The sequence below is a fragment of the Centruroides vittatus genome, unplaced genomic scaffold (genome assembly GCF_030686945.1).
Source record: "Centruroides vittatus isolate TY-2023 unplaced genomic scaffold, ASM3068694v2 contig_460, whole genome shotgun sequence".
NCBI lineage: Eukaryota > Metazoa > Arthropoda > Arachnida > Scorpiones > Buthidae > Centruroides > Centruroides vittatus.
In genome coordinates, this window is record NW_027122256.1 from 3007159 (window position 1) to 3137559 (window position 130401).

At 27.6% G+C, this 130401-nt stretch overlaps 1 protein-coding gene and 1 pseudogene across 1 annotated transcript; both read left to right on the forward strand.

Annotated features, from left to right (window-relative positions):
• The first annotated feature begins 17911 nt into the window (after window positions 1-17911).
• On the forward strand, window positions 17912-19627 carry LOC136977559 (SCAN domain-containing protein 3-like; annotated as a pseudogene).
• Window positions 19628-48331: 28704 nt separating this feature from the next.
• LOC136977560 (diuretic hormone receptor-like) lies at window positions 48332-120768 on the forward strand. Its single transcript, XM_067273055.1, has 13 exons — window positions 48332-48388; window positions 83060-83230; window positions 86577-86693; window positions 95774-95862; window positions 96560-96660; window positions 96934-97054; window positions 97138-97288; window positions 104774-104867; window positions 104951-105017; window positions 114152-114237; window positions 114314-114446; window positions 115464-115505; window positions 119971-120768. Exons 2-13 carry the CDS (start codon window positions 83086-83088, stop codon window positions 120220-120222), a joined length of 1398 nt encoding a protein of 465 aa, XP_067129156.1. The 5' UTR covers window positions 48332-48388; window positions 83060-83085; the 3' UTR covers window positions 120223-120768.
• Window positions 120769-130401: the final 9633 nt, after the last annotated feature.

A 130401-nucleotide genomic window follows, 5' to 3' on the forward strand; every position in this document is an offset into this window, starting at 1 on the left:
CTGTTGATTTAAACCATTCGTTTTAATGTAAATATGTATTAATATCTGTTTAAAAAACAATATTAACAGTAGAAAATTACTAGGAAACGTCAAATTATGTTGAAACTATTATATCATGTAATATAAAGAATCATTTATATTACATGAAATCATTAAATATGGAATCATGTAAAAGAATCATTAAACATTACATTGTATAGTTTTGATATTATCAGACCATTATGACCTGTTAAATTATACCAATATACTTCTTCTATCACATTATTATCTCCTCTTAACAATGAATTGCTTCTTTAATTAAATATAAATCTTTCGCTTAATTTAATAAATGTATGTAATCTTTTCAAACAAAATTAAAATTAACTTATAATTGGCTATCTTTAATAAATTTTTATTTGTAATGTACTGATTTATCTTATTTCGTAAAAACAGACAAAACTGTGTGTGCGTGTGTTGTGCTGTGCGAAAACTTTGATATATAGCAATTTAAATATTTTACATATAAAATTTACGCAAGAATATTTTATTAGATTTAAACAATCAATTTAATATTTATAAAACATTTATCAACGTTAAAATAATTTTAAAAATTCTTTGACATACAAATCAATTTATTTTTAATTTTGAATTTTAATGAATAAAAAAGTGCAATGTATATTTCTGTTTTTATTAAGAATTTACAAATGTTAGTTAAACATTATATCTCTGAACTGAAATAATACTTGAAATATTTTTATTTAAATATTTCTCGACCCTTTTGTTTCGAATACATTATTATATAATCAATAAATCGATGAATTAATCTTTTCTTGTCTTCTGGAAGACATTGGTCGATCGATTTCGTGTTAACAGAATCACCAAATGAGTTGGAAACTTCAAATACTGTCTGTCTAAAACTTACACCTATCGATTTTATAACAAAATCATCAAGTTTACGTTAGGTTGACTCGATTTCTTACAGCAATGTATTATTATTTTTCTATATGTAATTTCAACAAATCACAATGCTAAAGACCCTTTAATATAAATTACACATATATTTTTAGACAGTAGAAACAGTTCAAATACTCATTTGTCATGCAGTTAACATTAAACAGTTAAAATAGTTTTAAAATAAACTTTCAAGCTTGTCAAGAATTTTATTTTCGTGTATCTACATTATTACGTTTGATTAACTTTTTCAGTACCAATTTAAGTATCAATACTCTAATATAGGCTGTAACGTAAAAAATAAGATTATTTTCCAATAAATTTTAAGAACTTTGTAAATTACAAAAGGTAAATAAAATCTTAAATAGTTTTAATCTTATTATATACAATATATAATAAGATATAAGATCGAGCTTGGCTTCTTCAAAAACTTAAAATTAAAGTATTTCGTAGATAATTATATATTAACAGAATCAAATTATTTACAAAACAAAAATTAATAAATTACATCAACATCAACATATAAATTTAACAATTGCTATAAATTGTTAAGGAATTCTGAAATAAAAATAAAAAAATCGAAACAATACATCTTTGCAGATCATTAATATATGTGTTTTTCTTAATGGTTAATTAGCAACGATACATGAATAATTAATTAAGTGATGATATATTAATACGGAATAAGATCATACATTCTGTCAGCTATACAACATAACGATTGGATATCGTATTAAACTCAATGATTTAATTAAAATTTTCGAATACAAATCAGCATTCATTTGGATGGTTCTTTTTTACTTTCTTAAAAATCTAAAAACAGTTTCTAGATTTATTTATTCGGAGTTCTTTACAAAGAAAACATTCGTAAGAAAGCATCGATCGAAATTCAAATTTGCATGTAGGTCAGCATTATTTCAGTAAAATAAATGAAAATAGCCAAAAATTTATATGAGATGTGATTCAATATGACACTATTTAAATCAATACCTTCTATAATTTATATTTAAGTTTTTCATCTCAAAAAGTAAAATTTATTAGAGACGTCGAAGTCCATAAATGATTAGATTCAATAAAATAGTCATTTCGATGTTAAGTTTTAAAAAAATTAATCGATGTTTGTAAGTAATTCTTTAAAATCATTTAGAATTTAATGGGTTTAATTAATGTAAATATTAACTTTTTGAAGAAAATTTCTCTGCTATATTCAATTTTGTTTTTTTTAATTCATAATAATATATATTTGTAAGCCAATATAGATGTTCATAAATAAAGATACATTAAAATCATCAATACTATTAATAATTTAACAATATTCTTATTAATATTTAATGCGAATTACAACAATTCAAATAATTATGAATAATATTGTTAATAGATGTAGTTGAATAACGCACTATTTAGTTACCTTATTATTAGATACAAAAACTTTATAGAAAGATTTTTGTACATTAATATTTGTATACAAATTTGATAATATTTAAATTTAGATAAATTTTTGAAAAATTGTTAATTATGAGATAAATGATATTTGATAAGCTTAAATACTAATAGATTTTGCTAAAATAATTGCATTTTAACTCTTCAAATACACAATACAAACTTTAAAGCTTCTTCTTAAGCGTGTATTATTATTATTATTATAATATTACACAAACTTAGAGTTATTAATAGCATAATTTTAATGAATAAAATTTAATTTGTAATAAGAATTTAGAAATTAACGAATTAAGAAGATTATTGTTCCTTCCACCGAGGAATTGATCAACTGGTCGACAGCGATTTAAACGATTCTGTTGATGTCCAATAATAATCTCATGTCTCACTAATATTGTAGCTAAGATCGTTAAGGGATGCTCATAGCAACTGAGACATGACATTCCGTTGCTATGATACTGTATTCCCGCAACTAGTTGACTCTGAACGTGAATCGGCTAATAATATACTATAATAATGACAAAATTGCTGTAGAATATATATATATATATATATATTAAATTCGATAAATTAAATTACTTCACGATTTAACTTTGTAAACATTCTTCGTCTAAAATTTTCATACATTGTTTCGTATCACGGATAGAGTATTATATAATACATTTAAAACGAGTATAAGCGTTATAATGTATACAATTTTAAATTTTACAAAACAGCACACAGATGATTTTCTGTTGAGCGATATATTTAAAGCAGGAAATGTAAGATGCTTTCGAGTAAAAACGATGATAAATTTAGTTTTTTTTTTTCAAATTAACACATCTTTAATAACTTGATTGAAAATCTGGTTGAGAAATAAATAACACTAAAAAAAGTACCATATTAATGGATGGCTACATAACTGCGATCGCAGATTCTCGAGGGAAATAGATGGCAGCGTTGATGTACTCATCATGAGAATGGGTAATGTTGTTTATAGTCCATGTTCTCTTGGGAAATGAATGCTTTTTCCATTGAGAAAACCGTTACTTTATTCCCAAGGTCGTTTTCGATAGCTAGTTACAAATACATTGTTCTCCACGTTAAAATAAACATTTTAATTAGATTTTTATTAATTTTTTAGATAGTCGATAACGAGATAAATCTATTGTTATGATTTCATAGTTATAGTAAAAAGGCTGCGAGCCAGACGTCAATTAAATATTACATTTTTTAAATACTTATTACCAAAATTATTGCAAAGAATAAAAAAAAAATTGTAAATTAGAAAACAAAAAATTAAATTTTTATTACTGAATATATATAATTCAGCAATAAAAACCAATTAGCAATAGAAAAACAAATATTATTTATCAATTTTTAAATACTACTCATTTAAGAATTAAAATAAAAATAAATTAATTAGATTATAATTTAAAAAGAAGTAAAAATTGAAATAAATAAATATTAAAATAATAGGAGTTTTAAAAATATATGTACATAAGAAAACGATTAAGCAACGTAATAGAATAATCAAATAAATATTAAATTGAAAACACGTAATAAAATAAAAAAGAAATATACTTATTGAAATTTTCCTACGAAACTTCAATCAATCTCGACTGATTAAAATCTTTTAATAAATGTTTTAGAATACAAGAAACATGGAATGATATTTGTTTATTCAAATCTTTCTTATAAGGGTAAAAAAAATTGAAACGTCAGAAAGCAATGTATTTCCTAAATCAACATTTTCTATGGAAGTAATGTGAAGACGACAAAGAGAACTGAGAAATAAGTAACAATAAAACAAATTAAAAAATAAAATATGCGAATATACGAAACCTGTAAAAGAAATTGAAAAGAATTAAATAAATTAGAAAAATAAAATAATTATAGATCATTTCACTGAATTATAAAGCCAGATGGATGAGATGTTCTTTGAATACACTAAGTAATTATAAATTATATGTCAAATGAATAAGTCGAGAATGGCAAATCGATCGAAAATATAAAAATAAGCTATTGTTTTTTTTTAATGTGTTCGGTGTTAATTTACACGAATGATTTGTTATTATGAAATAGATTTTATATATTTTTATTTTAGTAACTTTATTTACGTTAATATTTATATTGGAGCTATATCTCATATTGTAATTACCAGAGTTGTTATATTTTTTTCAATTGCGAAATTATTATTAATATAATTTGAAATATTAATAAGAATTTTGGAATTCAATTCGAATCTGATAAAAATTTTAAGATTAAAATGACATTAAATATATATTTTTCAAGTGGTGTAAGTAAAAATTGAGCAAAGAGAATTTAAATTTTAATAAAAATCTTTAAGAAAATAAAATTTTATAAGTCATTCATTTCATTTAAACACTTTATCGTCCATAGAATTAGAACGATAATAATGAAATTATATATTAATTTAATTAAAACGTAATAAATAATTATAGATCACAACTCTTTATTATACTCTATAATTATTCTGAAGTTCAAAAATAGAGAATTTAATTTCCTAGAAAATTTGCGAAATATCGTAAATGGGGTGAAATGGGCCAATTTCAGAGAAATCACTTATTGTAAAAAAAAACTATAACAGAGAAAATCAGGTTAACTGTATTGTAAAAAAACTATCACAAGCAGTGATTGGAAGACCAAATTCGCAAACACCAAAGTTTATTGACAGTGATTATATTGGCATTTTAAAATTTATGACAAACGTCAATTTTACCCCAATATAAAGATGAAGTGGATAAAACTTAATTTCTAATTGGGGTGAAATGGAACTCATGCTTTTCAATATAATAATCGAACTAAGAATACATAAACACGTTAAAACCAGTTCGCTACATCATAAAGTTTTCTATTTTAAACTATTTTAAACATTTTTTACACGAAGGATATGGAAAAAATCTCTCTTGGTACGCATAAAGCAGAAAGTGCCAAAAATGAAAATAAGAGCCCTCTTCCTTACTATTTATTATGTAGCTAAGCGGTCCTAGAGATTTCGTTTTTCTGGACTGGCTTCAAAAAAATTTTACCTTGGCTTTATTATTTCGAAATTTCCTGAAGCTATTAGCCTTCTGGGGAACAAAGATCCCTGGTCGCTGTCTAGTTACTCCTACTGACTACTCGGCCGGATCCCATTGTGGATTGAGGCTCTGTCATAATGGGTATAAATTGAGACCATACGAATATAATCCAGATGAGTTAAAACCATAATAATAGAAGATTAACGCTATTGTTGACTTTAAAACAAATAACTGTTTTAATGCATTTACAGCACAAAACGACCCGTTAAGATGAAAAGTACATGTTAACAGATGGACATTATTCCTATTATCGAGTCCACACAACTTCTGTGAAAAAATTTCAGGCATTCTAATAATGATCCGTTTCATCCATCTAAACCGATATAAATCACCACATACGAAATGTACATCCTGCTGAAGGATCTGTAGTGATTTCTTTTACAGATTTCTGCTTATTTGGCCATTCGGCTGACTACAAATGAAATCTGAAAAAAGTTTCAAGTTATTCACCCTAATCTATGTTGGATTTCGAATTTCTAATAACGCTAGATAAATCGTTTAAGATGTGATTATTAGTTATGTATAATTTCCACGTGACCATTTAAAAATATTGTTAACATATCTTTAGACTCTCTTAATGTAATTTTCAGAAATATAGGCCAATTGTATTGTAAATATGCATGAATTTTCTATATTCAATTTTAGGCAAATTTCACGCTTTTTGCAAATAGTTCGACTAACTTGTTTCTCTTTACACGGACATTTTAAATTAAATTTCAACAAGCAGTTATAAATTATCATGTGAATGTTCATAATACAATCATTTATATTTTTAGCTATATTCCATCGCTTAGAAATAATTCATTATAGGCCTACTGTATCTATTGAAATGCTGATTGATAGTTCCATTAATTAGGATATCCATTTAAGTTTGATCACCTCATTTCCATATAGATATAACTGATTAATTATATAAATTAAGCTCCACTGAATTGTTCAATTCAACTACAGTAAAATTTGATTTTACAGCATTAAACTATCTTTTTGTGAAACTTCATAAAACTTTTAGATTTCTGTTTAAAAATTTAACAAATCCAAATAACTTTTTATAAATCATCATTTTTTAAGGTTATTTATTTCACATAAACAATAAACCTAATTCAAATATTTAATATCTGTTTTCTTAATTATTACAATTTTACTTTTTATTAGTTATAGTATTTATTTAGGTATACATGTAATTATAGTAAATTTAACATAGTTCAAAATGTCATTATTATCAAAATTATTGTAGGTTTTATACAAATTATCAGAAAATTTTCTTAACTATTTTAATGTAAAAATTGAAAAATCGAAAAAATATTTTTGAATAAAAAAAAATTTATCTTAGGATTATTTAAATTCGAAATTGAAATTTCAATTTAGTATTTTTAATATTGTAAGCATTTATTAAATTTTTTTTAATTCAAATAAATATGGAAACTTTGTACAAAACAGTGCGAAGTAAATTCTTTGACCAAAAAGTTTTGATGACACTGAAAAAATATATGCTTAAAAATACAATTTAATTTCGCAATTTTCATTGATCGACATGACAGAATCCACTTACTGCAAATAGAACTTTATTCTATTGTAACGAAAGAATTTCCGAGGACAATACGTTAAATCAATACTTCTATAAACTCATTGCTTACAATCAAAAAAAGAAAAACAATTTAAAATTAAATATTTCAAACAATTAAAAAACTTAAGTTAAAGAAGTAAACTATTTGCTCTTACATCATATCTAATTAAATTTTATTCCCATTATATAATAGTAAATTAGAATAAAAACGTCAAATTTTTATTTCTTAAAGGATTAAGTGATAAGTAAAAAGAAGCCTATTATCACCCAGACATTCTTGTTAGTAAAGAATGTAATCTTCTTTAATTAATTCGAAAATTTCATCAATTAAATAATTAATTATTCACATGTAAGTAATGTAAATAGAAGAAAATTAAAATAATGATATTATTGAATTTATAACAGATTAAAACTGAATCTGGACATAACGATTTTTTAAAGTAATTTATTAATTAATAATTTTAAAGATATTCCATTGAAATCAAAACACATCACTAATATTTAGTGATGTGTTTTGATTACTATTATGAAATTCTTATTGAAATTTTTTCGTTTAAAAGGTTTGAATGTAAAATTTGGTAAATGCCATTTCCATTTGTACGTTATAATAGCTAAACAGCAATGTATTTCAATTTAAGTATTATAATATGTACTTTTTAAGTATAACATGTACTATTTTCTGATTAAAGTAAACAAAACAGAAAACCCCTTAAGATATTTGATTTTTCCATTCTCTCTAAACTTTCATTACATCGCTTACAATCTTTCACACTCGAATCCTTCATTTAATTATTTAATATATTTTTATTAAAAATTAATATTACATTAACAAAACTAAGATAATATAAAATAAAATATAATTTTTATTATTTTCATAAATTTTTTATTGAAGATATTTTGTAATGAACTCTAATATCAAAAATGAAATATTTAATATGTCAATCGTTATGTAAAATATAAAATGAAAAATTCATTTTTAATAAAATTTTTAATAATAGTTTAAATTCAAAAATATCTCGTGAAAAAAAGATGTTATTAGACCTTATCTTTAATTTCAAACATGAAATTTTCATCGGCAATTCTAATAAAATACTATATTTTTTCAGTGTAAATTTTAATGTTTTAAATACTTAGTTTAAATACTTAAAAACTTATAATATATTACATTTCTATGAAACACAATAACAGGCACAATATTTTTATGTAGACTATCATAGAAAAAATTGATAGTAATTATTTGTTAGAATAATAAGAATTCCTGTATTATTTAAGTCAGAAAAGATTTAAAGAAATTCTTCTTTTCGTAATACTTCTTAATACATTTTTCAAAAATAAAAGAAAAATATTTGCACGATATTGCATTATTCATATCAAAGGCAGTCGATCGCGTGACTAGAAGAACTAAAGCATAAAGAATGCTGAAGTAGCGAGTTAACAGAGTTTCTAGTGTTGTAGAATATATGTGCACGTAAAATGGACATAAAATATTGTCTCCCTGAAAAAAAAAGAAAGTTATTCAGATTCTTGCATCAAAGAAGATTTATAAATATTACAGTTGAGAAAATGTTAGATTGCTCGATCTACGTTTTTGAAAAAGTTGAAAGAGGAAGGCAAAATAGATAATTTGAAGTGTAAATGTCGGCCAAGGCTTTCAACTCTTCTTTAGGATCGTACTCCCAGAAAACGAGAGAACAAAAATCGATTTCTTAACATGTCAAGCACTAGCGAATAAATGGAAAGCATCGACTTTTGTCAACAAGTGCTCTTCCAGCTTATTGTCTTCAATTCGAAATGTGAATTGAAGATAGAAGAGGAAATGCTGCCGTTAAAAAATTTCACACAAATATTAAACTTCATACTTATTGAATAACAAAAGAAAGTAAAAATTACGTAACGATATTAAGTTACTTTTTTCATAAATAGAAATTTATACTGAGAAAATACTAATAAAACAATAAAGATTTTTTTATAACTTCTTTACTTTTTAGAATATTTAATAATAAATTTTTACTTAGAAAAGTTTTAAATGAAAAAGTCCTACTTCCTAATTCTTGAAAAATCTTGTAAAATCATCAATAAGACGTTATGACCAATATTAAACTGGATAATTACTCAAGAATTATAATAATACGATTATTCGATTATTCACTAAAGAAAAACATGTTTTAAACCAATAAAAGAAACACACACAAGAAATAGGGAAGTAGTTATAACAGTAATTAAAATATTTATAATAGCCTCATACATAATTTCAATTCGTTCAAAACTAATTCTATATAAAGTGACAAAAGAGATACAATTATTAATTTTATAATTTAACAAAAGAGAAAAATTACAAAACATTTATACTCTAAATGCACACATTCAGGGCCGGATTATCGAATAGGCAAAGTAGACAAATGTCTAGGGCCCGTAATTCGGAGGGGCCCGGCTTCAGTGCAGAAGACTCCTCTGTTTGAAAAGGAGTTAAAAATGATTTAAGAAATAGGACAGAAAAGGCTGTATTTAACAATTCCTACAAAGCTTCGCTCGACTCGCCATTACCTAAAAAAAAAAAGGTCAACATCCACCCGTGTGTCAGAAGTAATGTACAGTACGCCACGGGATCTCTCGCGCCATCTAGAAATATTTTTAGGGCCGCGCCTCGTGGTAGTACTGATGTATGGATGGTTATGATTTATTTTCTAAATCTACACTTATACGTCGCGACATCGCATATTCGATATAGCGTTCAAGTTGCTCGAGTGCGAAGATATTGCAATTCAATAGTGTTTTATAAAAGAGTTAAAAAGGGTGACACTACGGTGTGACTTGGGGTGACACCACGATATCCGCACCGGGTGTCACCCATGCTAGCTACGCTAATGTGACATTATATAAGATTTGTTTAGAAGCAACTTACTTAAATGGGGCCCCAATTTAAATTTTGTCTAGGGCCCGCTAGAGGCTTAATCCGGCGCTGCACACATTAACACACAGGATTTAATACAATTAAATCCTGAAAATATAAGTAAATGAAATATATACCCATATTTAATTGTTCAGAAAATTTATAGATCTACTTCTGTAATTATACGGTTATGTAAGGTAATATTAAAACGATGGTAAAATATTGGCTAATAATTATAATTAAATAATTACTCTAAAACCTTTCCAAAATGGAAACTGAATAAAACTGAAAAAGATTTGATAAAAATAAACTTTAATATATAATGAAACTGTCTTTAAATAAAAAATAATTGTGTTCAGGAATAATAATAACGATAATAGGCTCTATAAAGGCAATTAATTTGTTAGATTCTTTTTCATCTTTTGCGTTTTTAAATATTGATTAATACGAATTTAATATTTATTTATGATAACCCGAAACAATCAAGAAACAGGTTATGATTTAAAGTGATTTCTTTTCAATTAACACTCAATAATTGATAATTATATGTAAATATGACAAATAAACACATTACAATGTCATTCCAATTACTCTGAATGTTGCTTAGTTAGAGTTAATAAAAGGCTGTATTATACTATTTTCAACTATAAAAGATATTTCAAATAGTTAAATCTATTGCAAAAATTATAATTGTTTGTAGTGTTCATCGTGTTTGTAGTGTATCTCCAATATATTACAGTGGGCAAATTCTAAAGAGATTAAGTGTACCATGAAGTATTACTAAAACGTTCAGTCATTACAATTAAAAATTTTATTTTGTACTGTTACATATGTCTCCAACTTTATTCAGAATAAAATTGAACATTAATTTATATTTCTAAGCAATGTGTGAGTTAAAAAATGTGCACATTGGAGACTCGAACTTGTTTATCGAAATAAATATAAATGAATTGAAGTTCGTCAACATCTTTTGGATCACTTTCTTAATTGAGATGAAGCTTCGTGGATCGAATTCTTATACCAGACGAAACTTAGACTTACTATAATCGGCCAGAAAGAAAATAAAGAACAAGACAATGACACTATTCATCAAGAGAAAAAAACCTTTAGCTTAACTTTTCTCGCAAAAAAGATTTTTTGGGATGGTAAAGAATCCATACATATAAGCTTTCTTAAATTAAATGAATCAATAAACAAAGATATTGAACGCATGACGTGAGAAATTGAATCTTGCTACAACTAAAATAAAAAAGAGTATTATCACAAAGTATTTTGTTACATAAGATTTAGAACTGTCAAATAATTAAAAATTCAATTTTCTAAATGCATTCTCTTACATCCAGTTCTTCCTTTAAGATTTTTTTTCTTTTTTACTTTTCCAACTGGATGACATTTTAAAATAACGATTATAACTTTCGAAGCGCCATGAAAGACTAGTTTTTACGAAAGATAAATATTTTTAATGATATTTGAGATTTTTTTGAAGAGAAAAAATATTTGGTTACAGCTAAACTTATTTCAGAAAATACGCTTGCTTTTAATAATACATCATTTTTATTCTAGCATTTCACTTTCTGTTGATTTTAATACAAATATTTAAACTTAATTTTAATCGTTAAATAATTTTGAGGAGAAAGTTATTTTTTAAAAGTAAAATACAAAATTTAAAGAACGTTCTCATTGAATATTTATATATATATATGACAATACAATGATACAATTTTCCACGATAGTGTTTGATTCTGGACCTGAATCTGTACATTTTCAAATAGATTATTATAATTGTTGTTAAGATTTATCATTGGAAAATTGGCACAAGACGTCAAATATTGTAACACTTTATGATCATATTTAGTTTTTAAAAGCTGGGAGAAAACATATTGTGAGGGGCTAGCGGGGGTATCGAGTTGGGAATGAATTCGTATATCACTTAATCTGCTTCCAGTCGAAAAACTGGCCTTCTGTGTCGAAGGATGGCATTTAATGTTCGTAAAATAAAAGGTGGAGACGAACGATCGTATAACCACCGTCTCCTGTCAGGCTCCTGACACCAGCCTAGTTATAGCGTTAGGCACGCTAACATTCGTTCGCGAGGAATTTCGAGTGGGAGGGTCGCGAGTAAGTGGGAAGGCTTTTGGTTCGGAAGTGAGTCAATGATAAATCCATATTAAACAATTAACAAAATTTAATAAAAACCAAAGTGAAACAAAATTAGAAATTAAGGGATTACAAATGATATACCAGTATTCTAGGGCCTATCTCGCGGAGATAGAGAGTTTACAATAATTCCGTACTTGCATTCTACCTTAATATGTTCAGATGTGACGTCTCAAGTTCTTTAAGATCGAGGATGGCGGTATTTCATTGAGAGTCTTTGGATAATCGTTGAATTTCTTATACGACGGATTGGAATCAGCAAATTTTCGGGTCTTGGGGTGGATCTGCTTACATGAAGATCGGCGACGAACTTTCAGGTACTACTTCTTTCGAAGACCAGTGACGAACTCCCCGCTCAAAGCGCAAAATTCGGTATATTTTTAGGATTTTGTCCAATAAAAATGAGGGATTTTCTATACGTCATCAAGGGGTGAATCTTTGTATGACGCTAAAATTTTGTGATAAAAGTGGTAATAAGGGTTTGGTTTTTCTACCAAACCCCTAATCAGCAATTCAGCTTCCGTTGAATCGGAAATGTGACAAAACTTCTTCCTTTCTCACAATCGAAAAATGGGAGGTTTTTGGTCCTTTTCTCGAGTTATTTACAATATTATTTAAGTTATACAATATTTCAACATAAAGAAATGTTATAATTTTTGTCCTCTTCCCTCTTAAAATAAGAGAATTTGACTTAAAAGGTGGGAAACGAAAGTTCAGTGTACTTCTGTTATCTAGGACGTTTCCTCGTGAAACTTCCTTTGAAATAAACGCACAATTTTGTGAAAATGTTAAAGCAATAAAATGGAATAAAAAGCGGCAGATTTCACAATATAATTATGAAGTTCTCCAAGAAAGAAGTAATTGCATCCCCAAGAAATCGTTTTTAAAATGTCTTACCATCAAATTCGCGTGGAAAAATTAACTTTTTGAACAGAAAGAACTTTAAATATATTGACATAAATCAAAAGTTGTATAATGAAGAAAAATATGAATAATGACAAAAAGCAAGTATTTCCTAAACTAAAATATCCAGAAACAAGTTGCTTAACATTCCCGGCAACTTTTGGTATGCCATTTTATTTAAAAACTTTATATTTTTTACTATTATAAGATGACAAAAATTTTCAGGATAGGAATGGATTTTATAAAAAATTGTAAATGCTAATAATGAGTAAAATCATCATTAAGTCCGACCCTACTGAAGATACCAACCATTTCCTTTATCTCCCCACTCCCTCGAACTTTAATCACCAAAATTTAACAGTATTAACCCTCTAGTACACTCACCTTCCTCGAATATTTCAGAGATTTTTCGACCAAAAGCACAGGAATTATTAAGCTTCAAATAGGATGAAGAAAATCCTGCCCCTACACACTAATATTTGTATATACAGGAAAAAACCAAATTCTTTTGCATTTCTCGACGTTTCAAGGTTCTTTCAGTCCAAAAATATAAAAATATTGGTGGGTCATTTTTTGACCAATTGCTATATCTTCCTTCTGTTCTATATAACAGCCGGGAAAGTAAAAAGAAAAATATCACTTTTTAGAACGTTTTTAAAAGGGTGAATAAACAAAAAATCTACGCAAAAATCAAACTTTTTTATTTTTACATTATGGTGATCGAGGAACTCAAAATTCATAAAGTTAGTTTCTTCTGTCTCTAAATTACGAAATCTGATCTACAGTGGACGGCTTTTCTGACTTTAGTCTTAATGCTGGCCATCATAGTTCAAAAGTGCTGCGAATTAAATTGGCAAAGTTTGGTTCTGATGTATCGTTTCAGTTCTGCTTCGTTTTCGTTATTCCACCCATTTTCATATCCCTTATTTCAGCTGCTACCAGAACCATTCAACTGGAGGCAGGTAAGGAAAATTTGCAACGTTGTTCTCTTTGCTGACCTAACGGACTATGCATTCCTCTAGCACACAATCTACGAGTAATGCGCAATGTGAGATCCTGTCAGTAGGCATACAAGCTATCTCAGTGGTATTTCTAGAGGAATGGGCTCAAACACTTAACCCTTCGTCACATTTTCAACACGGAGATAATGGTTACTGAAATCTCACAGGTATTTACTACGTTCCTTTACGTAGTGTATCCAGAGACGAGAGAATGCTACGAATGCTTAAGGTTGCGTTTATGCAGATGCGAGAAGAGGGAAAAGCAGGCGAAAGAGAACTTTTGAAATCAGAATTCGCATTCGCTACGCTGTTTATGCAGAAGAGGGAAACTGAGTTATCGCGCGTAACATGCGAGAAATGCACTAGTTTCTCTCGCTATCGAAAGTTTAACGGGTTGAACTTCTGTTGAACTTTCTCGCTATTTTTCTTTCCTTTCCTGAGCGGGCGGACGCGCAGTAATTCGATTTCCTCGCTTCCGAGCAACGACAAAAATAAAATGGCGGCAATGAAGAACGCCGACAATCTGTCGAATGAGAAAAAATGACCCGAGAAGATGCAAAACAAGAAAAGAAAAAGGAAACACAGAGACGCCATAAACAAAAGGTTGATAGATTTGTTTTGTTTACTTTTTTAACTTTATTTTATTATAAAATTCGTTGGACTCTTCCTTTTCGCTTTTTCATGAACACAACTGAAGAGCTTACAGTAAATGATCGGTTAACGAACAAATCGGATAACGAACACCTCACAGAATAAACACAAAAAGAAACGACGTAAAATGATGAATACCGATTGGGCTTCCCTTGTCTTCAGGCAACAATTCGAAACTTTTCGGAGCGCGGGAGACGTCGACATCGACGCTCAACTCGGTATATACTGATCGGATAATATTCCTCCGAACTTTGAATTTCTCCCTTGTAATTCCAGCTTTTTATTTTTCTGATAGCAACAATTATTTTATAGTATTCGCGAGACTGTCGCGCGGGCACTCTTTAAGTTTTGCGCTTGTTTTTATTTTTGAAAGGTGAGAGTATAATAGCAAAGGTAGAGAGTGGGCAGAAGATGTCTGATGTTGCTGAGTAGTATGGCTTGAACAAGTCTACAGTAGGCCTCAGTTCAATCTTATCTAAGAAAAATACTGTATAATCAAGAAGATTCAAACAGATTAAGGAGTAACAAAAATCACATCTGAGAAATAAAGATCATTGAAGAGCTCATAATGGAACCAGAAACTGATCTGAAAACAGAAGAACGCCAAGAACTCTTGAATGAAGAACACCAAGAAACTCGGCGAGATATGTTTTTTCTTAAAAAAAGAGGATTAATGTCGATATCTGCTCTTAAACATCTTTTGAAGAAATGGGAGGATGTCAGAACAACGGTCTTAGAATGTCATCCAAACCAAGTTGAAGTTAATAGGCTTAGGGATCAATAAAATTACAATGCTATTATTTACTTCTGGAAAATCCTGAAGAGAGAAAAGCAATCGACATTAGACAGATTCTTTAACCCCCACAGACGGAAAACCATGACTAATAAAAAATACAAGACTGTGTATATAGGAATTCTTATTATTACATATAAATAAATGCAGTAAGAAAGCATATATTTTTATTTTTTGGAGTCTCCAGAACGAATTAATCAAATTCCCATAAAAACCTATGATAAATCGATAATCGATGAACAAATAATTCGGATAGCGAACAAAGTCTTGGAACGGTTATGTTCGTTAGCCGATCACCCACTATATTTCGAAAGTGATGTATCTCCAGGAAATACAAATTTTCAAAAACCCCAAATTTTAAATAGAAAGAAAAAGTTAATGATTACATAAAATTAATAAAAAACATATTGCAATTGTTCTGTCACAGTACCTATTTAGAATCAATCACTTTCTAAACAAGAAAACACTTTTTGTAAAACGTCATCGCATCATGCCCATCACTTATTCTCAGTTGATTTAAAAGTTTCTTCACATCATCTATCTTTTCCAGCTTAACTTTATTCTCCAATGGTAACAAATAAAGTGATATGACCATTTTTTACCTCTTTTTAAGATTGTGTGTTTGCATATCCCCGATCTACCAGATTGGTACTGTTCGCAACAAACACATTAAGAGTTTATTCTGATTACTTTCATTTCATATACTTTAAAATCCATTTTTGACTTAATGTGTGAATGAATTGCAAGTTTCCAATTACCAAATTCTTCAGTCTTTACCAAGAACATGTATTTGTCCTATACACTGAAAAATTTTATTCTAATCTTATGGTAAAAAAAGCAGTTTAGTTTTTCTTAACATTTTTTCCACTCTTCCAAAAGCCCAATCTATGGGTAAATAACTGTGACCCGCACCGGATAATGCAAAAATTACATCATATATATCTTAAAGTTTACTTAACATTACTAATAATGTGTAATTTTTGTTTTGTGCACTGCATCCATCACAAAACAAAACAAAATTTTCTTTATTTTTAGATTTGTCTTACTAAAATTTCTACAAAATATGAACGCAACCTTCTTCTGGGATATTGACTAAATCCTTTATGAATTTCTTCAGAAAATGTGGCCATTATTAAAGAAAAATTAAGAAAACAATTAAACACAATAGCACTTGCACTTCAGAAAGCAGTCATTACTGTGAAATAGTCACGTGGCCAATATACATTTTGTAATTGGCTGTTATGAAAATGCGACAGTTTAGAAATAAAAACAAAACGAAAAACGTCACATTTTAAAAGAGAACCAATTTTTTGATACATTTTTCAGCAGAAAAAACACCCGTTTCGGAAAAAAATATTGTAGCACTATAGAGAAGCATATTATCAATGTGTTGGTGCTATGAACTAAAAAAAATAAAAAATAGAGATACGTCACTTTAAAAATAAAATCCTAAAAGCATCGGAAAACACATATTTCCGATGGTTATAAGAACCGAGACACCGCTCTTCTATCCGTTTCCAGGCGGGTTCGCCCACATGCAGATACACCCAGAGTGATGATATCATTGCTCCAATCCCATCACATACACCCGTACAAATACAGGTGTATTTGTACGTTGAAGCAGACAGTACAAATACAGGTGACATCGTAATGTATTTATGCGGACCATTCACACATGTGTACAGAGCAGCTAGTGTGTAGAGAGCAGTTGTTCTGTTAAAAGCTGCTACTGTGTTTTAAAGCAGCAGTATTGGAGGTAAAACGACACTTCATGAATTATAATTACTGGGTAAATGTAAAATCATGTACTGTAAAATCATCAATTACCGCAAAAAAATATCTGTACCATGGAAACTTAATCTGGATGCAGATTGGTCTTTTTATATTCAGCTGTGGTTGATGTAAATATTACCCCGTTGTGATAGTAACAGATATGTAAAAAAACAATACGGAGAATGGTAAATCATAGGAAAGTTTAATGAATTGTATTGATTGAACTATGCCATGTATCATCTTTTGTATTATTAAAACTATTGATATACAGTAGAGCGTCGATAAGTGGAACGTCGGTAAGTGGAATGGCCGGAAAGTGGAACGATTTTCAGTCGGACTGTGTCGTGTTGAATCGAATGTTTTTGATACTAAATTTACTTCTAAAGTATAATTTTCACGTTTTTTATATTCTTTAATATATTTATTTTGTTTGTACAAAATGCAGAAATAATTTTTAACGATACGATAGCCTCGATGATTATTATAAAAATTTTCGTTAGGCTTAAAATCGACGAAAATTCAACACGAAGCGACACGCAACGGAGAAAAATTCAACAGGAAGCGATACGCAACGGAGAAAAATTTGAACATTGGACAGGTTAATGTATTTTTTCGTACAAAGTCGGAAACTGGAACAAATCATTAACTGGAAGGACCCCAGTCCCCAATTGGTTCCACTTATCGACGCTCTACTGTACATTATTTTCATTAGCATACTATTCCATGACAATGGATCGTGTAGAGAAGAACGTTAAGAAAAGAAAATATAGTGACGATTTTTTACAGTATGGTTTTACTTCATTAATTACAGCAGGAATTGAGAAACCGCAATGTGTTATTTGTTCTGAAGTCCTATCAGCCGAATCTATGAAGCCGAACAAACTAAAACGCTATTTTGATAGCAAGCATTCAAGCTTTGTCTACAAGGATAACAACTATTTTAGAAGCAAAGCTGATGGACTGAAGGATGCCAGACTTGACACTGATGGCAAGTACCTCAAACGAAACGTAGCAGCCGTTGAAGCTTCATATTTGGTGGCACTCAGAATCGCCAGAGCTATGAAACCTCACACGATTGCTAAGGATTTACTGTTGCCAGCGGCCAAAGACATTGTTCGAGTTATGATCGGAGACGAATTTGTTACGAAACTGAGTGCAATTTCCTTATCTAACGACACTGTCGCAGAAGAATAAATGCTGATATTCTTGATCAGTAATCCAGGAAATTAAATCTGTACACTTCGAATATTTAGTACCCAGCTTGATGAATCTACAGACGTTGCAAACTGTTCTCAGTTACTGGTTTACCTGAGGTAAATTAATGATGGCAACTTTAGAGACGAATTTATTTTTTGCAAACTTCTTGAAACGATAACTACTGCACGTGATGTATTTCACATAGTTGATTCATTTCTGAAAGAGAATAAGGTTTCTTGGGAAATGGTTTATGGTATTTGCTCAGATAGTGCTCCAGCTAGGCCAGGATGTCAATCTGGATTTCAACGTTTGGTAATAAATGAGTCATCAAAAGTCATCGGAACTCACTGTATGATTCATCAGCAAATATTAGCAACCAAGACGCTGCCACAAGAGTTACAAGAAGTAATGAAAAGTGTCGTAAGTTCTGTCAAGTTTGTAAAGGCGAGCACTTTAAACATTCCACTGTTTTCTCAACTGTGCAACGAGTTTGATGCGCCGAACAATGCTCTACTATTTCACACTGAAGTAAGATGTCTAGACGAAAAGTTCTAAAACGTGTTTTTGAGCTTCGTGATGAACTCAAAACGTTTTTTAATCAGAAAGCAAGACCGCAATTCGAAGCATTTTTTAGAGATAAAAGTGAACTGTAGAAAATAGCTTATTTGGTTGACATTTTTGCCATCTTGAATGAGTTCAATTTAGCACTGCAAGAACCAATGCAACATACCTGGATTTGTCTGAAAAGATCCGATCATTCCAAATGAAACTTCAGCTTTGGCAAAAAAAAAAAAAAAAAAAAAAAAAAATTGAATGAAAATAAGATTTACTTGTTGCCTACTTTATCTGCTTTTCCAAATCTACCTGACACCCCATTTTCACTTGCCATAAACCCATTCACAGTCAAAGTTGAAGGTGTTCCTGAGACAGCACAAGAGGCACAATTGCTGTTAATAAGTTCAATGAACTTATTTCAAACTTAAATTCAAAGAGCTGATTTCTCTACAATGCCAGGTACAAAATTTTGGATCAAGTGTATATTGGAGTCACATCCTGTTCTATATGAGACTGTGTTGTGCGTTTCCAACAACATATCTTTGTGAAACAGGGTATTTCAGCTTGTTGGTTATCAAGTCTGAATACAGAAGTAGACTTGTTGTGGAAGATAATCTTCGTTGTGCTCTTGAAAAGACTTCCTCGAGAATCTCTGATGTGGTGAGAAAGAAGCAATCTCAACTTTCGCACTGACGTTGGCTTTTTACTCATACTATCGGAAAATGTAGCAGTGTAGTTTATTGTCGTTATATTAAGACTGCTACCCATGCTACACCATGTTTCAAGACAAAATTTCATTTATTTGTAATTAGAAATAAATATTTCACAATATATAATTACATATTGTTTTTGTGATTAATCACTATGTTTAATTATGTTCAATTTGCAACAATGAAAATACATCCTGCATATCAAATATTTACGATTCATAACAGTAGCAAATTAAAGTTATGAAGTAGCAACGAAAATAATTTTATAGTTGGGAGTCACCACAAAATGAGGAACTGTATTAAAGGATTGCAACATTAGGAAGGTTGAGAACCACTGAATTAGAGGGAAAACAACAAGAGAACTCCTGTATGCCCTCTTCTCCTGTTTTTTCTCTTCTCTTGCATTTATCACGTCTGTATAATTCGCCGTTTAGATCCTCCTTTCGGACTGATTGCTATCCAAACCAGCGCTTTCTGAGGAAATTTTGCATAGCGTTTAAATTTTATTTGTCGACCAACCTCAGTCCCATACAATAGTACAGTCAGACATCAGTCAAAATAATCTTTATTCTCTGGCGTCGCTTAGGACAGCCAGGCAGAAATACAGAAAAATACATAGTAGATACATGCTAGTTAGTCACACAAGGGATACAGTAAAATGACGGAAAAAAGGAAAAGTAATATAAAATAAATGAATTAAAATAAAAAGAATAAAATTACATAAATGATTAAAAATAAAAAATGAAGAGTAAAAATAAAAGTACACTATAACTAAAGTAACATTATTGTACTGTACATCAAAGTCTAAATGCTGTAATAGCAGAGCAACAAGACTAGAGTGAATCAGATCACATGAAAGCAGGTCAACGGATCCCACATCTAATAGAGTAGAGTGAAACAAATTCCTTTAATAAGTTAAAGTTGCTGTTGCTTTGTAAGAAAAAATCCGGCTTTACTGGCCAGTCTATATTGTTCATTTTGGCATGCTGCATGCACTGATATCTGATGTCATCCAGCATAGGACAGTTGTATAAATAGTGCATGACACCGCACCCCACAGAGCTGACAGCAGTCAGAATTAGAGGTGTGAAACCTTTTCAGGTAAACACGAAAGCGCCCGTGTGCAGTCAAAAATTGGGCTAAATCATGTGTGGGTTGAATCCATTTGCTGTGGATACGTTCCTTGACCTTTGGGATAAAACGACTTGTTATATGTTGCTCTGGGATCTTGTCCCAATCCAGTTGCCAGGTCTCCAAGGCATTGTCCCAGATAAGGTATTTAAGTCTTGACTTGGGAATGAGATTGTACAATAGTACATGTTTTTACTAGTGCAGTCACTTTCAACAACGGTAAAACACGGTTTATCGCCGTAATACCTGCAATCCATTTGAGCCTTGAAATCGCCGTCGCTCATTTTTCGCAGCAGAGTTCTTTGCAATTTGAAAATGTTCTTTGCGATTTGAGAATTTTTTCCCATATATTTTTGAGCTGATTTTCGCTTTCGTGGAACGATATTACGCTCGGATAATATGTTTTAATGTAGTAATAATAGTTTAATAAAAAGATAATATCAGCACTATTCGCCAGATACAATCTCTTATTTTTGTAACCTTCAAAAAGGGTTTATAGGCAAATAAACAAATTTGTTATGACTTTCCAATCCGACGTTTATCAGAGATCAAAAACCGCTCAGAAGACAATAAGAAATGCATATAAATAAAGATTTGTAAATTAAAATTGTCACCTGAGATCAAAAATTTTAATTTATTAAAATTTTTGATCTCAGGTGAACTCGTATTGAAAAGACATAACAAATTTGTTTATTTGCCTACAAATCTCTTTTTGGTGGTACAAAAATAGTAATGACAGATTTTGAACTTTCTTCCAAGTCTTCGTAGTGACTGTCTGATTTTTCCAATCATTCTCTTTATAAACATTCCATTTTTTAATCGGTTATTTTAATTCTCTTTTTCTCACATCTAGCAACAATCTTAACATTTTCCAGCTTTTTTATAATGCTCTAAAGAGTCTAAACCATCCCTTTTGCTATTTCCATATCTACATAACGCTTAACTGTGAAACTACTTTCCGTAAAATTCTCTAACTACGATTTTTCTGTGCTCTTCATTGAGCTGCTCCATTATGTTTATGTTTTGGAAGATTGTTTCTATGATAATCTGAATTTAAATCTACGATGGCCAAGCGGCAATCTGTCAGATTTATTTTTAAAAAGATACCAAAACTTGCCTGCCAAAACTCTGAACAGTTTCAGTTTACACAAGTAAATATACTAATCTCGTTCTAACTTATATCTTACATTTAAGCCAATATTATACGTACAATTGTTTACAGCAATTGTATGTAAACAGCATACATAGCAAGCATGGCTTAATAAGTTAAAAAATCAAATGTTTCTGTTCTGATTTGATGTTTTATGGATGTTTACGTTTACTATAGTCTCGAAAATCTTAAGATTATCAGACGACTTTTGTTTCTTGTGTATAATACTGTAGAAGTATAGATAATGAGTTTAACTTGTAATAGGTCTAAAATAAGAGTAGAATCTGGTAGAGAGCTTGTCAATATACTGTTCACCAACTAACCCACACCTACAAAGTTGAGATGCTGAGTTATCAGAAAATTATATGTTGTTTTTCTGAATCTATTATTTTGCTCGTTATTAAGTTGTTTGGTATGATAAGAAAACACCAGTTCAGTCACTTGTTAAAAATAAAATTTATTTTTACAGTCACAGCTTCCAGAACTTTTTCCCCATCTCACTCTCATTTACTCTATGACTTATGTTTATTTTGCACCTGTTCTGTTCCTCTTCAGTTTAATATATTGTTTTATTTTATATTCTTATGTCTTAAAAACTAATAAGCTACGTTATGAAAAATGATGCATTTTTATATTCCACCCTTTTAAAAATCCTGCGCAAAGACATTTCAAATTTTTATCAAGAAGAATAGTACACGAATAAAACATTTTTACGGAGTGTATTATGGAGACATTATTTATACATAGTAAGCATGGCTTTCAATTATCACAATATGTTAGTACAAGGCGCTACTTTTTAGTTTATATTATACGGTAATTACACGTGTTCACTAATTAACCTGGTTCACCATCTCACCTTCATTTCCCCCATAAAATATACTAGTTTTTTAACATTGTAACAATGTTTCTGTCTAAATTGCCAAGTAGGAAGAGTTCAACAACTAAAAATCGCCGTGTGCACGACCTTGATTGTAAAACTGAAATTAATAATTTATCATCTGATTTAAATATGGTTACGCGCATTTAATAAAGTTTTAAATATTTATAAAGTTTAGCGCAATAAATAAAATTGCCTGTTTTATGAAATTAAGTTTATATTTTAGTCTAGATTTTTTATCTATCGGATTTATTTATAGATTAATTTAGTGAAAATTTAGGGTTGCTGATAACTTAGTAGCTTCAGAGAAAGAATCTGTTGAATAATTATATATTATTCATTTTTTACTATAAATTATTCTATTCTACAAATAATAAAATTAATATCACATTTAATTTTATATATTACCGTATCTAAAACAGATTTTTGTTGTTTATGCATGACTATTAAATTAATGTTTTTATATAAAGGCAAGTTTCTTCTTTCTTCGAAAAATTGTTCTTCGATGAAGAACATCGATTTTTAAACTGAATTGGGACTTTTCTAAATTCGTAATCTATTTTTAAAATCTCTGAAAAGATTTCAATGGAATTCCCAAATATCTGAAGAACTATTCGAATTTTAGAAAGGTAAAGAGAGAAAAATAATAAACAGTAAAGAGCATTTATTTTTCAATGTAATTTCCATTTACATCAAGCATTTCTTCCATCGACATACGAATGCATCAATACTGACAGAACAGAGCAATTTGTCCTGACGTCTAGCTGGTGCAACACCCGTTTTAAGATCATTTTCCAATTGGAGTCATTTGTAGATCAATGGACCAAACAGATGAAAGTTCGATGACGCTAAATCGGGACTACAGGGAGATGTAGAGGAACTTCCCAACTGAATGTTTCCAGTTTACCGCTGGTTTTCCTGGCGATAAGTTCATGGGCATCGGCTAGTCATAATTATTAAAATCAGGCTAATCGAACTAATATCAGATACTTTACAGTACTACTTAATGAGGCAGAGAATAGAATTTTTCGACACTCTTCAGGGAATTAATTATAAGATTCAAACTACAAAACCCGATCAAGTGGGGTAAATGACCCCAGCGGACGTCGGTAGGTGTGTGGTCATGCATTAAATACCATAGGAAATTCAATAAAATTAGAACTTATATTTGTATTAAACACAATACAATTAGATACCTAATTTTCTATTGTATAACAACGATGAAGGATAGTTATATCTAATATATATATAACTATAAATGCTGAAAATTGCATTATTGATTTTTATTAAATTATAATAAAAATAATAACACAATATTTTTATTCAAAGTAAATTGCAAGTATTATATGATAAAATATGTAGAAGTGTATTAGCTTAATCTTTAAACAATAATGCCAGGCATATCTTAGTTTCATCAAAATTTCATTTTCGTGATATCACATGTAGGCTTATAATAATGTTACAGAAGCAAAAACTGAGACCGAAAAATATAATTTATTAATTTATTCTGAATCTATATATTTAATCGAGACGAGTTGATAATAATAATAATAATCAGCGCAGAGCCCAAATGGTTAGGAGTTGAAAGTTGAAATTTGGTACACAGTTAGGGTACGTCACGAGAACGCACACTAAGAAGGAATTTTTCGAAATTCCTCCCCACGGGGCAGAGGAACAGGATTAAGGCTTAACAGGTCTATCAACAATGGAAGTGTCAAGTAACAATGGAAGTGTTAAGTAACAGTGGAAATGTCAACAATGGAAGTGTTACGTAACAATGGAATCGTTAAGAGAAAACGATGTGCAAGACGCAGTTGCAGTTTTTCCGTTTTTGCGGGAAATCGAACATATTTTTAGACCCATCTAAAAATTCTGTAATTAATCTGGAAACAGGGGAACCCAATTCTTGCATTCTGTGAAAACGGGTAAGGTTGACTGTAACGTAATAATCTTAATTTTCGCTAAAACGGTTAGGAGTTGAAAGTTAAAATTTGGTACACAGATAGGGTACCAAAGTGTTAAGTAACGATGATAGTGTGAAGTAACAATGGAGAACAAGAGAAAGCGACGTGCAAAATTTACTGCCTCTGGAAAAAAAAGAAAAAAGAAAAAGAGTAATATGTTAGAACACATTCGATTTTCAAATTTAAACAGATTAGTTCAGTTTTTCTCGATCTTTCTTCTTTAGAACATTCGATGAAAATCGAACGATATAACCAGAACACGTCGTGAAAATCGAACAATATTAGAACATTCGATTTTCAAATTCGACCTTTCTTTAGAAAAACTTAGTTCGTTGATGAAATTACTCTCTTTTTTGTGACTATAATGTAATAATCTTAATCTTCGCTATCGTTACTTTTGCCTGAGCAACGCCGGGCCTACCTGCTAGTTTATATATAAAAGACGAAAATATTTTCTTGTCGAATTTTCTATTGATATTATTTATGATTGATAATGCTAAGATATATATAGGTAATAAGTTAAACTTATATGATTTTTTAGTTATTCTATGTCTTAGTTCTAAAAAGGATACATACAGTAGACACATCATTAATATGAGTAATTTTAATTCATTATTCCAACTGATCGAAATAAAATTGAAAATTTTTGTGAATAATTATTATTGCCTCATATTTAAGCCTCTAGGTATTTTTAACATAATATTTTAGAATTTTAAATAAAACTGATTAAATAAACTATATATTAATTAATATTTTAAAACAAAACTATTTAAAAATTCCTTTTTATTTAAATAATTATGATTTATATAATTTATAACGTGCAATTATTTATTGTGATAACGTTGACAATCTACAATTTTTAATCATATTTTTAATTTATTTAATTTAAAATATATGTTTTCCATCTCAATTTAGAAGTGGCTTGTCCGTCCCCTGGATATCATACTTTTCCTTAAACAACAGAGTCGTGCCGGTCATCTATTAACTGCTTTCAGGGGAGATTTTGAATTGAAATAATGTAGTTATATAGAATGTATAACCATAGATTATATGTCGAATATAGTTAATTGGGACCTTCTGTCCCTAAGGTTTTGTAATGTTTGTTTTTAGTGCAGAATAATGCAATATAATGTATTCAACAACTTTTAACATTTCTAATTACTAAACATTATTTTGAAGTTATCTTCTATAGTAGTTTTATTTGTAGTAATACAACCTTCTCTTTCACATTGTTAAATTCATGATGTAATATTATTAACTGTAAGCATTCGAAAAGTTTAGAAATTTTTGCTATATAAATGTTGATTTAATCATTTAGAAAAGAAATTTATCTTTAAACCGTAATACAACAAATATCGAATTTTGAATCTTTATTGTTCTTAATCCTAGCTACTCTAATGTTTATTACACAATAACAAACCTTTAATTTCGAATCTTCATCAATTTATCTATTCTTGTCATATTCACACAGGAATTGTATACTCTTTAGATTTGATTAATTCAATAATAATTTTGAATTCATGGAGTAATTTAAAAATTGAACCTAAATGAACAGACTTCTGCGATTACGAACTTTAAGCAGGTCTTTTCATTAAATATAGTAAATATATGAGTTTTTTAAAAATATATATTTAAAATTGGTATTACTAAAACTTGTTTTTCGCTTAATCTTATTTTCGTATTTAGGATTCTTTAACTTTAAATTTCTTAAATTAGTTTTTCGTTATAAATCCCTAAAGAATATATTAATATGTGAAATTGTCATTTCATATAAATTATATTTTTCTATATTTTTATTATAATGCAAACTATGAGACTTTTTATTTGTGTTTACAATATCTAAATAGTAAACTAGCGATAGTAATATTATGAATTTAAATATTCATCAGAATTTTCTACTTAAAGTTTGACTATTTGAAGAATTAATTAATTATAGATTCTATAATACTCATAATATAAACTCTTAAAAATAATTTGATTTTTAATACATATATTTAAATTCTTACTTTTAATGTTACGAGAATTTCTTTAATTCCACGAAAATAAAATATTTTTACCATACTTAGTGCCTCAAAAGAGATTTCAGTAGGCTGGATCCTTATGTAATAAGATAGAACTAGTTGACAATTAAAAAAAAGTCGATTAAGATGAGATTTAATGCTCGAATTGAAAGTCAATAATGAGGAAATGATTTCATGAATTTAAAAAATTGTTTATTTATTGATTATACTTTACACTATTCAAAAAATGTTTTCTTTCTTGTATTTGTTTCATACTTTTAATTTTATTCATTCTGTTAATATTGAAAAATGGATTTGCCATCATAACCTCTACTTTTCGCGTTATGCTTAGAGCTATGTATGATAGTCCGGCAACATTTTCTTTTCTCCTATTTCAATTACTGCTTTTCTTAGTGGTAGTCCTTGAGCTTTGTGTATGGTCAATGAGTATGCCATCGAGATTGGAAAGTGTCTTCTTCTTCTTCGTTTACAGTTTCATATGGAGTTTTTGGAAATTGTCTTCCTGCGAAAATTACTGTTTTTTCGATAGAGTATGGAGCTAAATAAATAATTTGAAATCATTAGCAAATAATTAAAAAGTAAAAAAGAATAGAAAATAAAAATGCCGTAAAAGAAATTCACTAAGAAAATTTTTGGAGAATGTGGACAAACAAATAGAAGTACGTGTAAAGGAAACGCAAACAAACTAATTACGCATGCTTTTTTTATCTTAAATAACATGCGCAAGCGTAAAAAGCGCCATCTATCGGTTTAAAAACTAAGCCTTTATTATATTTTATTTAACCAGGACCGATTTTTACCAAAAACTATACAACTCATCTCATATAATCTTCTTTATATGAAACCGTGTCAATCTTGTTTGATTATTTCTCACAATAAAGTGTAATATAAATGACACAGATGTAAAGAAAGTGTTGTGACATTTATATTACACTTTATTGTGAGAAATAATCAAACAATCTCATATATGCAAGGTTATCCTAAAAATTTCATGAATTTTGATTGTGTAACATTTTAGGTATCGCATCACGAAGCCGTGGGGTTTGGTTTCTGAAATTAGAGTCTTCGCTTAACGTTCAGAATAAACATTAAGGAGTCTTCACTTAGGGCGCAGATGAAATATTTTAGTATGAATATGTTTTAATATTTTAGTATTTAATATTTTAGTATTGCATACATTTAAATTTACATAAAAATTTTCCATATTACTTTTCATCTAATAATCTATGGACGCGTTGCCTGGTAAAGAGAATATAATTTAATAGGATAAGCAAGCCAATGACAGTCCGTTTAAAAACGAAACAGACTGTAACATTAGCGAGGTTGAGGCTGAAGTTTAAACGCAAAAACGTGTACGTCGGACGTCCAGTTCCGCTTTCCCGTAAGCCTAGAAGTTTGACAATGGTGTTTGGAAAGTCGGTGGAATCATTCTCGACATTTCAAACGCCATTGCCAAACTTCTAGGCTTACGGGAAAGCGGAGCTGAACGTCCGACGTACACGTTTTCGCGTTTAAAACTTCGGCCTCAACCTCGCTATTGGCTCGCTTATTCAGCCGTATTAATGTCACTTTACCGGGCAACACTCACTGTATAATTAGATTTTGTGTTTATTGCACCCATATAACTGACTAATTTCACAAAAATTGCTAACAACGTAACGCATTTATTGCAAAAAAATTTTCAATTGCAAATTCTGAAAATAATAAGTAGAATGGAATAAAACGAGAACAAAGAATGTTTTTTTCTAAATTTAATAGAATATATTGTATTCACTAATTAAGGCATTATAAAAATAAAATAATAAAAGAGAATTAAATAAGTTTATTAACATTCATCGCATCACAAAGGATTGATTCATTGGCATTAAAAGTAAATGATATCAGAATTGAAAAGAAAAATAATTATTCTGTTATCTATTTTATTTGAAATATTATTAATATTTTACATTCGTGTGATGCTCCTCTGTGAAATAGAGATATAAATATTCGCTCATTGTATTAAAGTTTTCCTTAAGAATTTTCGATTCTAATTATCTATTATGTCTAAATAAAATTAAATAATTTATAAAATTATGACGAATGCAATTACAAAAGAACGTATACTTGCTACGAATAAAATGATTCCAATTTTGATGATTTTTTACTTATTTTGTCTTGATGCAATAAGAAAAGTTGAATTTCTATTATAAATTCTGGATGCATTGCATGTATGATATGTAAGATTATTAACAAAAAGTATATAAATGTTATTTAAATTTTTTTTGCCTGTTTGGAGGACAAGAAAGTAACATTTTGTCTTCGAAATTATCTTGTTACATATTCAAAAGTAAAACTAATTATATTTATATTTATTTGTATTTTTGAATAATTGCATTTTAGTTTTTAATAATTATTTTATTCAAAATAATAAATGACAAAACAAAGATAATTGGTTATTTTTGTCTTTAAGAAAGAAATAAACATATGAATAGTTTAACTTTAAAACTGTGTTCAAAATATTAGAATTTTCTTTTTAACTTATAAACATAAATTTATTTTATACCTGATTTTATAACATAAGCCTTTAAAAATAATTTTTATCAAATATTAATTTTATTTTATAATTGGGCTGCAATATGAAAAAATTGTAGACCTATAAATTTCCACTATCGACCGTCTGTCTTTCCTTAACCTTAAGAATGAAGTTAGATAGATGCAAGCCGATACCATAAGTGGAAATAATAGGGACAGCAGACATCGATTAACTATATACGAATGTCAGATGCAAACCGGAAGTTACGTTATTTCAATTTAAAAACTTTCCTTTGAAAAGTTTTTGAATTGATAGGCACGATAGGGATGACTCTATTCTTAAAGGAAAAGTATGATGTACAGGGGCAAAACACTACTAAATTGAAGTGGAGAGCATATATTTTAAGTTAAATAAATTAAAAATATGATTTAAAAATTGCGGCCCGGCATTGTGACGATGTCACAATAAATAATTGCTCGTTTAGAAATGAATTTTTTATTACATATTTTTATATTTATTAAATTTTATATATTAAATATATAAGAAATCGTTCAATCGTTCATGTTTGTGTAATGACTCTGTATATATTTATAAATTTTTAAAAGGTTAGGTATTTTATTTTAATGTTTTATCGTATAGCCTATTCCTCCTCACATTATAGTTTTCAAACGACTCAGATTCATACTGCATATCTCTTTCTTAGCAATTAAACAAGCTATTGCTAAACTTTCAACTTCCATTTGAATGCCCAGACGGTATTCCAAGCATTATATTTAAAAATTAATCTCCTATTACGTCCACAATATTTTCCTTTCTATTTTCAGAAACATTAGAATGCAGAGTGCTTTTACAGCAGTATAATTTTAACTTAATTGGTATACTTCCAAAAAGAAGTGAATTGTTATTATGAAATCGTTTTTCACACGAGAGATTTACAGATCCACTAATGATTAAATGTTTAACGTTTAATTAAATAACTAATTGAAAAAGGGAAAAAAATTCATTCCAAAACTCAGTTTTATCACTTTCAAATCTTTCTCATGAAAAAGCTTCTGCCTTTATATTCGTCTCTTGCGTGCGTATTCCTCGTGAGTTTTTCTTCGTCCAGCTTTCTCTAATGTTATCTATATTTTTCCATATTATCGTCCAATATCATTAATTTAAGATATGCTTAAATTAACTCAAGACGAAATTTTAAAGTCTTTCGAGAATACTGTAATAGCTCGATATTACGGATACCAATATAACAAATAAATCTCAAGCTAAAGTTGGATAAAAGAAATGTCTCTGAGTAGACAATTTCTGACATTTGGAAAGCAAGAGAAAAACTACAACAGGCTTTTATTATAACAATTCTTAAAAATATTTAAGAATTGACTTTTATCCACAATATCGATATACAATAATGGACATGTTTATATTACTATATACAGCAGAGTGCCCTATATTCACGGTAACAGAGAAATGAGGTAAAAATACATTGATTTAGCATCTAGATCCGGAGGAAACATCCGCGAGCTGCAGACATTTCCTCCAGGTTCGTTATCCTCGGGTCCATTCTAACGTGATTCTACTGTACAGTAATAGACTTTTTGTTGTAACGGACGAGTTAAAATAACGAGTTATTACAATAAAACGGACTTTCATTATGACAAACCAATTTCTTCGGTCCCGTCTGATGATCCGTTAAATCGAGCTTTTACTGTAATTATATATATAATAAGCGTTTGATTCAGTCATTATTGCTATTCTGTTAAATAAAATAAAAGAATTAGTTACTATGAAATTAACCCCACTGTTCCCCAATGTTTAAATAATTTCTATTTAGAGTATTTATCGTCAATCTATGCAGTTTTACATTTTTTCTCTTTGAATCAATAAATGGTATCTCGCAAGGTTACGTTTTATGAACTCTAGTGTTGTTTGCTTACCTCAACTGTGTTATTCCACAATGTGCTTTTAAACTTATTTTTACTGCAGATAATGTTAAAATAATTAACGGTAATTTGAATATATTATAACAGAACGTAGAAAACACAGTTCATATTTATTTCAAACAAACATAAATTACGTGTAAACGTAAAAAAAACTAAACTTACAGCAATACTATTCTCTTTTTCATAGCCTGCCTCACCGTCTTTAGTATTAGATACACAAATAATTAATTATCTGGAATTCAGTCGCGGTTAAAAACAGGAGCATTATTTTTTACTCTAAATTACTATTTAATGAACATATTAGATATATTAAATAGAAATTGGATGTAAGAAGATATATGTTATGAAGAGATTCTAGTAAAAGTGTCAAATCAGGTAGTTAGATTAAAAATTAGCACAGGAAAAAAGCTCTATGAGAAGTCAAGGACCAGATAGACAGTAATAGACTACTGTCTACCTATATAGGCCAAGACTTCTAAATCAAATCTAGAGTCTGTTTAACGCTTCACAAAGTATACTTGTTAATAGATAATTAAGTAATTTACTTACTTTGATGATGTTAAAAATCTTTGTTCCCATCTTAAATTTCCGCTTTTGTCCGAACGTATAGCTTACTTTGAATCTTCGCTGTTTTATATATAAATTTGTAATAAACACAGTATTTATTTTCTGATTTTGTAATGTTTTATTCTTCCCTATTTTATTTACTCCGCAAGTTTGCTTTTGCTTTTCTCAACGTGCTTTTTAGACATAGAAAAATCACTTTAGTGGGAGAAGTTGAGTCTAAATAATTATATACAAATATCTTTTTAAAGTAGTGTACGAAAATCTTACATAGCATTAATTAAGTTGTTATATATATATATTATTCAGTTGTTTTGATTTTTCTCTCGAATAACTTTTTCATCCATTAAAATGTGAAAAAACTTAATAGTTCTTTTCAAATAAAAATGGTTAAAAAATTAAAATATTTTTTAGTCATAAATCAGTTTAAATTTTTCAAGAATATATACGATAGACCATAATAAAGTATAACTCCTATTTTATTTTAAAGCAATCGTGTTGAAATTCACAGACACTAAATTATATATTACAAAACATATTCTGGTAAGGAATTTTGAGTCTCATATTATTTCAAGATCTTGGCTGCCTGCAATGTCAATGCTCACGCGGCCTCTTGTTTCCTCAAAGACTTTCAACAACGTTTCTGACGTTACAAGACACAGTTGCCACAGTTTTTCCAAAAGCTTCTGAAGAGACCTTCGTCACACAAACGCGATTCTTCACAAAACCCAAAGGGAAGGTAAAATCGAATTATCTCGGAGGCCATTAGATATCACTATCGCGCTCAATGCAGACAAAAGGTTATTCAGAATTGCATAAACCTCTCGTGATCAGTGAGGTGTAGCTCCGTGTAACCGAAGGAAGACTTGATTATTAATCAAATCCTATTGCTTTATGTTTGAAAGGACAATTTCAGTCAAGATAGCGTTAAAAGGCTTTCTAATATGATAATGTTCCCAGGAAAAAGTAAAGTCTTTCAATTATTCCCGACAACATACAAACGTAGATTGAACTTTCCTCCTTTCGTTTCGCGTTTGAAGTCCTTCACCGGCATATTTTGTAACGTGACATAATGTAGTGTTTGTGAATTTCAATACGATTGCTTTAAAATAAAACAGAAGAAAATGTAGACCATCCTGTATATAAAAAGCAGAAATATTAATAATAAGTAAAGATTGCCAATCTTGAAGCATCCGTCTAGAACAGAAATGGGAAACCTGTTTCAATCGGAAGACCGTATCCTATTTCAATAGGCCTCATTTATTACAGATAGCGTAATTACATTAAGCATGCATGCAAGAAAAATATAGGATATATAAATTTTACTTGGACTTGTTTTGTTTCAGATCAAGACAGCTAACAGCATAATTTACAATAATAACTTAAAATTCTTCACTGTCATGAATTTTAAGTTATGAGATTATATTATTACTTATTTTAAGCCATAGGCCAAAAAGAAGTATGTAATATCATAACAAGAATAAATTTAAAAAGTTATAAATGTACCGTAAAGTTATAAATAAAGTTACCTTCAGTTATAAGTACAGTACCTTTAATAGATATATAAATATATCTATTAAATATACTATATAATTTACTATACTATATACTTAATATACGGTATATTTTTAAAATAAAATAGATAAATAAAAATATCAATTGTGAAAATATAAACGTTACTGTGTTTGAAATTAAAATGCTTTATTAAGAATTGTGCTTTGTCATACTATAATATATTAATACGGTAGGTTCTAACTGATTGCATTCCTAAAGATCGTTAGTTCCGCCTTTCACGATGGCATCTTTCATATCGAACGTGATTTTTAATAACTTTTGAATAAGCGATCATTCAAAAATTTAAGAAAGAGTAGAGAGAAAACATTAAGAAAGAGTATATAGCATAAGAAAATGAAAAGGTAGGTAATATTAAATCAGCAATTTTTTCAAAAAAGATTTGCATTTAGAATACAATTTATTACTGTATTTTCCTGTATGTTTTTAATAATTCGTCTGAAATATTTTCTCGGATTTCAATTGATGACTTTAATAGAACTTGTGTGGGAAGATTAATACAGTTTTACTGAAAGCTATGAACATTTAGAGCTATAGTGAAAAGTGTACAATAATATACTCTATGTTTTATTTGTCGAAATATCATTCACTTCGTTTAGAATGTAGGTGTATGAAATAAAAAAAATTATTATGGTTTTTCTATGCTATATTACAGTAAATAAATAAATCTAAAGAATAACTATTCTGTTATAAATAACTAAACCAACACTTTTATTTTTGTAAGTAACTGTTCGCTTTCTTCTTTCTAATAGCAATTCTTTTATTCCTTTATTTACATAATAAAGGTAATTCCATAGGGCATTGCGGCTACTGTATTGTGCAAAAATAATTATTTACACAATAATACTCTTAAGTGTTGAAGCAAAAATTGTTAACAGACGTAAATCTCTGCTAAGTTTACGACTACAGCACTGTACATCCACTGTTAAAAAGTAACAAATCAGATTTGATTTAAATATCGTTTTTGAGACCATATTTTAAATTTCATTTGCACTATAAAAAATATTTCTACCTCATGTATAAAGATACGTAATAATTACATAAATATTTATAGTAGTCATATTTGCTAATACTTTCATTATGGTTGACAACATTGTAGTGATGCTGAATTCAAGAAAAATAATTGATAAACTGTAAGATACAATACATATAATATACAGTAATAGTAAAAATAATTTATTTGAAGTGTTAAATGCATATAAATACAATGAAAATTAAGATCTGTTTTTCCGGTTATACTTTTGTCGTTTTGTCTGAGGCCCATCGCATTAATGATTGTTTTGATTTAGGACCATTGAAGTTAGATTGTTTTATGAAAAACTGAACTTTGCTCACTTATTTATATGTAAGATTTTTGCAATACATGTATACATCGCTAACAAATAACAAACATGTTGAAATCGTAAAAGAAAAACTTATTTTTTAATCCAATCTCGTAAATGCTTAAAGAAATATTTTCATGGCGTTTGTTTAGACAATAGAAAGTACCACGTAATAAGGAAAAGTGGCACGACTACATTCTACAACGTGAAAAACTTCGAGACAGAAAAACAAAATAGTTCCGTCGGCTTTGGGTTTTACTGCATGAAGTAACAGTTGGTGAAACTGTCAGAATTGGAAGTAAGTTTAATTATATAAAAATAGTATATTTCAATCCATATCACCCATGAAAAAGATTATGAAATTCCTGTTCCCGTCTTGAACTCGGATTCCCCCAGAGTGGTGTGTTTATATACTCAATCACTCGGTCTTTAGATCTAAATTTATAATTGCAAAAATAATATCTATGTAGATTTCAAGTTTAATTCTTACACTTTTAAAGAGAAGGAGAAGAATATTGCTGAAATTTATTATGACATTAAATTTATAAACATAAATTATAGAATTTCATACCGACATCGAAAGTAATTTCATATTTTTTTCATTTAAGATGGAAATAACGGGAATTAATTTTGGTTTTCCTAGGAAACTCCAGAATTTATGAGAATTTCAGAGTAATTGGTATAGGCCTAGTATAAATCAGAAATTAATAATTAATATTTCAATACTACTAATGAATACAACTGTTTATTTTACAAGCCGGTTATTTCATTTTAATCTTCAGATATTTAAACTGTAATAAATAATTATGGCATTCTACTCAATTTATAATAATTATTGTCTTGATAAAGTACTGTAGACTATTCTAGATTTAGTCAGCAGTCGAATGCATTAACAATGTATTTGATTACAATTCATAGTATAAAGTATACTTTTTTTCAGGAGATCGAGGATAAACGTTGGTGACAATATTTCATGATAAATGAATGAGAGACAATGGTTGAACCAATTGATAATCCACATCGAGACTTAATGTTAACATTTGCAAGATGAGATCAGCGAAGGATGCTTTAGAAAAGTTCTTTGACAAAAGAATAACAAGTAGGAAATGATAATGATCCACTTTTTACGTTTACAAAAAGCTACAAAAATAAATGTATAAATAAGTAAAAGTAAAATTATGTTTGGCATTTTACCTTTACATTTGTTTTAGTTTCAACAATTTAGACAATCGATAATACTTTATTTTTATGGTTGAAATAATGAATTGATTTTGAGTATGTTTGTAAATAGGATAATTCTGAAACTGAAAGTTTTTAAACAAAAAAAAAACATTAAAATGTTTTGAAATAAACTTAATTGGGCTGCAATTTTCAAAAATTGCAGACCAATTAATACAAATTTCCACTAGCATCTGCCTGTCTGTCCTTCCTTAATGTGAAGAAAGATGTCAGGTATATAAAGTTGAGACCAGAGATGGAAAGCGTTCAGAAAGCAGGACCTGATTAACTATATATAGACTTCGAGTCTAGAACAGACCTTACGTTATTTCAATTCAAATTTTTTCTCTTGAACGGAGTTATATAGATGACCGGCATGACTGTATTGTTAACAGGAAAAGTATGATATACAAAGGAAAAATACTAATAAAATTGAGAGCATTGTGACGGTGTCACAATGCTCTCAATAAGTAATTGTTCATTTAAAATACTAGTGATTGTGTTTAATGAGAAAAATACAAAGGAAACAAAAATAAAAAAATATTATGAAATTATTTTAATAATATAAAAAAATGCATGGAAACAAAGAAAAATTAAACACGAATAACGGCATTTCTTAATTATTATTTAATTGAAATATTATAATAGCTAACTAGATAACAGCGTTATATCATCACTGGCATTACTACTTTCCTAGAAAAATAGTTGAGAAACATTTATTCTTTTAATAATATTTTTAATTAAGCGAGGAAACGAGCAAATCGAACGACAAATCATGTAGGTAAAAGCAATTTTCAATTTTTCCTTTTTAAAGTCTGAAAAGGAAAGCTAGACGATTATACATGTGAGAACGATTACTTGAAGCAAAATTCGGAAATTATTGTCATTAAAATTCCAAGTGGTATTCACTTTATTCTAGTTATCATCAAATATTATAGATAGCTTTAAATAAACCAATAAACAGAAACTATGATTCAATTAATGATGGTTTTATCAGAAATATTTTGAATTAGATATTTTGAAAATCGTTGCTATTCAGTTTAATTTACTCTAATTTATTATGAAAATACCAAAATTAGAAATGAAAACAATCTTTGTTACAAATTCATATTTTTCCCCACCATTTCTATTAGTTTGTTTAAAAATTGAATATAGTTATTATGATTATTTTCACGTAAATATACGCTTTTCGTTGTATTTGTTCGTAATTTGTTCGTAAAATACATATGGTATGACTTTTTTAAACATAAAAAATTAATTCTGTTTAATTGTCATGTAGGCTATTCTAGAGTCATGTAATTTTTTCCTGTAAATATACGTGGTTCACGTGTAGTTCTTAGCTAGCAGCAGATGTTTTGTGATAACAGATTGGAAACAGTAGAACTAGTATTAGAAACTTTAAACGCATGTTGCAGTATTTTGTATTCGAAGTTCTGATTAAAATAACTGTGTGAATCTGTATATCAAGACCAAAACATGTATATGATCATCCATAATCGTAATGAAAAAATGGGTCCAAAAACAATCCAAATAAAAATAGAAATCAAGAAAAGGAAATTGAACCAGCATAGTGGTGGAGACAGAAGAACAGAAAATTAAGGACTATTCACAAGATTTTTACTGCACTTGTTTAGCATTATTGTATTACTGTCCTAGAATCCTATTAATAAGGTAGATTGTCACTATAGAATCTGTTTTTTTTTTTTTTTTTTTTTTGTGTGTGTGTCATTCACTTGAGCCAGTAAGGCCGAAATGCATTTTAGATAAGTTAATTAAATCGGCTGGGTGTGTAATAAGCCTGTTAATTAGTCATAAGAAACTAAATACTTTTAGTAAGTTATAAGTAAGTTTTAGTTTTACCTTCACTAGTTTTCAATTTCATTTATTAATATCGTAGGAACTACTTGCGGAACTATTTTCAAGATAATTTTTTTAATAAAATTGAAGACTTGTTTTTCATTATAATGAGAAAATGTATTTTTTGTAGCTACGATTATTAAAAATATAGTTCATTTTCCCTGAGGCAAATTTAATATCATAATTATTATACATGAGCAATAGGAAAAATATATCATCTTATTAATATAAATGTAAACAAAAATAAATTAAAATATTTTATGAATTTTTGACAACAATGTAATAAATATATTATACTTCTGCCACTGATAAAATCGTAGTATTAAAATCTCAACAAAACCATCGAACAATAATAAAAGAGCTTAGTAAGTTTTAAATTATTTTTATTTTATTTTTTGAATAATTATGAGTTTCTTCATTGTTCTATCTGTAAATACAACAACAACAAGAATAATAATAATAATAATAATTTATTAGTCATATTAGGCAATAGCCTGTTATTACAGGGAGTTATAACATAGAATGAACATTAATCATAGTAATAATTATAACATATTCAGTTTTTATCAGTTAGTATTATTACATACAATGTTCGGATTAATTCAAATTCTTTCACCCTTTTAAAGATTGATTACAAAAGGTTTTTGTATTGTAGGGTATGGAATCGCCTAGGCGAGCGATTCCCGCCCTGTTCGCAAGATAAGGAACTTTTGTGACGGAAGAACCGTTAGAAACGGCCGTTAGAAAAACCGTTGCGGTTCGAATCAACGATCGAGGAACGATTGGCTGGCGGCGAATGGCCGTTGGCCGGACGTTGCGGAAATAGCGAAGCGGATTGGTGGAGGATTCGAACGCCGGCCACTATTTAAGAAGTAGTTTCGGCGGCAAAGAGAGGGGATCGTTGCTATCGAGTTCTAACTATCTCTCTCTTTGGACGGGACGGAAACCTGATGAAAGTGTACTCCAGTGGTCTATTACGAACTTTTCGGGACTCAGAGGTGTTGCTGATTCTAAGTCTGTAACCTGAGATCGTAAGGAGTTTTTCCGACGAAGCCTGTACGGATAATAGTCGGTGGTCACTTGGATTAGTGTTCTGTGCATAATTAGTTGTAACATTATTTAGTATTATTTTGTATATTTGTCTTGTAAATATAAACTTTGTGTTTTGTTCAACCGACTGAGTGTTATTTTGAACATTACTTGTATAATTATATATTTTGTAAATCATAGCAGTATTTGCATCTTGGAAGAAACGATACATTTGATTTTCTTCTGTGATGAAATTTAATTGGTTTAAATCCATTTTAATTCTTAGTTCATAGCTTTTTTTACATCCACAGAAAACGTGATACTTAGTGAATAATTCTTGACATCTTGGACAGCTACTTTTGAAAAACTTCGTAGATTCTATTATTAATTATAACCATATTGCTATTTAATCTCACAAGTCAGTTGAATGAAAAACTTCTTGACTGTAAACGACATATTAGATAACATATAGTTATTATTGAAGGAGTAATTTAGCAATATTTTATACTATTTAGGCTTTCTTCTCTTATACATTTCTTCGATATCTTGAGCTAATGAGATTTTTAAATTTTCTAGTAATGGAGCTATAGACACTCCGTATTCATTGATTATATTCTTCATTTGACTAATCCAGATATTTTTCGGGGGTTTTTGACACATTTTTTTATACAGCAAATATAATGGTTTTGTTGGAAGGTTGTCATTGTCTCTGATCTTATATAGAAAATTAACAAATCTTTTGACAAAGAAAGGAGCTAATCTAAATCTGTTGAGTTCAATTCTAAGAGCGTAACCAGCAATATTGTATTCCAATGTAAAAATTTTTCGAATGAATTTATTTTGAATGGATTCAAGTTTCTTATAATTTGTTAGACTCCAAATTGGTGAGGCGTAGGATATCGCATTAAAAATTATAGAGGGTAAACAGTCTAAAATGACTAAATATATTTTTAAGCTTAAATTAATATGTGTACAAAGTTTCACCATGTTATTAATCAGACAATTTGATTTGTGAACGACTTTTTTATATTGCTTTTCAAAAGTTATTGTGGGGGTCAGTATAATTCCCAAAAATTTTATCTCTTGTACTATCTCTAATTGTACTTTGTTCATCAAGAATGATGTGCTTTTTTTTGCAAGTTTGGATCCATTACGAAATATCATGACTGAGGATTTTCTTGGATTGATGCTTAATTTTAATGTATCGAAATATTTTTGTATATTTCTAATTTTTCTTCGAAGACCTGCTGCTGTGGGTGCGACTAGTACAATATCATCCGCATATGCTATAGAGTGGATTACTTGGCCGTCTATATAAAATCCATCATCTTCTTTCTCAAAACATTCATTTATGTCTGCTAGGAAATAGTTAAAAAGATGTGGAAACCAAGGGTTACCTTGAAGAAGACCCCTATTCACTTGTAATTCTGGCCATTTCTTGTCAAATTGTTTAATGATTACTTCGTAGTGTCCGAACAATTGATCGATTATTCTAATCATACGTGTATCTGCTCCATTTTTGCTTAACTTCTCTAGTAATACTGCAATAACCACTGAGTCATATGCTTTTTCAATGTCCAAAAACAAGGCAAAGACTTTTTGTCTTTTTTTATATAATTGTAATTGAATTAGTGTCGTCAATGAAAATAACGCAATTTGGGTGCTTCCGTTTTTTGTGAAGGCGAACTGTGTATAATTGAGTAGTTTATTATTCTCTGTCCACTCGTTAAACTTTTCTGTTAGTACTTGTAAATACGATATTATTCTTAATATAACTTATTTATTTATTTTAATCAGATACTTTGATGTGTATAGTTTTGTGGCATTCATATGTACGAAGTAATAAATAAATAAAATTATTAATTTATGTTTTTATTTACTTTTTATTTTACTACAGTATGTCCAAAAATTCCTGCTATTATAAATTTATTAATTATTTTACATTTACTTATTTATGTGATAACTTATTTTGAGTTTTCTTTCATTTTTAATCCTTTTTTGCCGCTACGATACTAAGAATGTCGTTTTCCTTTGCCCATTATTTACCTTTTGACATGTCACAGCTTAGCCTATATGGCTCTTGTGTCCCAATAAAACTCCCAAAAACTAACCAACCAACCAACTAATCTTTGCCTGTTATAGTTACAATCAAGCCTACAATGGAGTGGCTGAGAATAAGTAACACCTACGACAAACCCGAAATGAGCGCCAATGGAAGCCCTGGTATTCCTGCCAGGTTTGATCTTGGGGTCCCACTTTGCACGCATCGAAACTTTGTTTTACTTGCTCAGAGTTACTGCAAAGTTTCATTGCAAATTTCTAGAAAAACAGAAAAAGGTTTTCGAACAGATCTTTCATCAAATTATTTTATTTTGGTAAATGAAAAATAGATGATTTTATTAGCTAAACATTGTTTAATGATAACGATAATAATCTTATTTATTTCTTTATTTAAAGAAGTTGTTTAAAAATTATCGTAGATAAATATTGATTGATATTTGAAATAAAATATTCAATGATAATGTAATTATGTATATAATTTGTTATTAAACTATTGTTGTACATAAATATAAACTAAAATTTGTTAGTTTTAAATATTCTAATAATAAACTGTAAATTTAAAGAATCAGTTTTGCAATTGTACTGAATATTTAACATTATTCTAGTATTGTCAGCAAATTCAATATTTATTGATAATGCATATATAATGGCCTATAAACCAAGACGGCCGGATAGACGAACGATTAAGGTGACAATCTACCGCTCTGGGAGATCCGAGATCGAATCTGGACGGGTCGAAAATACCAGGAATTCGAGTATTTCGGACCCCATTCTTTACCATGTTACCCAACTGCACCATTATGGGTCTGGCTGAACCTATAATGCGCTTGCCAAAACAGTCTCTTGTTCTCACAAGGCTGAAAGAGATTTTAAAAAAAACTATAAATCGATCTTTTTTAGTGTATAATAATTATTGCTATTAAACAAAATAAATGAATACATTTATTACTATTAACGTCAATATAATAAAAGTTAAAATACATTTACTGTAAATATAGAATAAAATCAATTTAACATAAGGATGTTAATGCAGCAATTAAATTATAGAATAAATTATATCATTTTAATATTGATGATAATTATTGTGATAAAATGGCTTAAATGATTATCTTGGCCATATCAATTAAAGATTTTATTTTCTTTGTTAAATTTGGTCTCATAGAAAACATTCTACCAGGAACACGGGGCTTAATTTCAGACCATTGAACCTATGGGAAATTAAGCGACTTGTAAAATATTTAATTATAGCATTGTTATTGTCAGAAAAACTTGTGGTGTGTATCCATCGCAATGGGATCGTACATTAAATAACAATACCATAAAGCCAAAAAATAATTATTCTGAAATTTGCTTTACTCATACTATTTCCACGTTTTTCGAGTTATTTTCTAAACTTTATTAAAAAATTTTAAATTATTAAAAGTAAAATTATTAAATAAAGAAAAAGTATATTTTCATTCAATTATTTACCGCATAGTTCTGTTTGAATTTCTTTTAAAAATTACCTTTATTGTCCAGGTTCATCTTGTATTTATAAGTTAAATACATTCAAAGTAAATGCAACCATGCATGAGGTTTTTAAGGTATAAAATTGTAAATTATTTAATACTGTTAATCAATCAATCAATACTACAATCTCCATTAAATTTAAATGAATAAATTATTTATAAAAACACAGTTTGCTTATTTAAACCATTCTAAAATGCTTTCAGCATAAACAAATGTTATCGAAAGGTATATTTATTTTGGTAACTAAATAAAGTTATTTTATATACTTTATAATATTCCTCTATAGTATTTATTGTTAAAATTTTACATTCATCTAACGAAAGTTGGTCAACCATTTAAAATACCATTTAATAACTTATTTATAACTTACTGATTGAGTTTATACAAACAATGTTTAAACTTATAGCTATCTAATTCATAAAGTTAATTACTTCTGAGAGAATAATTTGCATTATAATAAATGATAAATTTGCAAGTAAGATTATATGCAGAATCAAAATTATTCTATAAATTTAACAAATTTTCGGTGTTACAAATGAAGTTAATAAAAGTTAACATCAAAATTTTAAAATTATATTTTTACCAGGTATTTATTTAGTAAATTGTATAAAATATATCAAAGCATTTAAGTTTAAAGGCCGATGAAATTTAATTTTGCGTTTAACAAAGTATCAAACAAAATTAAATTTTATTTATAAAATTATTTATTTTTATAAAAATACCAAATTATCAATGAAAACAATTAAAAATTTATTCCTTAAAAGTTTCTTAAATTAATTATTAAATATATATTGTAGAAAATATAATAATTAACATAATGTAGAATGGTGTTTAGACTAAATTGTTATAATGTATAAATTAAAATAAAAATTAAAAATAATAAAACAGAAGATTTAAATTTATTTTCTTTATTAAAATTATGTTTGTAAAATTAAGGAAATTTTAAATATTAAATAGAATATTCTCTACAATATCAAATCACTCGTAACTTGAAACGTAATCGAATTCGAAAATATTGAAGAGAAAAACGTGTTTCCTTTTATGATTTATAGATATTCAAGAATAATATTTTAAAGAATTTAGTATAAATGATATAATATTTTAGAAAAATTATATATTTGAATTGTGAAGTTGAAAAATAACTTTTTTGTATATATGAATAACTTCTAAGATAGCGACTATTAAGGTATTAAATTATGGTAGAGAAAGGGATAAAAGTATTCTCGTTTAGAGAATAAAGAATTGATATTATTTTTTAAACAAGAAAGAATAAAAGGTTAATAGAAGTAGGCCTTAAACTAAAAATATCTGAATATGTAGTTCAGAATAACCAATATACTTTCTGAGAAAATTCATATTGTTATCTATTTTTAAAATATTCTCATTAATCATATTGATTTTAAAATATTTATACGGCAGTTTGTAAAATAAATATCAGTTCTTTTTGAAGTTAAATATTTTCAATCGGAATTCCAATATTTTAGTGTAAATGACCGAAGTATTGTTGTTACTACTAGGATATTGACAATAGAAGCTATAATAAATCAATTTACTTAACTTATTTTCTTTTCAAATTTAATAGTTAATTCGCGAATTTTATTTGATATTTATGATAAAATAACTTCCTTTTCCTTTAATTGCAATGAAAAAGAATGATTGTTAGTTTTGTAATCACTTTCTAATCAATTAAAATATCTGTTCATCTTATACATAATTAATTATATAAAACAAAATTTAATCATTTAACTTGATTAAGTTACCGTTCGATTGGAATCCTCGAGAATAAATTTCCTAATTTATCAAATATTAAAGCAAGTTTTTATAAATGTAGTTATTTAAATATTATTTCATTGAATCTATTAATTACAAAAACTTGCGATTTTATTTTATTTGCATTAAATGCCATAAATTTCACTTTTTAAAGACGAGTAATAAGTACATATTTTTTTTATTTGTTTTCTAGTTATTCAGAAATGTGATAAAATAAAATTTCATAAAAATACAAAATTAATATTTGCAACTGAATAAAATTATCCCTTCAATTACTGGAGGGACAACTGTATATAGGAATACTGCATATATAGTTGACCCTCTAACAACGGCCACTTCTAAATAACTGTCTCCTTTTATACTAACGAGTAAGTCACCTCTTTCGGAAACTTTTTTAAAAATAAAAGATCATACAAAACGACCAAAAATTATTGTGGCATCATCACAATGCCGGGCTGCAATTTTGAATCACATTTTAAAATTTATTTAATTTAAAATAAACCGGTACTTTATGCTCTTGATCTCAAATTAGTAGTGTCTTGTCCCTATACATCATACTTTTCCTGATAACAACAGAGTCATGCCGGTCATTTATGTAACTCTGTTCTGGAGAAAATATTTGAATTAAAATAACTTGATTTTCGTTCTAGATCGGAAGTTTGTATGTAGTTAATCGGGTCCTCTTGCCCATAAGCTTTGTCTCGACTATACTATAATTTTTCTAACATCGTTCTCTAGATTCAGGAAGGAGGATTTGGTAGTGGGAATTTATAGAGACCATTACAAATGAGATTATAGATTCCCAGACAGTGGGAATTTATACCTCTACAATATATTTTTTTTTCAGATTGTAGCCCAATAACATCGACCAAACGGCATCTGCCTGTGACCGTTCTTCAGAGGTTTGACTGTATATGTATATATATATATATATACATATACCAGTCAATAATAAATAATAAATAATTCATATATATATGTATATGAATTATTTATTAAATCTAATTTATATATATTTATCTAGTTTCATTTGTTTCTTCTTAAAAAATGACAAACTAAAACTAAATATTTTGAATCTATTTTTCTAAAAAAAGTAACGTACTTTTAAAAATGAAATTTAGGCTATAAGCTATAAATATAGAATAGATTGACCTGTTAAAGAAGTAGACTGTTAAAATTACATAAATTTTAAATAATTGCTTTTTAATATGTCGTACATAAAAAAATTTTATTTTAAACAAAGATAGAAAATACAGTAGGCTATGCTATTTGCTTGGCTTTTTACGCGAAACTATTACAAAAACTTTTACAGAAAAAAAAATGTTGATCTTTTCAGGACAAAGGGATTCGAATGATAAACTAAATTTTTCTGTTTAAAAGAAACCATTAAATCAAAATCGATTAAATGTAAGAAACTCTAATAATTTGATTCTGAAGAAATCAGGAATAAAATTGATTTCAGTAAACAGTTTCGTATAAGCCAATTACAAAACGTCTCTCAAGTTTTTAATTGTAATTTAAATAAACTGAGTTTGCTATATACCATTTTCATTCCATTCCTCCTTTATCTGTCTTTTGCGTATGGAAATTTATTAAATTTACATAAAGAAAATACTTACAGTAACAAAATCTGTACGCGTAGAAAAAATTACAATAATATTTGATAAAATTAAATAAATAAAGTAAAATTATTTATTTTCTATTCTATAATAAAATTTTACAGTTATTTGATATTGTCAAATATTTTATTTTATATTCAAAATTTTATAATTCGCACTTTATTTGAAATAAAACGTTTAAATAAGAAGATTGGTCTTGAATATGTATAATGCATTATTAATAGAAGGCTGTATAATTATATTTTATAGCATTTATTCACAATTTTAATTATTAGCAATTAGTATCTTTCTGTATAAAATATATTAAATTGACATCATGTTAAAGGATAATCTACATGCATATTTTAAATATTAGGTAAATGTAATTAGTGTTTTTGTCATTTACGTTAAATATATTATGATTCATGATAATTAACTCTAATATAAATTTATATGCTGTATTATTACACAAGTAAGAGTTACTATGAACTTTAGAGTTTATCTTTACAGATGTGTTATACCAATAAAATACTTTAATAAATGTAATTTGATGTCATCATTATTTCTATTTCCTAGTGAATGAAGATTAAATGTACTAAAATTAAACTTTAAAATATACTACATAATAGAGTTATGTTTTAATTTTTAATTGAATTTTACGTATTTGTTCGTAGAATATTTTTGGAACAAATTACTTAAATATTTTAACATTTTATGATATAATAATAAGCGATAAACTTTTAAAATCCATTGATTTTTATCTTTAAAAAAATTTAATTTCTCTGCATTATCATATTTCTAAGAATGTTTGTTTTATTTTTTAGTTAAATCATTTGAAACTAAAAAATATTTCTGAAAAAAGCATTAACAAAGAAAAAATATGTACATTTTTTCCTCGTTGTTTTAAGTTTTTATTGTGAGAGAGAAGTACTACAGCTGGTAAAATTACTTTTATCTAAGATCCAATAAAAATAATTTATATAAAAGTTTAAAATATAAGTGGAAATTTAACGTTCTTATAAACACTAAAATCTGCCACAGTGGAATTCACATTACTGATTCATAAATTGTTGATGCTACACAAAAATATATTATTAAAATGTTGCCACAGAATCATTATTAGGAAGTATGTTTAATTCAATTTCCTATTAAGAGAGAGCGAGAGGAAAAAAAAAAAAAAAATACAGATTTGCCCTGCAGTTAATTTTGTGATTTGGAATTAAAACAAATATTTTATTCTAATTTAGTTAAAGAATCATTTAATTATCAATGAAAGTTTTATCAAAATTCAACTTGCTGAATTCACATTTAATTATAATTTTTTAAATTAAATTTCTTTACGGTTATTATATCATTTTTATATTTGAGCATAAAAATATATTCATTAACGTTCGGATTATTAATAAATATTAGAAGGGATTTACGATCGGTAGGTAATTATTCGGGTTGGTTATTGATTAAAAAATATTGAAGAAATTATTCTCTAAGGTGGCAGTAAATTGCTTGATTACCGAAACTTTTCGAGCAAAAATTATTCAATGTAATCATGTTAGATGTTAGACTCGAAAAAGTCATTTTACATTTATGATATATAATTTATTTTATCATTTTAATCAATTTTTGATTTAGTATTCATTTAAAAAATATAATTTATTTTAATCTTACAGTTTGAACCTTCTAGAAACGTATTTATATCAGAAAATTTAATAAATTTTTAACTTCTAACAGTTAAAATATAAAAAATAATTTTATGATGTAATTAGTAATTCATAAAACATTTAAATATTAAATTTAAAACGACGTTATTTAAAAAATTAACCTTATAAAAACACTATTTAATAAAACATGAAAACGATAAATAACAAGTAATAAGTTAATTAAATCGAAAAATATTGCTATTAATTTTATTCATACGTTATAGCATTTAAAAAATAAAGGAGAACAATTTAATATCAAAGGAAAATATATATATGTCGGTTTAATTGAGCTTGTAGCGAAACACGATAATGTTAAGTAAATAGAAGGTTTCGCATTATTTTACTTGCTGCGAAGAATTCTTATATGCCACATCGCTTATCGAATAAAAGCGTGTTTATCTGAGGTATTCAGAACTCGTTGCTTGCAATTATACAAGGAACAGTATTGAAGAAGAAGAAGAAAAAAATGTATATCAAAGTTATCTACGTTGTTACACATCTAAATAAATTGGGAGAATAGTAAGTAGGTTTTCAATCTTGATAATAGACAAACAACTGCTAGAATTTTAATTATTTATTTAAAATTTTTTTTTAAAATCATTTAATACACCTTTATAAAATATCTAATAAAATTATAAAAATATTTTTTAAAATTTAAAACGTAATTTTATTATTTAATGCAACTGTATAAGTAAAATTAGTAATTTATTTATTTAAAAAGACGATAAATTTATTTATTCTCACTATTTTATTGAGTAAATAATTTCATAAATTACACGATATAATCGAAACGTCGATCGTAATAATATCGAGTAAAAGAGAATGAATGAAAGTCACGTGATTATATTTTCGTTATTCGCCACCAGAAGGCATAACGGCGCTTCGTATTTTATTTCAGTCTATCATCTACCGACTAAGAAGGAAGCGGCTCGCGGAAACATTAAGAAGTTCAGAAGTAAGTGGTTATTGACTTAATTATACTGTTTTAATGTATAAATATAGTAAATAAGTCGTATAAATATCATTTTACTATTATATTTGATACTTCGCTTTAGTTACGCTTTAATTTTATCGTTGAAGTTTGTTACGTAATTTAATTAAATGTTATAAACTATTAAAAACTTAGAATAATTTGAAAATGGATAAAATATTTTAATTTAAATGACTACATACGTTATAATAAAAGCTTCTTTATTTATAATTTCATCTTTTTTTAAATCTTTCATTTAAAAATCGCTTAGTAAATTAATAAAATAAATTATATTTTTAATAACAGCAGTAAATTATTGTACTGAATATGTTTTTAAACATTATATATATTTATATAATATTATTCATTTACTATCTAATTGATTAAAATAACTTATTAATATATATATATATATAATGTATAAAACAAATCGAATTCAATTTAAATATTTTATTTTTCGATCAAAATTACAAAACTGATGAATATTATGCTAAAGGCAATTCACTTCTAAGATATTCAAGTAAAAATAACGGTTAACAATTATCTCTAATTGCAATAATATAATCTGTATTTTTGTAATATTTAAATAAATAAATAAATATTTAAAAGCAACATTAAATTACTTTATTTTTTAAAATTAAATATAATAATATTTTTAGTATTGTTTCTTGTATTTTATCACCTTTAATAATATGCGAAAATGTTATTTATGAATCGAATTCGTGTTTACTGTTTACACTGGTGTTTTGAAATTTAAATGAAAGTTGCGAAAATGTCTTTATTTTAATGAATGTTTACTAAATCTTTAATTATATCGTCGACAAATAAAATTCGACTAATTTCTAAGTGGACATAGATATAAATAGTTATTATTATAGAAGCTAAAACGTGGGAAGTAAAGGTAAATCGGCTGAAAACATCTGAGAGGCAACTTCCCCAAGGATTTTTTCTGTTCTTGCTGCTTTTATTTCATCCTACTATTTCATAAACTGCTGTACCTATGAGATTCTTCAAATGCTAGTAATATGTATAATTCAAGGACATGATCTATGACATTTTTAAAATTTGAAGTAAAGATAAAAATGTAAATATTTTGTAGGTAATTAATTTTAATGTAAAATGTATTAATGATCGTTAAAAGTTAAACGATCGGACACGTATCATAGATGTCATTTAATTTATCATATTTTCTCTATTAACAAATTATTTGAAAGTTTAGCTTTTAAATAAACTATTTTCCCTCCGAATAATTTATAAATATGATATTATAGCTTTTAAATTAAAATTATTTGATTAGCGTCAAATAAAATACCGACAGATGCCGAAGATAAACGTGAAATTTTCATTTCTCTAAAAGTTTACTCAATTCAAATATGTAATATAGATTAAAGGAGGATGAACATAAAGATAAATAAATATTTATAAATTAAAGTTAGTTGGGACCGAAATAGTCGAAATTAAAGCAAAATTGTATAATTTTTTGATTTTGAATTTTCATATTTTCGTTTTAAACAATTTAATTCGTTTAACATAAGAACAACCTTAATATTTGAAAACAAAAGAAAAAATTTTATTGAAACATGATGAAATTTAAAATCAATTAAAAATGTACAGCTTGATTTTATCAACTGAAAAGCGAAATTCAACTTAATTAAATTGAAATGGATTTTTCTATCATTCAAATGCATCTATACGATTTCTATCGTTTTGATCTACTAATTAGCTCAAACCATATTTAACTAAATTGAATTTATTAATATTCTTTATTTCTTACAAATATTACAAATATGATAAAGATAGCATTTCTTTAACAAATATTTTATCAATATATTCTCATATAATTTCCAATAAATATATGCTATAATGCAGAATTAACCTTAAATAAAAAAGAAATTGTTGATATATTTTAATCTAGACGAATTATATTTTATTATTTAAACTCTAACCCTATAGCACGGTATAAATAATTAAATTTCTTATTAAGAATAGAAAAATTACGTTTTAAATAGAATGTTAATAACAAAATACAATACTTCTAATTCTATACTTTGAAAACTTGTTACTACTTTTCGACAAAATCATTAATTTATATAAAAGTTTTTCAAAAGTACTTTTTCAAATTATTTTGTAGTAAAGAATAAGTATAGTTTATGACTCCAATGAGTGAAGTTTCTGAAGAATCAATCCTTTAACTTTACCAAATAGTAGAATTTCGAATTGCGCTGGTCGAACTTCTTATTCCTTTGTTGGCGATTTATATACATTCATATCACGAAAGAATAAAGAAAAAGATATTTATATCAAAAGTTTTAGTACAATTACAAATACGATACTTTATTTTTCGTGTATTGTAACAATTCTAAATAGTCATATGACTAAAGGGAGAAAATACTTTGTTTTATAAAGTATTTTCTCGAAAACTAATTTAGAGATAAATTTATTTCAAGAATATTACTTGCTCCTGTTAGAATAAACAATAATTTCAAAATATTACCCACTGATTAACCATAAATAATATATATTACACTTGTATCATCGTTATATCTTCCTCATTCTCATACGATACGCTAGAGGCCATTTTCTTATAATTTCTTCTTAGTTTACTTATTTATTAAGAAACTTTTAAATGATCACCAGAAAATTAAGTTAATTCATCTTATCTAAAGAAATGATTACTTTTAATAATTTCAATTAAATATTTACAAGAAACATTTAATAAATTTACTAAAATTTTACCCGAAATATTTACTTTTGGAAAATATTTTAATATTTATAAGTTACATTTTAAAAGTCGTTAATGTTTAATTACTTGTATATTGACATATTCTGACATAGAAAGTTTCAAAATATTGACATATTCTAATAATTAACTCAAGAAATATTGAATTGTTTTGAAAGAATGTTTGATACGTTTGCATGTTTTAAATATAGCACATTGAATACGACAATTTCAATAAATGTAAGCGCTTTCTATTTTGAAGCGAGATCTTCTTTTTGTGCAACTGCTAAAAATTTTAGACTTTAGCAAAGTCACTTTACTAGCTTTTTTGCAGATATCTATAGATGTGTTTTGGCCAAGTATAGTATCCATTAAGGCTTTTCTCTCCTTCAAATACTTCGTTCTCCTTATAGATATTTATCATAATTATATACTGTATAACCTGCATTATTACTTTTATGGTATTTTATGATAAAAAACAAATCAAACTTTATTATATATATATACTTTTTCTTTTACAAAAGTTTTACGAATAAAATTATAAAACAATTTGACACTAGAGTATAATAATCGGATCGCATAGAGTAAAATTTTAAATACTATATGCTACTTATGTATAAAATCTAAACTGAAATTTGGAAATAATTTTATGCACTATTATAATAGAAAACACTTACAAAAAAAATCTATATAGAATAAAAAATCCTAAACTTCTTAAATTTACGGGAATATATTTATATAAGTTATAATTATTAATAAACTTTGATAGTTTAGCGTGTAGAACTATTAATTTACAGTGTAATACAGGTTTAAATTGATAACTTTTCTTAGTTAATTTTCTAGTTTACTTATAGAGTTAAATTATAGTTTATTCGCTTGAATCAGTGTTATGTGTAGTATTGATTTAAACTAATAGACTATAAATTTTAACAGTACAGAAAAACTAACTTACATCTAACAGCTGTTTATATTTTATTGCGGAGTGAAATGGATATTCTCGTTTCAACAAAGCAACGTTAAAGAAACAAGTAAAAAAAAATTACTAACTTAAACGATAGAATTAATAAGAAAATAGTTTTTTTGTATTCATAATTTAAATACTGTAGTTAAACGCTTTCCAAAATATAAACCAAAGATTTATTAAATGCGATTTAAAAATATTAGATATAACGGAATCTTTTATGGATTATAATTAATTTTTCTGTTTCACGAACACATTAAGAGCTTAAAGAGAGTTAGAATAATAATGTTGTAATTTATTTCAGATTCTTGATGGATTAAATTGCATTTAATTAATGTTATTAATACCGTAATAACTGTAGTATATAAAATTGATTTTTGATATTAGACTAAAATGTAAACAGAAATTTTTTTCCTAATATTTAAATAAGTTTTTGAAGTTTAAAATACAAATTTAATTATAAATTTTATATTATGTAAAAATATTTAAAATATTACTATGTTATTAAATTATATAAGATAAAATATACCATTATTAAGTCTATTTAAAACCGGAAAAAACTATTCATTCTTATTATATAAAGATTTATAAAGTTAATTATGAATCTTTATATAATTAATTCAAGATCGTGCGTGTATGAAATTACTATGATCATAAAGACATCTTTTTTACATTAAAACAATTTTCAAAATATAATTTATACATTGTCATTTATTCTATATATTGTATACTGTAGTAAATCTTTTAATTTTATATCTGTCATAAATTTAATTATTTTAATCCATATTCTGTGGTTAAAAATTTAAGCGTGATTCAACATATTTATTTATTTTAAGCTTGAATAATAATTATTTAATTCGTCGAAGGATTAACAAGCAAGCGTCACTTTCCCATACTTTAATCTGTGCACATTTATTTAAAATGTTATGTTTAAGCATATCTGGAACAGTAATGGAAAATTTAAATTTGAATTCTTCACTGATGGATCTCAATACTTTCTTAAATTTATATTATGGATGAGTGACTGAATTCATGACACAGTTTGACGTATTTCTTTCTTCAAAATTTTACATAAGATTGAATTTAAGAATGCTTAGAATAGATTTAGACAACTTGAAATTTTAAATAAAATTGAAAAATTTAAATAAAAGTATAAATCTTTTCTAAAAAAACTTTAACATTTTGTTTAATTATAAACTTTAATTAAAATTCAAATTTTCTTGTAATCAGTGAAATTTTAGCCATATTTACAGATAAAAATAAACAAATTCGGGCATTAGTATCATTAATATAAAATGAATATTAAACATGTTTACAACATGTTTAGTAAGGTATAAAAGGAGGAAAGAATATATTTCTATTTATATCGTGTTTTGAATTGTTTTTTACAATAAATTATGTTAGAACTTATAAACAATTTAATAACGTACTGTACATTTTAGTAATTGTATTGAATGCGCTATAATAAATTCTGTTTACAACCAATGTATTTGACGATTTACTGTGCTAGAGAAAACGTTATAACGTACAGTACATTCTTACAATTATTCTTTATTAAGTGTTGCAATTTATTTTTTTAAAACGCTTTTTAGTAGTAAAAAGTTTTGTTAAAGTAAACAAATACAAATGTTTTACTTTATTTAGTAATTTTTAATAAAATACTAGTTTCCATTTACTTTTATCAAATACAGCATTTATGAAAATTTTGAAAATTAAGAGCTTAATATTTTAGTTTATGTTTTAGTTAGTGTAGTGTTAAGTATATATTTTAAAAATTTAATTAAATAAACTAAGCTGTTTGTATTTATTTTCATTTTAAATTTATTGCATTTAGAGCGAATATTTTTGAATATTTTGTTTTTATTGAATATTAGATTAAATTAAATATATTAGACATATTAAAAAGATATAAATATATGTTAGAAGATGCATTTGCTAAGGACATGTCGTAATATACGGTAAATTACTCGTCATTAACCTTTGAAGATTTTACAGGATAATTGTGAGGCATTTGTTTAACTGTGCTTCATTGGAAAACACTACATTTTTATTGGCAACGTAGTAAGCAACTAAGCAGTTATGAAAGGTAGGAAATTTATCTTCCCAGACATAGAGTAAGATGCAAATGGTACGAAATAGGAATTAGTCAACAAAAAAAAAATATTTTTATAATGTTACATGTTGTATAATAAATATCACTAAATTCATAACATTATTGTATGCATATTTTACAGCGCTTCACTAAACATTCTGGCATTACATTTATTAAATTTCCGTAAATTTCAAAAATAGTAAAAACAGAACACAAATATCTTTACATGCATTTCCCACAGTAGTCTCTGAAACCATTTTTACATACGGTGCATTCAATCCAACCACATTTGCACCGAATATAACGTGGCATCTTAACCTAAACATCAGAAAAACATGCTACCGTGATCTACTCTGAAACTGGCTCTTTGGAAACACGGCCACACCCTTTGTTAGCCAAGCCACGTAGTTCCTAATATGTAAAGATAGCGGCTTATATCAAACACAGTCTTTACTATCAGCAAGAGAAATATTATGACATGTCTTCTAAACAGCAACAATGAGAATAAATTCGCAGATTCTTGAAATAAATGAATGAACGAAAAGAAATTATGTCTTACTCTGTACACGTAAACAACAATAATTACAAATGAGTTACGGAAATCTCTGTTGGCTGATGAACTTGTTACAAATATACTATCTTTCTCGAACTGGCATCTTCCCAACTACCTTATTAAAAAACAAACAATTTTAATGACAAATTAATTTCGATTAATATCATTTAAATATACCGGTATTTAATTCATTCAAACGTTAGCAAAGACAGTTTTGTAAATTCTTACATTTTCAAGCATTGCAATTTACATATTTATAATTTACAACTTATGATTAATATTTCAACAATTTTAAGATACAGTATATGCATATTTGTAAATCTTCAAATTGTTTATATAATATAAAACATATTTAAAGATATTATGATAAATATATTGACTTGATCCTATCATTTACATGAATTAAAATGCAAGAATTTATATTTAATATGTTTACCAGTAGAGTATAATTAATGTATTTTAATGACAGAAAAATTATTACTATTACATATAAATTAATGTTTATTTATTCAAATGTTTAAGAGCTGTAAAATGTAATTCACAAGTCAAAGTCAATTTTTATATATATTGTTTGTTATAATTTTAAACATTTCACGGTTGATTTTTAAAATTAATTTTATAAATTAAATTTAGAATTTTATATTAGTTACCTAATAATTATATTAAATATATTTGTGAATTTGAATTTATTTTGTAGATTGAATTATGATAAATTAAGCATATATTTATTAGTTCTAATATTAAATTTACTTAATCAGATTAAATTATTATTTTTCATTTCAACTTCAAATTTTATTGTTATATTGAAAGATTAATTTAGATAAACTTGTAAAAAATTATATTAAATAAACATAAAATTGTCCCACATGAGGTTTCTTTGGCAGTTTTAGCTTTAAGTAAAATCATGTTTAAAAGTTATAAGAAGTTTTACATTCAAAAAGTAAATTTTTTACCTAATTACTTCTCAACTAATAATTTTTTTCCTATTTTTCAAAGTTATTGAAAAATCACCTTTTTGTATATTTTATTAAAAGCAAGAAAAAGTTGTTGAAGAAATGAAACTAATTAATAAAAAGAAAATAAATAAACAATCATTCACAAATAATTATTAATATAAATAATATACTGTGTAACATGTATTGAAGATAGACAAATTTAAATTAGAACAATTTATATGCAATAGAATAATAATATATTATATATATATAATATCGCATATAAATTGTTCTAATTTCAATTCTTTTCTTTGTTTGCACTAAACAAATATTTCTGATATTTTATTTCATAATATTATAATATCTATATCATAATGATATTTATCTATCGTTATTATCTGCAAATTACTTTCCATTAAAAAAAATTAACTTCGTTAAATAGTGATTTTTATCATCTTTCTGCTTTTGGAACGTTACTCTAAATGAAAATGGGCTGTTAGGAACGAAGCAACTCATATAAATTTTTCATCATTCATTAAAATAATTAATTAGCTCTTTGTTTACGATAAATTATTTTTTTAAATCGTTATGTATACAATATGTATTAAGTTTTTCAATGCAACTTTTGTGTCTAATGTAAAGAATAATTTCCTCGAAAATTAAGGAAATGGAAAATATTTGAATTAAAATTAAAAGTGATATAAATTTGTGATATTCAGCGAAATTATAACTAACATTCTCAGAGAAAATCTTGAAATAACAAAAGAAAAAATTAATAAACGTAATCTAAATTCTTGAAATTTTTATAGATTTTCTTCTAACATTGCTGTTCAGTTATTCTAAATTTAATTATTCATTTATTTTTTCTTTAGATTATTATTTATGATTGTTCAAATCTTGATCACGATTAAATAAACAATATTTATTTATTTTAAATTTTTCTCTTTTATTCTTGCAATGCATATCAAACGGTTTATATAGATATAGGGTAAGCATAATTAAATATTTATATTCAACGTAATCTGGAGGGAAATGTAGCAGTCCAAACTCAAGCATACTTTGCATTCAGACGTTTTCTGACATGCAAATAAATGTCCGCAGGAAAAAATCTAATTCCAAAACTGACAATTACAGTAGTGCTGTGCGGTGACTTTAAAATTATCGATGGTTTGTTAAATCATCGACGATGGATCGATGGTTATGTCTGGTTGTGGTCTAGCTAATTAATTTCACAAAGATAATGCATAACTGCATTTTATAGCAATATTCTTACATTTCGTCGATTACTATGTACAGTATTAAAAATTCTGTGTTATTTTTCGAATATTTGATTATATGAAACTTTAATTTTCTATCTAACTTTTGTTTACTCTTGATCACCCAATAGCGTAATTATTGTATTTCTTCTATTAAACTCCGGGAATAAATGAGCTGTTGAATGTAAATCATGAAAATCATGTTGAAGTGATGTACTGTACAGGGTAATGTAGTTTAAAGTGACTAAAATTCTACTTTACTCACTTAATAAATAACACTTTCTATTTCAAGGTTCACGTAGATATTTTCTTTTAAAATAAAATTATAAATATTGTCGTATACTGATTGCGGGAAAGTCATAAATGAGTTTATAAGTCGAGAGTTCATCAGCTGAAAGATAATTAGAAAAACTGGTTTAAACTCAACATCTCTTTCAAAAGGAGGTGGTGAATTTGAACCAGATGGTGGTCAGATTTTTATTCCTACGACAAAATCGAAGCAAACACGAATAACAACATAATAACCGAATTGAAAGACGCTGAATCGTTAACAGTATTTGTTTCAAGTTGTAATTTTAGCTCATAAATACGGTCAGTAAATGGTTTAGATAGTTCAGAAAATATACGAGAAATTAAAGGGTTATTTTTCAATTTTTACTCACTGGTTTCCTGTTGCAAGGTGATATACCCCGACCTCGACAAAAAACCCGGGTCTTCAAATAAACTCCTACAGATATGTTCATCGAGGAATCATGATATTTTACGAAAATAATCAAACTATCTCTTCGTACTTCGGCTATATAAAATAAAATATTCTGGATACGTGCCTGCTGCCAGTGGCCGAACTAACGCACGTAGTACATACGGCGTCATCTTAGAATCGATGTTCAAGCCATTGATCAGTTCTAACATTGATGCATTGAATGGAAATTGACGCTTCGCACGGCGCTTTACTGCAGAGCTTGTGGATTTGTGGTTCTGTGAACGGTAACAAAACCTAAGTACAATTTCTTAACGTATCATAATATTGTTTTTATTAAACAGCTTCACAAAAAAAGCGCATTCAAGCACAGTAACAACCATTGCTGCTGATTTAGAGTAATAATAGTATTTCAAGTGTCGTTTTATACTCAAAAATTGACCATAGAACGTGTGCTTAGGTTAAGTATTTTTTTCTTTTTGCTGCATCACAACTACTTTTAGTGGTGAGTTTTAGAACCAAATTTTTTCCGGGAAATTATTTTTGCATGCCCAGAAACGTCAACATATAAAATTTGGTTGTGTTCGGACTGTTAAATATGCTTCAGACAGCATTGAATACAGTATTTTAATTAGGATTACCTGGAACTTCTTATCCAATTAAAATATTTTATTACTTTATAATTAAGGCATTATTATGCATTTCAACAATTTAATGAAGACTTCCTCAATTTTCACCGTTTGTATTGTGAAGACGAAATAATTAAAAATAAATTATCACAAAATGAATTAATCGATAATATAAAGTAGGCTATACTTGAATTCTATGAAACCTTCAAATTCTTGTCAGAAATAATTTCATTTTGCAAAAAGTAATTTTTAATTAAAATTCACTTAATACTTAATTGTTTAAAAAGAAATTATTTTAAATTCTTAATTTTTATGTTAATGCAAATCTTACCTGTATATAGGAAAACACACCAATGTTGGTAACAAACAATTTTCTACGCTTCATATTGAAGGTTATAAAAATTCAGTTAAAATTTAACGATAAGAAACTTGCAAAAATTTTCAAAGGTTATTAAATTTGTTTGTTATTCAAAATATAAAGTAAATATTTATATGGTAAATTGCTGAGTTAAAATATATATAGGCTATATATATTTTAACTCAACAATTATATATATATGTACAGTACGTTAAATCAATTTCATAATACTATATCGTAGAAATTTATTTTCAAAACTCAAATTCTACATGAAAAGTAACTTTTTTTATTGAAAATTCTTTATTCTTTGTGTCACTGATTCCAAATTTATGAATGATAATTTGTTTTTTATTAAAGAAAGAATATATCTGATCAAGTCCTCTTAAAGTGGAAAAGCTTTCTCTGGAAATAGATTCTAGGCAAATACTTGCGGGTTTATTCAATTGGATCAAAATGGATTTTTCGAAATTTTCATTTCAAATTTCTTAGAATTAAGACCACTTATTCCAATTCTGAAGCTAAAACCTAACTTCTTCGGGTTTTCAACGTAAAATTTGCACGTATTTTTACTTAGACAAAAAATTAAATTCAGTTTATTTATCAAAATATTGTGAAATTTTATAACTTAAATTATTTGATAAGTGTTATGATTTATTTAAAAGTTTCTAAATATAAAATATTTATAGTTTTCTTATCTTAAAATATTTACTTTAGTTCAAAGTTGTCTATAAATTTTGAATTCGATATTCACTTGAATTTATATTAAATATATCTTATAATAAATTTTTTAATGCATAGTTTACTTTTAAAATTATTTATTGATGTTATACTAAATTGCGATATAAACAATATATATATATATTTATTCATTTAATTTTAAGTTAAGTAATCTTTGAGATAAGCTGATTTTTTTTTTTTTTTTGGTCTCAAAAATCGAATTTAGAGGATTTTAATTATATTGCATTTATTTGTTTAGGTTAAAAATAATCTAAATTAATAAAAGTCTATCTAATTAAATAAAAGTTAGAGTTAGAAATTATAACATCAAGCATTTTTTTTATTTTATATTTTATATAAAATTTTATATAAAACACATCAATCAAGGATAACAACCACCCCTTCTCTTCTCGCTTTATTTGTAGCTTTCAAAGGATCATCGTTCTCGCGAGTTCTTTTTATTTAGAACACTAATTTTTAATAAAATCATTTAGGATTAGCCCTCTTTTCGTAGGACTTAGTCTTTTATTTAAATTTCCGAATTTAGCAAATAACACAAATCGTACGAGATTTTCTCGTATGATTTCGAAACATCTGCATAAAATTCTATGTTTGTAAAATTATAACTTATATGAATGAAACACAACATAGAGCTTATATGTTAACATTATTCTAACAAATGAGAATTTCAGAATTGAAAGTTTAATTGATTTTAAACTGGCATAAGCCTACACAATATATACAATAAAATATTCCATGTTTCATCTTTATACTTGTTCTCAGTTATCTGAATTCTAAAGGTCTTTTCCCTGGTGTGTCGTTGATAGTTGCTACATCATTTTAAAAATTTATATTACGATATATATATAGAAAAGGTTGCATTTTTAATATTTTAAATATTAATGAATGCAAATGCTCAAAAACAAAAAATAAAAGCTAACGTCTGTATTAAAATTGAATTTAAAATAAATAGTTAAAAAAAGCATTCGTAGAAATATTATGAAAACTGACTATAAGTAAGTATAACCATTTTGGAAATTTGATTATTATCAAATATTTTTAAGAAATATTTAAATGTGAAATAAATAGACTAAATAGAAAACGAAAAAAATGGCGTTACTAATAATACATTATTATGGGATTATAGCTACAACTTTGAAATTTTATGGGATTGCTATATTTTAAATTCAGTAAAAGAAATTTAAAAATCGATAAAAATCATCCTTTTCCAACATCAAACTCTACATTTGAAATTGAAAATTTTATATGATATCATATTATAATAATAATTAAAATAGAATGTTTCTTATATTTATCGTCAAGCATCAATTTTTTTCTATGCTAGCAAATTTTCTTAAAGAGAACAAGTTAAATTTGAAGGTTTTTAAAACATGAAATATCGGTGTTGTAAATTTGTGCATCCTTCCGAATATTTTCTATATATATCTTTTGAGCTGTACCTCAGAACTTTATCTTTCTTTAATATCAATCTTTAGGATACCTGGAAAGGTAAATAGACATAGCGATTTCTCAATATCACTCGCAATCTCATACAGTTTAAGGAGATATTCCAAAAAAAGTTCAGGAATGCCCAGCGTGTCACTTATATTTTCACATAGAATTTCTTATTTTTTACTGTCAAAATATAAAGTAGTAAATTTTATATTCATAATATTTATATCAAAAATGCAATATGTTTATTATCGTTTGAGTTTTCATAAGAATTTTGATTTGAATATAAAAAAAATTATAAAAAGTATTTTAATGTTTATTAAATACATAAAATATTCTAGATTTAAAAAGTTCAGATTTTTAGTAAGTAAAATAACTAAATTAAATCATAATAATGTAGAAATAGGATAATAAATTAATTTTACTCTATTCTAATTATTTACTTACTCAAATAGATGAAGGTTATAAACCGTTTTAGATAAATCATACTTTAGATTTTGGTATTTTAATATTTATATTTAATATTTCAGCATCAATTTAAAGTGATTAAAACTTTTATTTTAAATGTAAACTTTTAGATAATTAGAAAATTTAATATTTGAAATGATTTTTAAAATTTCTATTATAATTTAATACATAGTATAAAGTTGTTTTTGCTAACACAAAACTTAATTTCATTCAAAGTTTCCAAAGTAAGACTTCTAAGACTTAAGGGATTCTAAATAGAATTTCTGCAATTGAAAATTGCTCAGACAGCATTAAATTCGGAAGGCTTTTATTGTCTAAGTAACGATGTGGTTCTCAGATTGAAATTGATGAGCTGAGGCGTACCCTATCTATAATTCAAATGGGGCCTCCATTCGCATACTTTAAAGTTATTCCACGCTTTTCTGATTCTTCTTATTTCAAGGCTTTGTTTCGTGAAATTGGATTCGATTAGCATAAATATTCGAGAATTAGTTGGCAAGTTTATTCAAAAGAATATATTTGTACTGTACTTTGTTACATCAGTCACTTCATAAATTTAAAAACATTTAATTTTTATCTAATAAATATATAAAAATATAAATACGACTATACAACGATAAAACTTTGCTTTTTGTCCTACCTTTTCGCCGTTCACACCGGCGAAAAGGTAGGACAAAAAGCAAAGTTTTATCGTTGTATAGTCGTATTTATATTTTTATATATTTATTAAATGTAAATAACGCCGGTCATGTACTTGTATTAATTTTTTACTTTAAAATTTAATTTTTACCTCATCATTTGACTCCTACTTAGAAAATGAAAACTTATATCTGAATAAAAATTTCTTGAAATTAAATACATAATCATAATGGTAACAAAGAATATTTATCAGACCGATTTATTAAAATATTATATATTAATTTACTTTTTAATAATAATTTTTAAAACAAGAAAAAAATAATTTTCTCTTTATTTAATACAGCATTACAGAGTAATATAACAAAATATACTTTCCATATAATTCGTCATTCTTCCTTACCACAAATTTTTTTAACAATAATAAAAAATAAACACCTTTATTAACGTTAATATCTTTATTATCATAAAAATATTTTAGCAACATAGTTATAATAAACGTATAAAAATATGAAAAAGTTTTAGCAACATTGTTATATGTTGCTAAAAAAATTTTTCTATTTAATAACGATTTCATTTTATTAATTAGGAAGAAATAATTGCCTCAATTTTTGAGAAAAATTACGTCTAAATCGAATAATGTTTTAAGCATTATCTGATATATTAAATTACATATTAGAATCATTGTCTTATTCTTCGCCGCTATCTTATTCTATTAATAAATTAGCGTAAATAAGATATGCCAGATTTGAAATGTTCAATGAAACATCATACAGTACTACTGTCCCGAGGGAAAAGGCAGTAGAACTATTCATCAAATCGCATGTTTATATACCAATGAACTCCACTTTTGAAGACATGTATATTCTTTTTGCATCATGATTTGAGGAATCTAAGCCGTGATATGCCCTGATGAAAGAGGCATTATATGTCTGACTACCTGCATTCCCAACAAAAAGACATTATATGCAACCAGTCATTAATATTCATGTTCTGCGTGATATGTCTGCATTGATTTATATGTAAAGACACATCATTTATTATTTCTTGAAGTAGAGTTGCTGGTTTCGACTAATGTCCTAAGAAATGACGAGTAGTTTCTTCAGTAAGTACCCGAAGAGTCCAAAGACAATGTGCTATTTAATTAATAAATTCAAGGTAATGCTTAGTGAGCATTTAGAAATATGGCGATCCTAAACTGATAATCCCAGCACCACTTTTGCACCGAATGATTCTATTTTATAATTTTAATTCTTTAATAATTATATTTTTACAGATTTTTAAATATCGAAAGGGCAAAAGTGCTACTATTTAAAATCCGTCTTTAGTACAAATACTTTGATCATGCAAAATATATTAATTTATTAATACTACTCAACTGGTGTCTTATTTTGTTCCTATTTAAGCTTTTAATTTGTAATAATTCCTTTATGAATTTTTCTACAGAAAATTATCTTTTCGTTATTTTAATTTAATTTTAATTTAATTTTATTATTATTTTGAATTTTGTGTAATGGGCCTAATGGGAATACGCCACTGATAATGCGTATTATTTTTTTACCGTGAAGTTGTTGAATTGGAGCGTAATTCGTCTGAACTTTTGGAAGTTTCATACTCAGATGATAACAGAGGGCAGCCAATACGTGCACAACAAACCTGAAATTGTAGATGACATAATCCTAAAATAGCAGTCATCGGACGACTGATTGGCTGAATTTGCCAGAATCTAATAAGTTTGGACTTGTGAAACAATGAGTAATTTAACTTGCAATAAGCGAGTAAGTTTCAAATAACTGTCTAATTGGGAAGATCCAAGTGAGATGATAACAACTACTTGGATTAATTTTTTAAACTGTCTCACTTGTCTGTCACTTTTTTAATCTGTCCTAACAATTATTTTACGCGGAAATAGTTTCAGAAGCCAAGAAAGCTGTGAACTACATACCTTGTAAGTTTATAGCAACTAAATAAATAAAATGTAAAATCTATTTGCATATAATGTCCTTTGTGCGTTTTGTTCATTAGATCTGATGCCTCAACACTATGACAAAAGGCATTAAGTTATACACTGTACAGTGTAGCTATCGCACGAGATACCAACAAATCAATGGCACCATCCGATTCCCTACTATTGAAAACTCCAAAACCTAATACATGAGATAAATAAGTGCATTAGCGAAAGAAACTCGAGGCAGTAAGTCAAAAATGCGATTCCTGTAGAAGTTTAAAAAAGATGTATAATGCCTTTTATCTTGGGACGAGAGAGTATATATAACAATACATTTTCTTCTAAAACCAATGAATTCACACACTAACAGTAGATATGATAAAGAACATAAAAGGTTTTAACACTTTGCTGAAATGTAACACGAATAATTTTTTTTTTCTGTTGACAATTTACGAATCTATAGATATATTAGATATAAATTTATATGACATTTGAATGTGTTGTTGTAATAATTTATATTTTTCCTTTGTGTTATTAGCTGCTAAAGAAAAAAATTACTATATTTTATTAATTACTTCATAATTATTATTAACTAGGAAATACTATTTAGATTAAATTATATTTTACGAGTGTTATTAAATCATTAATAATTACGGCATTGAATTGGCTCATATGAAATACTTAGATGATCATTAACATAAATTAATGTAAAGCAGGAGTAATATATACATATAATTGTTTAAAATTACTCTTCAACGGAATTGTTGATGCATTTTAGTACGTTATGAGCATATTCGAATTCTATAAATTTAACACTTGATCGTAAGTTAATAAAACTTCAATATTATATATTATTTTGTCTTTTTTAATGCTTACTTGAAAAATTTTAACTATACACAAATTTTACTTAATTAAAATTTTTAATTGAGAAATAGAAAGTTGATTAATATATTAATAATTGACTTTGACAGTGATTATCTGACGAAAAGCGTTAAATTATTCAAACTTACTTTATTCTTGTAATATTACAAAATTTAATAATATAATAATTAAACTAAAAAGTAAGGCGATCACAAGAACAGATGACTTCAACGTCTGTTACACACATGTCCGGTCTAAAAAGTGGTGACCTTTCTCTCCTCTCTCCCCTGTCCAAGCTTTTCCTTCCCCTTCGTGACCCCTCAGTTCTCCGAATTCTTGACCATCGCAGATGTGGAGTTAAAGGGGAGGGGTGCTAATGAATAGCAGATTTTAAACTCTGCTTACACCCCCCTTCTTAGCCTTGTCATCACCCCTGTGATGATACAATTTTATATTGGTAAGGTGAGCTATCTTTTTAGTTCCATTTTCCGTTCTATACATCACATTTTTAGGAATGTTGTCGTAGTATATTATTTTATCGATACGATACGGTCCTTTAATGTTCGGATGTTTTCCCCTCATACCACTCTGAACTAAAATCCAGGATCCAACTTTAATATTTACCAATGGTCCTGCATGCTTCCTATCATAATATTTTTTGATAGATTCTCTATATTTCTTTCGTTGTTCTTCGGTTCGCTCCTTTTCATACGATTGTAAATCTATAATTCCGAATTCGCTGTCAGCCTCCAGCTTAACAACTGTTCGTTGCCATTTGAATAATGGAGAGCAACCTAAAAAAGAGTTGTAGCTTCGGTTTTCGTGGCGAACTGCAGCATCCAAGCAATTTTTCCACCCACCTTTGAAATCTGGATAACAATTAAGGAATTTCTTGAGATCCCGTATCTTTCTCTCACACACTCCGTTCCCGGCAGCATGATAAGGTGATGTGGTTTTTAATGTGATATTCCTGTCTCTGGCCCATTGCTTGAAACTGTCCGATTTAAAGGTAGATCCGCAATCGCTGATGATAGTAGTTACATTATTGAATAATGGTAAATTATCCAAATAACGGATGACACTACGCACATCCTCCTTCATAGCTTTAGCATAAGTTATCCGTGTAGCTTCGTCTATGACCACTAGAAATGATTTAGTCATTCTTACCCCTTCACTGCGTTTCTGAAGCTCCGCAAAATCAATGTGTACTGTATTGAAGGGTATTTTCGATTGTGGGGGCAAATAGAGTTGGTCTTGACGGGGTCGGTATTTAAACTTGACGGATTGACATATCGGACAGGTCTGCACGTAACGTTGGATACTTTGTCTCATGTTAGGCCACCAGAACCGTGCCCTTAACTTGTAATAAGTCCTCCAAAACCCATCATGACCCCCACTGTCCGGATCGTCATGATACCGCTTCATAATGCTGTTTTGAATATTTTTCGGGACAATCAACCGGCCATTCTTGGTTTTTTTCCACTTGTGTTTGTCGATTTGGTGGACTGGCCTCGATTTCACGCGGGGATCATTATGATCTGTGACTAGACAATGATCCGATTTTGTCTGAGGGATCGGTAAACCCTTCCTTACTCGTTTTTTGGACCATTATCAATTTCATTCACGGAGGTAAAACTTCGGTTATCATGAATATTATTCCTTTTTTCAATTTTCCTCGGTACAGAGTTTTTTGTAGGTACCAATTTGCTCAATCCAACACGTAAGTTTTCTTTGTCGTTTAAATTGTGTTGAAGAAGCATAGCTTGCATATCCGCCGGTAGTCCACGTATTACCATGGTGATAAAGCTTTGTTCCCCAATATCCGGATATGCAAGTTGAATACGCCGTTGTTTTTCAAAATAATATTCCAATAGTGAACCACCACGATATTCCCACATATCCGCTAATATGGAAAGTTGGATCCGATTCTGTCCGAACGCACTAAGAAAAGAGTTTTTCCATTCCTCCCAATTATCACCGACCTTATCTAATACTCGAGAATTGTACCATTTCACGGCAATTCCTTCCAAATAATTTCGAAGGTTACGAATCTTTTGTTCGTCTGTAATCCAATTGTGAGATGCACACGCGTGTTCGTATGAAATTATCCAAACACGCGCTTCCTCCGATTTTCCATCATATTTTTCTATGTTGATCGTATCGCGAGATGAATTTAATGACATTTTTTCGATGGTTTGCCGAAAAGAGTTCATAATCTTCAACGTCTCGGCTTGTTGGCTCATGTACAGCTTTTGCAACTGAACCATTTGCGCCAACACATCCGACTTCGGGTCAGACGAACTGTCCGAGGCGACCGATCGTATTAAAGTTTTGTTAAGATAGAGCTCACCTTCTGTCTCCGATAATGAAATAGATAGTGTTCGATAATTCGTCATCGTCCGGATAGCAGTTTGAAAAACCGACGAGGTCGAAATTGCGGGATGATTTTCGATTCCTTGAAATTCTTGGTCGATTTCTGTCCATTCGTCTTCCCCTTCTAGTTGATATCGGGAGATAATGTAGGAGTCTTCGGTCTTCTGAACCAAAAATTTAAAAAGCATGATTCTACTATATAAATACAGCTGGGTACTGAAATCCTGTCGACTGCGCCAATTTGTAATATTACAAAATTTAATAATATAATAATTAAACTAAAAAGTAAGGCGATCACAAGAACAGATGACTTCAACGTCTGTTACACACATGTCCGGTCTAAAAAGTGGTGACCTTTCTCTCCTCTCTCCCCTGTCCAAGCTTTTCCTTCCCCTTCGTGACCCCTCAGTTCTCCGAATTCTTGACCATCGCAGATGTGGAGTTAAAGGAGAGGGGTGCTAATGAATAACAGATTTTAAACTCTGCTTACAATTCTGTTAAATAAGAACTGAACATTTTAAATAATAATAAATTATTGATTTCTTAAGGCAAAGGATAATAGTTGTAGATCTAAATATAAGCAAAATTAATTGCTTCTTGTTCGTCTTGTTTATTGGCATGGCAAAGCGCTCTTTCTACTTTTAGGCAAGGAACTATAAGTGTACACCAAAATCTTGAAAATATACAACAGTTCACCTACCTTGGAAGTATTATGACGAATGATGGTAATATTGAAGCTGATATGAAGTTTAAATTGCTAAATCATTCGATGATTCCAACGCCCGAATCCAGTTTGGAAAACTAGGATTCTTATACTATACAAAAGATTAAAATTCAATCATATGGTGTTACTGTATTATTAGTAATAACTTATGACAGTGAAACGTAGAAAATGACTACACGGATATCACGAAAACTTAGCATATTGGACTAGAGATGACTAAAAAAAATATTTGATGTCCGTTATCGTAACCGCGTGAAAAATAAACGAATACTAAAAAGATGTCATTTGCCTAGCCTTCAAAACAGCATTACTGTACTATACTGTACATATAAAAAATGAGATTTGACGGACATATTTTATCTATCCAAGAGTAAAAATATATAAAAACATCGGGCGACCTTTAGTGAAGATTTAAAACTATTTGGTATTAACTAGTACAATGCGGAAAATGTGAAGACTATCAACGTCATTGGAAAGAACCTGCCGTCCAATGTGTGTAAGTGCACAGGCGGCCCTATGACTAAAACTAAGGTAAACAATCTATCTAATATAATTATAATTTTCATTTAAAAATTGACAACCTTTCATCAATTCCTCTTTTGATAAAAAAGGGAAGAAACAGAAAGGAGGAAAAGAAAAAGTTTAATCGCATTTGACGGCTTCTTTTATTGAAAGCAGCAGAAAATTGGAAAAAATATTTATGTATTTGTAAGCATAATCGTTAAAAGGCGAACTATATTTGTATTTATTAAATTTTCGTTTTATCTTTGAACATAAAAGGAGAATTATTCTTAGGAGAGAAGATGATCGAAATCGGTTGATGTTAAATTATATAACGAAACTAATGCACAATGGTAAAAAGTTTTGGATTATTAGCAAGCTGGAACAATATTCGAAGCTCTTTTTTTACATAGATTTAAAGTAACTTATAACAACTTTTTTAATATTATTATTATTAAATAAATCCTATGAAAAGTAATGTAAAAACTAGAAATCTGGCATTAATGACGAATGGTTGGAAAAAAGATACAAAAATAACTAACGAGGAATTTAATTTAAATATATGGGAGTTCAATGTAAAAATTTAACACTGTTTCATTATGCTCTATCTTGTTATACATTTCAATTCTTAATATATTTGTGAAAAATTAATGGAATTGAAATCTGGCTAAATTTTTGGTGCTTTCATTTGGCTTTAAAATATCTTAAACATTGAATAAAATATAAATATGTGCGTTTAAATACGTAAATAATTAATTTTCGTAAATAGTTTAATAAAATTTTTCTTTTTCGTTTTAGATCAGCATTTTATATGTAAAATCCTGATATATAATTTATTTCTCATTAGCATATGATTTGCATATGATTTTACATTCTATTTTTTAAAAAATTATTCCACAAAAGTCCATCATGTGTTTGATTTAACATTTTTATTTTTCTTATTATTATTAGAATTATTTCTTATTATTTGCATTACACTCATTTATGTCTTTAAAATCATTAGGTAAAAACATTTGTTGTGTGAGTTTCTAAATATATTTTTAAAACGGTTAAGTGTATTGCTTATGCTTGAAAAATGATGAAACTTGTACTTCTCTAAATATATACTTTCATCTTTACAGATGTTTAACGTGGTTTATGTTATTATAACATATTTACAAAATCGTAATGCAAATTCTGGATGCTTGAAAATGAAAAGAAATCGATGAAAAAATTAGGATCGTTTCATAAATGAATGAATGACGACGTTTTTTTATATATACAGAGTTATAATAGTCAAACTGAAGAACCAAAACTTAACACATCAGAGAAATTGCTTCGGTGTTCGTAATTGAAGAACTCCCATTCAACGCTGTCTACAGAGATATTTAGCTATTTAAATGAAATGAAATCTGATATGATAACATTTCAGAATATGAGAAGATATTTCTATACAAAAGCTAGTATCAAAGCTTTTTAATGTTGCATTTTTTCCACTGCAAGCAACAAAAATTTTATTTGTAGAAGACATCATGCTGTATAGAAACCTTAGCGATACAGGAGATAATGCTCAATGTGGTCCTATTTTAAATATGTAAAACCTGAAGGCAATGAGTAGTGTATTTAATGATTATTTTAATTCTCACATACTGTCTTCCAAGGCGGCCAAATTTGTAACATGTCTTCGATAAATCAAATTTTTTGTTTCCTCAAAACCAAAAATCACATGGATTAAGATCCGGAGTACGAGGTAGCTAAGCAGTAAAAATCGCACGACAATATAAGCATTCTGTTATTCGTGAATTGACTCTGAATACAGCAGAAATTGTTGTACTCGGCGTCCTCTATCCTGCTTACATGAAAATGATCAACTCAAATCATTTCCGCTATTGTTGTTGAGGTATGACAAAAGTGTTAAGCATCTCTCGGTATCTCTGTGCCGTCATAGAACGTGTCATAGGCGCATTGTGACTAGCTTCTTCGAAGAAAAATTATCCAACGATAAATGTGGTGATGAATTCATATCAAATTATAACTTTAGGCGAGTGAAATAGAATCTATTGGAAAACCTGAGAGTTGCAGATGTTCACTGTTTCACTGAAGTAGAAACGTGTCTCGTCGCTCCATAGAATTTTCAATGGCCACAGCCCATTCGCTTTCTTTCCGGCAAGGAAAGTCGATGCAAAGGTCATTTGGGTTTACCTGTCGGTGAACAAGAAATATTTATTGTGCATTTCGCCAAGAATTGCGATGCAGAAGATCGTACATGCAGTCAGTGTGGAGGCAATCACGCCTTCAAAGATTGCGATAAGAAAACAGAAACTCCAAAATGTATGAACTGCATTAGAGAGAATAATAAGAAAATAGATCATAATGCGCTCGATAAAGTCTGTCCTGCCTTTATTCGATCAAGAACACAGCTCCTTGCCAGAATAGACTATGGCATCTAACAGAAATACTGACACTTGCCGTAGCAACTCTCAACTACGCATTGTACAGATTAATCTGGAACGAGCGATCTCTGCCAGCTCTCAGCTCCGACAGGAGATTAACAACTATGATATCGCTTTAGTGCAGGAGCCCTATTGTCGCAAGAATAGGGTAGCTTGTTTTAGCAACAAAGACATTATCATTCAGAGCCAGGATGAACGACCGTGGGCCGCAGTCATTGTTACTAACCCTACCTTGGCCATTATCTCCCACCCAAAGTTTTGTTCATCTACCTGCATTTGTATCGAGGTCTGCCTTCCTGATTTACACATTATCATCTTCAACGTCTATTGCTCGAGTAAGTCAGATATCTATGAAACCATTCAGAACTTGGAGTCGGCTGTGACTCATTTCAGTAACCATAGATTTTTAATTTCGGGTGACTTTAATGCGCATTCGCCTACTTGGGGGGGCGAGTATAGAGACGGCAGGGGTGAGGCCATGGAGAACTTTATTGCTGCACATGGCCTTCTGGTTGTTAATGACCCAGACTCTCCACCAACCTTTTCGTCATCTAATGGTCATTCTTGGATTGACCTGACCATCTGTTCTAAAGGCCTCTGCTCTGTTATTCAGGATTGGCAGGTAGGCATTTTTGACTGCCTCTCTGACCACGAGTGTATAACCTATAATCTAGGCTGCAATAATTTGCAGGTTGCAGAAGCTTCGAACAATAAGAATGCTTTCAATACCAAGGCAGCTGATTGGTGCAAATTTCAGGACACTATTCAGCAAATCGGCAGACCTTCATCTAGGATTGTATCACATACTGAGGCCAAAGCCTATATTGAGTCAGCTATTATCCAAATCTCTTCTGCATGCGTGGAATCCATTCCTAGGAGGAAGAACAAAAAACGGATAACTCCATGGTGGAATTCGGATTTATCTCTTATGCGCCAGAACAACAACAGACTGCGCAGGGTATTTCAGAGATGTCATGATCAAAGGAGGGAGGAACTGCGAATGCAGTACCTCTCTTACCAGAGAGGGTATAAGGAGGCCATTAAGAAGGCAAAACTTGATTCTTGGAAGTCCTTCTGCGCAGGTGCAGGTAAAGACCCATGGGGGTTTATATATAAGCTATGTGTAAACAAACTCAAAACTCCTAGTTTTTTTAGTAGTAATATTGACAGCCCTGCCAGTCTTGAGACCACAGTTTCCGGCCTTTTCGATTATTTCTGTCCTTCTGACTCCCTCGTGGAGGACACTCCCGAGCACTCTGCAATTAGAAGATGCAGGAATGATGGTGAGCTCTCAGAGGATGACCCGCCTTTTACCTTTTCTGAGGTCAATGACTCTATAAACCGTCTCCCAAGGAACAAAGCCACGGGTCTAGATGGGATAAACAAAGACATTATTCTAACAATATGGAAAACCTGCCCAGATCTACTTCTCAGCATTCTCAACTTTTGCCTCAAGTTCGGTATCTTCCCTCAGCCATGGAAGAGGGCTCTTTTTGTTTTAATTCCGAAAAATCGGGGAAAACCTGTTGACATTCAAAACATGCGAAATATCTCCTTGTTGTCAATCTTGGGGAAGATCTTAGATAGGCTCCTTTTTAATCGCATTTATTGGTTTTGGGAATCCAGAGGACTGTTCCATGATTCCCAATATGGTTTCCGGTGCCAGCGTGGAGCTGTTGATGCATTGATGGACTTAGTTGGGCACATCAAACATTTGCTACGAAGCAACAAATTTGTCTTTGGCCTCAGCCTAGATCTGAAAAATGCATTCAATTCGGCCTGGTGGCCGCAAATTTTACGCAGATTGGGTGAGAGCAATTGTCCGGCTAACTTATTCCATCTTGCTGCTAATTATTTTAAGGATAGAGAAGCAATTATCTCTCTGGGGCATCTTCAATTTACACGTAAGCTACAACGTGGCTGTCCACAGGGGTCTGTTTGTGGGCCCCTGTTCTGGGATATTTTATTCGATAACTTCTTCCGTACTGATTTCGGCTACCAATGTCGTGTCTATGCATATGCAGACGATGCCTTCTTGGTTTTTCCTGCTCCATCAAGAAACTACATAGAAAGGGCAGCTACTGACATTCTTAAGAAAGTGTACAACTGGGGTATGAGTAATAAACTCAGTTTTAACATGGCAAAAACTAAGGGAATCGTTTTCTCCTCTCCGGGTGCCTCCGATCTTTACAGACGTGTACCTTGTATCAGGTTTCGTAATGAATCGATAAAGGTTGTAAGTCATCTCACTTTCCTTGGGGTTGTGATTGATCATAAACTCTCTTGGAAACAGCATATAAAACACATTACTAGTCGAAGTAACTTGACCTTTAATGGTCTTTTAAGGGTCGCTAGATGTAATTGGGGCCTCGGTCTTGAGGCAACTAATGCCATATATGATTGCCTGTTTTTACCAACCATTTCATATGCATCTGCTGTTTGGAGCGCTGCTGCCTCTCAATCTCATAACCATCGGCTTCTGAGGTCTGCACAACGGATTGCCTTATTACGACTTACCAGGTGCTATTCCACTGTTTCAAATGCAGCCCTCCCTGTTGTGGCTGGGAAGCTCCCCATCCTACAGTTTCTCCAATTTAATAGCAAACGTTTCTGTATCTCTAGGGGCAGGGATGTTGATATTAATGGAACCATCTTTAATGCCACCATGTTTGAATTAGACAGGCCTGTATCTACACTCCCACATCCTGCTTTAAGGAAGGGACTCTCTCCTCGCGTTACCTCTACAGAGATTGAAGCTTTTACAGATGGATCCAAATCGACGGATGGCACGGCAAGTGCCTTTGTGATCTTTCAGGCCGGTGAAGAGGTCTACAATAATTCCTTTGCTCTACACCCAGAATGCTCTGTCTTCCAAGCTGAGATCTTTGCTGTGCTGATGGCAATCAACTGGTGCAACACTAACTTTGTGAACAAACTGATAAACATCTTCACAGACAGTGCTGCGACTGTTGCTGTTTTGGGGAATAAAGATAACACTCACCCTGTTGCGAACGACATCTTCGCTGCAGCTTCTACGTCTTTTAACAAATATGCCATCAATTGGATCAAAGGACACAGCGGCATTCCGGGTAATGAACGGGCTGACTTTCTGGCACGAAACGTAACGCCTAATCCTGATACCCCTCCTGCCTACAATCTCATTCCTAAGTCAAGACTTAAATACCTTATCTGGGACAATGCCTTGGAGACCTGGCAACTGGATTGGGACAAGATCCCAGAACAACACATAACAAGACGTTTTATCCCAAAGGTCAAGGAACGTATTCAAAGCAAATGGATTCAACCCACACATGATTTAGTCCAATTTTTGACTGAACACGGGCGCTTTCGTGCTTACCTGAAAAGGTTTCACCATTCTAATTCTGACTGCTGTCAGCTCTGTGGGGTGCGGGACGGTGTCATGCACTATTTATACAACTGTCCTATGCTGGATGACATTAGGCATCAGTGCATGCAGCATGCCAATATAAGCAATCTAGACTGGCCAGTAAAGCCTGATTTTTTTCTACAAAACAACAGCAACTTTAACTTGTTAAAGAAATTTGTTGCACTCTACTCCATTAGATGTGGGATCCGTTGACCTGCTCTCTTGTGATCCGATTCACTCTAGCCTTGATGCCAATGTTTTTACATGCCTTGCTCTGCTATTACAGCATTTAGACTTTGATGTACAGTAATTTTATTTTAGTTATAGTGCACTTTTATTTTTTTTTAATCATTTATTTAATTTTTATTCTTTTTTATTTTAATTCATTTATGTTATTTATTTTATTTTATTTTATTTCCCTTTTCTCTGCCATTTTATTGTATCCCTTGTATGACTAACGGCATGTATCTACTATGTACTTTTTGTATTTCTGCCTGGCTGTGCTCAGCGGTGCCAGAGAATAAAGATTATTTGACTGACTGACTGACTGTGGTTTGATTGTATCGATGTTATACAGAGAACAATGCACCAACTTTTTCAGTATCTTCCACACTATGCTATAAAACACACACAACTGTTTCGACACTGAATATGCATTACTGAACCTACAACATTCTTTACTGTTCAACAATTACTACCGTAACGTCTTCAATAACCTGTGAGTTGCTAGATTTTCGACGTCGACCGATAAGATTTATCAGATGTCCAGTTTCTTCGAATCGTGTAATCATTATCCTGAAAGCTTATGGAGTCAATGATCTTCGACGTAAATTCTTTTGACGACAAAATCTCCGAAGTGCAGCAGTAACATTACCATGTTTTCATGAAACAGCTTCACAAGAAATGCTCTTTGATGGTCATCATAGCTGATGACATTCAACGGTTGTGGCCACTTTTATACCTAGAATAAAAATAAAATAAACATTCTTTGATTGCATCTTCAAAAACATATACTGGCGAGTTTTGGAACTAACTTTTTACGAAAATGTTATTTCGCATGTTTTGAAATGTCACCATACCCGATCTGGTTGCACTTAACCTGCTAAATATCTCTCTAAATAGCATTAAATAGGTATACTTTAATTATGCACATTAATACTGAGATCTCTTAGTAATTAACATTGAATGCCAAGCAATATACAAAAACAACCATTGAGTAAGAGCTAATTAATACCAACAACTTCGTTTTACGAAAAAATGTAACTAGCTTACAACAAATACAAACAGAAAATAAGTTGAATGTAGTTTAAATTCTGTTTCTGTTGGCATGTTTAAAGTTGGATATCATCATGAAATGAAAAGAAATGACTTAAGAGGAATAGATATAACGATAACAGGCAAAATATGCTTAATAGATTCATCTGTTGATAATAAATTTACTTTATTTAACTTTGAATAATTAATATAAGAAAAGAGTTAGTAAGGTTTTAAATGTATTTCTGTTTTGTATATGTTTAGTTTAAAAATTGGAAATTTAAAGTTGCTAAAAGTCATGAATTTTTCGTTAGAAAATATCGAATTTGTCTGACCATATAATATAACTATTAAATAGCGTATAAATTATACAAAATATTTAAAGTATTGAGAAATTAGGTGTTTATAAGATTGTTTGTATGTGCTTGTACAAAACAACAAAATATGATTTATATATAATACGATTGTACAAATAGAAAATTTTTTCAAATTTTCCTTCCTTCTATCTGTTTTATTTGATAGTACACTAACAACATGCCCACAGTTTCAAAGGTTCTAGATAGAAAGATTAGAGTTTTGCATTACTGTGACCGATATCCATTTAAAGTAATCTCGTATTGCAAGATTTCGGTGTAGTTCAGTTTTCATTGATATATGAATTAACTAAAGCCTTTGACATGAGGTAGTTTCAAATAAAAGTAATAAATAAAAATAAGTGAAAGTAAAAAATAAAAAGATTGAATCAGTGACTGGTTTCAGCCAATAAAGAAAAGTATTGATTGTGAGGGGAAAAAATGTGTTCTTAAAAAATTCCAAATAATAAAACCACACGATAAAATTTTTACAAAGCATTTTGTATTTGTTCTCTTTTAAAGTATTCAGAGCATCATAAACGAACTATACATATCGAGATTTTTATGGATCGTATCTCTTTTACGGTATTCCAATAACTAAGTACAAAAGTTTGTTAAAAATATTTTTAATATTGTATAGAATTGTTTAACTACTTACTAATGGCAATAAATTTTGTTGGTATATTTTTTTAAAAATTAGTTAAAACTATAAATAAATAAGGTTCATTTATTAATGATAATGTAATTACGTTGTAGATATATTTGAAAAAAGTATTGCATAAAATAAACACTTATGAAAGAATAATCTATAATTCCTTAAACATTTCCAACCGTGAATTAAGATTATGTAATATAATAACCAATCATTAACTGAATAATGATATAAGACAATATTATAAATCGACTGACTAGTATCAATTTGGTATTTTTTTGCTAAAATGATTAAATTCTTTATTAATAAACAATAAATGAAAACAATAGAGTCTCAAAAGATTAAGCAATTAATAATTAATGATATTCTGGCTATTCTGGCTTGTTTTGTGATCCTACTTTAGTAATGAATGACGTTAAGCATAGTGTTAAGAAATTAGACCGACAAAATTAAATGAGTAATAGAGGGGTGGCCGCTGCCTTACAAGGTACACGCTCCTAAACTTTTGATAGTGATTGCTACCTTGTATCTCACAAATATTACTTGCTTGACATTACTGTTAAACATTTGTTAAAGCTATGAGTGAAGTGCTGTTAATTCACACTGTTTTAAATATCATCGTGAAGACTCTCTCCGTGATAGATAATCTGTAGGGCTTAAGCTTCTCACAAGTTTGAGAGTGAAATGTGGAGAGACTGTTCACGTAGCACAGTTAAGACGTTAATATGATTCGTCCCAAAAATTAGGGCAATATCTCTTGTACTTGTTGAGCTGTTAAATCACCAGTTCTTCAAAGTCACCAGTTCTTATCAGTTCCTGTTCATCTGGTCTTTTAAAAATAAATTCCATTTCTCTCAATTGATTACGGATCCTGGGAAACATTGAATGGTAGGTTTCATTCATATGAATAGATCTTATAAAAACGTTGCACTTAAACTAAATAAAGATATTATCTTTTTGGATTTTGGATTTCTATTAAAGTATTTCGCCTGGCAATCGTTTTATTGTTAATTGCACTTAAAATTTGACATAAAATTGAAAAATTGGTTATTAATAAAGAAATAACAACTAACAAATATTCTGTTATGATTCAAGTTTTCACTTTTCTAATATGCATTTGTTTATGCTTTTAAAAATTACTACACGACGAAATAAGATGCATGACAATGACGGTGGGTTTCGTACACTATATGCATGTTATTAGGAAAGCAAACATTTAGGATAGCAAAGAAACTTTAGATGCCTGTGTTCTTATAAGGTGGCTGCTACAAACACGTTTATGGGTCCAAAATTGCTTATATTGATCCCCTTTACTATCGATTTCATTTTGTTCGTCTAATTTCTTAATTCTGTATTTCTAATAAATTAATAATAATATTTTCTTTTAAATCTAATATCCTGTTTAGAAAATTCATTTAAACGTGTTGGAGATTGCTCTTTAAATAGAATTACTGGTCAAATTACTGCGAGAAGAAATAAAAACATATTTCAATTATCCCAAAACCAACACTTTCTATCATTGCATTCATTTTTATTTTTCTCCGCTGTACATTTTTAACAATTACGATTACTCTTCAATTTAGGAATTTGCGTAGTGACGGCAAAGTTTAGCTACGGTGGAGAATAAAAAGAACAGAATAAAAACTTCGAAAATTCAAACGTCATTTCTGTGACGTCGTGTGACACTTTTTTTTATATAATCTCACGTTTCGATAGCCAGATGCCGAAGCGGTTAAAGCATCAGTTTACCACTCTGGGAACCAATCCTGGAGAGCAATGGAATTTTTCATGAATCGTTGTCCCGGATATGTCGGTCCCGTTTTTCACTACTCTTCCATATCCATTGTAGGCCTAGACAAATACACATTGAGTATGGAAAGAAAGGCCCTCTTAGCACACAGATGAACAATGGTAGAATTGTTCATCTGTGTGCTAATGGTAGGTTGAAAAACAATCTTAAATTTCATGCAAAAATGTCGAAAATTTCAAATTGATTATGAGTTTAAACATACATTTAGTTTATTAATACACGTTTTATATTATATACTATGTTCTACTTCGTAAAAAAAAAAACGAAACAATTTTCTTTCGGGCATGTAGTTTAAAAATATCGACTACATCCTTATTCTGAAAAAGTCTATAGATGTATTGATAAGTTTTATTCATTGCCTGAAAAGTATGTTCACACTTTTAAGACATAAATTGAATTTTATATAATAAAATGAACTGAAACAGATACCATTGGCTTACTATTTAATGGCAGATGTGCATCGTTTGTATTTATATACTGGTATATTGTTATTGTTATGATTAATTCCCGATTTATAAGTTACCTGTTTTTCTTGCTGATTTGTAAGAAAGTCAAGCTTCTATATTTGACTTCTCTGTTGATTTATGAAGTGAATTGTACTAATTTTATGTAATATATTTTCCCATTTTTAGTTGTTGCTATATAATTGTCTACATTTTCATTATTTCTGGCATACCAACTGCATTAAGTCGACTGATTGGTAGTTATTAACTGCCGAACTGATTTAAAAACCAAAATTATTCTTGTGAGTAAAATTAGTCAAACTTTCGCATAACGCGCAGAAAAATTCCTTTATATGAAGTCCGGTTCAACCAATAGTATAGGTAAAATGACAAAAATTATTGCTGAATTGCTAAGAAAGTATTCCAAGAATTTGGATCTTAGTTATTTAAAACAAACGGAAAAATTGTTTATTGTGATGTATTTTACAAATAATTTCCTGCAAAACATGATTTCGTGCCTCAAGCAAGTTGAAACGGCTTTTAATCAGCGTAACATGAAGCGCTAAAACAAACTAAAATAGTAATTGATCACAGGTAAATTCTAGTTGCACTGAACTAACTTTAGTAGAGTTCATGATATCAGCTAGGGACAAAATATTACTGCCAACTTCGATACTAAATCTATAATTGATTAACTTAATAAGAGTTTACTCATATTCTCACTATTTGTACAGTGCCATAAACAAAAACAAGACAATTTTATAGCAGCAGTGTAACTATAGGACGACGAAAACTAAGTTAAATCATTCATCCTCAAATATCTTGTAAACAATTGTATATTCAGAAATAAAATCAACAATGATTGATTAGCTAGCAGTGAAGGTAATAAAATTCTTTATGCATGTAATTTTATTCGTAACGGATTTAATTGTGCATCTCTGCATAAAACATTATTCTAATACATGTTTTGTGACGTCATAATTTTCTATTTCCCTTGTCATATACTGTCACAAGTTTATCCCTTACCATCTAAAACGTGTGAAGTAATATATATTGATAAGATTTGCTTGCAGACAAAAGTAAAGTGGGCGTATGTATGATTTAAACCTAGGGATTTTAATGTGAAGTACAAGTGCTTTTAACATGCAAATTCATATTTTAGACATTCTAACGTGCATATAACAGTGCATATATCTAGCATTTTACATGCATACGTATGCGCATATATTGCGATTTTAAATGCATATAAACCCGACCGTTAACTGGGCTGCAATTTTCAAATCGCAGACTTAAATCCTCACAGCCGTCCGTCTGTCCGTACTTCGTTAATCTAGAAAATAGAGTTAGATAAGGATAGTTTAGAAGCCGGAGACAATGATTAATTTTTAAATTACAATACGATTGAAAAGTTTGGCTCCGCATTGTGATAGTATCACAATAATTGCTCGTTATTATTAATTTTTCCAGAAGTTTTTAATAATTTTTTCATCAGAATTTTACTATTTGTTTCAATTCAATTAGATGAATGTCCAAATTATGCAGACGTGAAATAGTTTTATAGTCGTTAATCTAAACAAATTATTAAAATCAATCCGCTTATAGATACAGTAGCTAGACTTGTACGACAGTTATTTAAAATACGTCTAACATCTGTAATTATTCATTAAAGGTGTCTATTTTCAGAAGCCTCTTGTTATAATTCTCAAAAATGATCTTAAAAAATCATAATCTAAAAAGACACAGTACAGTTCATTTAAATAATCAGAGTTTTTTAAAATAAATTAAATTTCTGACGAATAAGCTTGTTCTCTTCTAACATTTAAATGAAAATTATCTTTTATTTATCTATTCAGAGAATTATTTTCCCTATTTATTTTTTACATTATTATTAATTTAATTTATTTCTCTCTTTTCGTTCGTTTACGTTTTTAATGAATATATTCTAGTAATTGATTGCTAACAAAATTAAGTTCTTCATAGATACCATGTACAGTACACAATTATTCCAATTAAATCAGCACATTGAAACAGCAGTTCATAAGCAAAAACGGACTCCCCATCAAAACCATCAAATTCTTTTGACAAATGTCAATCAAGATAGTCAATGAGGATATGAATTTTCTCACATCTAAATACAGGATAATGGAAATGTGCAAAGATTTATTTGTATAAAAGAGAAATTTACTTGCTTTTAAAAACACTTTTTAAAGAATCTTTTAAAAATAAGAAATTAAATAAGATATACTTTAAAATTTTCGACCCTACTTCGAATATATGAATGACTCACTGCCAAGTACAAATTAAAAACCAAATCATATTTTTCCCTCAAACATATATCGTGTTTTTCTACATCTTTTAGGATTTTCATAACATACTGTACATATTTATTGGCTTTTGTAACATATAAATCTGTGTCTTAGTTACGATATATCATGTTATCTGTTTCGGTATTAATATATACTTTAATTTACTTAATATTCAGTAATATATTACTATAACAAGACTATAATATACAGCATTACTAACTTATAATACTTAGTTAATACATACATTAATATTGAAATTAGGTAGAAACGATGCACATATATCTAAATATTCTAGATTAATTTGTAGTTTCAGTTCAATAGGACTTTGCAGTAATGTCTTCCATCGCAAGCAACATATCACTTTTTCCATTTTTAATATATATTATAAAATAAATACTTTTATATAACGTGCAATTATTTCTTTGCAATTCATTCAGAATTCATTCTGTATATATGGACACTATACTGTCAACACAACGCAAATTAACCTTTGATAAGAAAGAACGAAAGTCAAAGTGATGAAATATTCAAACGAGGGAGACTTGAATGTTTTTATCTCTATTAGTCATATACGTCAAAAATAGGTTGTTAGTCATCCGAAAAAGGCTTTCGTAGTAACAATAAAAACTTTTCTTAACGCAATGTCTGTATTAATTATAATATGTATTATATTCTAATTTCAGTTTATATAGAAATTTGAATTTTAGTGAACTTTATTTTTTCACTTTTTGATTAGCATACTGTTGAGTCATAGTCTCCTTAGGTGTCAAATTTCCAACTACGTCTCCAAATGAGATAATTGGCATAGTTGTTGATAAGCATCAATCATCTCAGTGATGCGTGAACTAAACACTTGCGTACTTATTACATTATAATATGTATAATGAAAACTAAAATTTTATTTATCGACCATTTATACAGTAATAAAAAGATCAAACACTGAGGATAAAACTGGATAATCCAGACTTTTTTCAAAATAAAGCCAATTTTCAACAGCTAAGTATCAGCTTCTAATATATTTTTTTTCCTTTTAGTATCGACTTCTAATTTAGTTTGGTCTAAACTTATTTTGTAGAACTGTACAAGTAGATAATAACGTTAAATAATTTATTATTCTTAACCTATTGTTAAAAAGTGCTTAAATCTAATGAAATTTATAATATTGTGTAGAATTTATGATATAAAATAAAATTCAAAACAAGCTTTAAGTTATTATACTTAGATATAGACCTTAGATTATTTTTATCTTGTTTTTACGAAATAATCTGCTCGGGTGCTCTAATACTCTAATGAATTTATAACTCTCTGCCACATTTTTCACTGTATCACCTTCACCTTTGTTGCTTTATAAAATTTTCAGTTCTTAAAGAATATTTTCTGATTTCTTTACTTACATTTTATTGCCGATTTCACAATAAATCCTTTCACTTTTTCTTATTAATTTTTTAAATATTTATATTTTTAAAATCTTATTCAAATACTTACGCTTCTAATAACATAGGCAATTTATCAAAAACAATGTAAAATTAATAAGCAAATTAACGAAGATTATTTTTATTTGTAACTCCTTTAATTTACTTTAATTTAGAATTTAAGTGAATATAGCACGAGTTAATAATGAAAGAATTTACAAAATAGAAGACATTATTTAATACAATTTTCAATAATAAATTTTTGTTATTCTTAACTACTTGAGTTTGGAGTGTAGCCAAATAAGAATAGGCCTATTTATTGAAAAAATTATTTATTTACTAGAAAAATTGCACAACGTATCGATATTTAAAAGAATTTACACAAAACCTACTATAAGTATTAAACGATATTTATAAAGTAGCAATTGAAAAGTGATTAAATAAAAGTAACATAATAATTATTTTTAATGAAAAATTCATAAACTCTAGAAAATCCATTTAAATATATAAAATAAAATTCTGTGATTTTGCAAATAACATTGTACAATTCTATTGTATTAAGTTTTCATTAAACGAATTCCGGTGTTATCATTTAAAATATCTAAAGTCTTTCTTTTTCGGTCAATCTTTATCATTAGTGATGGTGACGTAAGACAAACAATTAGTCATCCATTCGATGTGGAAAGTCTCATTGTTGTTTTTTTTTTTATTTTATTTCTGCAGATAGCGCCGAAGACATTATTATTTTTATGACTTTTCTAAAGAAATTTGTCAAAATGGAATCCTTCGATTGGGGGAATTTTACAGTCGATATGATTCAACTCGCTAATAACAGTTACAAAGAATTAAGTTGTTATTTAGAAATCCATAATAAAAGCACAATTAATAGTACAGGTAAGTTTTAGTCATAAGCAATCGAAGTTTTGAATTATTATTTTCATTTATTAGCAATATTTAATTAATTTTTATTATGAAATTTAAATCTTAGTTTTAAGTATCGTGTATTTTTTTATGTTTAATAAATTTCGAAATTATTTTACGAGATAAGATTCATTAATCCAAAATACTTGTTATTATTTTTCTTTTACTATTCTTTCTTCCCTTAAGTCAATATTGCTAGATTGTGTTCCTAGGCATTATATACTCGTTAATATTATGTCATCTGTGATTATAAATAGTTCTTATAGATTTTATCACGATACAGCCAGCTTTCAACATCCTAGACATTGATTCTATGGAGTGAGAATCATAAAAAAGAGGAGTGGGGAAAAGGAAAGAGTTCAAGCTCTCTTTCTCTTTCTTCTACACATACTTTACCACGATAAAATCAATTTGATTTTTACTTATTTAAATTAATAAAAATTTTATGTTTAGTTTTATGTTAGAACAATGAAGTGAATAAGTAATTTTATTATTGTAAATAAAAAATATAAGCTAATCCTTCTTTTTCTTACTATTAAATAAATTTTCTTTTATTAAATTATTATACGGTTTTTCCCTATTTTTTAAAATATTTTGTTAACGAAATACATTTTTAGGAAAAATAAATTCAATTAAAAATACAATACACGTTCCACTTTTTTACAAATATATTTAAGATTATAAAAAGCACTATTTCCAAATGACAATGAAAATTTTTAAGACGTTTTATTATATAAATAACAAGCTTTAAGTTTTTATTTAAAGTATTTCATTGCTATACTCGGAAGAATTTAATAACACTACAAAAAGACACTGTGACTTTATGTTAAAAGTGATTTATTACGTTTTATATTATACGAAATTTAAGTAAACTGTCCTACTATTAATTTATTTCAACTGGAAAATTTGTATTAAAGTTAGAAATTTAATTCAAAATGTGTCATTTATACTAAAATATAGAAAATCTGAGAAAAGAGATTAAAATGAATACAATTATATTGTACAGTACAAGAAAATATATATTTGAATTATTTAATTTCTAATTAATAACTACAGTAATTATTTCAAACATTTTAAATTAACGTTTATAATATGTATTTAATACAATTTTATATCTTAAGTGATATAAAAAAATCTCTATTATAAATACATAAATTAATTAATTTTAACGTTAATATTTTTAAAATAAAAATAAATTTTTCCAAGTATTTCACAATATGGTTTTAATAAATAATTTATAAAATTATTCTGCAATAAATTCTTAATTCCCATTCTTGTAAAAAGTTTTATTTTCATTATTATTGTTAAAGACGTATTTACATTCACAGTACATAAAATATTACATGTCAACAAATCCTTCAGACTAATTGGCTAGGATTAAATTTCTTATTTTATAAATTTGATCTTGTTTACAACTTTTTTATATGATAATGATTTCATATAACTCTTTAAAATACGGATTTTAAAAGTCAAATCAATCGAATCTCTTACAAATAAATTGAAATATTGAAATGTAATAACATGAAGTTATTTATGCAGGAAATAGTCCAAGAAAGAAAGAAAAAAATATCAAATTCTACCACGTTTGATTATGATTTTTTTTGTTAAATACTAATATGATTCTAGTTTAAATTAAAATATAAAGTATTTTAGAAGTCAGCTAACTCTTAAATTCAATTTTCAAATAATAATTTCCTAAATTAACTTGTAATAAAGTAAATGTAACTAAAATTCATAAAGAACTATGAATATTTGGAATTTACGTCAATAGCATATTTATTATATACGTTTTAAAAAGCTGTAGATCTATATAAATAAATTAAGCAGATTAGATTTTCGATATTCAGAAGATAGTCCATTTGTAGTTATATAATGCAATCAAATCAACAGAGTTCTACAAAAACTTCATGTTTTTTTTCCTTCGAAATATCAAATCCAGATGGCTTTTATATAATAGAATTTGAAGAATAAGAATGAAGATTAAACGTGCAAAGAAATTGCAATAATGCATTTCTTCATTCTATTTGTATTATTCCATTTGACTGTCATCGTAATGGGCTACGTCAGCGTCACTAATCTTATATATTCTTGATAAAATAATTGGAGGTGCCATTCATAAAAAAATACGAAAGGTATTACAAAAAATTTGAATCCAGTTTATGAGCAAAGAAATCGGTAATTCATAATTATCTATTATTTCACACAGAGTTTGAAATTGGATCGAATTTCCGCAGAGTTGTTTGCTTTGTCAGCTAGTTTTACGACACTTTTCCTATTATTTCCGGAATGTACTTCACCATATTTGCACAAACCTATAAATTCTCTCTTAAACTGTACAATTGTAAGCTCTATATATAATCTCTAAATTTTTTCCCCACTAAGTTATAGTTAATAAGTAGTAGTTAACATCGAATGAATTTACAGATAAAAATATGTTTGAATTTTTTTTAAAGTTATTTTGAAAATATAATTATAAAGTCATATAATGGCGTAAGTCTACACAGAAAATATTCGATACTATTTTAATCATATCATTAAAACATCTAAAATTAATTAATTTTTGTTCTAATTAATTTAAAGGAATTAAAAATTTTCTATCCTATTTTTATAAATTTAATAGATAAAATGATAAAATTTAAATTAAACAAATTCCATCTGACTTATTCGAGATCATTAATCGATATTATTAACTCCATAAAACATAAATGAGATACAAATTAATAACTTTCTTTTTTACGTTCTTGTAGAATTTATTTTTATTTTTAACTTTGACAAAATATAAAGATTAATTTTATTTTAAAAATTCTTATATTTTCGAAAGTTTTAGTTTGCATTTCAGATGGGAATCAATATATTTAATTGAGGTAAAGTCATAAATTGAAATTCTTTTCTCCCCTGGTGATGTGCTTTATTCACTTCCAAGATTCTTTAATTCAGTTAAAGAAAATATATCTAAGTTGTTAAGTTAGAATGTGCTCGATCCTCTTAAGGCTACAGTTTGAAATAAGAAAATAACAAATAATACAGAAGCTCGCTTCTGCTTTTGTGTTAGAATATCATCTAATGTCACTAAAAACTTTCACTTCTTCTTCAGTTTATTTTATTTCATTTTTTCTTTACGTCTCTTTTACCAATTAATTAACAAAAATTGTTTTAATTTATTGATCATTCTATTTCTTTAACACTCTCTAGTTTATAAATAAATATTTATGTATATTTTTCGTATATCTATTTGGTTTAATATAATTATTAAATTAATTAATATAAAATTTATAATTTATAAAGAAGAAATTAATTTTTTTTATTCGTGTTGTGTCAGTAAAATACTGTAATAATACGTGGGATGGTGCTTCTTGTTGGCCTATGACTCCTGCACAAACCTTGGCGGTTATTCCTTGTTTTTATGAATTGAGAGGAGTTTATTATGACGTAACACGTAAGTTTATTGTTTTATAAAATCATTTTAAATTAACTTTTATTAGATATGATTTCTATTTTTATTATAGAATTTTCGACTTTTAGCTTTAGTAATTAACTCGTAAAATCACTAATGAATAAATTCTCTTTATTTGCATATATTTTCCCTTCGTTTCTTCTATAGTAATGACTTGACGTGATCTATGTTAATACTGATTGGTCAAGTGTGTTAATGAACATCCAAACTCTCTTGGGATTTGAACAAATAGCCATGTCTTTTCTGTCATTTTGTTTTATACGCTTCGAATAGCTGTTGTGAAGTTTTGTTTGGGTATAAGTTTGCACGACTTATCAGTGTTTTAACATAGCATCTACTCTGGTAAAGAAATAGTTTTTTTTAATTTTCTTACTACATATTTTTCTAAGCGTTAAGCTTTTAATATTAACATATTAACATATTTATAAAATATGATATGTTTAATATATCTGTGTACATCGTTATAATAGAAGTTTAAAATATAAACGTAATTTTATAATAATAATAAATTTTATCTTTATATAACGTTTCTTGAAATTTGTTTAATAAATAAAAAATATTTTAATTATATTATATAGAATTTAAATTATTTCTATTAACTATTTATTATAAAAAAATTTAAATATGTTATATAAAATAATAATCAACTTACAATATCATCTGTTACCATTTAAATAAGAAAAATTTTCATTGTGAAATTAAAATCAGTTTCAGTAAATTAAATAAGAGGTAAAGTTACATTTAAAAGTTATTTCTAATTTGAAATTTTTATGTCATAATACTTTTGTTTATTTCCTATCATTTCAATCACTGCATACAGTCATTCATTCTCCAACAATACGATATGCTTGTATAATATACAAGCCTTGTCCATAAAGTACGGAGACTAATTTCATATCTCGACTTAAGTAAATGTTGTGTGGTTCAAGATTACGTTTGAGTAAGTGGACATTTCACGAGTCGCTTGTGTCATTGACATTATTTCTTTCGACCTCCGAAAGGCAGCAGACCAGGGCGGACAAAACTCGTAACATGTCAGTGGCGCTTTTTGCTGTGAGAGGAATGGACATCCAATTGAACAGCCAGTACATGTCTGCGATGCGATTCATTCCTTGAACCTGAAGACTGGCCTGATCTTGTGTCATACCCTATTCGACTCGAATCGCTTGTGTCTCATCACTCTTAGCATCGCGTTGGAGTCTCTATGGCTGTCTTGTATAGCTTCGCACAGAATTTGATGTTAACTTACTGTTTTTTTTTATCTAAGTCGAGTTATTGAATTAGTCTCGGAACTTTATGAACAAGTGTTGTACAGTACATATTACATATACATACTGAACTGTAACAGTCAATTATAAACGCATGTGCATATTCTACACCTAAAAGCTAACAGAAATTTCCTATAAACATAAATACAGTAAGAAAACTTATAGGAAAGGAGTTGAAACCTATTTTGTTTTTACGTCTAAAAAAAAAAATATGCAAAATTAGCGTTATTCCTGGCCATACAATGAATTTGAATCATAGCAAATATCCACCTGACAGCGTGAAGACAGTTTGGAACTGTGGTAAAAATCTCTGTGAGAAAATTAACTTTAAGTGTTTTTGTGCTGTGTTATGCTGTTTTCTTGTTATGTTGTGATAATGGATTTGTGCTTAAAAATTTAACAAATAATGCTGCTGTAATTTGTACTAGTGAAGCGATTTCACGACTAAATTGCAAAACTCCTTATCTCCCTCTCTGTACTAGTGAAAAATGGTAAAAAATAGTACTAGTCATTTAAAAACCAATTCTTTAAATACTGTATTTCTTCTAAAATATTGATGAGACTTCATAGGTTAAATCCGAAGAAGTTAATCGATGTTTTTTTTTTTGTCAGGGCCTCATTTCATCAGAGACAAAAACTTTTGAGTGTTATCTTCGTTAATCTTTATTCACTATGAATTTCGGGTGCAAGATTCAAACAACTGCCTTGCGAATTTTGCATAAAAACAAATTTTATGTCTACTAGTTTCAACATGCCCAGTCTTCGACATTTGTCAATTTTCTATTCATATTATTGAATAGAGTACTGACAGTGGATTTTGCAAAAATATATAGAAAACCTGTTTTTATCCAATGTTCTTTTCACGGATGAGACAATGTTTTCAAAAAGTGATATATTCAATTTTCGTAACTAGCATAGTTGAGCTGAGAATAAGTTACAGGAAGTTTTGTCATCTTGGCACCAACACCAGTTTTCGACTAATTATTTGGCAGAAATCGTTGGAGGTCGATTGATTAGTTCATATGGCCCTCATTGACCCCAAGAGTTTGTTCGGTGTCGATTAATTAAACCAAACAAACTTTCAGGCGAATCATATCGAGCCTTATTCATGAATTTGATAGAAAACCTTTTTCCTGAATTGTTAGAAGACGTTCCCTTAGTGAAACACCCATGTGGTCCATACACCAGAAAAATACTAAAATTGAATATAATACTGAAATACAATGTAATTCCTTTCATATGAGTTTTATGGCTTACGTTTATTACGACTTTTAATTTTTAGATGTAGAATACTCATATGAATTTATTGCCAACGGTTACAGTTTACCCTGTATAATATAAATTTTATATGTAATGTTAAATTAAATAATTAAATATTTTTATATTTTTAAACAAGTAATAATAATAAATAAATCAGAAAAACAAAAAATATTTATATTTATTGAAAACCTTTATTTTAAATTTATTTTATACTATTTGAAGAAATAAATAATTTAATTAATATATTCATTTCTTTCATAGAAAAAACTTAAATTCCTCAACCTTATATTTAATCATTTATAGAGATAAATAAAAATGTCAGAAATTCCAAGAATTATTCAGAATACAAAATTTTTAAAATTTTTTTTAACAGATTAAATGTTTATACATTATGTCTTAAGTCTTCAAGTAATAAATTTTCTGCAGCTATTTTAAATTGTGAGAGTTTTAATGGTTCATTTATACGGGAAAAATAGAAAATAAATGTAATCAATTGAAATCAGTTTAGAGTAAATAAATCTTTAAATTTCACTTACAAGATAAAATCTTTTATTTAGTTACTTAGTATTGATTGAAATGAATTTTTTAAAGTTAATTTTGACCACCGAAAACGAAATCGATAACTCATTCTATGAGTTGTGATCAGATTCTTCAGTTTCTTTTCATTCTTAATATTTCGTAGATTTCAAATAGATAATCTCTGAGAACACCTTTAAATATTTTCACATAAAATATATATTAAAATAAATAAATTTTATATTTTAAAGGAAAGACTACTTTACTTTTAAACTCTAGAACCCCGATTAGTCGAAGTTCGGCATTGGTCCACACTATCAAATAATCAGGCTGTATTTTGGAAAGGGTTTCAAATAAATGGGGGAAATTTATGTATATTGCATTTTTAATATAATAATAAGTATATATATTATACAGTATAGCATTTTTAATAATTATTTAAAACAATACATCATATAATTTTTTCAAATATTTTAATATTAATATGCGTATGAAATGCATATCAATATAACTGCAAAAATTCTATAATTTATTAAATACAATAAATTATAAGTATTATATAATAAGTTAATCTAATTTCACTTAAAAATTTAAGCATGCTTCAGCTTGTAATTAAATAAATTAAGCCATTTCAAATAATTGAAAGGATTTAACGAATATTATATAATTACAAGTTAATTAACAAATTGTAATTTTATAAAACAAATCGAATTATTTGCACCGATCTCATTTGAATATTTGTCATCAGCTTTCTTGATAAACTGTCAAGAAGATAAGATCGATCAGGGTGAAGTGAGTGAGGACTGATCGATTTTTAACTTTGTTAGAATTAAACAGAAATATGACTGCCATTTTTCCATTTAGCCAACAAATGCTTAAAAAATAATAATAAAAGAAAGAAAATAAAAAAGAGGAAGAGGAAAAAGAAACGAAAAAAGTTTTAATTACCATAAGGCTATTATTTTGAAAATTAAACTTCAAATTAAATCTGACATTTAATCCTGATTATGTTTCACATAATCTCACATTTCAAAATAAAAATTACAATCTCAATTTAAAAAATGGTATTCCTGTTTTATAAATATCACGCTTAAATAAATTTCAATACATTTAAAATTGTTTTAGTGATTTCGAAAGATCCCAAATAGTCTTTATATAAGTAATTCTATTATACCATTTTATGAATAATTTTGAGATTATTCGGAAAATCTGACTCTTTTTTCAGAATTATTAATTAAAAGAGTAAATGTTACATTAAATACAGGAGAGCTGTATCATTTCACAATGTTAAAATTTTTATTATATTTTATTCTAAACATTTATTGACAATAAAAGATTGATTATATTAATTTATTTATAAAATTAATTATAAATGGATAAGTTCATATAAATGACAAAAAACTAGAATATTTAAATTTGAAATGATTTCATAAATAAATACAAGTATTAATTTATTTTTCAAATTCTTGTAATTGCTATTGAATGCAAATGAAAACATTAAAAATTACATTATATGTAAATAATCAGTGGCTTCGAAACTAGAAAGGCCGATTAGGCCCTCGACTATCCACTTTTCCTCTGTAAAAATCAAATAAGCTTAAAATGTATATCCGAAACAAACATAAACAACTTATAAATGTACAGTATTTAGATTTTCTATGTAGGAAAAATATGAGAATTATTTCAGAGCTTAATAAATAGATAAATTAAAGTTACATTTCGTATTATTTTAAAGCCAGCGCTGACTAACCCCTAAGAATGCTATACTTTAGGAGCTAGTCAGAATATCCATAAATTACGTTCGTATTTTTACTCCCTCCTCTCCCCATTGTCTCAGTTTGTCCAAGTTTCCGTAACCCTCTCCCCTCTTCGGTCGTCCAGCAAAACTCAACCACCGTCAAAATCTTTATTACTGTATGAGTAAAGGGTGTCCATTCAAGTTCAACCTCTCCACTCCCTTCTGTCTGACAGCCTTTGAACAGCCCCTAAAACATTCTTCTGTAGCCTTTGAAATATAAAAGGTTTTATCAATTTCCGATTTCTGAAGTCTTTTAAAAATTTAAATGGTCTACAACTTTAGAATTTTGCTTATTTTCTTCTTACTGAATATTTTACACCATAATTAATTCAAATCGATTATTTTTAATATGTTAATTAAATAAATTAAAAAAATTATTTTACAGTTTAACTAAAATATTTTTGTTTTGAAATAAATATAATCCGAATTATAGCAATTAAAAAGTATATTTTTAAGATTAAGAATGACATTATTTATTATACAAAATATAAATTCCATTCTCTATTTTATATGTTTTATATTCATTTATGCTAAGAAAATAAGTTTTAAAATTAAGAAAAAAATTATTGTATACTGCAGCTAATTTATGCATTTCCTCGCGATATTTATGAAAGTATTTATCATCTCAGAGACGAAGATTTAGAATATAATAACAAAAAGAAATTAAACATAGTTATTATATATTTCGATTTATAATTTGCCTAATTCCTACATTTTTCAAGTAGAAAATTATTTCTTCTGGCATATTGTTGGAAAAGAATTATGACAAAGAATTTTTAGAAGTCTGTTTCATATCCTTTTCAATTCCAACCAGGTACTGAACCTACAAAACTGAAACTGCTTCGATCTTCTTTCTAGACTAGCCCCTTCTTTCATGTCAGGAAATTCACAATAAATGGTTGCTTTCTCATTAGCTTTTAAAAAATAATGTTGAAAAGAGATCAAAGAATTTTTCTTTGTTTTCTTTCTAACATTTTTAAATCGTTTTTTTTTTTGGGTAAATATCGATTTTAAGACTTTCTTAATCTTTGCATTCATTTAGAATAAAACAAAACTTCGTAATATAAATAAACTCCAAACTCTAAAGTATTTTTTATGTTTGATTCTTAAAATATCTATGTGGTTGTTTGTCTGTCAAAAAGTTGTTCTTCAGGTTTATTGTAAGAATTTTTTCATTCATTAGTTCTTGTGCAGTTTGCTTGTTAACACACTGTAAAGCCTGATACGGATATTGATAGTTTACGGTAAATACTACTAAAAAGCATCCACAATATTAAATGAAACTTGGTACGTTACTGGTTGATATTATTAAAAGCGCTATATTAGCTAGTTTGCATTATCTTCTTTGCTTTATTTGAGAACGAATACGATAAGCCTTTAATTTTTCTTTAAGCTTGAATTACGTTCTTCGTCTATGAGATAATTTTTCAACTAGGTACAGTTTTCAAGTGTAATTAGCTAAGCTCCGAATTTAGTCGAACTGCGTTAGCTCGAAGTTCCCTACAAATCCCGGGTAAAATATAATGGGTTTTCTATATAATACACTCTCGTTAAGTCGAAATTGTCGATGCTATTCATTCTAGTCTATTTCCCATATAACCTCCATCTTTTGATAGGCATGTGATCTCCATTTTCTCTTATATTCCGCGTGAATACAGATGATTATGCCGAACACAACACTATAACATCGACATGCTTTTATTGATACATTATGTTACCGGCATTCTGATTGGGATACGCGGGGATACGAGGAGAAAGCGCCAAAAACTGTATACAATTTTGTAATCATTCTATACACAGATTCTTAAAAAGACAGCTTCATATAGGGAAATTTATGGCCACAGAAAAGTTTGAGAAAATTGGCTGTTAAATTCATCAACTTAAAACTCTTTAACTGAAAATCGGGATTTTTTTACTCTTTTAAACTTCGACATGAGGAGGTTTTACTATATCATAAATCTTTCATAAAGTTCAAATATGTAAGCCTATGTCTGCATCATTTTTTAAAAATCTAAATAGGTGACAATAAGTTTGAATTAAAAATAATGCAGTTAATTATTCTAATTAAAAACAAGTCAAATCGTTATTTTCATCTTTTTAAAATTAATATTATGCTAAAAATGAACTCTGAAATATTTTCAAAAATTGTGGCAGAAAGAAGAAATATTGATGTAAGAAAACACCTGATTAAATTATTTATCAGCAGGCTGCACTATTATCATTAAATGCTCATTTCTGTTTTTAAAAATTAAAAAGTTAACTATACTTTAATCAATCATATTATAATAAGTGTTGAATACATATATAAATTTAAATAAATTAGCTTTTAACATTTATTAACGTGTCTAAAATTTGAGAATAAAATGAAAAAACTTTTAAAAAATTCTATGTATTATTTTAATTAATAATTCAAAAAATTATTTAAATATTTGACGGAAATTATTAAATATATTTCATAATTTATTTTCTCTTGATTTTTGTCTAACAATATTGCATTTACTTAAAGAGGGTGTTAAATGTGGGATATGCGGCTTTCATCGCCCACTGATTGCAAACGAAGACGTTACTGCCTTATCTTTTATAGAGTTTAATAATCTCTTGCTGAGACAGCTGTTACCGGGACATTCAATGACTTATCCATTTGAGTAAAATACTTACCAACTGAAAACAAACCATAAAATACACCATTAGAACCGTTAAACAATTTACTTTTAAATGACAATACTTGTTGTACCTTCACTACTCAATTTCATTAGATCAATCAAGGTCGAAATCTGGGCAATAGTTAATTAAAACTTTGATTAAAGTTGTATTATTATCCGATTATTTTTGTTATCTGTCTGTCTTATTTAGAGATATCTATTATTTATACGAAAATTAATTAAAAATTGACTAACCCGTTTGCTCTAGCTCGGCTAATAATAATAATAACTCAAGCATTACTAATGAATTACTTTAAATAATCAAAGACAATAATATATGCTTAAATATAACATATTTAAGCATATTTTGTAGCTTATATAAGCATATAACATATACCTAAAAAATCTTTTAAGTACATTTCTATAAAAGGAGAAATAAAAATTCTAAATATTCCATTATTCGCTTTAATCAAATATGATTAAAAATTTAGTTATTGAATATGTTTTCTGGGTACACAAAGAATACAAAAAAAAAAAATATAAACACATCTTTACAATATTTAAAAACAATTTATTATATTTATATTAGACATGTGACTGTTATAAATATACTAAGTACTTGTGTATTGCTCAGCATGCAGTATGCAGTTATATAAACGCATTAAAATTTAGATATACGTAAAGAAGAAAAAGAAAAACTGATAAAACGGTTTTTCATATAATACAGGCTTAAAATGAAATAATATATAAGCACTCAAAATCTTTTAATAATGTTTTTAACACAGTGTTAAACACATTGAATTATATAAATAGCATTTGCTATTATTAAGTATAATAACTTAATCTGACATTGTTAAATGTCTGATTTTTTTATTTACATGATGTTAAGAACTTATAGAATACTATAAAATATAGCAATTGTTCCTTGTTTTTCCTTGAATTTCTTAAATAATTTTTGTTGTTTGGACAATGACTTTTTAGTAATTTTTCTAACAACGTCTTCGTTTTTTGCTCATCAAATTCCTAAAGTCAACTACAAATTCCAAAGCTTAAACTGTAAAAAGTGGATAAAAGAATTTAAGTTTGAGATTGATTGTGATTAATTTTAAATAATTCGTTAAAAATAAGTTTATCCCTGTAAAAAAATAATTGAAATATTATTTAATTATTTTGAAATTACAGTATATAAATTTGTTGTAAATTTTGACCGAAATGATTTTCTAAATTTCTACAGTTCTAAATTAAAATAATAATATCTCAGTATATAATTAATTTTAATTATTTTTCAAATTAGTATTTATTAAACTAATTTTCTAATTAAAAATTTGAAGAATATGTTTTTAAATGATAGCCAATGTTGCAAGGGAATTGAAAGTGATTAAAGATAGTTTATTTTTTGATCGTTGCATAAGTTACATAATAAAACATTTTTGAAGTTTTAATGAAATTATTAAATAATACCAATTTAAAAAGTTTATTTAACGAGATTACTCATAGTTGTTATTGAATGATAGACGTTAATGTTTGATATTTGTTGAGTTGGATGTTGGGAGAATACTAAACTATTTTTATTTGTAGAGAATGCTACTCGAATGTGCGAAGTAAATGGAACATGGGCAGAGAAAGCGAATTATTCTGGCTGTCGAGCCCTACTTGCGGTACACGAAGTGAGTGAAAATCATTATCCAGTCGTTATTTTTATCTTCAATAGTTCCTAAATGAATTGTATTTGATTTCTTTTTTGGTGCACAAAGACCATTAGACAATTTTCTTTTCAATGATGAATTCAATCTGTTATTACTCTTGAATTAGCCTTATTTTATTTAATTAGTATAAATGAAACATTATTTATAATATAAAGAATAAAAATTTAATTTACTAACAAAATATTAATATATGTAAATTATTACCAATAATCAAATTTAAATTGAATAAAATACTTCTCTATAATATAATCATATAAAGGTTTTAATTTAATTTAATTATATTATTAAGGAAACAATTGTGTAACACAAATTTTATCCATCTTGATCTTCAAAAATTAAATATTTCTTATCAAAGGTTAGGATATTGAAATATGTTTGAACAATAACATAAATTAATTTCATCATAAAATTAATGTAATTTTAACTTTGGAATCAACAGTAAAATAACATAGTTATCAATATTTAATTATATAAAACTATTTTATTTAGTTGCTTTCGAAATTGTTTACTTCAAGTATTTCTACTTTTTTAAATTCACTTTGTTTAATTTAGAGACACCGGAATTAATCGAGATTTAATTTAATTTCTATTACGACTTAAATTCCAATGAGAATAATATATTTTAAATTTTAAAAGTTGATTATATATCTATTTTTAGGATATTCTGGATATTAAATACAGTACTACTATTTATTACATTGGTTACAGTTTATCCTTGATTGCTCTGATTCTTGCATTATCAATATTCCTCTATTTCAAGTAAGCTTTTAACAAAATTAATTTCTTGAAATGTTAAATGTAATTATTTTAATTTTAAATAAGAATTATAAAGTGCTTTACATTTATTATTTATAACTAAAAAAACGTCTGAATAGTTTGAATAGTCTTTCATACATTATTAAAAACGTACAAAAAGTAATAATATCTTACCGAAAAAGTTTCATACATTGTAGTTTAATCTATAAATTATCAAAATATAAAAACGTAAATTTATTATTATGAGAGAGTTAAACTTGATATTAATTGGTTTAGAGATCTCAGATGTTTAAGAAATACAATTCATACAAATCTGATGATTACTTACATTCTAAATGATCTTACATGGATCATAACAGCAACATTACAGTCTTCGTCTTCACCCGTGGCCACAAAGGTTAGTTTTAAATTTTGATTAAAAAAAAATTATATAAATATAAATTATTTGATAATGTATAAACAGTGATATTATTATTACAGATAGCCTGCTTACTTATTATAATGTTAACATACTTGATGGGCACTAACTTTTTCTGGATGTTTGTAGAAGGTCTCTATCTTTATATTCTCGTTGTAAAGACATTTTCAGTTGACATGGTGAAATTTTCTGTTTACTTGGGAATTGGATGGGGTAAGTTCATTTTTAATATGATACTTTTTATTCGTTTTGTATTAAGTTTTACGTATCTATATTTTCTAATAAATAAAACTGTATGAAAATAATTATGACACATATTTAATATTCAAACCTTAAGAATCAGTTGATGACATTCAGTAAACGAGTGCCGAAAGATATAATTTGTCTTAGGTTCTATATTCCTTTAAAACTTTTATTTATACATTAACAGTATCAAATTTTATAATATCACATTTTATTTTAATAAATAAATACCCATTTTATGTTTATAAATTTCCATCCATCACTGTTGAAAATGGAGAAGTAGCGCATCCATAAAAAGTCATTTTCATGTCTATCAAACAAAGCCTATTTTTTGAAAAATTTATCGTAGGACAGTCCTGGAACGTGAGAAATCTATTTAAAAATGGGTAACTCAAAATATTAAAACGTGATATAACTGTTTCGATAAAAAATGGCACATTTTAGGATTATACGAAATAAGACGATCACAATCTGGACAAATAGTGATGCATAAGAAAAATTTATTGCTTCATTCAACAACGTGTTCGAGCGGAGAAGAAGCAAGAATTTTCCTACTCACACGAATATCATGAAATATTTGAGGGATTTTAATCTATAAAGTTGAATAACAGTGGTAAGAATTATAGAGAAGCTTACAATAATCTAGATTTATACAACTTATGCGATGAACAAGTGTTAAGAGAATTTTTACAAACAAACATACGAGATTTCTCAAGTACTGAAATTTTTATTATTTTTTTTAAATAAAGTGATTGGAATGCCAAAAAATTGGCTTCGGCGTGATGTAGATAGAACTTACCTGCTTTGTTTGAACGATGAAAGAAAATAAAAAGGTTTAAATATAATCGAATTTGAAAAGACAATAAATTAACTATTGCTAATGCTTTTATTTTGGTAAGGATTAAAGAAAATGTACCTGTACATGAATTCTACATGGAAAATATAATTTAACTGATAAAATTTTAACCTTAGTAAATTTAAAATATCAGTAATTACCATATCTGGTAGCTAAATAATTTTCCAAAGTGGTATATAAGTAAATTTCCAGTTATTCATTGAACGAATCGAAATATAATGTCAAAAAGACATTATTAGTACATCATAGATGATGTTTATATAACAAGCGACACAATTTAAAATCAGACAAGAGTTTAAAATGAGAACATTTTATACAAAGATTAAAATATTAATCAAGAAGAACATTTAAAATAAAAATACAAGAGAATTATAACTGAATCTGGAAAAAGTTTGATAAATATAAAAATGAACAAAGTCCCTATCAAATCATTATTCTTAGTCTAGTGCATCAAAGATGAAAATGGAGCAATTGTGAAAAGTAAAATTAAAGTTTTTGAAAGATGCGAAATTAATTGAGCACTTATATGGATCGGATTTAAGAAAGACATAATTGTTAATGGGAACTATATCCTTTCTTCTAAAAAAAGTTTAAAAAGCTACAGAATCAATTAGAAACGTCTTAACGTCATCAGTTTTCTGAAGTTTCTAATTTAAATATATGTTACTTTTCTTTTGTAAAATAAACTTTTCCATTTGATGGTCTAACAAAAATACAGAATTACTTCTGTAAAATAGTACTGGCTAAAGGACTGAAGAACAGTGATTCTGATTCCAATATCAAAACGAAAATTTCAGGATAATAAACTTGAAAAGTTATTCGAGAAAGCTACTATTGACAATTTTATGACATAAAATGGAAAAGGACGTTTTATCTTATTTGTCTGACAAACTGACTAGATTTCAAACCTCAGATAGAATTGTATGATTACTGCAAAACTCGGCATACAGCTATTTCTCATACAAGTATGTAAATGATTACTATTGTGGTCCGACTACATGTTAGATAATGCATCCTGAGTACCTTAAAATGGCTGCTCCAGTATCCAGTATCCAGCATAAAAGACTAGAAGAGCCTTTTATGGGATAGCTCGTTCAGAATTTTCAGTGTACCCAATGTCTGGAGGTATGAAAACCAGGCATACCTGTACGACACAATCAAATGTACTGTACAGAACAGCGAGGAGATTGTGAGAAAGTCTGCATCATCGAGCTGAGGAAAGCAGGATATCCGTTTCGCCTAATAGCCGTCATTTGTTCGTTCTGACCTGATTGGCAAGAAGGTATTGGGGCAATGGATACGTTAGGGTACACATTCATTATGGACAGGCTGAGGCGCCGGACAGACCATCGAGAGATTATTGTTTAATCATGAGACAATCACAACAGCTGCAACGGAGTCTTTGCGCGCTATCCAGAGACATGGTACATACTTGAAAAGTGTTAGAAGGCCGAACCTATACGGCATAGCCTTTGAAAAGGAAGGACGAAGGGTTTTAGAGGAAGCGAGAAGGAAGAAGAAAAGCAAAGAATGATAGGAAAGTGTGAAAATGGGACCCATGGCGCCTGTCGGCTCCGTTTATTGACTTTTTTTTAAATGAATTACAAAACATGGGACACAGCCCATACGTAAACAGAATGTATAACATAAATACAGTTTGGCTAGGACACCTATGGTGCTGCCTCTCGCGAGGCAGACAAAATGCGTACGGGATGCAGCATCGCGATTTGACAAACGTTACAAAACTATGGGGCTGCTAATAAGCAACAAACAAAGAACATTATAACCTGGAATTAAAACAAACGCAGTAATACAAAAACATGCTAGATGACTTTTCCAGCTCGGGCCCATTGCACGGCCTACACTTAGGCCTAAAGGACTAACAAGGTGAGGAAGATGGCCAACTAGAAGGCAAACGCATGGCAACCAAGACAAATAAATCCCGAAGAAACTGCGCGAAAATACAATACAGCTTGGGAACACTTCCCAGAAAGGGCACAAGATACGGCCTGCCTTTAAGCCCAGTGGGTTAACAAGCCACGCCCCTAAGGTGATACGGCAGAAGACCTGCCTGGAGAAGAGGCTGCCAAACAAACAATACCCATAAAACAATGCGCATGTAGTACAGAAAATAAATGGGGAAACATCCCAATCAGAGACCCAAGAGACGGTCGACTAGACCTGCTGGATTTACAAATGGTAGCTCTTGATGGTAGCGAAACAGATGATCTGCACTTAGAGACCAAGGGGCTACCCAACAGAAAATAAAACACGAACAATGAACAACAACGCGTGAACACAAAGAAAACTCCCTTAATTGCCGCTTGGCCAGGTTACATAGGGAGAAATAAGGTGACGAAGATAAACCATGATCTTAGAAAGATGGGTTGGTAACACCAATGTCCATTACGAAAGTCTTCAGGGCACTGTAGGTCTGCTTGTTTAGGAAAAAGTCTTTAGCTGTACAGGGCCAGTGAAGTCTGGTGGTATAGGGTGTCGATGAGCTGATTCCGCTGAACACTATATTTGTTGCAAATGTAGAGTATGTGGATAGTATTTTCATTTCTCCTCAATGAGCAGTCACATTTTTTATTCCCTTTCTGCAGGAATCTTCATAAATAAGCTCGGAGATTCCCATGGCCAGTCAATATTTGGGTTGTGTGAAAGTTTTGGATGAAGAAGTTCATTTTTTGTCTTTGTGTGATGGCTGGAAGAAAACCATGCGTAGTCATTCCCGTGAAGAGGAAGCCTCGCTCTTTGAACTCTGTCGCTTCTCTTACTATTGGTAGGCGAATAGCAGCGACAAATTTACATAAACGTCGACCGCTTTCTGCCATTAGCACTCCAAAACCATCGGTTTCGTTTGAAGTAGTACCGCGATTAGGTTGCTAAGGGTTGGACAACATCGTCTTCAGCGACGAATTTCTATCGTGAATTCCGGTTGTTCCCAAACAGAACTGGAATCCACATTCTAACATTATGTTCCTCCACATGATATGTTAGAGTGTGGAGGACAAATAATGAGTATACATTTAAGCCAGATTATGTTTGATTAGCGCATTAATCAATTTTATTCAATTATATATCCGTTTCTAGCCCGATAGTTCGGCGTTGGTTGGTGTCTTACTTTATTCTTTTCTTTGGACGCAGAACTTGGACATTAGTGAAGACACTATAAGAAATCTGTCATTATATAAAACAAATACTATAGGAATGTACTTATAATCCCTTATATTTAAATCATAAATTATGAAGTTAGAAATTAAATTAAAGAAACAGATTTAAGAAAAATTACTCTTAAAATAATAAGAAAATGTATAAAATGATTTGATCCTATTATGGAATTCTAAAAATAAGGTTATAAAATATATCGAAATGTAGGTAAAACAGTCGACTAAAAATTCAAAGTGTTTATAATTTTAAGATAATTTGAAATAATTGTGCTTTGAAGATACTGGTAGATAAATGAGGCATTAGAAAGGAATAACGGAACTTTGATAACTTAATGGCTCATACCAGACTATAGAAACCTAATAACAATGATGATGATAAGTTTAAATTTCTTTAATATTTGCATATGTAATAAATAAGAAACAATTTAATATCTATTTAATATCTTATACTGATCGAAACAGAGAGCAGCTTTCGATTTGTGATTTGAAGTTTGATTTAAATTAAACAGAGGTGTTTCGATGTTTTACATTTAATAAATTAATTTATTAAACTATTTTCAGCACGAATAGAAAAATTAATTATATTATTAATTTATTCAGTTAATTAGAATTGTTTCCGTTTTATGGAACAAATTGCAACTTCGTTAATTGTAAGGTTTTTATTGTAAATTTTTCTATAAATATTAATATTTCAGGCAGGTTTAGATAACTAACATATATGTAATGCGACCTATTTTTCAATTATCTTATAATAAATTTAAATTGAGATGGCGTAATTATTATTAAAATTTTACAAAGAAAGATATTGAACATTTTCCTATCCATTTGTAATATGATTTTCAATTATTTTATTATTGAAATGGTAATTAGTTACATGTGGTATTGAATTCCAAATTTTATTATTTAGAAATGGCTCTAAAGAACTTATTAAGCCAATTTTTATAAAATCATTACTTCAACAAGAATAAAATATTCTAAACATTTGAATATCCAATACGTTTTCATGTTCATCCTTTTCAAACTTTTTTCTAAATGTTTTTCGATAATAGAATATTTTATTTTATAACGCATTGAATATTATCAAGGTATTAATACCTTTGTCTTTTCTCTTAATATTTTATTGTAATTATTTTTACTAAATTTTTTTGTTTTCATGTTTGTTTACTATACGTGGGTTTTTATTCTTTCTGTTAATGTATAATAATATTTTTGAGTCAGTCTTTCCTTAATTTATAATTCTTAAATTTTATTGAATTATCAGAAAATATTTATTTTATTATTTTGCTCACTAGACTTGTCTCCTTTTCCATTTTCATTATTATTTTTCACTTTTGTTATTCAATACTCTAAAATATTACATTTTTATTACAAGATATGAAAGTTTTATCGGCTAGTCTACACGAGAAATTTTATATATCTAGTTGAAAATCTTACTATAAAATAAAAAATCAAGATCTATTCCAAAGATAAGTACACAAGTACTATTAATAGAAACACATATTTAATTACAGTAATTAATTAAAACATCAGATATATGATAATTTTTAGTCGAAATGGTATGAAGTCGTTAAAAAGTAATTGTGCATCTATATTACAATAGACACAATATAAAAGCATAATAACTTTTTGATCATTCTGCAGATACTTCTAATATTCTCTACCACATAAGAAAATAATAAAGTGACTTACGATTAAATTAATTTAACTTAAAACAGTTTCTCATAATTAATTTATAATATCTAAAATGCGTAGATAAATATCTGCAATGAATGTTTATTACAAAAACAGAAATGAATAGAGTTGTAGGCCAAAATGTTTCTACTTCTCGAGTAAGATTTTATCTTATATTATTTTATCTCATCTCATAGGTTGAATATATGGAATTTAATACTTTGTTAATATCGTTTAATTTTATAGAATAATTTAAACATTTTTCTAAATACTGTATTAACACCGAGAATTATATATGATTCGTGTCATCCGGGAATAAGTTACTTTAATATATATATTTTATAATGTAAAGTTTTGCATATTGTTAAGACAAGATTTTTTTCATCTTATGTAATTGTTATGTTAACATTACGATCAATAATTTTAAAATTCATAAGATTTCCTTTTTAAAGTTTTTCAATAGAAGAGTAAAATATGTGTTTTTTCCAAGGTTATGTTAAATCTTTCCTAATAATGTAGACTTTCATAAAAATGAAAGATATATATATATATACTCTTTGTGTATATATACAAAGAAATAAATTGTAAACTACTCTTTGTAAACTATGCAATAAATTACAATTAGTTTCTTTTTAGCAATCACTTTCATGTTAATAATTTTTCAGCTGTCAGATAATTATTTCTTATATTTTAAAGTCCTTGATAAAAATTGCAAAAAATAATTATATTTTTTCAAGAATCCAAATTATTATCATTAATACAAATTTAATTTCTCAATTCAATATAAAAATTTATAGTATTAAATTGAGAAATTTGTAAACATTTTTATAATAGTTAATTGATATTTAGCAATTATTTATATTAAAATAAAATAATTTTTAAAAAAATAAATAAAGTTACATTAGATGTAAAGAAATTAAAATATATTTTTTTCAAATTATAAAATTTAGTTTTATTAAATTAATTCGGGTGAATTATTCTAAAATCCTGGACACACAAAAAACAAAAACAAAAAATAGCTGGAAGAAAGGTTCCATTTCTTTGTTCTTCTTATTGACGTTACTGAAGCAGGAAAAAAAAAACATTCTTTTTCTTTCAGAAATTGTTTTGACGTTTTCTCTTCTGCTCGATCTTCGATTCAACACGTGAAATTCTAAACAGAATTTGAAGAGAAAGTGAAAAGACCGTCATTCATCACCCGTGTGAATAAATATAAGATATAAAATTATATTAGAAAATATTGTTTTAGTTTAATTTATTCATAGTCAGAGAAATGAGTAAAGATGAATAAAAATTAGTTTTCTAAAATTTAATTGTCAATATTTCTTAAGATTTTTAAATCGTTAATTTATAAAGTATGGTGATTACAATTGAAAAGTGCTATTATGTGTATCAGTAAGTTATTGTATGTTCTTAATATTTGATATTGTTTCGGGTTATTGTTTACACAGTGATGGAAGTAGAAATCAATAGCAATTGCAACGACTCGGGAGAATTCTTTTTAATTATAGTTGGAAATAAAATCCACTTGTCATTATTTTATATCTTTCTAATATTTAGATTCTGTTTTTTCTTGTTTAAAGAAAAACAAAGACTTTAAATTGGATTATTTAGTCAGTGGAATAAAAAGACAACTTTATTTTTATAACTAGAATATTTAAAAATTTTTTTAAATATTTATTTAAATTTGAATAAAATCATAAAGTACTTATGACATTCGTTTCATAGAAATTGGTTAATTCGATTTCCTCTAAGGTTTACCAGTTGTGATAGTTATTGTGTGGGTCATCGTCAAGTCCCTGTGCTCGCCTCTCATCTCTCACGATGAAAGTTCGTCTCTCCTGAAACAGTACGTATTATGAAAATACTTTATTTTCTTTAATATTTTATTTGTAATCGAATAATAAAATTTAAAATTCTGTATTTAAATAGATGTTTCTGGCAGAATAGAGACATTTACGATTACATATTCATCAGCCCCGTAATTATTGTATTAGTGGTAAGAAGAACATTTCTGTTTGTTTAAGATAATGTGAGAATAATACTCAAGGAATAAAGATAATGACGAAATAAAATTGAAAAGAGAAATAATTAGCAATTGTTGGTAACTATTATAATAATAACTTCCAAGGTTTTAAAATGAAATTAATGGAAACGTTATATTTTCCAGAAAGTATCTAATTTATAAATATTTAAGTAATTCGTACACAAATTATTCATTGTATTCAATCAGACACTTGGCAAATCTCATCATTAATATTTATTTAGTTGATACGTGTTCATCGTATGTGTACACGTTTCGGGCAGTTCATGCCCCTCTTCAGCCAACTAAAAATAGGAGTTACAAGTTACACAACACAAAACACATATATATAAAGGTTATGTTTTTTAAACATACTTTTAGATTACAGATTACTGAAAGTTAGAACCGTAAAAATCCCTTTTCACATTCGGCTTCATGTTATAAATATTTAATAAATTAATTATTTCTCTTTTAATTTTATTATTTTAAATGATAATAATAATACTATTATACAATATTATTACAAGAACATTAGTACAAGAATATTTTAATTTTATTAATTGTTTCGAACGTAAGAATATGTCTTAAACATAAAAAATAAATGATTGTTTTAAAGAATTATTTCTAAATTTCTCTATTTATAATTTATTTTTTATAATTTAATATTTAGCATTAACTATAAAAATTTATATATATATATATATATATATTATATATTATACTGATTATCAAGCAGCAAAAATTTCGTTCGTATTTAAATTATTAAAAATTGCTAATGTGCAATATTTACTTGTACGCCTTTTAATAATAACGCCAATGTAACCGTTGGAAATAACATCCATCTTGATTTATCAAATAATAATTTATGTGACACTATTGGGTATCAAGTGTTGTAATTATCTATAATAAAGCATTATTAGAAATAAATGATATATATAACTTTTAAATATCTTTGTATTAAATCAAGATAGCATTGAAAATTATATTCCTACAAAGAAAATAAGGTACGGAATTGTAATTATTACTTGTCATTAGGTTAATTTATTTGAAGAATATTTAAATTGAATGAGAGAAATTTATATAAAGACAATTAAATATTAATTGGCACGTTATCGATATTGCGTTTCCACATGAAATTCTGGAATTATGATAAAATTAAGAGAAATTTGATATAATATATAGTATCAGAGATAATTCCTGTGTAGAAAATTAAATAGATAAATTCAGTATTAGCAAAATGATACACTTTAATAATTGTTTCAAACCTGTTTTATTAGCTGTCTATCTCCTTAAATCATATATCATAGTCGCGGTTAATTTAAAATATTAGGTGGGAGACTTGCAGCCTTCTTAGGAAAGCAGAAGAATTAAAATTTAAATGTAAATTAGAATTTATATAATAGCCAACTGATAGAGAAGTATCAATATAATGATATCCATTTCAATAGAAAATATCAAGTTTTATTTTTATACATAAGTATTTCAATTAAATCGTTCATCAAATAATTATAATTATGCCAAAATCTTCTGTTTTTAAAATAATAAATGTATTCATACTATTATTTTTAATCCTGTTGAAAGATAAAATGTAAGATTTATGAGAAACGATAAATACCAATATAATTAATTTCATTATGCTTTTTCTTCTTTTTTGATATATTTTGTAGATAGATAGTAATGCTACAAAATCAATAAGAATATAATGAAAGAAATAAAATGTGAAAAACCGTCAAAAATATTTATTACGTACATCATAAACCGAATCTTATTACAAGTAACTTAAGTTAGAATTGGTAATTACAACATTTTAAAATAAAACTGTACGATTTTATTACGTAGTCTGTTCTAAAGATGGTGACCGAATTACCTATACTTGCATTATATATGAATAGAAAATGATATATTACTTCTTTATTGTGGTTCTGAAATATGTTCTGATTTCGATATCCTGCGACAACAGACGTACAAAGATATGTTAAAAATTCTATTTAATAATGTTCCTACAAATTGCTTTCTGTTTAATCTGAAAATTAGGATAAGGAAATTCGTAAGATGTAATTGATTTTATGTAATATAGTTTACCGTATTCAGTTTTGCTAATTAGCATTCGAATACCAACTTTGCAAAGCATTTTTACATAATTTACAGCATATTATTATGAAGCTGCAGACTATTTTCTATTATGATTGACTATAAAGTAACGCTTTGCAATAAATATAAATTGCATTATGGAATAACATAAAATGCAAAAATTTCTTCATAAATAAGATGTGAATACTCCAACTTTGCATCTTTTCAATTCCAATAAAATTGACTTTGAAATATTTTCACCCTTCTTTTGTATTGTCTCACGATAAACAATTCTTTTATTAATGTGAAGGATTCGAATCAAATATTTATTTTTGTAGGTTTTCATAACTAGTTATAAATTCTTAATAAATGTTTCATTAAAAATTAAAGGGTTAGAAAGAAAGAAATTTATTTTTACATTGTCGACTCGATCTTTTTGCTGTTTGATGTGTCTATTATAGATGAAATCGAGATTTATGTCACAGTCCAATAAGAGTTAGAACTCAGAAAACTGCAAATTATATTTTTTTTCTCCACTAAACGAATTTATGCCTAAATTGGATCGATGCTGCAAAGGATAATCTTTAATTATTTTCTGCTCCTACATTATTTTTATTCGATTTATTTTTTTGAATAAACATTCAATACAATGCAATGAAATAAAACTTTATATAGATGCTTAATAATTTCTATTATTTTATATTTAAAACAAACCAATAAATTATCTTATGTATCTCGATCTTGAATTTAAGTACTTTTTTTTCAAAATTAACTCAATTTGTTCTTAATCTTTTAAATCCTAAATTTTTATTAGAAAATTAATTCATTGCGTCATTATTTTAATAAAAATAATAATTAAAAATCTTAAATATAATTAGTATATTGACGCCATTTCTAAATTGTATTTATTAGTATAGTATCTTATTATTTGTACAGTTAATTCATTATTAAAAAATTAAATCAAATAAAGTAAAAATTTTAAAAGAAAAATATACAGTATATTTCTTTCTTTTATTTTACATTTATTTCTTATAAAAATTAAAATGTAACTAAAATTTTTATAGTAATATGAAACATCTTTGACTGTAAAAGAACAACAATTGAATGTATTTTGTCTTCTTTTGTATTTATTGGATTTAACATCGATAATAGAATTTTATGAATCTATTGAATCCCTGATGATAAGCCTATTAATACATCGGACTATGTTCATTTGAACTTTAAGAAGAGAAGTCATTATTTTATGAATTTTGTTTATAAAATGATCTGATCTGAAAATTTTAATTCTTATAATAAATTCTATAAAATGGCGATAATTTTATAATAAATTCAGTCAAATTCCAGAGATAATAATTATAGAATATTTTGCTGTTTACTATAAATTTAATATATTTTAATTGCCAGTTAGGTTTTATAAAAAATAAAGCAGAATTCTATAAATGTAGCTCAAATTATTTTACAAATAGCCCTGAAAGTATTAAGTCGCCTAAATGTAGTAGCCCATAGTCCTACAAATATGTCAATCTACTACTTGTACCACAATCTTGCCCAGTCGGATTTTATGAGATAAGAGATAAAAAGGATATTCCTTGGGTAAGGTGGCACCCGAAAATGTGTTACTGTAAAAATAAAGCTATGTTGACCAGATTAGCGTTGTTCTTGGTCTATTGTTCACTTACAGTGTGAAGGCACTTCGATGTAAACGAACGAATATACGAGAACGATACGCATATCACAGTTCGGACAGAATTTTCACTTCGATTTTCGAATTAGCCCGATTTTAAACTAACCGAATTCCTTAACATGTAAATGTCTATATCCCCGGCCGGAACAAATAATACGGCTACGAACTAACGGGATTTCGATCTGTCCGAGTTCGAATTAACGAGGATTTTCTGTATTGTATAGCAAGAGATGTTTCTCAACTATAATTTATGTAGTCAAAATGTAGTCACTGAGCTTTCATTTGAAATTCGAGATAGACAGGTTCAGCTGTAGTTCTTATTCTTAATTAAGTTATCAGAGAATTTTTAGCATTCTTCGACCTGTAGGCACTAAGAGTCTCTTCTTTATCAAATCCATCGTAGGTTTGGCCAGGTCCACAATAGAGATTCAGCCATTTTTTCAGAGATTCAAAATATTAGCACAGTAAATATTAAAATAGACTAATAATTAACCTGACTCATTCAGGTCAATTATTAATCTATTTTGTAGACACGTCAAGTCTTTTATTTCTATAAAAATAATTAAATCAAATTGAGATTTCTTAAAATCTGAATTTGATTTAATTATTTTTATACTTTCTTATAAATTTATTAAACAATTATATAAAAAAGCACCCATGAAACAAAATTCGCAGAAATGAGACTCAATCCACAAATGATACAAAATATCCCGTGATAAAAATGTAGTTGAGATCAGAATGGGAGAAAATATCAGCCTAGGGATTTTCCTCTAAAAGCAACTGTCTAATATTAATAATTATTAAATCAGAATGACCAACATAACTATTCTGCTTACGATTCATCGAGATTAGTCAAACTCCCTAATGATCTTTAAAAATAACTTCCGATTAAACTGAAGTAAATCAAAATAGAAAAGTATCTGTTTATGTTGTATTTTTTGTTTTTAGCAATTTATTGACTTTATTTCGTTTTCGAAGAAAGTTATTTTTTGTTTGTTTTTTTACAATAACACATAGAATTTAAATTATATCGAAGAGAAAATAGAAGGTGGCCAGTGAAACGAGTATAAGCGAACAATTATTATTTATTGTGAGATCGTCACAATGCCGGGCTGCAATTTCAATATTTTTAATTAATTTAATTTAATCATATGCTCTTTATCTCAAATTAGTAGTGTTTTGCCCCTATACATCATACTTTTTCTGGTAGCAAAATAGTCATGCCTGTCATCTATCTATTATTCGTTCTTGAGATTAAGTATTGACAGACAAGCAGACAGGCGAAAGTGGGAATTAATCTATATTTTTTTTCTTCAAATTGCAACAACACAAAAACAAATTTTTCAAATTGCAGCCCAATAATGTGAAATAATATTCGGAGGAAAACGAATAAGGTATACATCTTTAGGTTTTGAAAGGCTTCGTTTTACTTATTTTTATGAATGGATTTCAAGGAGTTGCTATAAAGTTACATGCCATTTGCTGTTAATTGATATTATATAAAATAAACTAATACAGGTGTTATCAAATGTTAATTTTAAAAGGTAATTTTCAACTGAAATCTAGATTTTTTCCTCTTGCTATTATAATAAATAGTTTTGTTTTTTTTTTTTTTAATGAAAGCGACAAAATAATGAATTTTAGAACTTTTATAGTTTTAAATATTGTCTTATTACAAAAATAGACATTTATTATAATATTATATATTTATACTATTAATTGTAAATTTTAATTTAGTACAGTATTTTAGTGGAGTTTCGAGATATTCATTTTAAATTATTTCAACTAAAAATGGATGTACTAAAATTTTCATTACTTCATCTTATAAATAGTTGTTAATTGAACTTATATTTTGTTTATTTCGGATATTTATTTGTATATCATCCAGTAAAATAATAAATACGAGGTCTGTCCCAAAAGAAGTGTACTGATTTTTTTATTTCAAAGTATACAAGAGTTACATCAAACTACAAACGATCTCCTTCAAAGTACAACCATTGCGAGGTCAGACAGTGGTTCCAAAGTTTACTCCACTGGTTGTAACAGTACTTGAAGTTTTCTGTAAAGATGTTTAGTTCATCGGTTGCAACTTTTGTGATGTTTTCCACCCTCCCGAAATGACCTTTCAACTTTGATTTTACCTTAGGAAATAGGTAGAAGTCTCACAGAGCTACGTCCAGGCTATAGGGAGGTTGAGGGAGTGTAGGGATTTTTTCTTGGCCAAGAACTCTCGAATCTGTGTGAACAGGCGAATTACCGTGGTGCAGCACCCAATCTTTTGCAATGTTCTGCAAACTTGCTTGACCCGTTTTCGAAGTCGTTCCAAGACATCTTTGTAGAAGGCCTGATTAACTGCGTGTCCTAAAGGTAAAAATTCTTTGTGCAGAATTCTACGGCTATCGAAGAAAACGATAAGCATCGTTTTTACTCTGGGTCTTTATGCCATCTAAACACCATGTTTCTCGATAAAAGTTTCTCCATAAGCTTCGGTTAAATCTGCAAATGTCTCGGTTGCAGATTTTTTTAGTTTCATACAAAACTTGATAGGGTAACATTGTTCAAGATTTTTCTCCATTTCAAACGTAACGATGTGTTAAAACACTATCTTACACAAACAGATATTGTGCATGTTTGACTTAACCTCAGTGGCGTAACGTAGTGGGGGCGCCCGGGCGGCCTTTTAGGGGGCGGCAAAATTTCACAATAAATAATAATAATATCTTGTAAAAATTTGCACCTGTACAATACACAATAATGATGATTGTTCTTGCTGAAAAGTTCTTTAGAATTACTGTATATTTTAGTCTTTTAAATTGAGATACCTAAATAAGGGGGCGGCGAAATTTTCTTTCGCCCCGGGCGGCTGACATCCAAACTACGCCACTGCTTAACCTATCAACTTTAGGTCTAAACATGCTGCTAAAATATCTAGCAACATAAAAATGCCAATTAATGATGTGTTAAGCTGCACAGTCATTAAATAAAAATTCTGAACACTTAACACTTACTTTTGGGACTGACCATGTATTTATAAAACTATTTAACAAGATACAAGTATTAAAATATTCAAAAATTCTTTTCAAACACTTTAAATGTCAGTACTAAATCATTTTCTAACAATTAGTGTAATTAAATATCTATTGTTATTATTGCTATAATTAGGAAAACGAATGTTAAGAATACACCTTTGTTACTTATAGTTTAGTTATTCTGTTGTAATTTTCAAAGTAAACCTTTAATCAAGAATAATATGATTAGAACTGAAATTGTTATAAAATTAATAATTATTACAGTTTTAAAAGCAATTTAAAATGCCAAATTATAATTAATATACGGTATTTTAATAGTTTTAAGGTAACATTAAATTAATATACAGTATTTTAATAATGCAAACATGTAACATGCACTAATAAATGCAGGAAAATCTCTAATTTTTTTCTGCATATGTGTAAATATATATTATCATCATCAGCGGTTCAAAAAAAGATTATTTGAGAACCTTTTAACTGTGTCTGTCCACTGTCTTTCATCTTATATGGGGGTCATATCCTGATTCTTTTCTTGCCTCTTAGTATTCAGTCAAGTATTATATTATTTATATAGGCCTATACATATTATAAGTCTCTTATTTGTCTATTTACATGTGTATATATATACGGAATAAGAATATACACACGCACAGTAGCATATGTATTTTAAATTATATTATAGTGTTTAAAATAGTAATGCTTTTTTCTCTTGTTAAGGAACTATTACATATTAATTTCAGATAAATATATAGTCCATATTTTTTTAAATATATAACTACACAGTTTACGAGTATTAAATATCTATTATAAGATTATTAATATATTTTCAGTGGTATTTTTCTTGTGTTCCTTTGATAAATTTTTTAAATCTGGCAGTGATAAGAATATACTAAAATTAGAACTTTATATCTCTTTGTCAGATAAAACAGATAATTAACGATAGTAATTACCTAATTCCTATAAATCAAGTATTATATTGGTATAGATAACAGTTCCAAAAATATATATTTCGATTAGCACAAATATAATGTGCCAGTTTTTAATACTTTTTTCTCTTCATGTAAGTTTTGACACGATTTATTTTTGCGAAAAATATTAAGTAAAATTTGTTATTAAAGTGAATTTATGGTTTCTAAAGAAATCTTAAAATATCTGAAATAAATAAAAATAAATGTAAAATATATGAACAAATTTCTATAATTCCAGTTATTATGATCTGATTTTTATCAGTCCGTATTAATACAAGAATTATTTCTATATTTATTTTCCAATTCAAAATTAAATATTTAGATTATGTAAATTACATATTTAATGCAAAAATACTACAGGAAGAAATGTAATTAATGTTCAGAAACTGCGTATTTTTATTTTTAAAATTCTAAAACATCAAGATCATTTCATTTGTATTTATTTGAAGCAAATCTCATGAAATATCATGCTTACAGCTTTATTGGACTGCAATTGTAAAATTGCAGACCCTATACATTTCCACTATCGCCTGTCGGTCCATACGTTTTTCCTTAACCTCGGGAATGGAGTTAGATAGATGAAAATCGAGATTGCATAGAGGAAGCTTGGGAGCCAGAGGCCAACCGATTACCTTTATACGAACTTCCATCCAGTCCGGAAGTTCGTATAAAATTCGTTAAAATTAAAATATAATTAAAAATTGTAGCCCGGCATTGTGATGATATCACGATAATTTACTTTTATAATACTATGAAAGTAATGTAGAATTCTTAATTACTGACGATTAGATAAATTAACTGTAAAGCTGTTTCAAGTTTTTTCATTAAAACATGATAGTAATTCATTAGAAATTAATATAATTCCAACTTTTCCTGATAACGGAAACAAAAGAAGTGATAACGAAAATGTATTCAGTTATTTAACTGTAGAGCAAAATATCCAATAAAGATTACCTATACGAATCAATCCAAGATCATATTCCGTACAACAAAGATAATTTACTGTAGTTTTAATACAAAAAGTCAATATATATATATTGAATGTCGAGAAAATAACTTTGTATTTTTTTCTCTGAGGATCCTTTTCCGCAAGAAAAGGTTTTTTTTTATAATAAAAACACGAAATTAATAAAATATGCCATAACAATAAATTGTTGACTTGTGTTTTAATGTACAATACATATAGGATATATATTTATAAATATATAACACCTGCATTTATATTTAAATCATACATATTGATATACATTAAATATAAAATTAAATATATAAATTAACGTATTATTAAAAATCATATTTTTATATTTTAAATTAATAAAATATTTTATGTTAATATTAACATTGAATTTTTCTTAATAGATTAATATATACTTTTTGGCCAAAATTATGTGGGTTTTAATTACAAAACTTCGAGCGGCTACTTCGGTTGAATCTCAACAGTATAGGTAAATATTTCGTTTTACATTAAATATAATAAAATAAGCATAAGTTAATCCTTTAGAGGCTAATTATTTTCAACAGAAAAGCTTCAAAAGCACTTTTGGTTCTGATTCCTCTACTCGGAATTACTTACGTTTTGGTAATTGTCACTCCGAATCATGGAACGGCTAAGATATGGTTTGCTTATTTTCAGGCTGCTTTGCTCTCTACTCAGGTATCTTATTCATTATTTTCTGAGATTACAAGATTAAAATTTTTATCATTAACAATAATTCCGTCTTCTAAATTTAGTCTAATTAAGGAGCAAAAATCATAAAAGAATATTATAGTGTCTTTTTGTATTTTTCCTCGTTAATTAGACTAAATCCGATTATTTCACTTTAATAATATTATTTAAAAACCTTTTAATTAAAAAATGTTTTTTAAGTTTTATAAATTTTTTTAGCTTAAATAATTTGATAAATACATCATTTACTTTTCTGATAAAAAGTTTTTCTTTGTTAATAAATATGATACAATTAAATATATATTTATAATGAATATATTGTTGAAAATTGTTTTAACTGTTACATTAATAATCAATAATTAATAATTATAAAATCATTTTTTTCAAATAATTTATTATATATAAGTAGATTTTAACACGTGCTATTATTTAGCGAAAATTGATTATATTGTTCACTCGTATTGACAAATAAGAAAGTGAAGATAAAATAATGCTTATAAATTAATGTCATGAATGTTGGATCAGGTGTTTTAGGTCACACAACGAAGAATTACTTGAAGACTTTTTTAATATTACCTCATCAAAAATCCTTTCAATATTCGGTTACTCTTGTAAAAAAAGTTATTAAAGAAAAACTTTTTAAACGACTTTCAAATAACTTTTTACATTAAAATTATAACGATACGTATATATCTTATTAAATATTTTTGTTTTTATAACAAAATGTAAATAAATAAATGCGCTTAAAGATTTTTACGACACTAAAAACTAAACTATTTTAAAGTAAAATTTTATAGATTTACTTTTTTTTAAATATAAAAAAGTTGAAATTGTTCCATAAACAAAAATTATTTAATTTTAGATTTAATATAAAAGTTTTATTTCAGTTTCTAGAGATTAAATATATATATTTATATAAAATAAATATAAATATATTATTTATCTGTAGATATAAAAAATTCATTTTACACTTTCTATATATTAATTTAGAAAACTTTTATATAGGGATTCACGGTTGCTGTTCTTTACTGTTTTCTCAATGGAGAGGTAAGATTTTACTTTATATATTTTTATTATTTATTACTTTATATAAAAATTCCGATGTTATAAATATATTTGCATTAATCTCAAAAATTTAAAAGAAAAATTCAGATAGAAACTTATACATTATCTTAAAATTTTATCTATTGTTACAGTATCAATTACCCATCTATTAAAATAATTATTTATTTCAACAGACATACGATTAGTTTTTATTTAACAATAATAAAATTTGATTATTCCTATATAATTAATTTACAGATGTATTCTGCTTACGTTCATCATTGACCCTACTTTAGCCATTTTCGTATTTATTGATCATTACTTATTGTTTCTTTATATATTCATTCCTCTGAACAGATGAAGATAAACGCTAAAACAACTTCTAGAATGCTCACCTCTGTTCACGCCATTTTTGCTTAGTATTCCTGTTACAAAATATTCTCTCATCATAACAGAATAGCTGTTTTCTTTTTGTTCTACAAACCGTGAGAATTGGCTGTCTGTTAGCTTCTATATGTTATATGTTTTGGAATTTTATTATAAAACTTGATACTTTGATGTTAGTTCCGTCAAAATATTGAATTTCCGCTTCATGGCTTCTTATATTGAGAGAAAAAGTAATGAAATTTGTAAGTGAATGATAAAATATAAAATAAACAGTATTTATCTACAGGACGTAAATAATACTAAGCAAAGATATTTAGCAAAATTTATTTTGTATAGAATAATAATAATATAAGAATAAATTATTTATAGATAAATTTTAGCTTTTATCTATAAACTTTCCTTTAAAAAATCCAAGAATTATTTTCTCTTTATTTACAATTATAAAATTTAAATCAAAATAAAAAATAAAATTAAGAAATTTGGTTTATTATATTAATTATTGGTATAAAAATTTAATTAAATTTAATTATTATTTTCTAATAATTAAACATTTGGAAATAAGTTCTCCGTTATTATATATTGAAATTGTTACTTCGAACAATATTCTCTTAAAAGATCTCATCAGAATTTCATTTATTTATTTTATTTTATCCTTTGTGATAAACTGAAAGCAGAGAATATAGGCAGAATGAACTTCTTCAGAACAAAACGTAGGAGATTTCTTTTTTGGGGGGGAATAATAAAATGCCAGTAAGAATAAACAAGGAATTAAATGAGACCTTCATCAAAGTCATTCTATTATTTTTTGACTTATGTAGATTATTTGTATTAATTTAAAAGAAATATATTTTATATAAAATCATTTTAATGAATTTTGTATATAAATTTAATTCGGAAAAAATGATATATAATTAATTTTATTCATTGGCACAATGCAGTTAAGAAAAAAAACTTTTAATATAGCTTTCAGAAGGAGTTTGTTAATTATTTTTTAATCTTTTATGTTACTGCTGTTTTCTCTACAGGAGTTCTATACATTTTATTGTCCTTAAAGAAATAAATTTTCGAAATGCCTTCCTCGTGTAGATGTTTTGTCTTCTTCAGCTTCTCTTTCTTTACAAACACTACGACTTTTGCTTTTTATTTTAGTTTATCTTTTGATGCTTTCAAACTTGCCACTTTGCTCTCTCTTTCCCTTTAAACATGCCGTTTATTTTTCGCTTTTATTATAAATTATTCTTCATCTAGCAACATCGATCGACTACATAACAAAACATTTCGATTTTTTACGCTTTTTAATTTGGTTAAATTTAAATATTAAAGCAATTATCCAGAAACAAATTGGTTTAAAAAGATTTAGTATATTTTTTTATATATATTAAGGCTATTTTTTATATAAATTATAAAATAAAATCTATATTTTTATATAATTAACAAAAAAAAATAAAATAAAATTATTGGCTAATTAAAAACCTTCATAAAAATTTTAATTTCTACTTAAAAAAATAAATTTTAATTAACTAGAAAAAAAAACCTTTTTAATTTTTTTTATAAATTGTAATAACAAATAATTAAAAATCATTGTTTAATTCAGATTAAAACAATAAATTTTTTAAATCAATTCTTTTTATTTTTTAAAAAAGAAATTTAAAATTTATTAGGTTTATAATAAATTTGGCTTTTATAGACAGGAGTTCGAATTTTATTTTGATTGTAGAAGAAAAAAGTAAAAGTACAATCGATTCTGTGCAAGATAAAATTGAACATTTTATCAATAGCGTTTATAACTTTAGATCGATTCTACAATATCAAAAGTCGTAGTTCCTTTCAAAATTTGATTAAAAGTCTTAAAACTTCTTTATTTTCTTGATTTGTTTACCCGATAAAAATTTTATTACATTGTGAAAATAAAATGATCTAAGCTTTAAGCAAAAATTATTCTTTAATTTAAATAATAATTTCTAATTTAATCGATTGTTGATGGAGTATAAATGTGAATTAATTAATCATATCAAAAATTTATAAATGTCTGCTCGTTATTTGATTTGTTATTTGCAATTGTTATCAATAATTATATTAATTTTTTTCGGAATAAACGAGTTGGATTAAAGTTTCTATTCGTAATAATTAATGTAAGTTTTTATTTATTTTACTTTATTCTGCGATATTATATTGAAAAATGAGAAAATACTTACAGTAAACTGATAAAATAAAATATATGTATTTTTAATTAAACAGTGGCATATACCGTGAAGGATTTTCCTTTTAAAATTAAGCTTGTTATATGACTCATACCAATACAATAGATTTTACTGTTATATGATTTCATAAAAGAAACTTTCGTGTAGTAACCTATACAAAAATATTATTTTGCAACACTCGATACGAGAAAATACATTATTTTAAATAGGTTTTGATATATTATGCAAAATTCCAAGTAATGATTTACATAAAAAAAATCAATTTAAAATTAGTTATTTTGAAATTTCAAAAAAGTTATGTAAAAAATCATTTGTTTCATCTAATACATAACATATCACAAGACATAGAAAATTAGAAGTTATTGATTAAAAAGCAAGAGAATCAATCATATTTTTTTCAAATTTTTATGATTAATTTTTGTTATAAAATATAAAAATATCAGAATAAAAATTGCATAGAAATTCTGTGTGTACGAATACTTAAGAAAGATAATTAGCCTAGTTTTAAGGACGCATTTGATTTGCAACATTAATGTTGGATAATAAACCTACGATTCATATAAAATCTTGGCAAGGTTATATCACTTTTTAAACAATGCTCCAGAATTATACTTCCACCATATCATTTTCTATTGTATAAAGATGATTTTTTATACAAAATGTATTGTTTTCTTCACGACAAGATTGTTTATTAAATGAAAGATATATTAACATTATTATTTTCTTTTATATATAAACTAAATATGACCTATTTGAGTATTAATCAATCATTCAACGTTTAGGATTAAATATTTAATTAAATTATTAATTTATAAATAAAACTATTATAAAATATAACACGATATTAGTGTATTTAGACTGATATGTTAATATTCGGAATTTATGCTCATATTCCCAAAGCAAATTAACGCATTACGATTCCAATATTCTATAGTTCTAGTTATATTAAAATTGATTTAGTAACACAAATATATTTTGTATATTGTTTATACTAATTTACTAATTCACGACACAAACGTAGGTGTTTATTTTCAAATTTAACTATTTCCAATTCTAAGATAAATTATAACCGATTAGTTATTGAATTACTCGTCAATAAAATTAATTATGCAGATTTTTAGGAGACAATTTAATTTAGAAATTTGATTCTCACTGTAGAAAACAAATGAATTTTTATATTAAGATTTGGGATTTAAATACTACTTTAAAAAAATACATAACGATAAAAGACGATACCAGTCTCTATTCAAATTTAGTATCTATTTGGAAGTGACAGCTGCAATTTATCTGTGGTAAAAAAAAATACATATTTATATGACAAATGCCATGCTTTACGTCGAAATAAATGTCAGAAGAAAATCAATTATAGGTTGTCTTATTCACCCTAATTTTAAAGTAGTTATAGACTCATTAAAGGCGCCTTTAAGTCGGTGTCTCATTAGTATGTGTGAACAGCTTATTAAATGGAAATTTTATAATTCATCCGTTATATATTTTTAAGTTAGATTCGAGAAAATAAGGCTCTTGATTAAATTTAAATTTAAGAAAATTTTGACGGATGGCGTCAAACAGATCTTTTGCATTGTTATGCAATCGAGATGGATGTCATGTCAAAGGATCCTTCATATTCAATAAGGCTTTGATTAATTGATGCAAAATTCTTATCCTCTCGTTGTTATTGATTGAAAGTTTAAAAAATAAAATTAAGATCATATTAATGAGTTTCTTGAATTAAAATCTCTGCTATTATTTGAAACTGAAGCAAAAATAAGCACTTATAATGTTTAAAAAAAGTGTTTCAGTGATCAATTTTCAATCGCTTTAAGTTTTATAATGTTCATAATAATTTAGTTTATATTCATTTAAATATTTTATTTTAGGTTCGAAATACTTTGCGTCATTTTATAACAAGAAGGCGAATCCAAAACTCTATTGGATCAGTTGCACGCCCATCTTTGAATAGTCAACAGACAGAAACTTTGAGACTATATCCAAGAAGAGTGATTAGAGATCAAGACAGTCTTGCCACAACGGATTCTTGGATCAGCAATACAAGAGAAAAGAATACCAACGAACACAGACCCAGTAATGGATGTTATAATTTATGTAATTCAAAAGATGACATGATATAAAGCACATGCCAACTATATATTATCTAACTGTGTTGTTGAAAGTCGAATATGTATAGACTCATTTAAACATATCTTGTTACATAAATTTCAAACATATTTTATTTTTGATGATTAAAATATGTTCCAGAACTATTAAGCCTACGTTAATATCATAAAATGAGAATATTGTTATTTTTACAGCATTACGTCGTAAACTAAGAACAGAGATTAAAATTAATTGAAGAAGAAATTAATTTTGTTTTTTCTTAATTAAAATCAATTTTCTTCGAATAAAATACAATCTTGTTTAATTAAATCTAAAATACTGGAGTGTTTATTAAACACGATATAATTATACGAAGAACTATTAAATTGAATTTAAAATTTATAAAAATATTTATGATGATAATTCAAAATTCATAACTTCTAAAATACATTGTATTTTAGAAAAAAAAACAAATGTTCATAATGGCTTTGTATGAATATAAATATTTTTGAAGACAATTTGTAATTGTTAATTTTATTAGTAATCAAGAAACAATGCAAGGAATATAATTGTATTTAAAACAAGTAGGATTATTTTTTATTTTTTATTTATATGTTAATCAAAAAACTGAATAAATTATAAAAATATTAATTTGTAATTGAGAATTACAAAATAAAAATTTTATTCTAAATTAAGTAAAATGTTCATTAAAACTTATCACATTAAGTTCAACAAAATTAAAATTATAATTAACTTTATTGAAAGTATAGTAAAAGTCATTTATTTTTAATCAATTTGGGACTCGTATTGATAACAATAACCGAATGATAACATTAAGACGGTGTAGGTAAGTAGGATTACAGTTAACGAAAATATCTGCTCTTTATTGACTGATACTAAGTGGATACATTAGTTATACATAATAATATTGTCCTTTTACTTTTTCCGGTATTGAAAAATATCCTACGTATTATATTCTAAAGAGTTTTATTCAGCAAAAGAATGGGAATTGATTTCATACTATCTGGTACGGTGTAGACATGTTATTACGACGGTTAAACTGACTGCTCTACGAAAAATATTTTTTTATCAGGAAATTACAAGCTTTCAATGTGCAAATATATATATCCCTTAGAAAACATTGTTTAAAAAATGATGTAAAAATATTCATAAGGTATTTTAGTACATTCAAGCTATATCACTATTCGTTCAAGAGAAATGTCTAAATCAGAATTTCAATAAAAGGTGACATCAACTTCTATGTTTAGATTTCACGTTATATTCTAACGGAAATTGATAAAAATTTCTCTCAGAAAACAATTTAAAGCAGAATATAACTTAAAACTTTGTCAGCTGTTATTGAAATCTTACACTTCTTGCAAATAGTGATAGAGTTAGAGTGTTGATATAATATATTACTGAATAAATATCTACTTAAAATCTTTTATCTCTTGTTACTTTAACATTTATTTTTTCATTTTGGAATTTCTTCTTTATTATAATCGGCTCCTAGAATTCTGAAAAAGAAAATAAAGGAATTATTTAGATGCTTTTCGTTAGAATTAAATCATTAAAATATATGATTTCAAGATGTGAAATAAGTTGTGGTCGGCCTGTATTCTTTTTTCAAGTTTAAAATTAAAAAAAAACGTATTCTAAGGTAAAATAAATGTTTAAAAACTAAAACTAAAGAAAATATTAAACTTTTTATTGTGATATAAATCAGGTCTATTGGTTTCAAGCGAATTTCGACTCTACCTGGATCCTTGAATTATTCATTTAAAAAGAAATTGATTTTTTTTAATACTACCATAACTAGAAATTTAAACCTTCAGCATAATATATACCGAATGGTCGTAATTAAAGTACTATACCTTCTATTAAACGTTGTATTAGCGTCGATCTATATATACATTGGAGAGCCAGTCGGGAGTAGGACGAGAAGGAAATGAAAATATTCTAAAGCTTAGGTCCGATATACTTTCCATTCGTTAAGAGGAAATAGCCGGAATAGGCATACTATTTACACTGATACAAATTTTCATGCTTAACACATGTTGATTCAAATTTTTTATACATAAAAGCGGTACTGTAAGAAAAATTTCTCATTGTTTTGAATGGATATAAAACTAAAGCTGTATTTGTTGGGTAGTGTACTCGTTTATATTCTTAACTTTTGTAGTTCGATATTTAATAAAACTACGTTTATATCGTGAGAGGGGAATCAATTTGCCAGTTCAAAGACATTGGAGAGATATGTCACCTCTGTTCCTTATGGTTCGATGGTTTCGTAATGCTGTCTAGAAAAATATTTTTCAGACCAGATGCGACTAAATCCGGTATGGTGACATTTCAGGACATATGGGAAACTTTTCGTAAAAGAAATTAGTGCCAAAATTTACCACTGCGATATTTTCGGCGCTGCAAACAATAAAAAACCAAGTTCTTTCGCGTAAACACAACTGTTCAGCATGTTCTAGGTATAAAAGCGTCCACAACTCTTGAACATTATTCGTGTCTGTTACAATGGCCACATCTTGCCGGTACGGCAGTTCTCATGACGTTGTTTTATGAAAACAGTAGTATTAGCAAGAAGTTTAGCCGAGACCCATTGATTTCATAAGCTATTAGACGAGTAATCACTCAATTTGACAAAATTGAACGGTTCACCACATTTACAACATGGTTGAACTTGTCTTGCACGTTAAGAATTTTTTATCGTAAATGTCTTGCAGTTCAATTCACTTGAGGCGTGAATCTATCATTTCAAGATGTTACCATAGCTTACGTAATAGTTAAGAAATAATGTAGGCTTCAATAGTATATGGGCAATATGACAACAGTTGTGTTATCCTATAGAACAATGCGAAAGGTATTGAGAAAGTTGGTATATTATTATCTACATAAGACATGTCACAACCAACAATTGCTTGGTGCTAATAGGGATAACCAAACTGACCTTTGTATTGACCATTTTTGCCAAAATAGAAGTGGATGTGCCAGTGACGAGACACTTTCACCTCAGTAAAGCAGCAAACACCCGTAACTATCGGATTTTGGCCACTGAAAATCCTTGTTGTTTCAATATATTCCACTGCGCTCACCTAAAGTTACGGCCTGGTGTGGATTTACAGTTACTTTTATTCTTAAATCATTATCATTTCTTTTTGAAAAAAGTTGGTCCCAATAGGACTGTGGTATGTTTTGTGACGGTTCAGCAGTAAGAAAGATGCTCAACAGTTTTCTCGTGCCAAGTCTGCAACAGTGACAACAGTTCGAATTATCCATTTTTATACAAGATAGCTTCTATATATAGGACACTCCATACAATTATTTCCGCGAATTTTCATCGATAACTTTAGTACTCGTGCGTTTAGTACTTTACTGCCTGTCAATTTCTTTTTTTGGGTCTTAATTAATGCATTTGATTTTTGATTTTAGGAAAACCTAAAAGTGCGTTTATCGAAAACATGTTGCAAATTTGGCAGTATTAAAAGACAGTATCGTACTGCATGTGAGAAGCGTCACAGAGGATTTATTACCGTCGGTTGTTGAACACACAGTTTTAAACCTTCAAAATGGGAACCAAATTGACAGCATTCCGTGTATTCCTGAATAGCACGAATGCCTCGTGCAAATAAAATATTTGTGCTTGCAATGCCAAAAGGGTCACGAATTTTGCGGAAATGTTTTCCTCGTGTCCGAAATGTCACCAACCAGGTTTATTTCATTTGGACTGCTAAATATCTCTTTAGACAGCGTTGAATAAGAATAATCACGACCACAGGTATATGTTAGAAAACATTCAAAGTATAATTTAAATTTATTCATAATTGTTAATGTAAAACATAAACAAATGAGCATATATAAATATATTAAAGATTTACATGAAATATTAATATATAACTTGACACAATCGTATTTATCTATTTAATATGTATTAATAATGTATATTTTTTATACACCTTACTAGGTTATAAGTTATAAAAGTATCGCAAATATCAAATTAACTATTTAGAATTTTATAGAACTAAATAATATGAATTTATTGTTTTCTTTAAAAAAATATATCACTTTCACATTGAAATTTTTTTTTATTATAAAAGTAATAAGAGAATTCGACATTATTCTATATTTTAATATTGCTCTTTGACTTAAAATTTCTGGTGTCTCAAAGAAATTAAACTGAACAAAAAAAAAAGTTGCATAATCAGTACCTAAATGTTACTCGGGTTATTTTAATGTTAGATATTTTCTGAAAATTTTATTGAATTTTTTAAATTTAATCTTTTTAAGATGTGTTGATCGATTTCTTGTTTCTGTTGTCGCACATTATTGCTATTAAAAACGTGCTCTTTTCACTTTCGAATGTTTTACTTGTATTTTCAATATTTATCATTCTGTTAGTTTTCTTTATGTAAGAATTACATATTTCATATGAATAGTTATGCATTTTTTATTTCATAAGTCTTTCATCTCTAGTGTTTTTGTTAATTTCGTATACAAATATGCAAATTATACGATGCTTTTCACTTCAAAATACTTTTAGTACATTTCTAGTATTAAAATGTATAAATATATTGAGCTGTTATACTTGATAGAGGTAAATAGTGCACACTTTAATAATGTAATAAGATATTAAAACTTTTAAAAATATGTAAATGAATATCTTTTTCGTTTATAAAATATAATATCGTCTTTTCTTCATTAAACCCCGGAAAGTTTATTTTTAAAACATAAGTTTTATTTGAAGACCGAGGTTTTTGGAGACTGGGATTTGTTACCATACAACAGGAGACGAATGGGTAAACGTTGAAAAAACACCTTAATTACTTAATTTACGGATTAAAGCTACAACATTTGAAATAATTACTATTTTCATAACCTGATTCAACGTCTTCCAATTCGTTTATTACTTTGCTATTCAATGTCATTATTGGAATCAGGATCTTGATTATCATCTTCTGGTTCAAAGCCACCATCTCGGCCAGAAGCAGGGGCAGTTAAGGTGTCAGTCTATTGCTATAAAGACTCGGGTCGAGTCCCAGAAATTTTTCGTGAGTAGTCTGACCCAGATATGTCAGTCTTCATGCCTCACTACCAGTTGCTTTATTTTCGGTCTGGGCAAGTCCGCGATGGACTTAAAAAATATTCTCTTATTGCTCACGGATAGAATAAAAAAACAAAAATAACTAAATTGCATTAACTTGTACACTACATTACTTCATCGGGTTTCTCATGCTTTTCAACTCGTGTATTTCTATTTTCCCCGGACTTATTCGAAGAATGTAGGATTTATTTATATCCCGAGATTTAATCGAGAAAATACGATATTTCAATTTAGTGTTTTGTTTTTAAAATTCCTGATAATTTTTTAATTCGATTTATTAATGTGCACTTTATTCACATATTAATCATACTGTCAAATATGTTTCTAGTATTCTTATACCATAACTTTCAGAAGTTTCCTTTATTTAGACGTTTTCGCTGAGCTTTATCTTTTCAACCTGGCTCCACTAGTTTTTTGATGTGATTTCAAGTATTTTTAATAATCAATAACTTCATAATAGAACAAGCACAACTACAATATGCTGCATCTTCCCCATGTTGATTTCTCTAACTTAGTAAGCTTCACGATTCTGTTTAACTTATCAATCTTGGTTGGAGTCATAATGTGCATATATGATGCGGCTTTATATGTCTGGTCCATAACCTTCACTTGTATTTGTAAGTGAAGAAATATTTCTGTAGTTTACAGTATATTGAACATTCCATATAGATTATTTCATACTTTATTCCGTTATGTAGGCGATTCCACAATTAATTAGTTCTTGCAACAAACATTAATAGAAACTTCCGGTTAATTTGGTTATTTATTTGAATTCAGTAATATGCTTGCAAAATAACCATGAATAACATAGTCTTTTATAATTTGTTAAGTGTCTAATAATAAAATTCTTTTGAGGTAATACTGTTCTCAGTCAGACTCCATACTTTCTGCCAGGGGTGGATATAAAAAATTGAACTATTAATATAACATTTTCATTACAAATTATTGTAGTTTTATTTTGTTTACACTGAAAAAGAGAAACAACACGAAACGTTCAAAAAACTGAGAACGGCACTTGTAAAACCGGCTGTTCGAAATAACGAATTTTGTTGAATCTCGTACACAAAGTGATACTATATTACTAGATGAGTAAAATTAAAATTCTTCTGTAGTATATTGAAAGTTTTTACAGTTGTTCTTGTATTTTTTAAATAAATTTGTTGCATTTACGTTATGTGAAAAATATAGATTTTTAAAAAACAGAATCTTCAATTATATTTTACATTATGCAGTGGAACATGATTAATTCGAACCGGGATAACTCAAAGTCATTTTCGTTTTTTAATTGCCTATTATAACATATTAAATCAAACCGCTTAACTCGATGTACGAATTGTTTCCTCTGACCGATTCGAGTTAACTAGAATCCACTGTATTATCGAAAAATATATATATACATCGCATATGTGTATAATAATAAATAGAAAAATTACAATTTAGAAAATAAAAAAAAATACGAATGAACAATTCAAGATATTATAAATTAGAACAAAATTAAAAGTTAATTTTAAAACAAAAAAGTAAGTTAAAAAATATCAAAAAAATTATTAAATCTGTCAAAAAAATTTTGAAAATATATTTTTCTATGATATCTATACTTGAAAAAAATCATTAATGTGCATTTTTAACTTTTATATTTCAAATGTTTATAGCAAAAATTGGATTTATAGAATTTTCTACATTTATCAAGCTAAGTATAGTTGAAATCGTAGGAAGTTGAATTGCTTCAAACTTGTTTTGGATTATAAAAACAACTCTTAAAAAATAGCAAATTTGAAAAAGAATCATTATCCAAATTCTAATATAGCTATTTTCGAACAGTTTTCATTTTTTATCATTATATTTCGGTAAATCAATATCTATTTCATGCCATTAAAAACTTTTAATAAAACTAGAGCATTAAGCAAGGATAATAATGCCTTGGTTTAACGTAATATACAAAGGTATAATTTAAATGTTTTAAATTACTTCAAATTTAAAATATTTTCGACGTTCTTTTTATATTTGTTGATTAAAGCATTTATGAATTAAAAATATTGTATTTAAATATATATATATTTTTTCATTTACATTACATATATAAATACAAAATATTCATAAACAAACACAAAGCAATAATAAACGTATACAAGATTAACATAATAAATTATTGGACTGAAATTCTCAAATTGCAGACCTTTACATTCCCATTGTCTTAAGTTAAGATTTGATTTTTATTTGTTTCAATGTTTAAATTACTTATGTTATTTATTTTTAAAATTATTTTAAACTTTTATTCTTTAAAATACTTAAACAGAAATTTTTCTAATTAACAATTTGTATTAATCCATTACGTTAATTCTTTGTCATTAATTTTTACTTTAATAACCCACATATTTTAGTATTTTTCTGCTTACTAAAAATCTTATGAATTAAAACTCAAATATAAGAACTTATAAATTTTCATTACTTAAATAAAATTTATCCTTTAATTAAATATTGTCAAGTTAAAATTATATTGACTTTTTACAAGCGATGATTCAATAAGGGCATAGTCGAACAATAAATACACTTTAATATAATTATTTATATTTTACTGTAATTTGATGGTATTAAACGATAAAATAAAAAATTGACGAGAAAAATTTAAGCTTGAAAAATGAATAGTGAAATTACTGTCAAAAGTACGTACTCTTCATTCACTTTTGATAAAAATAAAAGTAAAACTATATCTATAAATTTCGGCTTATAAAATTTATGCAAAAAAGTTAGCTTATTATCCCACAAGCTCAAGGACTGTTTATTAATATGATATTTATTTGTAAAAATATTTCTAAGAGCAAACAAAATAAATATTTTCGGTAAAGCTTAAAAACGACTTTTTAATCGACTATAAAAAATATACAGGGTGGTTCTAAACTATGGGAAAAAACTTCAGTAAGATTCCTGGAAGGAGAGAAAACAAAAATGATCCTATTAAGATATGTCCAGAAAGGCACCAGTGATGGATGACACCACTAGACCTCTCAACATCAGATCTGTTTAGTAACCATAACAGTGAAAGTGAGAACGTGCAGTATGTTGTCTGTCTGCTGAAGAGGTTCATGGTGTAAGTGTGTGGTATAGTGCTGTAAGAATGGCCTATTATTTTTATCTGAAACAGATGGACATTACATTCACATACAGAAAAGCGAATGGGAATTGTTGAAAGACCACACAGTTGTATCATGGTTATATCATGATGTGACATGTGACTTTTTGCGTTGAGATCTATGAAGGATACTCAGAACATCATCTCTGATTCTGCCTGAAATACGTATGCTACTGTTTTGCAATGTTATATCAAGTACGTGACGCTAATAGTGTCATTTGTCTCGGCACTAGTGAATTTTCAGGCATATGTTAATGCCTAAAAACTATGCGTTCTCATAGTTTGGAACCATCCTGTATAGTAAGTTTTATTAATGTATTAAATTGAATATCTAGAATTATTGTGAATTATATTGAAACTTTACAGCTCGCTTATTCTGAAACTTTAATATTCAATAAAAGCATATTCTGCGGTAATAGCACCATTTTTCGTGAGAATAAAGATATAGAAGACCAAAACGTAAAAACAGAAGAATACTTCCATGAGTCGGTCTCGGAGAAGCTATAACGCATACGGATCTAGGGGTGGCTGCCCCAGGAACATAGGAGTGTGGGACGGCAGCCTCCTGAAAAAATAGTTAAATTTACAGATATTTTGTGACATTTTTAAAAGGAAAAAATTACTAGATAAAATGAATGAACAAATAGCTACAAAATTATTTATTTACACATAATACTTTAACATTTTAAGTCAAATGTGAACGAATAATTCACCGAGAAATTTTGGGATGAATCGAAAACTAGTTTCTCTCACGCATATGTGAAGCGGTGCTGCTAACTTAGACTAGACCATTTTTAAGTAATGAGAATGTTTTTAAAATATGCACCAAGCGGCAAATTATTCAGGTAGAACTAGTAAATTATAATCTCGCAGAATTTTTTACAACTAGCTGACTATGAATAATAATATTAATAAGAGTATCAGTTCAAAAACCAGTATACACTACAATATTTTCAGGGTGAAGCTACTATATCTTCCATATTTTCAATGGCGCTTTGTCACTAGCCTATTTAGCATTTCTAAATGCTAAATAGGATAGTGCTTTTAATACATTTTTAATTATAGTATTGCTTATTACTGAACAAAGAAATTACGAATTCAGAAGACGTTGATCACGTAATTTGAAACAACTTTTACTTGAAATAAACTCGTTTACGTGCATGTTGTGTATCAGCAGGTAATGCATAAAATTTAAGCTCCATGCACGTAGTTCCAGATAATTACTCAGACATACGGTCATGTATAGTGAACAAGTTAAAATGTGTTTAAAACGTTTTAATTTTATTTTCAATATAAATATTTTATATCGACGTTTCAGAATATACAGAGCCGGATTTTATTATACCGCGTCGAGTATAATACTTCAGAAAATGCACAAGAAAATGTTTTTTCTTTATGTAACATAGGGTGCTTTCGTTGACACTAAAACTTGCGACCTATGACGTATGAGACCTTCTCCATACTTATCTAGAAGATACACTTTCTGGCTTAAATTCAATTTTTGTGTGTGTGTGTGTGTGTGTGTGTGTGTGTGTGTGTGTGTGTGTGTGTGCGTGCGTGTGTATGTGTGTGTGGTTTTATGGCTACCTTACATAAAATATCTATTTTGATGTTATTTAAGTGGTGAGACAAGAGACCCCGACATATCCGGTATAACCCACCCATGAAAGATTCCTGGGATTTATTTCATTCATTAATTTAATTTTTTTTAAAATGTTTGTAGAATAAGACGAATTTTGGCATTAATAAGTTACTGACAATTTTCTATTAATTATAAAATATTAAATTAAGCGATTAATTAATTAACACATATACATGCACCCCACTAGACATCAGAAGAAATATCATTTAGCAATTATTCACTTAATCATTCATAACTATATTAAAATGAATAAATAACATAATTTTGCAATTTTTCGTTCTTCACAAAAGAATTGCCTTGTTTTTCTTTTTCATTTTTGGTTTCTTGTATCA

What these genes read in the sequence shown, in the direction of transcription:
- LOC136977560 (XM_067273055.1), top strand. Translation starts at nt 83,086, where the DNA reads ATGACTTTTCTAAAGAAATTTGTCAAAATGGAATCCTTCGATTGGGGG. An exon ending in AAGCACAATTAATAGTACAG is followed by an intron (nt 83,231 to 86,576) that starts GTAAGTTTTAGT and finishes GTGTTGTGTCAG; the next exon opens with TAAAATACTGTAATAATACG. An exon ending in AGTTTATTATGACGTAACAC is followed by an intron (nt 86,694 to 95,773) that starts GTAAGTTTATTG and finishes TTTTATTTGTAG; the next exon opens with AGAATGCTACTCGAATGTGC.